The sequence below is a fragment of the Asterias amurensis genome, chromosome 4, assembly GCF_032118995.1.
Source record: "Asterias amurensis chromosome 4, ASM3211899v1".
NCBI classification, from domain to species: Eukaryota; Metazoa; Echinodermata; class Asteroidea; order Forcipulatida; family Asteriidae; genus Asterias; species Asterias amurensis.
In genome coordinates this window covers 8,244,188-8,363,839 of record NC_092651.1, presented here as the reverse complement: position 1 = coordinate 8,363,839, position 119,652 = coordinate 8,244,188, and the positions used below count along the sequence as shown (strand labels likewise).

At 38.3% G+C, this 119,652-nt stretch overlaps 2 protein-coding genes across 2 annotated transcripts; both read right to left on the bottom strand.

The window, feature by feature from the left end:
* Nucleotides 1-7,221: 7,221 nt before the first annotated feature.
* Nucleotides 7,222-88,341, bottom strand: LOC139935894 (neuropeptides capa receptor-like). The gene is made up of 3 exons (XM_071930512.1): nucleotides 88,315-88,341; nucleotides 28,369-28,487; nucleotides 7,222-7,940 (listed from the first exon to the last, which is right to left on the bottom strand). Exons 2-3 carry the CDS (start codon nucleotides 28,424-28,426, stop codon nucleotides 7,222-7,224), a joined length of 777 nt encoding a protein of 258 aa, XP_071786613.1. The 5' UTR covers nucleotides 28,427-28,487; nucleotides 88,315-88,341.
* A 26,017-nt stretch (nucleotides 88,342-114,358) lies between these two features.
* LOC139936560 (neuromedin-U receptor 2-like) lies at nucleotides 114,359-116,881 on the bottom strand. Its single transcript, XM_071931388.1, has one exon. The coding sequence runs from the start codon at nucleotides 115,940-115,942 to the stop codon at nucleotides 114,800-114,802; it is 1,143 nt and encodes a 380-aa protein (XP_071787489.1). The 5' UTR covers nucleotides 115,943-116,881; the 3' UTR covers nucleotides 114,359-114,799.
* Nucleotides 116,882-119,652: the final 2,771 nt, after the last annotated feature.

Sequence of the window (119,652 nt, the reverse complement as noted above, 5' to 3'; positions counted from 1 at the left end):
GCTAAGCACATTTTTTTGCTTACAGGATTTATGAAATTGGGCCCAGGGCCCAAAATTATAAAGCTGTTTGACAGACAATATTGTTGCTGAGCAAAAAACGAGTGGGCACCAGCCACAACAATGTAAACTTTATGGAATGCAAACGAGTAACCTGTTTTTTTTTTTGCATCTATAGATTTGCCTGTGTTTAGCAGGATTTATTTGTGTTTAGGCTTGATGTTGGCCCTGTCGCACACGCCCAATGTCCACAGCCATAGTCATGGGTGGGCCCTGGGTATGCGTATGCTTTATTTGCTACAAAACACTGACACGAACACCAGACACAATTTGAGAAACTCTTTGCAGACACAAACAATTTCAGCTATTGTTAATCGGTATATTAATGACATTGAGACAACCGACTCATTTTCATAAAATGGACACGAACAAAAAATGTGTAGACGTAACCCACGAATGTGGCTGTGAATGGTTATGGCACTAATATTAAGCAAAACAAGTGCAAGATTTAATCATAATTTCAGAGGAACTTAAATTAAGAAAGCCTCAAAGCCTTCGCTGGACTTTCCGTCAAATGTTTTTTTTGTATAGGGTTCTCCATGGCAATATTATGCAATAAATATGACAAGGAATTCACGAGTGCATAATCATGACTGACAGCTTGGAATGAGTGTTTTATTACTCCATTGAATTATCACTCATAACTAGACTATATACGGTTGCCATAATTATATTTTCAATAGAAATGCAATTCATTAACCTGATGAAAAAGATTTTACATTTTCTGTTGTTGCAGTAATTGGCATTCGAGCTGAATGCAAGTCTAATTCTCATTAAGAAAACATATTAAAGTCTGGCTCTCGGCGCGGCAGACATTACTCTTGATTAAAGGAACTGGACACTATTGGTAATTACTCAAAATAATTGTTGACATAAAAACATACTTGGTTACAAGAAATGGATAGCTGTTGATAGCTACATTATTAGAAACGGCTCCTTCTGAAGTAACATAGTTTTTGAGAAAGAAGTAATTTCTCACTAAAATACTCGAATTCAAGGCATCTAAAAGCACACAACTTGTGCGACGAGGGTGTTTTTTCTTCCATTATTCTCTCGCAACTTCGACGACCAATTAAGTTCAAACTTTCAAATAATTGTTAATATTTTGTAAATGTGTTATGGTACACCAAGTGAGAATACTGGTCTTTGACAATTACCAATAGTGTCCACTACCTTTAAAGATAAATGAATTCCTAGATACGCTTGTCAATTGAAAACAAAGCTCATGGATTTATCACGTCAAACAATACAAGCACAACACACATTGACATACAGACCAAGCAAACAATGAAACATCGTTTCTAAGTAGTTTGGGTTTGAAACAGTAGACAAATAATTGAAAAACATGATTAATGTTTATGAACGTACATGTCTCGTTAATACGACGCTTGGGACCTATTATAGCTGATGGACCTTTTGAATGCGGCATCGTGAAATATGCATAAAAATTGTCATATATCTACATTTAGATTTCTTTACTATGTATATTATAGTAAATACATTTTTTATGTTTTAAACGAGCAAGGTCTGGGAGGGCACTTTTTTTTATGAGAGTTTCTTATTACTTTTTGCCTTTCCCTGGACGGACTCTGCTTGTTATAAAAAAAAATATCATCTAAAGAGCCCATGGAGTATTTTTGTAACTCGGCTTTTATCTCATCCCCTCACGGATGCCCACCTTATTGCAAAATTGAAATATTATGGTTTTCATGATGCTAGACTCAACAGGATTGTATGATACACGGACCATGGTCTTTTTAAAGGCACTGGATACATTTGGTAAATTGTCAAAGACCAGTATTCTCACTTGGTGTATCCCAACATATGCATAAAATAACAAGTCTGTGAAAATGTTGACTCAATTTATTGGTCATCGAAGTTGCAAAAATTAAAAATAAATAAAACAAATGGTTCTTTCGTAAGTATTTTAATATTTGAGTGAGAAATTTTCTCTTTCTAAAAATACGTTACTTCAGAGGAAGCCGTCCATCAAAGTGTTGTATACTATCAACAACTCCGCATCTCTCGTTACCAAGTAAATTTGTATGTTAACAATTATGTTGAGTAAACACCAACAGCGTCCATTGCCTTTTGACCGAAAGTAAGCTGTGCCCAGTAGACCTTTATCACGGTGTGGCCATCTTGATTTTGCTCCATTCCAACTCATTATAACCAAACTGACGCTGGACGAAATAATAGTCTGGTGCCATGTTTGCGCAAAGAATGCTACAGCATGATGGCGACAGCATGATGGCGACAGCATGTTAAAGGTCTATAGACCCATTGCTGATAATAGCAGTTGCTTATATGTCCTTGCACGATGTCAGTAAATCGGAGTTTCTTGTTATTTTATGTTATTAATTAGCCAATGAAAGCCATTAACAAGAGGGGGAATACACAACAATTGTAATAATCATTCTCTCCAATGTATAGTGACATTCAAAATCACGGAGGAACCATATATATATGTATTTCTAAATAATTTGTATGAGAACAAGATTTCCATGTATATTTGGTTTTACAGTAACATCATGTGTGTATCTATTTGCCAGGTAGAGTTTGTTCTGAGAGAACTGTCTTGCTTTATTCTACTACCGCGGAGTAGATAATCGGAGGTTCGGGAGACTTCTCAGTTCCGAAAAGATCTATCCTTCTCAACTATTTATTACCAGGGCGGATGGTATAGAAAATAGACTGGACTACTAATTTAGCTTATAGGATCATAATTAACTGTACTGCCGCGGAGTCAGTTGTGAATTGGTCTCAACGTTTCGACTAGCTTGCTCTAGTCATCATCAGGAGACGAATCAATACAAAGCAAATAATTATACATTGATACCTTACCATGCAATGCCTCAAATTCTATAACAAGATTTCCTGTATTGACTTCCAAATTAGCATTATGTATCCATATTGTTCCGCCCTCGTCTTTTAATCTTTAAGGAGTCACATCTGCTTTTAGTTAATGATATTTAGTAATACGACATGAACCGTGAAAAGATTTAATATTTAATTATCCAATTAAAATTATTAAATTGTTTAATAAAAAATCGTTCAGCATTTACAACTTTAAAGGCAAAAGTGCAGGCTTCCCGTGACTCCAAAGGTTAGGCCCATAATATATCACGGCCAGAAAAGAGAAAACTGTTGAATTATGAATTATTTAGCCAGCTATTTCAAATAAATCTGTCAAAGAAAGAGTGATTTTTAAATGTTGGCAAATAAAAGATAAGTTGACAGTATTTTTGTATAACAATAAACGGTTATAGGCCTACCTTGAAGTCTATATGCAATGATAATGTCATGAAAATATTCTACAATGTTTGATTTTAATAATTGTCATTGTTGTACAGTTTTCAATCTGTAGAATTCAAAATTCGAATGAATAGCTGCCTACATCTACAAGTTTATGTCACGGGAGTTATCACAAGAATTCCGAAACCGTACATTGCGAATAACATCAATTGACAATGATGACGTGCTTGCCAATACTGGTAAAATTCCTAAAATTGTTCCTGCCAACCATGTCATTCCTTCCATGCACCATTATCAGAACAAATCCACCTATGTCATAAATTTTGTGCTATAATTTTGTTTAGAAAATCATAGAAAATGTTTGTTGATAAATAACATTAAACTATTAACCTATATCAGTTGGTTTATATCTCAGAACACAATTTTGCTCAATATTATTGTTCATCGATGTTGCAAGAGAATAATGAAAGAAACAAACAACCTTGTCGCACACACTTGTTTGCTTTCACATATCTAATAAAAGGCTTCAGGCCTGAAGTATTTTAATATTTGAGTGATAAATTACCGGTTAAAAAAAATTAAAAAACTACGTTACTTCCACGGGAGCCGTTGCTCACAATGTGTTTTTACTATCAACAGATCCCCGTGGCTCGTTAACAAGTTAGCTTTTATGCTAACAACTATTTTGAGTAATTACCAATAGTGTCCAGTGCATGCACGATTGGATTGAATTAATGATTTTTAATATACGGCATGAACGGTTTGGCATATTGACGTCTAATCACCCAATTAATATCAAATCGCTTAATCACGATAAAAACCTTTAAGGATTGACGGTCATAAATAACAGAGGAGTTTTCTGGGCTTAAGAGGTTGTGCCCATCTAAAATGCTATTCAATTATAACGGCAAGTATGAAAAATGTTGAGTTTCTGCCAACTATTTTGAATTACGGTAAAATGATGTTTAATTTAATTTTTGGGGCATAATAAGTGGTGTAATATTTTGAATAGCTTTATAAACAAACACAATTAAATTCAGCGTTGTAGGTCAAACACACAGAAGCTAATATGGGGCATCTAAATGTGATACGTGACTTTGTTATTAAAGCTATTCAGTTTAGTCATTACGTCAATGGACATTGAAAGCCGGTTTACAATACGAGTATAAACTCTTTATCTTGGATAAGAAAAATGTACAATTTTGTTCTTCAAAATTTAAAGGGTTTGGGTACTTGTGGTACGACACAAAACATACAATTTTACATTTTAACGTTAAACTAACACGGTTAAAAGACTACACTGTAATTGTCAAAAACCAGTCTTCATAGTTGGTATAGCACAACATATGCATAAAATAACAAACCTGTGAAAATTTGAGCTCAATCGGTCGTCGAAGTTGCGAGTTATTATTGAAAGAAAAACACCCCTGTCGCACCATGGTCACACGAAGTTGTGTGCCTTCAGATGCTTGATTTTAAATACTAAATCTGAGGTCTCGAAATCAAATTCGTGGAAAATTCTTTCTTTCTCGAAAACTATGTTACTTCAGAGATAGCCGTTTTTCACTGCTTTTTTTTATTTTTTTATTTTTTCCCCATCAACATTGCTCGTTACCAACTAAGAATTTATGCTAATAATTATTTTGAGTAATTACCAATAGTGTCCACTGCCTTTAAAGATGACATCAGAAAGATCCCCTTAACCCTGCCTTTAAAGATGACATCAGAAAGATCCCCTTAACATATTACTTGCTGAGGTGATGTAGTTTTTGAGAAATGGGTAAAACAACTTTCGAAAATTGTTTTAGTATGTGGTCTACAGCGGATTCACGCGAGTCTCCTGAATACATTGCTCTGTGATTTTCACCTTTTCCCCAAAGAAACTTGACGGCTATACCATGAAAAAAAAAAAAAAAAAAAAAAGTAATAATAATAATAATCTCAACGTGTTCTTCCTTGTACAGTACACATTGTTTCTGATCATCATTACAGACACTGGACACTATTGGTAATTGTCAAAGACCAGTCTTCTCACTTGGTGTATCTCAACATATGCCTGAAATAACAAACCTGTACAAAGTTGGGCTCAATTGGTCATCAAATTTGCAAGAGATGGAAGAAAAACACCCTCGTTGCACTATTTTGTGTGCTTTCAGATGTATAATCAAAAGGCTTCCTATTTGAGTGAGAAATTACCGCTTTCTCAAAAACTAGAGAAAGAGGGAGTCGTTTCTCACAATGTGTTTTACTTCCAAAAGACTCTCCTTTGAATCCTAAGTTTGAATGCTAACAATTATTTTAAGTAATTACCAATAGTGTTCAGTGTCTTTAAGGAAGAGGTGTTTTGCTTGCATCCGATCTTCCCCCACCCTGACGGTCTATAAGTGACGTAATATGATTTACCTGAAAGGGTATGTGGGTGTACATTATCGATCAGTACAGGCTAACTCAACATACACTCAAGGTTTCCTCGAATACGAATTATGTTATGTCATTTACGGCAAGCTAAACTGACATTTTAAAATATCAAACTGCATTTTGTTGTCATTGATTTTGCTAATTATACTGTTTGAGTAATACTTATATCAAACTGCATTGTTTCCTTCATTGACTTGGGAGATTTAACAAACTATACTGTTTGAATGGGAGTGGTTTTTTTTTAATACGAGATGAATGTTAGTGTAACATCATGACAGAGTCAACAACAATATTAAATGCAAAACAATTGGAGCAAACGATATTCAATGAATTAATTATATATAAATATTTGTAATAAGTTTGATTGTATTTTCGTATTCATTAAAACATATTGTTTGAGGTAAGGGTTTTTAACACATTACATAATACTGCAAAAGATGCACAAGTTGCAACAACTGTGGAGCAAGAGAAATGACCTATATTTGATGGCAATGCAGAGAATGTTCACTGAGTTAGCAACAAGAGGTCCTGCATCTGCATATTGGCTTAAAGGCACTGAACATTATTGGTAAATACTCAAAATAATTGTAAGCATAAAAACTTCATTGCTATAGCAAAGGAGAGCTGTTGATAGTATAAAACATTGTGAGAAACGGCTCCCTCTGAAGTAACGCAGTATTTTAGAAAGAGATAATTTTGCACTCAAATAATAGAGGACGTGAGCTGAAGCCTTTTACCATGCATATCCTGAAAGCACTGAAAGTAATGCAGTTAAGGTGTTTTTTCTTTCGATATTCTCTTGAAATTCGATTACCGATTGAGTCCAAATATGGGATACACCAAGTGATGGGAAGAGATGGATTGTACTAAGCGTCACCAACCGCCATATTTGATGAAATGTGCACGCGTTCAAGACTATCAATTGGTGTGTAGCGCGTACAATATGCACTTTTGCATAATGTATAGATCAAAAATGGCGGACGATGACGCTAAGTGCAATCCATCTAGGCCATAAACTGGTCTTTTACAATTACCGAACGTGTCCAGTGCATTTAAAGGCACAGCTGTCACAGTTGGCGTATCTCATACGCATAAAATAACAAACCTGTGAAAATTTGAGCTCAGTCGGTCATCGAACTTGCGTGATAACTATGAAAGAAAAAACACTCTTGTCACACGAAGATGGTTGATTTCGAGACCTCAAGTTCTAAATCTAAGGTCTCGAAATCAATTTCGTGGAAAATTACGTCTTTCTCTATAAAAACTGTGGCACTTCAGAGGGAGCTGTTTCTCACAATGTTTTATACCATAAACTTCTCCCCATTACTCGTCACCAAGTAAGGTTGTATGCCAATAATTATTTTGAGTAGTTACCAATAGTGTCCACTGCCTTTAAGGCACAACGTAGCCTCATCGGCTAAGTCGATCATCACGGTGTCAAATAGAATGTGGCTGATGAATGAGATTGACATAAGAATCTGGGAGGTTGTATCATAAGTTCAAAGTTTCTCTGAAGTTTTTGTCTCTACTCGTAACGCTTTGATGGCATCTACCAGGTATGCAGGCAGTCGTAACACTCTTACATGAAAACAACAAACGGAAAGCTTTCCTGTAGCGAGGGTTTGCAACATTATAGATCAATGGATTGATAGCAGAATTAAGGTACATCATCATCCGGAAAACTTGCATCGCTGATGCAAAGTTACCATTAGTTGGGGTCAAGATCATAAGAAGAGCCGAGAAAAGCTCAAAAGGAGCAAGACAGAGGAAGAAAATCACCCCGGTTGCAACCACCATTCGTGTTATCTTAACTTCAATAACTGACGCCCCACTGGGGATTGAACGCGCGTTTGGGCGGGCTGTACTGCAGTTCACAGCGCGGGCGATTTTCCCATAGAATAAAAAGTTAATTCCCATAGCGAGAACAAAGATGACAATCTGGACGCATTTTGTTGCGTATGAAATCCATTCTTTAGGTGGCCGACATTCCCCAATAATCTCTGGATATTCTTCATAAGAGTCCGGCCATATAAGACAATAAATTTGGAATTGATACGAGGCGGATATACGTAGACTTGATACAGCCAGCGAGGTAACCCATGCTGCTATGGTCAACTTAGCAGTCCGATATCGAAGTTTGGTTCCACTGTCTCGTCTTTGCTTCAAGGGGCGACACGCCGCGTTGAACCGTTCCATAGAGATGCATGTTACTAGAAAGATCGAAGAGAAAAAGCAGAAATCTTTAATGAAGGGAATCAGAATACACCCTGTAGCACCTTTCGGATAGTCGTCATATATAAAAGGTGTCGATGAGTATTGGTGCAGTTTCTCTCCAATAGCCACAACTAAGAAAGTTATATCCGCCATCGCCAAGTTCACCAAATAGAAATTAGTGATTGTTCGCATCCATCGGATTTTAGCCACAGCGACTAGAATGGTCAAGTTCCCAAAGAGCCCAGCGGTTAAAATAAAGGGCATCAACACAATGTGTATGACTGCATCACTCCGGGTGTAAGCGTGCAACTCAATAAACGTGTCCGCGTCACTTCCAACAGTTAAATCAAAAGTTTCTGTCGGTAAACATTCAACTTGAGAATGTTCTCTCATGAAGTCTGTAGTATTATTAAAGGCATCCATAGTTACTATTCCATCTGCGTTGATGTACTGGTTTCAGACTGCACTACTGCTAGATTAGACCTTGTATGTAGCCTGTGACAATACAACATAATGCAAGCAGGCTCCAGAGACTCGAGGTTTGCACTAACACTGATACGACCACGTTTTCCACTAAAGCGACCGCGGTATTTGGAAGATGTATCTAGCTTCTGGGGAGGATGAACACTGGCTCGTTTTTTAATTCCGACTGTTGACAGAGTACGGCCAATGCACACGTCAGATAATTTACTTCTGCTCCTTGTGAAAGGTTTTTAAATGTGCGATGCTTAGAGGGTACTTGAGGCCCATGATACAGCACTTAAGTTGATCCAACGGTGACTGACGAGTAGAGATGAACAAAATGACAAGCTCATTAAGTATCAACAACAGCAGCGTTTAAACACGTTATTTCATTACGTTGCATGGACGTTAAATATTGCAACTGTTTGTATCCTTGGTTTTAGCTGGATTTCGTGGCCAGGCCCACATCTAATATTGGCTCTCGATGCCGAAAGGGGTTTTGATATGAAGTCGATAGACAGGCACTTTTCGCTCACAGCGGGGTTGGAATTAAGCGAATTCAAACTACTTATTACGTTTGTCAATTTCAGAAATAGGACTTTGCGTTGGAATGGCCAGTCTGAATTTCATTTGGATTATTGATACAACTGTTACTCTAGTACGTCCTCGCTGTGACAGAAATCCGTGCTATAGGCCTATATACCTTCCTATTGCAACGTCACAACCTGAGTTTTGCCAACCGAGGTTGGAAAACTATGGAACGCCATGAACGCAAATCAAAAACAGCCATAGTGTGTATTATAGAAATGCTACAAAAATACTCAAAAATATGTTGGACTTGTTGGAAACTAATCTACAAAATCATAAGAGATATTTCAGCTAATGAATCTTTACAGAACATTTTGAATTCGGTCACATTTGTTTTTAACACAATTGATTGCTTTGCTCACCATCGGCCGGTAATGCCAACCGGCGCATACACTTGACATGTTTTTGTGGAACAGAAATTAATTTACATCATTATGTTTACCCACAAGAGGAGACGAGTCTTAATGACATTGACAAAATACTTTCCACCGTAACTTATACTGGTCTCATTGCATTTTGCAAGTCCAACAAAACAGAAGCAAGAGGCTATACTGTCTTGGCGATAGGCCGGCAAAATGTTTCCAAGAACCAAACTAAAATTCAAGACGTTCCCATAACATTCTACCATTATGTGAAGGCTCTTTAATATGCCCCATATGCACTTTTGATAATCACACTTGAACATAAACTCAAAGTGACATGGCCAGTATGCAGCACACTGTGCCCGGAAGTATAGAAACATTCCCTGTTCACTTTAAAGGGTATATGTACTTTTTCCTAACAAAAAACACAATGTCCACAGATATACATAAACTTACACTGTTTGAAGATTGTTATAGTAGAAAGCTACCCTTGAAATTTTACTTACTGAGGTGCTGTAGTTTTTGAGAAATGAGTAAAAGTAATAATTTTCGTCTCAGTTTTAGCATGTAAAAACGTATTAACCAGTTATGCTATGGTTTTGGTTCAATATCATAACTGGTTAAGGGGATTTTACATGCTAAATATGCTATGGTTTTGGTATAATATCATAACTAGTCAAGGGGATTTTACATGCTAAAATGAGACCAAAACTATTTTGTGACTTGTTTTACTCATTTCTCAAAAACTACACAACCTTAGATAGTAATATTTGAAGGCAAGCTTTCCACTATCATTATCTTCAAACCCTGTAAGTTTAATGTAAATCTGTGGACATTTTGAAAAAGGACCCGAATCCTTTAAAGGCATTGGACACTATTGGTTGTTATTCAAATTAAGTGTTGACATAAAAAACTTACTTTGTAAAGAGAAATTAAGAAGTAGCGTAGTTTTTCTAGAGAAAGTGGTAGTTTCGTACTCAAATCTTAAAAGACTTCAGGCCTGAAGCTTTTTTGATATTATTCTTTTGCAACTTCAATAACCCATTGTGTCAATGTTTACAGATTTTGTTATTATGCATAAGTTGGGTGAGATACATCAATTGAGAATATTGGTCTTTGACAAAGTTCTACCAAACATGTCCAGTGCCTTTAACCCATGTCACCACGACGGTTTGCAGTCACATGGCTCTGTTTTGAAATCACCAGAAACTACACGATGCAATAAAAGGGTCCCCGAATGCCGGATTGAGGGATACCAATCGGCATAAATAAGGGAATCAATGTGTGGTGAAGAGGTTTTCAACTAGTGGTTTAATCACAACGAGGCCTGGTTCTTGATAATTTTACCGAGACGAAGTCGAGGTAAATTATCAAGAACCAGGCCTCGGCGGGTTTAAACCACTAGTTGAAAACCGATTCAACACACTTTGATTCCCATTCATAAATACCTTTTCGGTCAAAAAAAACCAACACTTTTTGGTCAAAAAGTAAAATAAGTGCAAATATTATAACTTTTCAATGATTTCTTTCAACACAACACCCCTCCAGCTATAAAATGGTAAGGCCCAGTCAAGTCCCTCTGGTAAACAACTCCTTATAAGGGAATGCTGTGCGCGTCGCGCTTATCGCGTGATGTGGCACAACTGTTTCAGCCGTTGCTCTCGACCAATAGGAATGAAGAAACTGTCTTAAAAGCACAGGTGCAAGTTCGCGTGTCCCGCCGTTGTTTCAACACTTTTTACTGGTCATAAACAAAGGTTTATACACACCAACGTGACGCGCTCTCCACCAATAGGAATAGGGAAACTGTCTGAGGTATTTATGAATGAGATTTTCAACTCAGTTTGTGAAGTATCCATCATTGGTAATTTGCAATCAAACGGCTTAGCTGTCAAATCGTGGTTCACTCATGTGCATGCATTTTTAATATTTGTTTCCTAGTCTCACTTTGGATTCAAATTCCAAATAATAAACATATCAGTCGGATTCGAATAAATGTCTAAAGAGGATAGCGGAGTTTGTTATGCCTGCTAAATCTGTTCTACACAAGGACAATTTCAATCTAACCTCATATTAAAACGGTTTAAAGATACTGGCCACTATTGGTAATTGTCAAAGATCAGTCTTCTCACTTGGTGTTTCTCAATATATGCATAAAATAACAAATCTGTGAAAATTTTGACCAAATTGTTCATTGAAATTGAAAGGGAACAATTGAAAGCAAAAACACCCTTGTTGCAGAAATGCTTTGAGATGCCTAAAAAACAGCTTCAGCTGATGTCTTTCAACATTTGAGTGAGAAATTAACATTTGACGTTTCTCACAATGTTGTATTATTTCAACAGCTCTCCATTTTCATTTACAAGTAAGTTTTTACGCTAACAATTATTTGAGTTTTTACCAATAGTATCCACTGCCTTTAAACGAAACACACCTTTGGCAATTCGAGTCTGATTGTTTTGCTATATAGACATATTCAAATTATAGTGCCGAAGCCATTGATTGCAAATAGTTCTGATTGATTGGAAATAGTTTCATTTTAGCTCAAGTCATAAATCACGGTGACCAAGCTTCGTGATTTGGTAACTGCTGATACATAGACACTGGGAATATGACACCGTTATAAAGGACTGGTGAACGGTCAGTGAACTGGTGCATATGCTCATGTTTTGTTGACTTAATTAGCTGTTCCGACCCACTGTCGGAACAGGAATTGTCTTCATCGAGATTTTGATTATTTTTATTGTTATTATTATTATTTTTATTATTTGTTTCTCCCTAAATCCCCACAGCATTTGCACACGTTTGTTTAAATCTTAAAAACTAAATTAATGAAATGAAAGATTAACAGATTCCTGTTAATGTGATGCCGGCATAAAATTCTGGACGACGTCAATATGACGTAATGTATTGCACGTTTTGTGTCTGTGCACAAACACAACGGCTCTTCAAACGCAAGTTTTTAACTGGTCAAAAACACAATAACTTTAAAATAATAAAATTTTTAGTTTCCTAAATGTCATATTATGTGTAGCCTTGCTCAAGGCAGTCGCATTATTCGCTCCGAAACGACGCCGTTGTAAACCCACCCGTATACCCTGTTCGTGGTGCGTGCGATCACACCGCATGACCCACCCGTATACACACTGTCAGATCGTACGAATACTGTTCACACAAGTCATCGCACTCGTACCACTAACCGCATGCGGAGGCCGTCAGGCCGACAGCCTTGTCGGGTCTGTATCTTCCGGGTTTAATGTGTTGTATTGAAAAAATTCCACTAGTGGAAAAAATTGGGGGGGCTCTCGGATATGCTAGTATGCAGCTTATGAATATGTATATCGTTCGTCAGACCTATCAGACAACACAGAATGTGAGGCAAATGAATTATTCATTTTGACGTCCAATCACGCACGCCTATCATGCTCGCTGAGCGTCCGTGGTGGTGGTGTTTGATGATGTAGACATGTCTCATCTTTCGCGGGCATTATGGTAATGAGCTGACCGTGGGAACTCTTCGCTTATTATAGTAATGAGGTCAGTGGCTTCAACACAGACCCTACAAGGCTGTCGGCCTGACGGCCTCCGCATGCGGATAGTGTACGGGGGCACCGTGTCGTGCGATGTTACGCACAGTGAATACGGGTGGGTTTTATACAACGGCGGTCTTTTTTCGGAGTGAATAATTCGACTGCCTTGAGCAAGGCTATATTATGTGTTGAAAAATATACTGATTCTAATAAGATTTGTTTCACTCCATTAAAAGCAATCAAGGTACGTCTAAAATTAATGAATAAATTAAAATGTTGGCGTCATGGATACAACGTACAACGAGTACTTCATAAATTGGGTGCAGTCACTTTCAAAGTATTGTAACCTTCTCTATGGTTATTGGTGTTGATCTTAACGGGTTGATGACTTACATGACGGGAGTCTAAGACATTGTCGTGAAGTTGTCATTTTTTTTCTTTTCTTTTTTTCAAAATAAATGTTCAAATTCGTAATTTTCAACCATGTGACTCTCATTTGCATATTTAATTAGCACCTTATCTCAAGAAGTACACGGCCGGTTTTTAAACTGTTTGTAGTTATAGTCTCCTTGGGGATTGGAGATTAATTTTGAATAAACCATGACCTCAATTGACCTCTACTTCCGGGTCAACCGGAAGTGGGACCATGTCTCAAGAACTACACAACCGATTTTCAAACCTTGTTCAGTTATATAGACTTCTTAAGCATTAAAGACTAACTTTAAAAAACCGTGACCCAATAGTGATCTTTTCTTCCGGGTCAACCAGAAGTGGAACCATTCTCAAGAACTACACAACCGATTTTCAAACTTTTTTAAAGTTATGAACTCCTTTGACATTGAACATTAGCCTTGGGTAGGCGTGACCCCATATTGACCTTTACTTTTAGGTCAACCGGAAGTTAGACCATGGTTCAAGAAATACACAACGGATTTTCAACCTCTTTCTGTTATAGACTCCTTGGGTATTCAAATCAACCCTCGGTTACCTTGACCCCGTTTTGACCTTTACTTCCGTGTCAACTGGAAGAGGGACCATATCTCAAGAACTACACAACCGATTTTAAAACTCTTTTCAGTTATAGACTCCTTGGGCAGAATCGAGCCTGGTTTAAAATTATTCAAAATAATGGCCATGACCTCATGTTGACCTTTTATTCTTTTTTTAAAGCCCCTTTCAATTGAGTATCAGAATCAAGACCATGTAAACCACATGTAAACCGCACGGCCAGGACCCTGCAAGGTTTTAAACGGCCGTTTAAGAACAAGTCACTACTCTTTCATTCCCGTTCATAAATGCCCTTATGTTCTAAAGCGAAATAATCTCACAATTATAGACAATTGCCACTGTTTCTTTTGCGAAGTTTGGGAATTTTCAAAAGATGTCGGTCGGTGTGTATACGCGCGTGTACACGCATATTATGCGCTGTAACTAAAAGCTATGAGTTGCGTAATTTAAATTGGCGTACATTAGGTTGTGTGCCCAAAACGTGAAGCCAGCCCAGTCTTAAACAGCTTCAGCTGTGTCTTTATCAACCGTTTAACCACACCAACTTTGTGAAGAATCTGTTCGATGTGCGTGGGTTGTGTGTACGCGCGCGTGCTTAGATTACGCGCTGTTACTAAAGCTATGAATTGCATTCCGCGTGATAGTCTTGCGCGCCCGACACCAGCCGGTTATAAACACTAGTCATTATCAAAGGTGTACACACCCCCACGTGACGCACTCTCCACCAATAGGAATAGCAAAACTGTCTGAGGTATTTATGAATGGTCGATAACATCATCTATGAGGGCTTTCTGGGTAATGACCTCAGTGTGAATCTTCAAAGCAACGAGACTTCAGACTCCAAAGAACGAGAGAACATTGGTGAACTGTAGTCAGATCAAAAGATAGTCCACTTGACGTCAGCAAAGCCCTTTTAGTGATCATTCGTTTTACACGTTCAAAGCACCGTAGCACGTCCAGATCTTGCCAATGCCCAATCACAAGCTCGATACTGAAGGCTCCACCCTACTCGGACCGTTGTCTTTGTTAAACGCTATACGTATTCATGTATACGTTATTCAATAGAGGCAGGAGAGCTGGAGGCATGTCACCGCTGTTCAGAGCTCTACATCGAGTGCCAAATAGTTTTGCGCATGCGCGAGATTTTCAGAAAGTCCAACATGAGATGAATTATTCATAGCAGTGACCCCATCGCTGTTTTGTGCATGTTTCTATGACTTTAAAACCGTCACCAAATGACGTCAACGATGAGTTTTGTTAGTGTTGTGAGTAAAATTGAATTTCCCTGATATTAAAACAATGTTTGTTGTAGAGGAAGATTATTATTTTACTATCAAATTATTCCGTTTATATAGCAGCAAACCCTCTGGAATTATCAAAATCAGTGGGATTCCACCGACGTTTTTCTGACGCGGCCTACATGTTTCACATACAAACTAAACAAACGCATACAATGAATGCACAATGTTTATTACAATGTGCACACGTCACAAAAAGCGCAATTGCCCAATGCTTGTGTACATTACTCTCGATAAAAATGCTTCACCAGAACGTCGTCATGTGTTACAAAAATAAACAGGGAATTGTTTTCAAAGGGTTTGCTTTCTCAATTTTGAGTGGAAAACATTAGTTGTTATATATTTCTTACGTGTGAGGTCTATTTCTCAACAAGAAAATTCACATTACGTAGATTTTGAAGGATCAATTCGACTCAAAATCCGACCATCGCAACTAACTCCATCTTGGCTTTTAATTGGTCAAAAATCGCGATGACCCCCAGATCGTTTTCAACGGTTGAAAGGCTATGTTTTGTTTACGATTTTGACTCAAGAGGGCGCTCGTCAACAATTTCCCACATGCGCAAACCTAACTGTCAGCGAGTAAGCAGCGGTGATGTATAGGCCACAGGAACAATTCTCTTATTGTCTGCTCCTTGTAAAGCATGCAGGTAGCGGACAACACATGAATATGTATAGCGTTTAACAAAGACAACGGTCCGAGTAGGGTGGAGCCTTCAGTATCGAGCTTGTGGTTGGGCATTGGCAAGATCTGGACGTGCTACGGTGCTTTGAACGTGTAAAACGAATGATCACTGATCACACGAGAGCAGAAGACCAACGTCCATTGGAGGTCTTGATCCCGGTTGTTTATTACGCGGGTCCGTGTTTATTTCATCGCACGGATTCATTTCACACGACACAAATTTGTGATTATAATACAACGGCAGAGTGATTTCACTCCCAACGACCATGGTTAAGAAAGCTCGTGTGAAACGGGCTATAGTGTATAGACGGGTGTGCGGCACCATTATGAAACCCCAGCCCTAAATGTAGCCCGGACCTTAATGTAGCCCCAAACATGCCCTAAATGTAGCCCGGACTTTAATGTAGCCCCAATAACTGATTTGTTGAACGAACGGCGTGCAGGAGTTTTGGGAAGTTTTGTGCACTGGTAGATGAACTACTTGACTGCGTGGAGCAGAAGAACACTCGATATACAACTCAAAGACAAACCAAAGTTACCAATAAAGGTGTTGACACAATTTGAGAAGTATTACACCTCATACTTAGTTTTATTTTGTGTGTGGTTAATAGCGCATTATATGATATATATTTTAATACAATGTTTGAAATTTAATTATGAAAAAACCCCAGCAAAGGTTACACAAACAAAACAACTTATTTTTAATAGATGTCAAATTTACATCTGATATAAAGAGTATTAATTTTTGTCTCACCCAATACACTGATGTGTGCTAGCACAAATAAAATTAATCAAAAGACTTTTCCCCGATTCAACAGAGCTTCCCGGTCATTTCTTTGCAATAAATTCCAGCTCAAAGGCATTCAGAACAACCTCACTGCTCAAAAGAGCTTCAGCCTAGAAAATTTAAAGATCAACTTTGTTAGCCCATCAATGAAAAAAAAAAAAAACAAACTATATAATTATATTTAATTGTTGGCATGGGTCTGGTTTTACACATCTCAAGATGGCAGTTTTTATACGTTTGTCTAACCTTGACAGCCTCTGTCCAACTAGTAACCATTGTGTAAATGTCTAAAGATTTTAAACAAATAAATAAAATAAAATAAGAATAACAACCATGTTTTGGGTTTTGTTTATGGTCGTCCAAAAACTTGTCTAGGTACCGGCCGTAAACGTTATATCCTTTTTAAAAGATATTAAATATCAAATGTATTTTTCTTTAAGCACAGAAGCAACTAAATACCAAGAGAGCAATTTTTTCAAAATAATAATAATATTTGCATGTAACATTAGCCATTTGGAGAAACTGACCTCGACACAAGCTTCTTTGCATTGGGATTGGCTTGGATCAGACGAGTTTGTCTATAAAAAGCAATTGTAACCGTTTTTGTAAAATGCATTGGTTGAAAAGATGTCTTAAAAGTAGAATACAATGATCCACACAAATTTGTCTCGAAATTGCGTGGTTTTCCTTTTACTGTGCGAACTAACATGGTCGGCCATTTATGTGAGTCAAAAATATGACTGCATAAAATAATGGCCGACCGTGTTTTAGTCGTCGAGGTAAAAGGAAAACCGTGCATTTTCGAGGCATGTTTGTGTGGATTATTGTATTCTACTTTTACAACATCTTTCTAACTATATGCATTTTATAACAAAACGGTTACAAACGCTTTTCAAAGACCAACTCGACCGATCCAAGGCAACGTGTTCTTTTAAGCCCGTTTCATTCTTCCTGCGAATGCGAAACAAACGTTGACGTCACTAATTCGGAACAAATAATTCGCATCAGCCTCGCGAAAAATTCACCGCACCGGAAAGCACGACGTCAAATTCGTATCGAGTTCACGGTCGCAGAAAGTATAAACTGGGCTTGTATTCAACACATCATGTTTGCTGTGAACAAATCCCCCCCAAAAATGTATTGGGAAAACGTGTTCAAGTCTTTTAAGGTTTTATAGTTTCGCAATTTAAATCAGAATCAGTGGTTTCAGTGGCTAAAAGTGGTAAACGCTTGCCTTTGACAATACGTAGCAAGTTGGGCTGGTTCAGTTGACTGGTATAATCTATGATTATAAGAGAAGTAAAATTTGCATCGGGGATAAAGAATATTAATTTAGGTTTTTACCCATACACCGATGTGTGCACTGTATACTAAACCCAAATTATCAATATATGATGTTGATGACATATCAGATTATAGAATAACATCATAGCATTAATTTTGTATTAAAAGTAACCGCATGAAATAAAGATAATCTTGGCGTAATCCAAGTATAGCACAACCAGGATCAAACAGGGATCAACTTATTATGGAGGCAATCTTATTTTCATCTCCGAGGTTTTGAGAGAGTATGTTTGCCCCAACCATGTTGCCCAAACAACTCCTCGGCCACCCTGAGTCGTGGTCCCGCTAAGATAGTCCCCGTTAAGATTGGCCGCGTGGCAGCTCCTGTACCACCAGGGACCATGATACATAACGGCACAGCTCCCCCTGGAGCGACTATCGTTGTCTACGTCGTGTATGTAAATTGTGGGTGGAGCTACACAGGGAGAGCTGTTCATTGGCTCTGACCATGGAGGAAGAAGAGAAGGAGCTCGAACTTCAAAAGTCGAACCCGTGGTACCGCGGTCATTTAACGACACCTCGTAATCACCCACATACCTTATACAGACAATGGGCGACCTGGCGTATGTTAGTTTGCGCGTGTGCACTTGGTTCTTCACTCAACTATGGTGTCGTATGTGGTATGGATATAATACAGAAAAAAAAAAACTTTTTTGAGACCTGATAAAAATTGTGTACACTTGTGCCCACCAAATCGAAAAACACAATTGAATACCAACCACCCTCGTGTGCTAATACCCAAATTTTGAACCACCGCTAGTTACCGGAAAGTCACAAAAAATGAAGAAAAAAAAATAATATGCCGTGATGTTTCCCTGAAACACCACAAACAGTAAATGAAAATGTGTATATTCACAATTCTTGTCTCCAATGATTCAACTTTACAAGCAGGCAACAGCGCAGACTGGCGGTACCACACGTTCTGTACAAAGAGATTTAATCCCGCTCGTTAATCGGCCGTCCAGCTGGAGGTCCCCTATCTATTTCCACTGGCCAGACAGGGGCATTGTCAGAGTATTCTTTTGTTACTCTGCGGTTTTGCGGGTCGTTCGAGCTCCGTCTCGTCCTTCCTCCATGCTCTGACGTGGTGGACCGGCCGACGTGCCTCCCAAACCTATGAACACTACTTACAGTACGGGCATGCCCTCTGACCTATGACATCAAGATTACAGTGTCGTTTAACTCACTTAAAAACACTGATTTTTGCAAGAAATTTAAACTATTACTAAACTCAGTAAGTTAAATCGTGGAGGAAATTAAACGAACAGAAACAGCAAGGATTAAAGATGCTATGTCAGATTTTTGGCCGATTTGACCCAAAAATTTTGATCTAAAATTCAATAGGTATTTTGATGGGGGTTGAGAAAGTGACAAGCTTTCATTGCCCGAAAAAGTCCGCCAATTATTAGTAGCAGTGAAATAAAGTGCTCAAAATTAGTTTTTGTCGGGATCCCGAAAATATATTACGTGACCAATTATTATGTGTTTTATAAGAAACGTTTTAAGTTTTTGTCATGGTTCCTGACCATTAAAAGTAAAAGTTAAACTTGTTTTCGTTAGAGCGGGTGATACTCTTTGAAATACCATTCACATGTGTTGTTTTTGTTTTCGATTGGATATAGGAAGCGTTACCGCGGTAATTATTTAAATATTGTGTACCCAATTTATTTTATCACATTTATGAGGTGTTCATATTAGGTGTTCAGGCCAACAGCTCGGAACGCCTCTTATTTTATTCGTTTTTATTCAACAGCCCGACAACTCTTTGTTATTGTTTGTTTGTTTAGGTGTTCGGGCAACCGAACAACTCTTTGTTATTGTTCGGGTTTTTTAGGTGTTCGGGCAACAGCCCGAACAACTCTTTGTTATTGTTCGGGTTTTTTCCCCAGGTGTTCGGGTTTTTTCCCCAGGTGTCAACAGCCCGAACAACTCTTTGTTATTGTTCGTTTTTTAGGTGTTCGGGCAACAGCCCGAACGACTCTTTGTTATTGTTCAGGTTTTTTTGCAAAGGGCTTCAAACGCTCCACAGACATGACCCCACTTTGACCTTGTCTTTCGGTTCAAATCGGACGTTGAAAATTCAAAAACTCATATCTAAAGAGCTTTGCAAAGATTGAACATGTACAACACGTGTAGTATAGTGTCACGCTCCAGTGTAGAGCGCCCTAGCTTCGTGTATAGTCTGCGTTTGAGGCGTTTTCAAAATACATTTCCCCTTTCAATTAGTTAGTCTCTTCTGCAGTCGTCAGTGTTTAATAAGTTCATTATTTCATCAACCACATAAGCTATTTTGACAACCTTGACATCATATGAAAGAGCTCTACGTACTTCATAAAAATGGATATGTTGGTGACCTTCTCTTTACCTTATTATGAAATGAAACATTTGCTAGGTGCGCCCAATAAGCACGAACTCGACCATTATGTGGGCCCTGCTCTATCAGCGGTAAGAGATCTGCTCCAGCAGTCCAAACCTTGTATGTTCGAATGACACCCATTTTATAAAACACCTTGGGTTAGGATTAAAGGGGTTATTAAAGTTTTGATTAAAAATGAGATGTGCACAACGAACAATTTGTGTTTGTAAATACACAACCACTACATGTAAGTTTTTCTTATAAATCTTTTTCGAAAGAACCATATACCTGAAGATACTCGTGAAGTGGTTAAGAAATGTCAGTTTTAGATGTGGTAGGCAACCATTATAGAGGGAAACCCCAAACAATCACGTAGGGTCTCAACAATCGATCCACACGATTCAAGCCTTCGTCCCTAGATTTAAACTGGGGTGCACTAAAAGTTCACATGCTAAAATAATCACCTTAATTTGTATTGGTGAATTATTCACGTTTGGAACATTATTAAGGGTTCCAACAGCCGGTGTGGTATTTTGTTGTTGTCATTTATGAGCTAGCAACTATTAGTGCAATTTTTGACATTACAAACAATTAATATTAAATTAATATTAAATGTTTACATCTGTTTTCATAAATATAAAAGTCATAAAAACCTTATTATCTTCGCAAGCATATCAATCTGAAAAGCACAAATCAATACTTGCAGTAAGTGGAATAATTATGTTAAACAGCAGTGCAAGATGAAATTTGAATTAACTCCAGGGGTAGAACGGAGCCTAATTATAATTGTTCGTTTATTTTGTCATCATGACATCATTAGTTGTCAGGTCACGCGACCTCAATGCTTATCTTTGGTTACCAAAGATCTCTTGAACCACGTGTCATCAAGTCGTAACGTTTGCTCTTTCTTGTAGCTCTTTGGTCGGACACTTCCCCTGGTTGGCAAAAGTTGTTGTTTTTGTAAAACTAAATTGCTACGATATGGGCCAAGAGCTAAGCTATTTCTTTTACGTTTTCTGACATCGTGTTCAAAGATCATTTCGACAAGCGTAATTACACCGACCGATTCCAAAACTTAAAGTCAGCTGGAAGTAGTATTTTTTCAAAATTTAGCTTTTGTCACTAATATATGTGTTTTTTTATGAGTGGAATGTGAATAAACAGTTAACTAAGGTTTTTAAAAATCAGTTATTATGATATTTACAAATTTAAGAGTAGACCCCGACCCGAGAGGGCGCTGTTCATGACGTCAATCGAGGCAGACTTTGCCTGTAATGCGTAGAGTAAACACAATTGCAAAGTACATGTAAGGACCAAGTCGTGAGTTTGTAAGTTCCCCCCCCCCCCAAAAAAAGTACCAACTCACGACTTGGACGTACATGTACTTTGCACGTGTGTTTACTATACGCATTGCAGGCAAAGTCTGCATCGATTGACGTCACAAAAGGGGTAGGCGGAGTCAGCCCCCAAGCAACTTTATATATTTTTTAAACATATAAATCGTGACAAACAATTACTAAAAAAATTGTGTTATTGTTCGTAAGCATATACTCTGATGTTTGAAAGGGAAAAAAAAATCTATTTCCAGGTGACTTTAAGAAGTCTCGAAACGGCCTGAATTGTGCACCACGGAAACTTCCTCACTTAAAACGCATGCAAACGGCTTTGATCTGTACCCATCATTTCCCGTACTTTACAGCTTTTTGGAAACGTTTTGGGTAAGCACGCACCGCTTCTCACGCAACGTGTTCTTGTTCTTTATTCGTCTTTGTCGAAAGAACCATAAACCAAAAAATACTTTTGTAGAAAAGGAGTAAATTAAAGACATGTCAGTTTAAGATGTGGTAGGCAACCCTGATAGTCGGAAACCCCAAACAATCACGTAGGGTCTTAACAATCAATCCACACGATGCAAGGTTTCGTTCCTAGATTTTAACTGGAGTCCACTTCAGTAAAGGTCACATGGTAAAATTTGCACTTTAGTTTGTACTGGTGAATTATTCATGTTAGGAGCATTATTAAGGATTCCAACAGCCGGTGTGGACTATTGACATTACAAACAATGTTAGCTCTCCATTTAATTGTAAGGTGTTTAAAATATCTCCTGGCACTTTAAAAAGACTCCCAGCAAAGAGTAGATAAAATAGTGTGTGTGGAAGTTCTCCGGGGAGCAAAAGGATAGCTTCACCAGCACTGTTTTGGATTGTATCAAGTTTGGAAAGAAACACTTTGGCAGCATAACAATAATTAAAGTGAGGGAGAATCAGAGTTTTGTACAACAGGGTTAAAGTATGTTGGAGAAGAACACTTCTTATCCTCCGGAGAACCCCCACACGTTTATTAACAGTCTTAGTAATTTTCTCAATGTGCACACTCCAAGATAAAGATTGATCTAGCCAGACACCTAAGTACTTAAAATGATCAACATTGTCAAATGGTATTGGAACCGATCTTCACATGTAATTTTCTTCAATACGGCGAAGTTTAGCTTGAGTTCCAAATAACATACTCTTAGTTTTGCTTGTATTAAGAGTTTAAAAAATAGTCTGCAGCCGTTTGGAAACCTTGATCATATCTGCGTTTAGGGCTCTGTTAATAAGACCAATAGATTTAGCACGAGTAAAAATAGCTGTGTCATCTGCACAAAAATACGTTTTAGAGTCTATCGGAAGAATATTGACAAAATCATTTATGTACAATGTAAAAAGAAGTGGCCCAAGCACAGAACCCCGAGGCACACCGGAAGTCACTATACAGTAGACGCGGAATCGTGTTCACCAATTTGTGTCAGCAGCTATTTGCGACCATTTAGATAAGATGAAAACCAGTCGAGCTCCAGACCATGCACTCCAATATTTGTTAGCTATTTGACAAGATGTTCATGGTGAACAGTGTCAAACGCTTTCTTTAGATCCAGAAAGACTGCTCCCGTGAGGTACCCTGAGTTCATATTTTCCAGGAGGTAATCAGAAACATTAAGAAGACAAGTTTGTGTGGAGTGCATAGGTCTAAAGCCAGACTGGTTCTCTGTTAAAGTTTTGTTTTGCTCCATGAAACCTAAACAACTGTTTATGAATAAGTTTCTCAAACAATTTCATGCGGGTTGGAATAACAGAAATAGGCTGATAGTTATTATACACATATTGACTGGCAATGAGGTAACTAGTGTACGTCTATTCCCCCAAGGGACTTTGAATGACCAGAAGAGCGACCTATTTCCCGAGGCCGAAGGCCGAGGGAGATAGGCCCCTCTTCTGGTCACTCACAGGCCCGAGGGGGAATAGACGTACACTAGTTACCGAATTATGCCAGTCAATATGTGTTTTATAACGCAGCTCGGTCTTAAATTAATATAGTTACAGTTCACGGTTCAAGTCCAGAGTGGGCGCTGTAACCGGGCACCATATTAAAAGACTAGTCCCGCTCCGAGCGCTCGAATTTCACGCTGGACCGCAGGCCCGAGGCCAGTGATTTTAGCTTCGGTCCAGTAAACTTTATGCCGAACAAGTCCGGCGGTCTTGTGTTTTTTTTACATACTAATATAGTTACTATTACAAATAATTATATGAAATATATTATCTTTCATTAAAAAATGTATTTCAATCTCATTTAAAATAAAAGTTTTTGTTTTACTTGTCGTCAAATCAGTGTTCTGAGCACGCCTGCGGAACGTCAATCCGTCCTTTTTTCACGTGCATCAGGCTGCATACAAGTTTTCCATTAAGTTTACTCATGCCCACACCTTGTACATCTAGTCTCAAACCATTTATGTTTATGCATCCGAGGAGTGAGCGAGCGGGGACGAGGGAGTGATGTGTTGGTACCCGGCGCGGCGGCACACCTTAGTACAGCGATGTATGTTTACATACTACTGACCATGTGTAAAGTCTGATACCTTACAAAGGAGTGTTGAATTTGCATTAAGAAGGTCTGGTTGCAATACCACACATCCCTGTGTTGCATGGATTAAAAGTAAGGTCTTGTTGCCAAACGTCTTGCTAAGTATGGCTACCAACAGTGATGAGCTTCTGACTACTGCTGTCAATTTTTTTGTCAATCTTTTTATGACAATCTTTTTATGAATGCTGCACGTTGCAGTGTTTTGTTGGTGATTTGCCTGTCAAATCGGAATTTTTTTTGAGGCGGCGAGAATGACGTGAAGTAGGTATATGGAACTTTATTGATTGGGTTTCACAGCAAAAAAAAAAAAACTCATAAGGGATGAAAAAGGCCTGCTGTCCTATCGTGTTAACTTTTCTTTTTCCTAATAAAATTTTGGTCTTGTAAAAAGTCTTCCGGTCCAGTAAAAATTCTGAGCAACAAGCCCTGCGGTCTTGTGGATTTTTCCCCCAAATTCGAGCCCTGTCCTCGGGTACTAGTTCCCGCAAAACACCCGCGCGCGATCACTAGACTATATTAGTTCATCCCACGTGACCGTGTTTCAGCCAACCAGAATACAGAACAAGCAAGAGGTGTGTTATAATGGTGTTTAGTTTATCGCCTTCGACATTGTGCAGAAGTCGTGCAATGGGAGACTTTTGGGACGCTTGGTGGCAGCAGACTTACCAGGTAATATCCATTGTTCTCGGTCATGTGCGCACGCTCAGAACTACGTAAACAATGGAAATTTACCCGGTAAGTATGCTGCCACCTAGCGTCCCAAAGTCTCTCATTGAAATGACTCATAAGAGCGCCCCCTATCGGCAGGAGTAGGAAAGGAATTTACTACAAAACTACAGTATGTGTTTTTAAACACGTATTATTTCACGTATTATTTCAACGAGAGTTATGAGAAATCAGACCCAATGGCTAGCTGGCAAATTGTGCCATGATTGCGCAATCACGGCTACGTGTAATTCTACCTCCATGGTGAACTGTAAGACTGCCCTGGAATGGGAGTCCTAAACGGAGAGGATAACGTACGTTCTAATACTAATAGGGTTTTCAAGGCATTGGATTGGAGCATCACATTATTAGTTTGAAAAACACATTTTTGTTACTCTGAAATCATCGGGTGTCAAATTACGGTAGTTAAAAGCACTAATGAATTTTCTCTTAATTCCTAATGTAAAAATTGTTAAAATTCTTGATTAGTCAACCACGTTAAATAATGAGTGTATCTTTGCATCACCATGATATCTCAAGAAGTATACGGCCGATTTCAAACCCGTTTTCAGTAATATGCATAGGAGATTAGCCTTGGGTAACCGTGACCCCGAATTGACCTCTACTTCCGGGTAAACCGGAAGTGGGATCGTATCTCAAGAGTTACACAACCGATTTCAATTTTTTCTTAAGTTAAAGACTCCTAGGCATTTAATATAAACTTTGAAAACCGTGATCCCATGTTGACCTTTTATTCCGGGTCAACCGGAAGTGGGACCTTATCTCAAGAACTACACAACCGATTTTCAAACTTTGTTCTTTTATGGACTCCTTTGGCATTGGACATTGTATTGGGTAGGGGTGACCCCATGTTGACCTTTACTTCCGGGTCAACCGGAAGTGGGACCATATCCAAAGAACCACACAACCGATTTTTGTTTTCAGTTATAAACCCCTTGGGCAGTGGAGATCAGTCTTGGGTTACTTCCAATTCAACCGGAAGTGGAACCGTAATTTCAAGAAATACACAACATATTTTCTTTGTTGTCAGTTCTTTAAATACTGTTGCGATCCTGCAACAAGCATATTAGTTAGAGCTAGAGTACTATATATAATACTTAGTGTATAACCCCAGCCATGGTCAGAGCATTCCCACAGTAGCCCATGTAGCCCCATCACCACTGTACAGTTGTTATACTGTGATAATTCGCATACACTATACACAAAGTACATGTACATGTGTAGATTGCTACAGAAACTAAGTCAGCCCATTGACAATACACACAGCCCATTGACAATACACACACTGGCCTCTTCCCAAAGACCAAGTATAAGTGCCACTCAACTGTTGACCCCGCCTCCAATTCCACACTCTGATCAAAGCTATTTGGGTACCGCTGAACCCCTCCACACAGACCCATGAAAATGACCAGAGCAGCCCCGCTCACAGAACCCCTCAACAGACCCATGAGAATGACCAGAACAGTCCCGCTCACAGAGTACCGAAGCCCCGTAACAGAGCCAGGCAAAGCTCCACCACTAACTTTTTAAGGTCACATTCTCTGGCATTAGGCCTCTACAAAGTTTGAGTGTTAGTCACACAAGTAAAGCACACAGATACATATTCATGAGTTAAGAAATCCAGCCATCCCATTGGTTGTCACTTAGGCCCAGAAGTGTATAAATTGAGGAATCTGAGCCACTTTAGGCCAGACACTCTCTGAACTCACCAGAAAAAGACCAGCTATGCTCCATGAATGCCCTTAGACTTGTGCATTAAGACTATTGACAGACAAGCAGTAACCAGGGGCAGACTTTACAAAGCAATAAAACTCATCGCAAGACAATTTTTCAGTATCATCATAGTAATTTGTACTGTGACATCACCATTTTCATAGCAACTTCGATTGATTTGCAGTTACGATCAATCTTAGATATCTCTATACGCTACCACTCACTACTTTTGTACCACTAGTTGTATCCACAGACAGGTATTATGTCTGTGGGTGTATCACTACCCTATTATTATGGGACAGCGCCCTCTATTGTTCTATTGATGATATGAATAAACTATGCCTCATTGTTTGCAAACCAAGCCTCGTCTTTGCCCTCTTCTACTATTTGTCTTACATAAAAGAAGGGATGGTGACAATACTTTGAGCAATAAAGACTGAACTTGGGTTAATTTTTTTCAAAATGATGGCCATGTCCTCATGTTGACCGTTTATTTTTGTTTTAAAGCTCCTTTCCAACCAATCTCAGAATCAAGACCATGTAACCTCATGTCATAAAGTTGTAATGTGTGTGTTTTATTGTACATTAGAAAACAAGTTTTACAGGAACAGCTGTGTGATTGTTTACAGTCACTATCTCTACAGTTTATCTTTAGAGATTGTTTGAAATCATCTAGGCCTGATTTGTTTAAAAGCGCAAGTGCAGTGTATATAATGTCAGGTTTAATATTATTCCGAAAATACTCCAACGATCACAAGAAAAACAATATGAAACCATTAGCGCCTATAAAAAGAAATGGTTTAAAAAATGCAAGTAATGGCATACTCTGTTAACACACTAAACTATGAGGGGCTTTCTGTTAAAGGACGTTTATTTAATAAAAACACGAAGAAAAATTAAAAAATTCTGACTCCATTTTGAAAGAAATCCAACGATTTATGTCAACACTTCCTGGCAAACCCAAGGTTAACTAACTGTAAAGTTCAGAAGGTTTTATGACAAAAATTGTTTTTGGGGTTGAACGCTTCTGGTGAAAATCAAAAGATTTGGCCAAAGAGGTTATCTGCTGTACTTCTTTCATCTGTCATTTAAGTATAAACAAATAATAGTGAGCAGACAGATGACTGTGTGCGTTTCTGTTGCCAATTTTTGTTTACTTCCATCAAATATTTTACTGTATAGCGCCCTCTCGCGAATAACCGTGACTTAACTTCCAGTAATGCATGTACGTGTACCGGCGAAAAAGCTTATCATACTATAGTGCAGGGTCCGTGTTCTATGATCATACGAACTGATAGTATATCAACCTTTGTACATTGTTTGCGATATTCGTAATAATAAACAACTTAAAGCTATGTATGAAATATATATTCAAGCAATCACCACGCTAGAACGTGCTCAGTCTGAGTGAAATCAATGTCCTATTACCACTTGCAAAATGTGGGTCGCGAGTGCCATGTCAACGGTCACCGTTATTAAAAGGGGGATTTACTAAACAATTCCATTGGAACGTTTGCTGTAAGTCCTGACGCAAACATTTTGCTCAAATAAACATACAGAGAATATAAATGTAATTGCAGCAGGCTGACCCAATTGCAGCGTGAACGGCTGGCTATAGCTACATAACTGTCACATTAAATTCCTACTACAATAATTCTGACTTACCCTTTAGAATGTTTGGCGCCCTCTCCTGTTCCTTTATTGCAATGCGGGATTGCTCCATTATGATGTAGTGGTTTGGAAAACTTCTTGCTGTCAAGGTCAAGGATGTCAGTGAAGTCGCGCTGTAAACCAATCAAAGCACATAACGAGTGATGTCAGACAGGCAAATTGTTTTGAGTTATTTTCTTGATTTCTTATGTTAATTCTTTACAATACAAAGATTATTGTAAGCAGAAGCCATAAAAAAATATGTCTTTTAAAAAGAGGCGCCCTTCCAGTCCTTGGTCATTTAAAAGAGTAAAAAGGATTCGTTTTATAAAATATGACGGACCCAGAAAATAAACAACTTGAACAGTTCTCACACAGACCGTGTTCTATGGTTCCTCTACCTCATAGTAACACGAGTGTCACAAAGGTAAGGCATCATTGCCTCTGGCCTTGGTGCCCTTCGAAAGATTCCAATTGAAATACACAGTTGTTCAATGGCGAAGTGCCCTTTGCAAAATTAAAATGGTCTTGCCCTTTAAAAGATGAATTCAAGGCCTGCATTTATACATCTGATATTTTCACGAATACATTCAACACAATCAATCAAAAGAGCCAACAATATGGAAAGGTTTGCGGTAACACCATGTAATGACTATCTCTAATGAGTTGGGGAGGTTCTGAAAAGAACCGTTGGTTTAACTCGACGTTTCGATCAGTACGCTCTGATCGTCTTCTGGAGAAAGCAGACAAAGAGACAACGCTTATTATATGAATGGCCTGACGTTTCAACCAAACTTAGAGTCTTTCTCGAAGACAACACAACAGACATCAACAGGTACATTAGTAACATCTTAGTTCCCTGCAGCCGATTTCACGAAACATCTCAAATTAGGACGGGTAACTCGTCCTAACTTAGGATTCGGTGCGTCCTACCGTCTTCGGATACGGAACTGAACTCGTACTAAGATTGGAAAGAGTTTGATGATCCCGACGGCTGTGCATGTGTTGTTATTTAGCCTTCGAGAAAGACTCTGCCATAGTGATATAGGGTCGAAACTTCAGGATGTTAACTATTTTTTTGCAACGCTTATTTGCGGCGAACTTCCTTCCTAATCCGTGCATTTTCCCTCCACACAGACACAAACTTAGCAGGAACAAAACACCCGTCGGACACAGCTGCTAGCTAAACAGCAACAACTCACACTCCTTAAACTTGTTAATTTTAGTCCACACTCCAAGACACTCTTGCAGACCTGTTTGTTTCCTTTAAGCGAGCATTGTGATCGATTTATTACATGAGAGAGTTCTGAGGATGTTGATGTTACATCATGTGCTGCCTTCCCAGAGATTCAGGTTACGACTAGAATATAGGATTCTGTTTTAGTTTTGTTGGGAATGAATGTTTTATTCTTGCATAGTGTCTCCAAATAACCTTGTGTACAACATGTGCAGCTGTATACCTGTTAAACAATCATTTTAACCTGTTATGGCCATCACCAGGCCTGATACTTCACGGAGGCAACGGATGCGATTGCCTCCGTTGCCCCCACGGTGAAATGCTCCAGTAGAAATTTACAATTTCCTCACAGGGTGCCCTTTACCAAGGAGAAAATGCATGGGTGCACTTGCCCTTTCAAAAACGAAGCATACGGGCCTGCATCACTCTTATTAAAAATGTTTAATTCATTGTTTTTTGTACACAACTCGAAGCAGCGGCTACATGGGCCTGCGATTATTAACACCATGATAGCCCTTGTCAAAGGAGTATAGCCACACATGTTAAGAGTCCGTTGCAAATGTCTCCACATTACACGTAGATGTGCAACTATATGTGCATATTTTGAAATCAATATAATTATGTAACCGTTTAATGACTATCACCCTTATAAACATGTTTTATTCATTGGGTTTTTTTTTGCACACAGCTCCAAGTAGCGGTTTCATGGGCCTGCAACACCAATGGCGAAGGGGTATGGCCGCATATTAAAGAGCCCATTGCAAATGACTATGGCAGCTATGTACTTGTTATAAAATGATCGTAACCTTTTATTGACTATCACTCTTACAGGGAAATGTTTGATTCATTGTTCTTTGCACACACTCGAAGCAGCAGCTACATGAGCCTGCAAACATCAACACATTAATACATAGCCTTTGGCGAAGGAATATAGCCACACATTTTTCAGAGCCCAAAGTTCACTCGTGTGTAATTTAATTTAAGTGGCAACTGCTCACGTTTGAACTGCAGATTTAAACATGAAGAAAAAAACCAGGGTAGGTTGAGACAAGATCAAATATGAAATTGGCCTAGCCTACTTATCCTTCCGCTACATGCAACACATTGAATCTTGAAGTGTACTGCACTTCAAGAAAGATTCAATCACTATAGAGGACTGTCTTCAGGATGAGAGCGTGCACCGCCCAAGGGCATACTGATAGAATCTCAGTCTAGGGAAAAATATCAAGAAAGTTCCATCTAAAAAAGGACAGAGGTATGTCACGAAGGAAAACTTCATTGAGTAGCTCTTAGAAATGGGAAAACAAGAATTGCAAATGAATGGTTGCAATAAATGGTTAGAAAAACACTTGAATACCAAGGAAAGATACGGAGCCCTGGTAAGGGACAGTGGAGGAAACAAAATACTTTGAACGAAATAATAGTAATCAGTTCGCATAGTTTAGTTGTAAGTTCTAACGAACTATACATGCGTTTGCAAGGCTTAGTAATCCGTTCGAACGAATAGCAATCCGTTCGAACGGTTTAGTTATCCGTGCGAACAAAATAGCAATCCGTTCGCACGGTTTAGTAATCAATTTGAACGCATTAGTAAATCGCTCGCACGGTTTAGTAAATCGTAGTAACGATTTAATAATCCACTCGCATGGCTTAAATTAGTCAAGACATGAAATAGTGCTGCACGCACGCTGATTATTAATTCGGTTAAACGGATTACCTAACTGTGCAAACGGATTTTTTCCTGCATACGGAAATAACCAAACCAAGCGAACGGATTAACTATTCGTTCGAACGGATTACTTAACCATGCAAACGGATAAGCCCCTGCCTAATTGTTGTTTACCACTGTCCTTTCCCGGGCTTCGTAGAAAGATACCGTCGTGGATGACATATCATGTAATAACGTTGACATGGCTATAACAACTGGAAGCACCTAAAAAAACTTCGTCAATATAGTTCAACTAAATACTCACTCACGGCATACATGGCCCATCATCGCGTCTGTTTTTAATTTCTCTCTGGGTAAAAAAGGCCTATGGGGAAAAGAGCATCTGTCTCTTAAAAACACTAATATAATACAATATTGGTCCTGAGTTTACTTATATCGTGTCAAGTTATAAACTGTGAATCCATATGCTTCTGTTCACACATTCATGGTGAAAAATAGGACGCATGACAGCAGAGAGAAGGTTGTTACAGGTTTGAATAAGAGCCCACTTCAACAGCGTGGGCAGAACACACTTCTCACGACAGTTAATGATATGTTTTTAAAGAAACAGGTTAAATTTACGCATCGACGCTACAAACTAACGATCGTAAATCATCAAGCGTGTTGAAATTGACGCTCTGTGTAATTTCTGAATCAATTTAGAAATATAATTATCGCTCTCTCTCTCTCTCTTGGAAACGGTTTTAATTAAGACCTGTATACGACTATAGAACGGGACACGAAAGAGGTCTTTTTTTACCTGCAGCAGTGTAAGACACGCCGATGGCGTGGTTCTCACTAAGGCTATAATACTATAAGAGATGTTAAGTTTGCATCGGGGATAGAGAATATTAATTTTTGGTTTTTACCCAGTGACACTGATGTGTGTTAGCACTGTATACTCAGTACTTTCAAGAGTCCTGTGAACAAAGAACAAAATGTCGGAGGCATAATACTCGGGTGGGATTCTAACCCACGATCCTTGCAATTCTAGAGCAGTGTCTTACCAACTAGACTACCGAGGTTGCCCGGTAGGTAGAGGCAGTTCAAATCCTATTGTTTTGGCAGCGGGTACCGCAACGATATAAGAGGAGGACGAGGAACGATATAAGAGGACTATACTAGTTACACATAAGACTTTGTGGAGAGAAGCCGGGTATGTTAGGACCGCACCATAACCTATCTGCGTTTTGTATCATGTCTCCTGACGGTGGCTAGAGAAGTTGAAATGTTGAGACCAATACAGAATTCACTCCGTGGTAGTCAAACTGCTAATAACATTCCTATAAGCTAAAGTAGTAGTCCCAGCCGATTTCTACCTTCCACCCAGGTAGTAGTTAACAAGCAGGACAGTTCTTTTCAGAACTGAGAAGTCTCCCGAAAAATCCGGAAATCTACTCCGCGGTAGTAGAATATAATAGCAAGACAGTTCTCCAATGTACATAATCCACCAGGCAAGTTGACACACACACACATGGTGCATGTTGCCGCAAACCAAAATATTATCTTTGGTTAACAAATATTGTATCATATGCGACAAACGCATGTTGGGGACCCCGAATGCCATTTTACACACGAAGAAGCATTGCGTTGGTTAAGACGGCACACAGCGTAATTCGGCCTCCGGCACACAGCGTAAACTTCGGCCTCAATCGAAGACAATTGTATTGCGCAAAGTCAGCAATTCAATTCCAGCCATGCGGCCCGGACAAAACAATCAAGGGTAGAGATGCAAATGTTATCAAACATATCGGATTAGGATCAGACTTCAAGTTGCCGATGACAAGTAAGTGACATTTCTAAAGCATAAACAAATATTGTCAATTATTTGTCTTGTTTTTAATGACCACACAAGTTTCACCGAATTTATTTCTGGCGACTAGCGCAGGCATAATGTTATATAGCGCCACCTCTGTTTTAGCGTTTGGTTCTGTAAACATAATTATGTTAACAATATTATTCAGCGTTCAACTATTCATTAGTTGTCTTCATATAATTTTAAAGTAAAAGCTTTGAAATGCACTCTTTTCCTTAGTTTTGAGCACAAAGGTGAGGATAATCTCTCTCGTATTTTATAATAACAAGAAGGGTTTCATATAGCGAGCATATCTGTCAGTTGGTGACGTCCAATGCGCTTTAAAGAGTGTACTTTTTGTAAAAACACAATGACCACAGATTTACACTAAACGTACACAGTTTGACGATAATGATAGTAGAAAGCTTCACTGAAAATATTACGTGCTGAGGTGCTGTTGTTTTGGGGTATTAAAACAATGTCATGAAAATAATTTTGGTCTCACGAGACGAAAATTATTTTAAGCATTTACATATTACATTGTTTTACTCATTTCTAAAAAACTCCAGCACCTCAGTTAGTAATATTTGAAGGGAAGCTTTCCACTATCATTACCTTCAACCCCCGTAAGTTTAATGTAAATCTATGGACATTTTGAAAAAGTACCCAAACCCTGTAACATATAGTATTTTCCCGCAAGGTATATAGTATGTTGGGACTTCGTTTGAATTATGAGACCCACTCCTTTTATAAAGCACCGTCTAAAGGTTTACAATGTGCTGTGGCGCGATCAAACCAAGAACACAGGAGCGAACACCTTCTCTTTACGATAAGTGCACTGCATTACATAACACACGGAACCAGTCGCTTAACGTCCCTTACGAAAGACGAAGCATCATAAAAAGTCTTGCTCAAGGACACATGTGTCAAGACTGGGACTCGAACCCACACTGCTAATCAGAAACACAATGGCACAATTTCATGGCGCAGCTTTACGGTAAGCCAGTTTTCATGCTTAATGTATAGCAGAATCGTGCAATCGTATTTCATAGGTTTAGCGGAAAAATTAGGTGGCCATATTATATTGCGCGTTTACTATGGATTTGCATTGACGTCATTTATGTTCGTGCAGTATTAGCACCGACAGGTTAGCACGCCTTTTCGTGCGCCTTTTCGTAGCAGCGCTATGAAACTTGAAATCAGACAGCAAAAACAAAAAACAGCCGTTAAATGTCTCTCTTAAGTTAGGCCCAGAGCTTGAGTCCGGTGCTCTTAACCGCTAGGCCATAACATGCAACTCTATAAAGAGACCGATGAATCGATGAATTTGTTAAATTGCGGGACACTTGAAACTGAAAGTCATAACTGACTGTCGATATGGAGGTTTGTTTTTCAGCATTCTTCAAGTTTCACTGGTGTTTTATAGCTCCTAAATTAATTACTTTCAAAACGTCATGCAAATTAACATCTCTGATGCACCAATGCCAGCAATCAACGGAAAATGTGGTTGTAATTCCCTATTGTTGATTGAGAAACATATTAAATTTGTGGGTTTTTTCTTGGAAATTCATTCAGGATTTAGGCAGTAACTTTGATACAAAACCGCATTGAAATGCAATGGCGTAAGATTTCAATTAACAAACCATGGGTCGTTGCAACATAGAAACGGGTCGCTTTTTCCACCGTAAACAAGAAGGGAAAGTATTTTGTGTGTCTTCATTTTAACCAGGGGGTTGCGGTGGACGTTTGGTATTCCGTTCCTGTGATGGAAACTATTATTTTCTATTTTGTTGTACATTTTGTTGTACATAATTATATGAACTTATCAAGGGCTCAAAGAAAAGAACACTTCAACTCAAATCAATTCAAGAATACATTTGTTTCCATACTCTCATAAAAGAATAACAACAGTTACATTTATTACGGAGTAAAGCAAAACATTTCTTTGAGTAAGAGTAAACATGAACAAATAGAGTACGGGGCCGTTTTGGTAAGCATAAGCTTGTAAAAAACAGCCAGACAGAAAATAAAACGAGACAGACAGACAGACAGACAGACGGACGGACGGACGGACGGACGGACGGACGGACGGACGGACGGACGGACGGACGGACGGACGGACGGACGGACGGACGGACGGACGGACGAAAGGACGGACGGACGGACGGACGGACGGACGGACGGACAGACAGACAGACAGACAGAATACATGACACAACAAACTCGTAATAGAAGGGACAAGATGGCAGAACAGTTAAAGCTGAAAATAAATAAGAACACAATGTTCGAAGCCAAACAGTTTTGTTAAAAGTACAACAAACACAAACTAATTGTAGCTCAATTTACAACCTTTTCTTACTGTAACACTGTTATTCAGCAAAGATGACTGACAGGACCCGAATAAATGACAACATTTCATTTTAATTAGTCTTAATCCGGATCTATATCAGACAGCATTGAGTCTCTTGTGTCTGATTAAAACATTGACGTGATAGCAGTGACAATCATAGTAACAAAAACAGGAAATACCGCGAGATTTGCGGCTTAAGACATTGGCAGTGGTATACTATTGGTAATTACTCTAAATAATTGATAGCATAACAAACTTATTGGTAACGAAACATTGGGTTCATTGTGAGAAAAGGATCCCTCAAAACTTAGTTTTTGAGAAAAACGTTATTGCTCACTCAAATATTACTTCAGACTCGAAGCCCTTTTAGGCATCTAAAAGTACACAAATTTGTGCAACAAATGTGTTTTTCTTGTGTTGCTCTCTTGCAATTTCGTTGACCAATGAGTAAAACTATCACAGTTGTTATTTGTTTGCAAATGTTTGGATATACCAAGAGAGAATACTGGTCTTTGACAATTACCAAATGTACCCGGTGCCTTTAAAGTTTAAAAAACGAAGGTAAATAAACAATGTGGTTAAGACTGAAACTGGTGCGACACAGTGTATCCATTGGAAACATAGTTGCTACACCTTACGGAATGAGTAAAAGACAGTGGCTCGAGAGACAATGAAAGTGCCATTTCAAACGTGACATAAGTACCGCACGACTGTGTCGTAATACGTGACCACCCATCGACTCGAATTCATTAATGGTTTACTCTTCAAAAACAAATTTCCCAGGACGACCAAAGTTCGAATTACCGAAAAACATACGAACATTTGGAATTATGATGAAAATACAGAATTACAGAATCGAGACATCAAAATTCTCCTGAAGACGAGCAAAATATACTGTTCGAAACGTCGAGACCAAAGCGGCTCTTTTCAGAGCCAACACTCGCACTAAAGAGATTTACACATGGTTGTACCCGCAAGTTTACTACATATTCTTTATTTAGTCCACACCATGCAAAGCTTCAAACAATATTTACACCAAAATTGGTTTATGATGGGGAAAAAAAGGAAAACAGTTGGAAACAATTGTAGGTGCATCCCATTTTAATGTCAAAGAATTATCACTTGGTGTATCCCATCACGCATAAAGGCCTGAAGTAATAATTTGAGTGAGGAATTATCTCTTTCTCAAAAACAACGTTACTTCAGAGGGAGCCGTTTCTCACAGTGATTAATTTTATCAACAGCTCTCTCCATTGCTCGTTACCAAGTACGTTTTTTGTGCTAACAATCGTTGTGCCTTTAAAGACACTGGACACACTATTGGTAATTGTCAAAGACCATCCTTTACAGTTGGTCTCAACATATGCATAAAAATATATTAACAAACCTGTGAAAATTTGAGCTCAATCGGTCGTCGAAGTTGCGAGATAATATTAAAGGAACACGTTGCCTTGAATCGGTCGAGTTGGTCTTTGAAAAGCGTTTGTAACCGTTTTTTATAAAATGCATATGGGTAGAAAGATGTTGTAAAAGTAGAATACAATGATCCACACAAACATGCCTCGAAATTGCGAGGTTTTCCTTTTACCTTGTCGACTAACACGTCGGCCATTTATGGGGGTCAAAATTTTGACTCCCATAAATGGCCGACCATGTTAGTTCGCACAGTAGAAGGAAAACCACGCAATTTCGAGGCAAACTTGTGTGGATCATTGTATTCTACTTTTAAAACATCTTTCCAACCATATGCATTTTATAAAAAAACGGTTACAAACGCTTTTGTTTTGACCAACTCGTCCGATCCAAGGCAACGTGTTCCTATAATAGGAAAAAACACCCTTGTCACACGAAGTTGTGTGCTTTCAGAAGCTTGATTTCGAGACCTCAAATTCTAAATCTGAGGTCTCGAAATCAAATTCGTGGAAAATTACTTGTTTCTCGAAAACTACATTACTTTAGAGGGAACCGTTCCTCACAATGTTTTATACTATCAACCTCTCCCCATTACTCATTACAAAGAAAGGTGTTGCGATAATAATTATTTCGAGTAATTGCCATTAGTGTCCACTGCCTTTAAAGACGCAGCCACTTTTGAACTGACACGTAGTTTAGACATGATTGCTATTAATATCAATTTGTAGTCCCCGTTTAAAGTCCCGTTTGAACAAGGAGCACCTGGGCAGATGCAACAACAATTCTCTATCTTTCACAGCAGGTGCAATTGTCAAATTAACATTATGGCTTTGAGAGGGGTTGACAGCATGAGCAGTTCAGGGGCCAATTGCATAGAGCTGCTTGAGCAGGAAATATTGCCTTACCATTTTCTGCTAAACATAACGGATCAGGATACCAGTCATAAATTGTAACAGTGACATTGTATTTTGGCTGGTAACCTTTTCCTGGTAAGCATACTTATTTTGTGGTGAGCTCTTTTTGTGCTTAAAGTCACCTGGAAGTGGTATTTTGTCAAAATAAAGCTTTTATCACTAATATATGTGTTTTGATGAGTGGAATGTGAATAAACAGTTATCTTAGGTTCTAAAAAATTAGTTCTTACATTATTTCAAATTTAAGAGTAAGCCCCGACCCGAGAGGGCGCTGTTCGTGACGTCAATCGAGGCGCGATATTTGAAAAGAAAATGCTGCACAGCGCTGAAAAATACGTCGGACCGGACCACTAGGCACGTTTTCTCTCGTTAGTCTGGCCAGCCATGCGGACTGACCCCATCTTTAGTTATTTTGCTGGATCCAGCAGCAATACACTTGGTCGGCATTGCCCGAAAATGCAAGAGAAAAAAAAATTTTTTTTCGAAACGTACAAGCTCACGACTTGGACTTGCATGTACTTTGCACGGGTGTTTACTCTACGCATCAAGGCAAAGTCTGCCTCGATTAACGTGACAAAAGGGGTAGGCGGAGTCAATCCCCACACAACTTTATATATAGTTTAGTTACAAACAGTTTCTTAAAACATGTTTTATTGTCACTTAAAGGATTCGGGTACTTTTTTTAAATGTCCACAGATTTGCATTAAACTTACAGGGTTTGAAGATAATGATAGTGGAAAGCTTCCCATCAAATATTACTAACTAAAGTTGTGTAGTTTTTAAACAAAATTAGTAAAACAAGTCACAAAATAATTTTGGTCTCATGAGACCAAAATTATTTTAGCATGTAAAATCCCCTTAACCAGTTATGATATTACACCAAAACCATAGCATAACTGGTTAATACGTTTTTACATGCTAAAACTGAGACGAAAATTATTACTTTTACTCATTTCTCGAAAACTACTGCACCTCAGTAAGTAAAATTTCAAGGGAAGCTTTCTACTATCATAATCTTCTGACTGTGTAAGTTTAATGTAAATCTGTGGACATTGTGTTTTTTGTTAGGAAAAAGTATATAGACTCTTTAACATACACTCTTATGTTTGAAAAAATAAAATTTCTATTTCCAGGTGACTTTAAACATGAAATTGGGCCCTTGAAACAGACCTAAGAGGAACGGATGGAATTGTTATCCAAGCTCTAATTAGGGGTGCACCATCTGTAGAGAGGGCACTTCTGGCCGATTAAAACTGTACAGTTTCCGTTCCTCTTGATGCCATTGACTGTGGACAATGCGCCTCCAGACCATTAAACCCTATGGTATGAACATCCAAGAAGGAAATGACTAATAACCATTTGTCTTTGCCTTCTCATTTCCCCACGGTTATCTCCCTTTTTAGCCTGTCTCATTCACTAATTAATTATTTTGTCTCCCTCTTCCAACTCTTGATATTGGCCTTCGGGTTTCCATTCTTCTTTCCCCGTCTCCCCATGTATTCGTTATAACTTTCCTGTGTGCCTCCAGACCCCCCCCCCCCTCTCACTCTCTCTCTCTCTCTCTCTCTTCGTTCATGTATTTCCACTTCACTGCTTATGTTACACTTTTATAGTTCCCTGTTCAATTTTGTTGTGTTGTCATTCGAGAAAGACCCTGCTATGGTAGAATCACCAGGCCATTAAAGGCAGTGGACACTATTGGTAATTACTCAAAATAATTATTGGCATAAAACCTTACTTGGTAAAGAGTAATGAGGAGAGGTTATAGTATAAAACATTGTGAGAAACGGCTCCCTCTGAAGTGATGTAGTTTTGGAGAAAGAAGTAATTTTCCACGAACTTGATTTCGAGACCTCAAGTTTAGAACTTGAGGTCTCGAAATCAAGCATCTGAAAGCACACAACTTCGTGTGACAAGGGTGTTTTTTTCTTTCATAGTTATCTCGCAACTCCGACGACCGATCGCGCTCAAATTTTCACAGGTTTGTTATTTTATTCATATGTTGAGATACACCAAGTGAGAAGACTGGTCTTTGACAATTACCAATAGTGTCCACTGGCTTTAACTATTTTTTGCAACTATATTTTGTAAAGATAGTTTGACGTAAGTGTAAAAGCAAATGTCTGCGTGTAAAATGTAAACATAGTTTTAAAACATTGAAATTATCACTATTTAGGTCAACAACTTATTATTGTAAAACTTAACTATGGAAGTTTTTAATCTCAAAAGTCCAAAATGTCAAACTGGGAGGGGGGTGGGGGTACATTGACAGCAGTTGGGGATTGATGTGGGAACGTGCCACCCGCGCACCCCAGCTTCGCTACTTGCTCTAAACTGAATCATCCTGAGATTAACACACTGCCATGAGACGACGTGACACATCTAAGAAGCAATTCTTACATCGACCCACGGATCAGTAAAGATTACCCCGTACAAGAAAGCTAACCATTAGCGTATGGGTACGCTTCAGTTTTTAAAGCCCGGTTATTTCCTGCGAATGCGATACGACGTTGACGTCACAGCCCTGTTTTTGCTGCGAATGTTTCACAGGAGTTGAGCACATTTTCGTTTCAACTTTGTGACGTCAAAGATACCACCTGAAGGTAGTATGAACCGGGTTTAAGGGGGGGGGGGGGGGCAGAGGGCTCGATTTGACCAAAAGTAGGTAAAACAAATACCTATCTTCATATAATTGTTTTGCGTTAACACAATGTGTGTAACTTGTTAGGTAGATTTTGTTCTTCATAGAGAACTGTTCCAATTCTACTACCGCGAAGTTGATTTTGGGAAATTCGAGACTTCTCAGTTCTTTCAATATCTTAAAAGTGTTTCTTTGTGTTTACTTTCTCTGTCTATTTCCCCCTTCTCGTTGTATTTGCCCTTTTTGGGAGGACAGTTGCTACAAAAGTTGACCTGATTAAAAGCTACGACAGATTCAAATGCAGATGACATACGAGTTTGATTTGTTACTCGATTGGACCATGATAGGATGTGCCATGTGTTAAGGTGTCAAGCTACATGTAGCAACATAAACATTCATGTTGTGTTCTAGTGCAACACAAGAAAATTAACAAGCTCCTGTATTGAGTTATCTGAATGCATTCAGCTACGACGATCGTCCCAATACTTGCACTCCAATTTCCTCAAACATTATGTTTACAAGGTGCCACGGCGCATATAGCAGCCACAGCCAGGAAAACCTGGGTGAACCCCTTCTCAATTCGATATATAAAGTGTACTGGGTTCTTTTACATGCGTTACACAAAACATGGGACCAGCGGCTTTACGTCCCATCCGAAGGACGAAGCAATGGTTAAGTGTCTTGCTTAAGGACACAAGTGTCACGGCTGGGGATTCAAGCCCACACTCTGCTGAAACACCAGAGTTTGAATTCGGTGCTCTTAACCGCTCGGCGTAAGAATGCATGTCTTTGACAATAACCAAAGGTGTCCACCTTTAACCTGATTAAAGTACACGCAGTAGAGACAGGTTTAGTTCAACAGAACTCTACATTCGTAAATTACTCGAGAAAGACTACTGGCTATATAGCGACACACAGTTGCTAATATTGTGGACACAGACATGATTACAATACGTAAGAGAAGCAAAATGCGGAAAATGGTACACCAGAACTTTAACACAATATGCGTCATTTCGCAGAAGTATTTGTTCTCATCTCGAGTGTTTGCTGCATCAATTTAGGGAGAGAGCGATGAGGAAGTATGCCCTACATGGCGAGGACCTATAATATGCTGAAATCCATTAACTCTTAGGTTTAGTCATTCAATTATCCACTAGTAGTAAACCCACAAGCACGTTTGAGCAGCGGGTGGTCTCGCACAAATAGTAAATGCAATCCAACGACAAAGTCAATAACTTTTTATTGATAGTGATATTTGATTCAATTTGTTTTTTCCAATGCATTTCATGGACTGCGCCTTATACCGGTCTTAGTCCAATCTGTAACCAGTTTTATCTTGAAGTGGCACCTATTGTGAAACCAAGAGCGATGAACGATTGAATTTCATTTTGATACAGTCACAGATTCGGAAGCTCAACAATTGGTCTTTATGCATATTATTTGAATCAGTGTATTGAGATGTATGCCAACGGATATGAAATTGACGACTGAAAGTCGGGTCTTGCCAATTTCTATTCATTATAGGCTTCAAAACATCTAACTCCCACACAATAAGATTAATTATAAACGCTGTCTTATGTTGCTCAATATTCTAAAAAATCTCATATTTGTGAGAAAACACGCACAAAATGATCTTTTTAAACTCGGAGAAGTGGGTTGAATGTAGATATATTATCAGCGAAGTTAACAACCAGCCAAATTTCAACCAATAGTAATTCGAGATGAGCGAAAGCGATCCATGGGTTTGATATAATCCCTTTCACAAAGTTGAAAAGGAAATCTAAGCCTGCAGGTGCCACCAATTGGAGTGGAATTTGATATAATTGGTGTATATGATGCGTATCGTGTTATGCCAGGACGAACCCCTGACGTTAAAGAGATACTTTGATTATTGGACATAAAATACACGCTTTGAAACAAGTGTTCCGGTAGTGAATAAACATATGACCCACACTGTAAAAACTCTGTTTAGAGTTTAATCACAATTGTTGACCCACTTTTAAAACATGTTTGAAGGATAAACATGTTTATCATTAATTTTGACACCCACTCAAATAGTTTGTAGAATTCAAACACATACAAGCATCTAAGCATGTTTAAGGTTAAACGTGTGAAAAATGGGGTCCAAAACTTATGCTTAGACGTGTTTTAAAATTCAAAACATTAAAGTAAAGTAAAAAAAAAACAAGAAAAAAAAACAAAAAAACGGCCATATCGAAACGTAATTATAAAGAAACAGAGTCAGTATCCAATCTTACTATAATCGAATAATTTAACAAAACTCTGTTATGAAGCGAGTTCTTGCAAACTGTATCATGAGACACCATAATAATTCCCCTACCTTTCTGTTCGGTGCAGTGTTTTCACAGAAGTCTGCTTTTTAGCATTTGAAGTTCGAAAAGCTTGTTTGTGTTATCCGTGTGTGTTTGCGCAGCCGTACAACACACATGACCATGCATAAAGCCGCGATCATATGCGACCTTATTAGTCTACGTGCATTGTTTCAGCGCTAATCCAATATGTATTTGTCTACCCCTCAAAATAAAAAATAATTTTTTTAAAACAATTCTCAAAATGGATTTTTTTCGTACATGACCGATATATACTGGTGCTGAACAAAAATATAATTTATATGTCTAGTCTGTATTAGCCCATATGCAACAGACAAACAGAGTGAAATAAATAAAGAATTATACATAAATAAAATCTTGATCTTTAAGGAAGAGATTAGTTTGTAAGGACTCGCTAAGTTAGCAATGATCATATCAGTGGAACTTTAGAGGAATTACTCCGTGGCAGATGCCATCACAAGAATAAGCAGCTTTATATTTCCCCCCAGAAGAAGACAGAATGTGTGTTAAACCATCCTCTCTAGAGAATCCTTAACACAATATTATCCTCTCATACATGCAATGAAGTAAAACCACTTCTCTAAAAATAAAGATTCAAAGGAACAAGTAAACGGCTGATTATACAAATACGCACAATTTGGACTAAATTTGGTGGGTTAAAGATTGCAATTTCCATTTTGTTATGCACCGGTATTTTCCAGATCACATAGCCCCTCTTCACACCAGAGTAATTAAGCAAGGGTCCCCTGCTAAATTAAAGCGTAGTTGTAATATTTTACAAAATGTACCTTGCGTGAAATGACAACATTTTTTGTCTGGTTCACGGTCCCCTCTTGTCAAATATTGCTACATTTTACAACCATGCTAAATTTAAGCAAATGACCCCTGTTAGATTGCTGTCATGTGAATAGGGCGTAAGATATCCATCTCGTTGGTTCTGCAACAAGTCAGTTGGCCACAGTGGCACTAAAGTGAGCTTGCCGTACACACACATACTATTATACATTATTCCCAAATGGTATAGGTACCTGTCTTCGTTTTTATGGATTCGCCTTCGATTGGCAAGCCTTTGTCGGATCACGTACGGGGTCCTTGTCCGGCCATCTAAGTGCAGAGTCACACTTTCATGACCGTTGAAGAATATCATAGATGCAGCCACAGACTCTACACTTAGGACGGAAGGAAGCAAGAAGCCAGGACTAGCTATTTACAACAAAGGCTAAAAGGGCTAATTCGCACGCCAGCAAAATGCATAAGACCGTAGGCTGATGAGATTGCACGAGCGGTCCGTACCACATTCTGCGTGGACATGTAATATATGAGGACAGACAAGTAGTTGCATCCTCTGGAACCACTTAAACAAACTTGAGCTTGGTTAGAGCACATAGCAGTATGGTGAGAGTGGGCTTACCTAAACTTCCCAATAAGCCTGTCGTGTTTCTACATACACAGACCGCAAGAAACTTCACCCAATGAGCGTACATCCAATGTACCCCACAAGCAACTTTACCTTTACCTTGCTCGGTGAACTTATTTTGCTTTAAAGGGAATCAAGATAACACGATTAGCAATCTGAAGATCACTCAAATCACTCAAATCGTACCATCAACGACACCGACCATACCATGGACATTACAGGAAAGTGTTGCCCTATCGTCGTATGTGACAACCACTAAAGACAGCAATATTGGCAAACGGTCGTAAAGCGTTCATTATCTTTTAATTAATGCAATTGTTGGCGGCGTCGAAGTGATTGCACTCTTCACTCCACCGATAATCTAAATTGCTTCGAGAAGTTAAATGAGTTACACAGGTTTTTTTTTAACAAGACCAAAGTCCTTGGTCACACTACTGGGAATTACTCAAAATAATTGTTAGCATAAAACTTACTTGATAACGAGCAATGGAGAGCTGTTGATAGCAAACAACACTGTGAGAAACGGCTCCCTCTGAAGTCACGCAGTTTTTGAGAAAGAGGTAATTTCTTACTTAAATATTACAAGCCTTCAGGCCTGAAGCATGTTAATATAAATATTATGCTTCTGAAAGTACACAAATCTGTACAACAGGGGTGTTTTTTCTTCTTTCATTATTCTCATGTAAATTCGTTGTTAGTTGAGTCCCAATTTTCACTGGTTTGTTATTTGATGTATATGTCGGGAGAGTGAGAAAACTGGTCTTTGACAAATACCAACGGTGTCTAGCAGCCGATTTTACGAAACGCTATATCGAGTTAGGACGAGTAACTCGTCCTTACTTGTATGGGTTGAATGTGTTCTAAAGTCTATGGTTACGGAACTTAACTCATCCTAAGATTTATTTCTAAGTTAGGGATAGTTTGGTGAAATCAACGGCAGTGCCTTAAAAGGAACACGTTGCCTTGGATCGGTCGAGTTGGTCTTTCAAAAGTGTTATGTAACCATTTGTTATAAAATGCACATGGGTAGAAAGATGTTGTAAAAGTAGAACACAATGATCTACACAAATATGCCTCAAAATTGCGTGGCTTTCTTTTTACATCGTCGACTAACACGGTCGGCCATTTACGGGAGTCAAAAATTTATGGGCCATTTATGGGAGTCAAATTTTTGCCTCCAACAAATGGCCGACCGTGTTAGTTCGCGACGTAGATGGAAAACCGTGCAATTTTGAGTGATACTTGTGTGGAACATAATATTATACTTTTAAAATATGTTTCTAACAATATGCATTTCAGAACAAACGGTTTCGAACGCTTTTTATAGACCAACTCATCCAAATAAGGCAACGTATTCTTTTAAGAAATCGCGCTATATAATAAGCCTATGTGGCACGTATTTAAGGAGCGCGTGCGAAATGCGATTAAGTTTCGACATGCCCCTAAGGGCTTCCAGCTTTCAGGCAGCGGCTCAACTTGTACGTTTATTTGTTTTCATAGAATATGGCTTTCTTTGGGGAAATTAAATAATCTTAGAGTAGAAAATATGGGCCTCAGTGTTAAAAAACACAAAGAAAATACCCTACAAAAACAGGTCAATTTGTGAAGCCGTGAAGTATACTGTTTGGAGAGACCTTGTATTTTACATTTGACTAAGAAACTCCTGCTTCAAGGCAAAACTTATTTGCTACAGAAGTTTCACTATTTAGCAAACCAAACCAACGGGGAAATCAACCCAAATCTAACAATGTAATCGTTTTTATTTTGAGAGCAGAAACAAGCTAAAGTTTTGAATGTTTGATTGACTAACTTCTGGTGTGTAAAATGGCGCCTTCATTCAAACGTGAAAAAGAACACGTGTTCATGCAACAATCGCCTCACAGTCTCAAGCATCTTTGCAGCTGCTTTTTTAATAATAAGAACCAGCCGTTTCGAGGTGTACCAACAGAAAATGACACAGAAAATGTAGAAGAAAAAGTACATCGGGGTGGATTTCAAAAAGAGTTAATGAAGACTCATCTTATCGAGAGTTAGAACGAGTACTCGTCCTAACTTAGGACTAGGCTCAAGTTGTTCACATCTCCTAGGACTGTAGTCCTAACTTAGGACTTATCCAAACTCTTTGTGAAATCGACCCCAGTATAGATAAGCAAAGTAGAAGTCATTTCAAGCATTATTGACAAAAAAGAAGCATGAACACCATAGGCCTATTACTGAATAAAAATGAATCTCAAAAACCCACCGAATGTCTGTTTTTTCCCTCCTACCCACGCCTTCCTTTTCAATGACTCTAGTTACTTGTCATGTATGGCAATATATATTTTGAATGTTCTATAGTGTGGTCCAAGCACCATCCCACGAGTACATTCGTACGCGCTCACTTCATCTGACTTGAATCACAAGTACTCATTAAATCTATACCATCGGCAATGTCTATAGCTTATTGAAATACGGTTTATCATCTGAAAGAAAGGCCCATCATGTCAAGCAGGAAAACAAATAAAGCACTTCACGTTGACCCCATAATTTAAAAGCATGGTTTTAAAGGAAGGAGGATTTGAAATGCACCTCTCATCCACGAGCCCCCACTTCGTTGCCCGACCACTTCGTTGCCCGACCAGCCTGGTCGCATTTGCAATCGCGTCTTCTTTAAAGGCAGTGGACACTATTGGTAATTACTCAAAATGAATGTCAGCATAAAACATTACTTGGTAACGAGCAATGGAGAGCTGTTGGTAGTATAACATATTGTGAGAAACGGCTCCCTCTAAAGTAACGTAGTTTTTGAGAAAGAGGTCATTTCTCACTCAAATAATAAAAATACTTAAGCCGAAGCCTTTTTTGTGCATCTGAAAGGACACATTTTGAGCAACAAGGGTGTTTTTTCTTACATTGTTCTCTGTCAACTTCTAGGAACAACTGAGCCCAAATATTTACAGGTTTGTTAGTTGATGCATATATCTGGATACACCAAGTGAGAATACTGGTCTTCAACAATTACCAAAGTTGTCCAGTGCCTTTAACTCTAGGCCCGTTGGGATGATACCTGACAAACTTCCCCGGATTGAGCCACGATTCCCTACGGGTTACCGTCAATTTGTAGGGATGCAAATCTCTCTCCCTTTGCATTCGGATCTTATAGTTGTCGGCTGGTTCAGTTTATTGCACTTGTTCTGAATATATCTGAATATTGATTTCAAACGTGTGGGCTACTGCACTTAAACAAACACTATTACCTATATTTAATTGATTTTATTTAATTGTTTTTGTTTGAGGGGGTAGACGGGATTGTATAAACAACTTGTATACTGTATGTGGTAAAGTGGACTTAATAACTAATAACTAATATTATTTCACATTACTCTATGGCTTTTTAAAAAACATTGGCTAGAATATTGAATTAAGTTGACATTTACAACCTCAGATCTGTCAGGACTTTGTATTGATCCCCCCTTATATTCATAGATTTCAGGATCATTTTATTAAAATTATGTCCGTTAAAGACACTGGACACATTTCTTTTAGTAATTGTCAAATACCAGTATTCTCCCTTGGTTTATCCCAACATTTGCATACACTATGAAATCTGTGAACATTTTGACTCACTTGGTCATCGAAGTTGCAAGAGAATATTTTTGAAAGAAAAAACACCCTTCTGCACACATTTGTGTGCCTTCAGACGCCCAAATAAAATGCTTCAATCTTGAAGTCTCTTAATATTTCAGTGAGAAATTACCCTTCTCTCAAAAACTACGCTGCTTCAAAGGGAGCCGTTTCTCACAATGTTTTATAGTACTATCATTGCTCGTTACCAAGTAAGTTTTTATGGTAACAGTGATTTTGCGTAATTACCAACGTTCGATAATGAATGACACGAATTACAACCTTTAAGAACCCATCACGTTCACAAACTTGAGTACTTGACGATTCTTCCGTTTCTTGTGTATTTTAGCACATTGAGCACCAGGTATCCCTAGGGATCAGTTGACTGCTGAAAATCACGCCGAAATACAACACCATGGTTTAATGTCCACACTGTGTGAGAAGCCTTCGAGTTGCCAGCGGCACTCATTGTACCCGGAAGGAAACGGAACCCTGGAGAACCCTGGAGAACAATTAGGGTCATCCTTACCACCTTGAAAAGAGACAAGACTACCTTGATGTTTGGACACTCAGCTCTTCAACATCTCAGATTCTGTAATCGGCAGATCAAAGGTCTCCAAGGATATAACAAAAACATAGACATCACAAAGGAACCCGCCAAACCGACTGATTAAACGAGTACTGGTAATAACCCCGAGAGAGACTACATAAACTCATTGAATGAACAGCCTAATGGCCTTTTATGATCTTCAAACTGCTCTAAACACTAGCTTGTAGTTTCATACATCATGAAGTGTTGGAATTCTGCTTACGGTGTCACTTACTACAATGACGTCAGTGTTGTAATAGTCAGAAAATAAGCCTATTCGGAGTTCGAGCTGCGCACGTCTGTTACTGCTGACAACGCAATTTGTTGCTCTCCCGTGACCTTTTGACACACGGGAGAGCAACAAATTGCGTTGCCAGCAGTAACAGACATGCGCAGCTGGAACTCCGAATATGCTTATATAACTAACTACAAACTATGGCGTTTCTGATCAGCAGAGTGTGGGTTCGAATCCCAGTCTGGACACTTGTCACAAGTGTCTTGCTTTAAGGACACAAGTGACCTTTAAAGTATAGACACTAAACCATTGCTTCATCCTTCCGATGGGGCTTAAAGCAGTTGGTCCCATGTGTTGTGTATCGCATGCAAAAGAACCCAGTGCACACATCGAAGCGAGAAGCGGTTCGCCCTTATGTTCCTGGCTGCGGCCGCTAAAATGCGCCGTAGCCCCTTGTAAACCTTTGTAAGGTGTTACATAAATGGGTCTCAGAATTCATCACTGCAATAACCTATCTTTCTGTAGAAATGTATGTATTAAAGGCACCTGGAAATATGATTTTTTTTCTTTCAAACATAAGAGTATATGTTTATCCACAATAAAACAATTTTTTTAGTAATTGTTTGTCACGATTTATATGTTAAAAAAATTAATTAAGTGACGGGGGGGGGTTGACTCCGCCTACCCCTTTTGTGACGTAGGAAAAGTAAGACTTTGCCTCGATCAAATATAGACCCCCCTCGATGCGTAGATAAACACACGTGCAAAAGTACATGTAATTCTAAGACGTGAGTTTGTACGCTGCGAAAAAGGTTTTTTTCTGGCATTTTTCCGGCAATGCCGACCAGGTGTATTGCTGCTGGATGCAGCAAAACAACTAAAGATGGGGTCAGTCTTCATCTGTTTCCTGCAGATCCCAAGTATAGGCGGTTGTGGGCTACGAAAGTCAGATTAACTAGAGCAAAGTGGTCCGGTCCGACGTCTTTTTCAGCGCTGCAGCGAACACTTAGAGCCGTCGTGCTTCGAATCCTGGATACACAACTCATTTGACATGACGAGAAGAGCCATTCTTAAACACGACGCCGTCCCAACAATTTTTTTAGCTAGTGGGAAGTCGAAGAAGGTATCTGAAAGTGGTGACGAACTCAGAGGAGCATTTGCTAAACGTGAAAAAATTCGGGTAAGTTTGAACTTTGAGGGTATGTTTTTAGCTTTTGCCAAGTGACACGATTTTGTGTTGGTACCGCATGCGATTCACCGTGCGTGCAGGTCCTTTTATGTGACCGTCCGCCCATTATACAGCAGCCATAGTGCGTGCGTGCAGTCTGCTCCGTAGCCGTATTTCTATAATAATACGTAGGCAGAAAAATAGCAGCAATAGCTTTTGTAAAAACCACTAGGCGTTCAACATGTTCAAGTTTCAATGTACGTATGTGTGTAAAATCGTGTCTAAATTTGTTTTGATGTGCCATGTTCCAAGACGTAATGTACGGGGGCCCGACTACAAATTTTCTCTCCAAATATCGCGCCTTGAAATACGTCACGAACAGCGCCCTCTCGGGTCGGGGCCTACTCGTAAATTTGTAAATACAATCAAAACTAAGATTTTTAAACCTTAGTTAATTTTTTATTCACATTCCTCTCATAAAAACACATATTTTAGTGACAAAAGCTTTATTTAAAAAAAATACCACTTCCAGGTGACTTTAAGCGCCTTGAGTTATACCTTTTAGGTAACGTGCGCTATGTAAAACCTCGATATTATTTTCGTACATGATTTGTACTAATTAAAGGTCGCATTTTTTCAAGACCTGCTAAAACTTTTAATTATCGCCTTTACGTAACCAACTCGCACAAGAATGCCAAGCGTTGTCCCTTTACATTGGTTCACTAACCCGATACCAGTTAAATCCCTCGAGGACCAGTTAAAATTCAAGTTGTCCAAATGGCTATACTTAAGTGTTGAAAAGCATCCCAGTGGGTCTCTTGAATTATAGACAAGTGAAAATGTGACGGACTAGTGAAAATGACAAGCTAACTGGCCCTGCTGGTGAGTCACTGAAACAGTTAAAGGCAAACCCTGATTCAATGCCATTCAGTAACAATTGCAAGGAGGTGACGTTAAAGGGTCTCTATAACAACGACGAGTGGCCCAAGAAGGTTATTGTCTTTCCTGGCTTGATGCTATCTTAAAGACACTATAGACACGTTTGATAATTGTCAAAGACTATCACTTGGTGTATCCCAACATATTTTTGTATGCATAAAATAAAAGATCGGTGAAAATTTGGGCTCAATATTGGTCATCGAATTTGCAAGAGAATGATGAACGAAAATATACCCTTGTTAATAATAATAACAATTACATTATGTGCTTTCAGGCATAATAAAAGGCTTTCATCTGAAGTATTTTATTATTTGAGTGAAAAATTACCTCCCCCATCAAAAAGTATACGTTCCTTCAGAGAAAGCCGCTGATCACAATGTACAACAGCTCTCAATTACTCGTTACAAAGACCTTGCCTTTAAAGGGACACACCGGCCGAATTGGGCTATTTGGGCTACAAAATAGACTAAGATATGACTTCAACGGTCTTCCAGGAATGAAGAAGAACAGTCCTTAAAAAAAATCATCAAATTTAGCCGTTTTTTAGCATTTTAAGACAAAAACGCAGGTCGCGTGATTGTTCTAACCTAAAATGGGTACAAACAATCACGTGACCTTCCGGGCTAGTTTTACTTTCAGCCGTCTAAAAGTAACTTACTTAATCAAATTTAAATCTTTTTTTTACAAAATTATTTACGAATAATTGACGAAAAAGATCATGTATTCAAATTATCGCTACAAAATGTAAATAATGGTGAAAAATCTAAGATTCACATTCAAAGAGTCCGTGTCACGGAAGCTTGTTATATGTCCGCTTTGGTTTTTTAAAATCATTTTTCGCTAAATACGTGACATTTTGATGATTTTTTTTTACAGAAACCATCTAAACAAAACATTATTTATGATTCTACACCCCTAAATTGCGTAAACGGTGAGCCGGTGTGTCCCTTTAAATTCACTTGGAAGTGGTATTTGGTCAAAATAAAGCTTTTTTCACCAAAATATGTGTTTGGATGAGTGGAATATGAATAAACAATGAACTAAGGTTTAAAAAATTACTATCCATGTTATTAACAAATTTGAAAATAAGGCCGACCCGAGAGGGCGCTGTTCGTGACGTCAATCGAGGCGCGATGAATCGCATGCAGTGCCAACACAAGAAAGTGACGCTTGCCGCAAGCTGAAAACATGCCCTCAAAGTTGAAACAATACCTAGTTTTTTTCACGATGCAGATGCTCCTTTAGGTTCGTTACGTCTTTCAGGTACCTTCTTCGTCTTCCCCACTAGCTGGAAAAATCTGTTGGGATGGCGTAATGTTTTAGAAAAGAACTTTTCTCTTCATGTAAAAAGTGTGTAGTGTATTCCTGAAGTGTTTGCTGCACAGCGTTGGAAAAGACATCGGACCGGACCACTTTGCAAACTGACCCCATCTTTAGATGTTTTGCTGCATCCAGCAGCAATACACCTGGTCGATGTTGCCGGGAAAATGCAAGAAAAATCCTTTTTCGAAATGTACACACTCACGACTAGGACTTGAATGTACACGCACGTACGTGTGTTCGATGTTCGATCGAGGCAAAGTCTGCCTCGATGACGTCACAAAAGGGGTAGGCGGAGTCACCCCCACACAACTTTATTTATTTTTTAAACATATGAATCGTCAAAAACAATCACTAACAAAATTATTTTACTGTTCAGGAACATATACTCTAAAGTTTGAAGGAAAAATTATATTTCCAGGTTACTTTAAGTCTTTAAATTTACTGAGCTCGCAAAAACGGAGCTGGCTCCACGAGTTGATCTCGTAATGGTGCTTCTAAAAACAAAGTAACCGTGGACGAGAACTGGCGTTCAAATAACTCGGAGCCAAATTGACGTCCGCGCTGGAATGGGGTTAGCTGAATCAACCTTATTATTACTAACCGGCAAAGAGCCAGGTTATTACAGGGTTTTGCACAGTCAACAATGTCTGTATGTATTACACAACCTATACTCAGTAAATTAATTATGTCCCTAATAGGGTTGAAGCTAGACCAATATCAGTGGTGAGCAATAAATCTTTTTTTTTCGGAGTCCACCAAGGTCGAGCGGATTAAAAATTACTCATATTCAATTATGGGCCACTATTGCTGAAGTGCAAGTTTCAGGCACGATGCCAGGTTTTCATACTGTTCTTGTTATAGGGCTTTTGACCGTGTACTTTCACTGTAACATTTGATAGGTAAACTCTTTATCATTAGCTGTGTCTCAGATCAATGCACATTGGTAAACAAAATATTGACTATTCTAGGGGTAATCTTTGCTGGGCGACACACTGTACTTTGAGCATACTGCACAATATGTGAGTCCTCGCCGATTTGATGAAACGCTTGGATTGAAGGCAGGTAACACTGTTGGTAATTACTCAAAATAATTATCAGCATAAAACCTCACTTGGTAACAAGTAATGGGGAAAGGTTGATAAATAGTATAAAACATTGTGAGAAACGGCTCCCTCTGAAGTGACGTAGTTTTCGAGAAAGAAGTAGTGTTCCACGAATTTGATTTTGAGACCTCAGATTAAGAATTTGAGGTCTCGAAATCAAGCATCTGAAAGCACACAACTTCGTGTGACAAGGTTTTTTTATAAATATTCTTTCATAGTTATCTCGCAACTCGGACGATTTATCAAGCTCAAATTTTCACAGATTTGTTATTTTATGCTTATGTTGAGATAGTGTTCACTGTCTTTAATCCTCGAGTTTTTTTAGGACGAGTGACCCGTCCTAACTAAGATGTATGGTGGCCCCGAAGGGACATCGCATAACGCAAACGTGTGCGCACACGTATGCAATGTCGTGAAACATATCGCAAATATATGCGCACACGTATACAATATCGTGAAACAATTCGCGAATATGTGCGCACACGTATGCAATGTCGTGAAACAATTCGCGAATATGTGCGCACACGTATGCAATGTCGTGAAACAATTCGCGAATATGTGCGCACACGTATGCAATGTCGTGAAACAAATCGCGAATATGTGCGCACACATATGCAATCTCGTGAACCAAATCGTGAATATGTGCGCACACGTATGCAATTTCGTGAACCAAATCGTGAATATGTGCGCACACGAGTGCGATTTGTTTTGCAATGTCGTGCATTTTATTGCATACCATGTTGCATACCATTAGGATGATGTCATAGTTGTGGATAATTTGTTACCGATCTACGGAGTACTGTGGCGCTACAGCAGGCTCCCTCTGTAAAGCATGTGTATACCCAGGAACTTGGCACCAGGCCAAGGACGACCACACGCCTCGCTTGCCTCACAACAAAGACTACTGCTGCAATGACTACCGCTTATCTCACTGTTGGAAAGAAACCCCCCAGATCATTAGACATTTTATTCAAAGGTATGCAACATGGTATGCAATAAAATTCACGACATCGCAAATAATATTCGCAGACGTGTGCGCACATATTCGCGAATTGTTTCACGACATTGCATACGTGTGCGCACATATTCGCGAATTGTTTCACGACATTGCATACGTGTGCGCACATATTTGCGAATTGTTTCACGACATTGCATACGTGTGCGCACATATTCGCGAATTGTTTCACGACATTGCATTCGTGTGCGCACATATTTGCGAATTGTTTCACGACATTGCATACGTATGCGCACACGTTTGCGATATGCGATGTCCCTTCAGGGCCACCATAAAGATGGGTTCAATGCGTCCTAACATCTATGGATACGGTACTGAACTCGTCGTATAAGCCCAAAGATTAATCCTGAGTTGGGAGGAGTTTGGAAAAATCGAAGGTTGGGCAGGGCCGCCCATCAGCACCGCCCACCGTGGCTACAACCCTGGTTCCTACCATTACAACACATTTAACAAGCAGATTTACAGAGCCAAGCCTTAGCCCTTCATTAAGCAGAGCACATCAAACTGAACCCAAATGTCAAGTTGCGGTGACTGTCAAGTCTTTCGCTTATCTTTTCTTTTCATTAAATGGCTGTAAAGTTCAAGATGGAAGTTCAATGCCCTGATGCTCAACAGTGCACGCAATCTAACCCTTGTACTAAAACAAAATCAATATCTCCCCATATGAGACTACAGCGCATGGTTGTCGCAACCGCTCAGTCAGCCTTGCAGATAATTTTCCTTAAGGTAATTGCTTACATTCCAAAGCCCTTCAGTGATTTCACATTATAAAATCGAGATGAAGCCATCAGCTCAGCGTTTAATTAGTATTATTGGGGGCAATTGTGAAGTGAAGAGAAACACCTTCCTGATGACTTCATAATAATTAATGAACCCCTGAATGAAGCAAGGACCATCCATGCATCTGTATGGCTCAACATACATGACCAAGCATGCTTCATTTGTAAAAGGGCATAAAAGGGCACCAAAGCCATTTTCTACATGGTAATGGGCACCTAGTCTAAATAGGAAATAGTACATTTCTACTGGAGCATTTCAATGGCACCAAGGCCCTTTCTCCTCAGTAATGAGCATCACATGAGGACATTGTACGTTTCTAGAACATTTCAAGGGCATTGTATGACCAAATTGTAAACTTCTACTACAACATTTCCAGGCCACAAAGGCATTTTCTCCGTGGTAAAGGGCACCCACCCTATGACGAAATTGTAGATTTCTACTGGAGCATTTCAAGGGCACCCATGCATTTTATCTTTGGTAAAGGGCACCCCATGAGGAAAGTGTAAGTTTCTACTGGAGCATTTTAAGGGCACCGAGGCAATGACCAGGGGGCATGGAGGCAATCGCCTTCGTTGCCTCCGTGAAGTCTCGGGCCCGAAAAGGTGATTTTCTCCTTGGCAAAGAGCACCCTCGTATGGGGAAAATTGTAAAATTCCATTTGATGAGCTTTTCAAGGGCACCGAGGCAATGACCAGAGGGCATGGAGGCAATCGCCTTCGTTGCCTCCGTGAAGTATGGGGCCTGAAAAGGTGATTTTCTCCTTGGCAAAGAGCACCCTCGTATGGGGAAAATTGTAAAATTCCATTTGCGGAGCTTTTCAAGGGCACCGAGGCAATGACCAGAGGGCATGGAGGCAATCGCATTCGTTGTCTCCGCAAGGTATCAAGCCTGAACAAGTGGCAGTGAAAGTAATTCTGCCACCGGATAATGTGTAATTAAGGTTGGGTACGAGACGACACGATACATTAAGACACAGGTGAACGAACGCAGGAACCGATTCTGACGTCTATCGGCTTGAACGTGTGAAGGATCTAATTATTCATGATCGAAGTAATGGGAAGAATTGTACGACAAGTTGACAACGTGGAAACGCTTACCCCTGATCTTTAAACCTAGCTCAGACTACCTCCCCGAGCTGGAGTAGTGGGAGTTTTATTAATTGACAGCACATCCAGAGGTAGGTCCACTGGGTATACAAGTCTAGAGAAGCATAAAGAAATCAAAACAAGAGATTTCAAAAATACTTGCTTTTGAAGATAACCGATCGAACATTTTAATATTGATTCGTATGCTCTATGATTTCCCACTTGTTCCGTCTTTGTTTATTGGGCCGCAGTTCTTTTTAAATAACAACATTTTCGGTCAGGTGAAATGCAAAAATGATTGGTTTCTGCTCCTAATCATAACGGCATGAACTGTGGCTTAAAAGCATTAATACTATTGTATTAACTCAAAACAATTGTTAGACTACACACTTACTTGGTAACGAGCAAACGGAGATAAGTTGATTAGTATATAAAACATTGTGAGAAACAACTCCCTCTGAGTAACTGAGTTTTTCAGAAAGAAATAGTCTATCACTAAAATATCTGAAATTGAAAATAGAGACCTCAGCTGAGGTTTTTGTGTAACTGAAATAATACAAGACTTCAGGCCGGAAGCCCTTTTTCGGCTGAAAGCACACGAATTTGTGCACCAGGAGTATTGTTTTCTTTTCTTATTTTCTTCATAACCAATTTAGTAAAAATGCTCACAGGTTTGTTATTTGATCCTATGTTGGGATACACCAAGTGGGAATACTGGTCTTTGACATTTACCAAACATGTCCAATGCCTTTAAGGTCTCACAGAACTTTGCGTCAGACACAAACAAAGATTGCTCGTAAACCAATCACGTTTATGATATCAAATTATTCTCTATGGGATATGTATACATGTGTATTAAAAGTACAATCCCAGTCCCCGCATTGAGTAATTGGGGACAAAATCATTAGGCTATTACTGACTTATTATTCTGAAACATAAAAAAAACCTGTCAAAATGTATATTTTCTAAACAAAATCACAGATTTATGATACAATGTCTACACAAGTGATAAGTTCAGCTGAAGATAAACGCTTTTGACAACATTAATCTTTTCCACTTAGTCTAAGATTTACCTTTTTCATAAAGCACATAGTCACAGTAACACCTTTAATCAGGTAAAGTTTCGTTCATTCTACATCTTTAGAAATTTCTACTGGGTGTAAATTACACTGCAGGTTGAAACACGTGAGTAACACTCTGCAAGCTAATCCTTCTAATTGCCAGCGCAGTGGTCCATCGATGCAATGGTTATCGATTCACTAGATCAGTTTTCCTATTCCGTAATGAAAGCGCCAATGATATACGGAAATGTTTGGATTGTTCAGTGAGGTGCGTGTAAAACGACTGGGGCGTTCCTTGGTTGAGAATACGTCTTAATTGAAATACTGTACAAGGCTCTCTTGTTGGAGACAATGTGATCGTCGTGTCCTTCTCATGTCTTTGACAACTGAACAGAATTGTGTAGGAGGTCTTGTTCGCAGTCATAACAAAAACAAAACAGTATAATAATAAAAATTAGTCTGATTTTGTTTTCCAATTTGGCTTCCACAGACTGGTGCAAAAACATATACTGCAGTGTAACAGCATATCTTCAGCGTATAGCATTTCAATATGCAGATATACACATACACCAATTGATAATGGTGGCTTGCTTTTTTGTTTGAAGACACCTACATTTGTTAGTCTGTCCTTTTTGTCCCTTGTCTTTGTCTGTCCTAGGTTCATATTACCGTACATTGGTTGTACCATATGTTTGTCTGTCCATTGGTTAGTGTATACAAAAGCATTCGCTCCACCTAATACTTAAATGTTGTCTTATATTAAGGGAATCAATGTGTGGTGAAGAGGTTTTCAACTCGTGGTTTCATCCCAACGAGGCCTGGCTCTTGATAATTTTACTGAGACGAAGTCGAGGTTTAATAAATTATCAAGAACCAGGCCTCGGCGGGTTTCAAACACTAGTTGAAAACCGATTCAACACACTTGGATTCCCATGATTTCTTTCCAAAACATCACCCCTCCAGCTACGAAATGGTAAAACCCTCTGCCGCCCTCGGGTAAACAACTCCTTATAAGGAAATGCTGTGCGCGTCATGCGTATCGCGTGATGTGACACTTACTGTTTCAGCCGTTGCTCTCGACCAATATGAATGAAGAAACTGTCTTATAAGCACAGGTGCAAGCTCGCATGTCACGCCCATGTTTCAACACTTTTTACTGGTCATAAACAAAGGTTTATACACACCCACGTGACGCGCTCTCCACCAATAGGAATAGCGAAACTGTCTGAGGTATTTATGAATGAACCATTGTGTACCCCATACTATATTGATTTTATTATGACGCTATTTCATTGCAAGTATTTAAAGGTATTGGGCTCTATTACTCAACAAATAAGATAGCATAAAAACTTACTTGGTATTAGGTAATGGAGAACTGTTGATAGCAACATCCGGAACTATACCAGACAGCATTGAGTCTCTTGTGTCTAATTAAAACATTGACGTGAAAGCGTTGACTATAATAGTAACAAAAACAGGAAATAAGGCGATATTTGCGGCTTAAGGCATTGGTATGCATTGGTAATTACTTAAAATAATTGATAGAATAAAAACTTACTTGGACACGAAACATTGGTATAAAACATTGTGCGAAACGGCTCACTCTGAAGTAACGTAGTTTTCACTCAAATATTAAAAGACTTCAGGCCTGAAGCCCTTTTAGGCATCTGAAAACACACACATTGTGCAACAAGGGTGTGTTTGTTTTTTCGTTTATCCTGTAACTTCGATGGCAAATCGAGCTTAAATGTTCACAGATTTGTTCTTACATTACTTAAGTTGGGATACATCAAGTGAGAAAACTGATGTCCAGTGCCTTTAAGAAGCGTCACTTGTGTTTTACTATGCACGCGGTACTGAATTTAAAAAGACGGTTAATGTTATTGGTAAAGCAAACATAATTAGGTATTCTAGTCGTGTTACTATTTCAATTTGATATGTTCATCATTACCAAAGTTTTACTATTAAGAGGGTCTGGCGAAATGAATATTAAAATCAATAAATTCCAGCTCATTTTGAAGAAGAAAAAAAAATAACTCACGAGAAAGGAATACGCTCACTGGTGCCTAGTTATACATGCAACCAATACTGACGTCAACTAGACAAGTGTTTAATGTATTGAATGTAAGCAGTTCAATACGCAATTTTAACAGGAGTGTGTTTTTAATGCTTTTGTATGAGAGTTGCTACATAAATGGGTGTTTTTCGGCACAGATGGTGGGCTCATGGTCTCCAAGGCGAAACATTATTGTTATTAATCTTCATATGGCACGTGTGATCCCCATCTAATTCAATTCGATTCAACTTATTATTCATACCACCTTAACCCTTTAGTCCCTGCACCGCCCGAGTTTGCTGCAAAACCAATTTCTCAAGATTCTTGCAGTAAATTACTGGAATCGTAGTTCGCATTTTAAAAGATAGCCATGGCTTAATATGTATGCAAAATTTTTTACCCTTTCGGTAATATTTGTATAAAAGTACAAGTTTTCATGGGAACAATAAATGCCTCTCGTTAAACGGCTACGGTAGTTTTTATGGCGAATATTTTTGTGCATGGATGAAATGGACACAATAGCTTTTCAAGGCTTTTATCTGGCTCAATGCTCATACTGATTAAATGCGAAGGCGTTAACTTTCGACAATATCATCATAAATGATGAACAATTTCCTGTTTACTAATGAGCGTTTTTCTTCGTAAGAGCTAAATTATTTCATCATCATTAGCTTCGACAAGTTAACTGTGAAGGGAGAATTAATAACGATCTATAACAACTAGATATATTAACAAATGCGTAGACCTACTAATGACTATCGAGTTTGCTTTTGATGTTCCTTTTTTTTCTACAAACACAAGCTAGCGAGGTTTCCTCGTACCGCATAGAGGCGGCTGGGCGGTACAGGGGCTAAATGGTTAACAAACATGAACACTGCCTTCCAGTGTATATCATAAAAAACACAGTACCTAATCAACATAAACATAACTACATGTTCAAAAGTATAAACGGGACAAAAACACCGAGACAAATATATTTACAATCATCCAAAAAAACTTACAGGGGAGATGACAAAAAACATCAAAAAACATAAAAAATCACAAAAGAGGAGCAATAATAAAACATTGACAGTGATGCAAGCAAACCATCTTGAAACCAGCTTTATTGTTCTACATGACGGTACGTCTTTATACCGAACACCAGGCCTTCTAGCCATAGGCATTATACTAAAATCTGTGTATCACTCGTCGTAAATCGATTCCTATGATGGTGAAGTCAAATTTCATAGATTTCCTCATATCGCTTGCTTTGAATGTGAAATGGCATACTCTTATGCCAGCGCCTTGAAAATTCCGTGGAATTTGGAGAGAAGGTTGACCACTGTGGTACTATAGAGTTAAGTTACATTTCCTATTGATTGGAACTGGCTCGATTGACGAATGAAGAAAGAAAATCATTTTTTTTCACAGAACTTGTTTATTAAGGCGAGAGGGCGCTACTTTGAACCAATTGCAAATCAGTGTCTGGAGATTGCAACTGATTCTGTCGACACTGGGTCTGACAACTGATACCTGAAGATGGCTTAGGTGCTGGTGTATCCCGTCTCACAAAACCTCCCCAAGCAATTATTTTATGGCTGATACATATCTCTTGGTTAGCTCACAGAGGAGCAATTGAGTTTATTGAAAACCCCACCAATGATGTGGAAGGCGTGAGATATATATTATACAGGTAGATTGCCGCCCGTAGCTTAGGGAAATAATGGTCGAAGGCTGGTGCAACTCTACACCCGTATGTGTCTAATTGGAATCCTAGGCTAAATTGTACCAGAGTGGCTGTAGCCACTTTTCTCTTCCCCGTGTCTCTCTGATTTTTGTCAACAACTACCTCCCTAGTCCTTGATTAAGTCTTAACTCTCAGCATGCTACATATCACTTAACTCGTCCAAGAAGATTTTCTTAAAACGATTTTCACCACCTTGCAGACTATTCAGAAAGATATAAAAACCCGAGGAGACCACAGACCTATGAACTAGGTCAGAAACATGAGTTAAAGGCAGTGGACACTACTGGTACTCAAAATAATTGTTAACATAAAAAAGCTTACTCGGTAACGAGCAAAGGAGAGCTGTTGATAACATTGTGAGAAACGGCTCCCTCTGACGTAACGAATAGTTTTTGAGAAATAGGTAATTGCTCACTCAAATAATAAAAGACTTAAGGTATGAAGCCCTATTTAGGCATCTTAAAGCACAAACATCGGGCAACAAGCGTGTTTTTCGTTCATTATTCTCTTGCAACTTCGAGAACCAAATTTTTACAGATTGTATGCATAATTATGTTGGGATACGTCAGGTTAAAGGCAGTGATTAGATTAGATTAGAATGATTTATTCAGCCAACGTTAAAAAGTTAAAAACCTAAAACATCGAAAATTGTAGTGCACCTCGAGCTCTCTAGATTAACAATCACAAAATACATTTAAAAACATTGCGAAGAAAATACTAAAATAAAAATATATACAAATATATAAGCTACAAAAAGCAGAAAACAAACTAGTTATCATTAAAAGCACGAACAGCATCAGGATAAAAACTATGAACCGCTTACTACCTTTAAAATACTTAAGACGACGGTTAGAAGGGAGAAATTTTGAAATAATCAGCTGCTGCTGGGTGAAAATCGTCCTGCATTATGGACCTAGTACGTTTACACGTTCTGTCATAATAGATTGATTCAAGTGATGGCAGGCTAGCACCGATAATCCTCTCTGCTGATCGTACAACAGAATTCAGCTTGCGAAGATCACTGACAGAAACACGACCAAACCAAACAACGATGGATGAACAAAGGATGCTTTCAATTATAGCCCGGTAAAAATTTACCAAAATACACTTACGAACACCAAATGAGTTCAGTTTACGTAAAAAGAATAAACGTTGACGAGCCTTTTTCAGAATTTCATGGCAATTAATGTTCCAAGTAAGGTGGACACTATTGGTAATTACTCAAAATAATTGTTAGCATCAAACCTTTCTTGGTGACGAGTAATGGGGAGAGGTTGGTGGTATAAAACATTGTCAGAAACGGCTCCCTCTCAAGTGCCATACTTTTCGAGAAAGAAGTAATTTTCCACGAATTTGATTTTGAGACCTCAGGTTTAGAACTTGAGGTCTCGAAATCAACCATCTAAATGCACACAACTTCGTGTGACAAGGGTGTTTTCTTCTTTCATTATTATCTTGCAACTTTGATGACCGATTGAGCTCAAATTTTTACAGGTTAGTTATTTAATGCATATGTTGAGATACACCACCTGTGAAGGCTAGTCTTTGACAATTACCAATAGTGTCCACTGCCTTTAAAGGGGGTCCAGTGCCTTCAAGTCCCTAAATTCACTTCAATCCAACACCCAAAACCCGCAGTTAATTTCCCAACTGTAAATTGACAAAAGTTTTGAGACAGTGATGAGAAGTAAACAACTCTCCCATGGTAACACTCTCGAGTAAATATCAGCCACCCATCGGCCAAGCTGAGACTGTCAGTTCCATGCTAACCGAAGACGCTATCAAATATTAGCACAGCGGCATGCTGTGTGCTCTATACAAGGCGTGTCAGTCAAAACCAAAGACTTTTAATTGCTTTGGTGTGATTAATTACGTCACAGATGCAATAAATGGCAAATATATCATGCGGGGAAGATTTATTGACTAATTAATAGCGCGCATCGCTATATTGTATATATCAACAGCAAAAGCCTCTCCGTATTAAAGAAGGAAAGACAGGGCGGGTGTACCCCAATGTCAGTCATTTCACTGTGATTGTCTGTGCACTCGAATGCCCATTTCCTCGGCTTTGACAGTACTTTAAATGGACAAATTTATCTGGTTATTACTGTACGGTTTGAATAGTATAGACTGAGTTGTTCCAACGGCCTTTTTAAATCATGATTTTACTGAAACTGCAGATTGTGTTGTACAATCGGTTAGGTAGTGATTACTAATGAAAAATTAATGAAAAATTTAAACAAAATGTTTGTGTAAATAAAAAACTACTCAAAAAGTTAGTAAAACTAATAGTTTACATAACTTAGCAACTTTAAACACACATTATGTAAATTTTACTGAACTGGTTGTAAAAGTTTACATGGTGTTTAGTAAACCACAATGTTTTACTCAAGTGTTGTGCAAAATACGCAGCGTGTGACTTGTCTGCTGGGGTCGCGCTCTGCAGTACCACAGTGTAACCACACACACGTTCAAATGGATTTCATGAAGGAAAAACTTCTTGAGTGGAACTTCCCTCATTTAGTTGAGACGTTTGAAGGTAAGTACTATAACAGATTTCTGTATTGATGTTATTATCTGTAGTGATAGACTATACACGACTCGTTAGCACAGATAAAGGGACAGTTGAACGTCATATTTTGACTGACAAAACTTTTGAACAGTGACTTGAATATCACAAATACATACGTAGGTCTGATCAATGGTCCCCGTATTGTGCACACATGCATCGTTGGAGACCATTGTACACATGTACATCGCCACTGTGTTAAAGCACCACCACTGCATACAGCCACGGTGCATCAGGCCAATGATTGGGCTAACTTTTTGTTCAGAAGTACAATCAAATAACTTTTCACCATTTGTCTTTACAAGATACTGACAAATGATACAATTGACCTAAAATGCAAATTCTGGGAGAGGGGAATCGCACAAACACATCTACCCTTTGTTTATTTTAACCTTTTAAAGGATTTATTCAAGAAATCTCACCCCCCCCCCCCCCCCACACACACACAAAAAAACGGAAGAAAGAAAAAGAACAAAAAGAAAAATCAGGTTTCAGGTAGTCTACTGTTATGTGGGATTGAATATATAGCACCAAAATTATCTCTCCTCCTTGGATCCTATCACCTTATTCCAGAACTGCAAGTATCCATCCTTGAACACTTTGTTAATTTGTTTAATTTTTAGGCCCCTATGTGTTTGTTTATTTATTTTATTTTATTTCAATTTTTATTTGTACTTTTTTAAATTTATGTGCATGTACATCATGTACAACTTGTATTGCACATACATTGCAGTACTGGAACATTGTCTCTATTGATCTCAAAGTGTTGTAATATGATAATTAAACCACTATTGATATCAAATAATGATTTAATGTGACATTGTGTGTACCCCATCCTTAAGACAATCAGATTAAATCATTATTTTACAGCAAAATTGGTTTAATTGTACAACACTTTGAGTTCATTACACACAATATACACGTGTAATACAATTTGTACTGCACCCCCATTGAAATTTAACGTATTGTGTTTAATATTATTCCCCTTTATGCAGGAAAACACAAGTTTGGATCAGTATTTGAAAGACATCAACAGGGACACCAGATCGCAACCATATGCTGATACTAGGTGGGTCTGCACTGGCTCCACAGCAAGTGTTCGTAATTTTTGAGCACAGTATGCATTTGAACAGTCATCCCTTGTGAAAGCACTGGATGTGTGTTTCAAAACACACTTTGTCTTCGACTTGAGCTACCAGGAGAAGTGTTCTGGCGTTTGGGAGTTCATTGAATCGGTTGTGTTTGAACTCAAAGGCAGTGTGAAAGCAGCACTATTCGAGAGTTCAGGGCTTACTATTCATCTTATGATTCATCTGATTAATGTTGACCATTCCATAAGCATTGTAGTTAAAGAAGTTCTTGCACAAAATGTTTGCAAATACGTATCAAAATCATAAGAGATGTGATAGTTGTGATAGTTTGGATTTATGGACCAACCTTACAGTTTAAAGAGGAACTCAAAGGTCCAATTTAAATTTGTATTCAATACCCTTCCAGTTTTGTCAAATTTGTGAAAATGTCAAATTCAACGCCGTTTTGATTGCTTAGCGACAATTAGGCTAAACCAACAATTCCCCATACAAATTGTTCAAACCCAAAATTGAATTTGACCTTGGAGTTCTTCTTTAAGCTGTGTTAGCCTGGAAGTATTTATTCTGACCTTGCCAATTAATGTTGACCATTCCAGAAGCATTGTAGTTAAAGAAGTTCTTGCACGTATTGTTTGCAAATAAGTATCAAAATCATAAGAGATGTGATAGTTGTAACAGTGTTGATTTATGGAACAACCTTACAGTTTAAGCTGTTTTAGCCTGGAAGTATTTATTCCGAACTTGCCAATTAGGTAGATTTTTTGTAATTTTTTAAATTCACTGAAATTGTTGATTGATTATGAAACATACAGAACACCCCATTTTGCACATGTGATGTTTTGGATTGTTAATGTTGTTACCATTAAATTTTTATTAAACAGTTGTTATCTTGAAATTCATGTTGTGGTCGCCAAGTCTCAGTATTTATGATGTGTCCATTTATTACAGCCCTAAACTCCATGAAAGAACACTTTGCTAGTATTCAACCCAAGCATTGTGTATATTATTACCAGTTTTAAAGGCAAACAGTTTACATTAAAAATCGGTAAATACTTTACTTCAAAATTAAGTAATTATTTTACATGAGTGGGTTTATACCCAGCAATTCAGTAAAAAAAACTACCCAATATTGATGTAAAGTTTTACACAACTATTTACATTGTAAAGCGGTAAAGTCTTTACTTCAAAATTAAGTAATATTTTACATGAGTGGGTTTACCCAACAATTCAGTAAAGAAAACTACCCAATATTTATGTAAACTTTTACACAGCTATTAAGCAAGATATTACCCAACGCCTGTTGGGTAAAGTTTTACCTAATAGTTATGGTGTTCGCCCACTACATCTAAAACAGGTAATATTTTACACAAGTTGTGTAATCTTTTCTCTGTGTGCAGGCAGGGGAAGATTGCTTCTCTTTTGCTTGGGAATATACAATCAGTTGATACAACAATGAGCCAAGACGATCAGACGAAAGGGCTGTGTAGATTTCGGTCAATTAAGAAATGTGAACTTTTCTTAAAAATCAAATAAATACAAATTTGCAAAGTTCCATGATAATTCAAGTGAGTCTAAATAAACTTTCTCTGCACAACTGCACGATCGACGACTAACATCAAGACCAAAATGACCGTAGCAACACTTTGATCTCAACAGCATTTCTAGATTTGTTAAATGTTGAAGGGACTGGACACCTTTGGTAATTGTCAAAGACCAGTATTCTCACTTGGTGTATCCCAACATATACATAAATAACAAATCTGTGAACGATTTAGCTCAGTTGGTCATCGAAGTTGCGAGGGAATAATTGAAGAACAACAACCTTGGTACAAGTTTGTGCGATTTCGGGTGCCTAAAACTTTGTCAAAAACTACGTTACTTCAGAAGGAGCCGTTTCTCACACTGTTTTATACTATATACCAACAGCTCTCCATTGCTAGTTTCAATTAAGTTTTTTGTTATCATGCAAACAACTTTTTCGAGTAATTACCTTTAATATTACCAATAGTGCCCAGTGCATTAGATTAAGAAAGGGAGTGGATCAGAAGGCAATTGATCGTATAACCAGGATTGGTTGGATGTGTTGTTCAGGGCCAAATTGTTTGGCTCTGCTTACCACGAAAACTGTGCTTATGGCATCCTGTAAATCACAAGGGCCATAAGCGCAGAATTTATCAGTATAGGTGGCCCTGATGCCAACGACTTCTCCCACAGTTCAATTATTCAAACCATAGCTTGTTTATTACTTGACAACAGCAACGAAGGTAACCGATGCAGCTTCAAATCATATATAATTCAGATCTACTCTATACATTGTTTATCAGCTAAAAGTGTGTATTCTGTACATCTTATTGCCATTGGCTGATTCTCGTCACGTCCCTCTTGTGTTGTTTGACGTACGTGGTTACATACTGTTGCTTGTGGGAGACGTACACTGTAAAAAAATTGGGTAAAAAAATGCCCAACTTTTTACCCATTTAAGGGCGAATAGTGAACTCCTCCAACTTTTGGGCAAAGTATTACCCATCAAAGTTGGGCGCTCTGATTGCCAAATAATTGGGTAATATTTCATCATCAATAGTTGGGTATATTTTGGTAACCAACAGTTGGGTAATTTTTTGTTTACCCATTTTCTGGGTATTTAATAATTATCAATACCCACTTATTGGGCGATGATTTTATTCATGATCTAGTTAATATGTTTAACCATTTTCGGTGTTATCCAACAAATGGTGAATGTATTTAACCCTTTGATTTACAGTTTCTCCTGTGATACGTCATACAACCAGGCATATAAAATATGTTTTCCACGATGGCAAACGGTGGTGAGTTGTGACCTTGGCATCTCTCTCAAAATCGTGAGGGTGCTCAGTGGTTTGTAGATGCTTTGGAAGGTTAGTTTTTAACTAAATAAAGTTCGTTTCCTGTTCAGTTGTTGTACACAGTCGTGACAGTTGCAGCGCAAGCAATGCAGTGATAGTTCCATGCATGTATTTCATACATAAAGCAACACAACAACCACGCACACATGCCACAACCGGCGTTGCACATAATGGCATGATAAAACTGAAACTATCACAGTAGTGTCAATGTGTTGCTCGCTCTGCAATTGTCACGACTATATGTACGACTGAATAGAAAACACAACTTCATATTTAGTTAAAAACTCACCTTCAAATTGGATCTATATCCACTGGACAACCCCGCTCGTCACAGCCACTCCTCCACTCGCCATGTTGGAAAATATCTTTGTTCTACTGTTTAATGCCCAACTTTGTGGCAACTCTTTAATCGTAGTGCGCATGATCGGACGATTTTGACCAACTAATGTGCATAATTTTAACCAACAATCGAGATTACCAAAAAGTTGCCCAATAAATAAGCAAAAGTGTAACCAACAGTTATGATGAATTCAGATTACGAAATATTTTCCCAACACTTGCCCAACTTTTGTTCCGCTTTTTAAACAAAGAATGGGCAAACAAAATGTTTGCCCAACAAGACCAATTATTTGTTTTGTTGGGCAATTATCGACCAATAATTGTTGAAGTTACTTTGCCCAACAAATGATTTAACCAACGTTTTTGCAGTGTAGTAAAAACAAGGCCGCGAGACAAAGTGTAAATTATTAATTATTTGTCTCCTTGGTCACAATACTTGCTGGATTCTATGCAACCAGGATTTATGAATAGGGATTTCACCATCTGGTGTTGACGTCTATGTCATTACACAATAACTTCATATGGACCTATTAAATGCAGTTGTGTCCTCGTTTTAACGAAGAGTTTATACGAGTGTTCCCATAAAACATTAGGCCTATGTATACATGTCTTTATGGGAATGTGGTTAGTACTCTTAAAATCAACGCCAATAAAACCCTTTGGATAGAAGCCTATACGACAGCTGTTGTCTGTCGATAGTTTAGAGCATTTGGGGAAACATTTTACGTCGAAGTAATGAGGTTATGTAAGAAGTTGTAAGTTTTAATGCCCAACAAATTGAATCGAAGAATCGCAGTAACGCGGACTTCGCTCAGATATTCAGCGATATCGAAAAAAAAAAAAAAACAAACAAAAAAACGCGATCTTTACCTTTATTGTATATATCTACATTTACATCGAATTAACACAATCAAACGTTCTGCTATACACTTTGCCTTTAAAGCCAGTGGACACTATTAGTAACTGTCAAAGACCAGTCTTCTCACTTGTTCTCACTTGGTGTATCTCAACATATGCATAAAATAACAAACATGTGACAATTTGAAAGAAAAAAAGACTCTTGTCGCATCATGGTCGCACGAAGTTGTGTGCCTTCAGATGGTTCGATCACCTCAAATTCTAAATCTGAGGTCTCGAAATCAATTCGTGGAAAATTACTTCTTTCCCGAAAACTACGTCACTTCAGAGGGAGCCGTTTGTCACAATGTTTTATACTATCAACCTCTCCCCGTTACTCGTTACCAAGAAAGGTTTTGTGATTATAATATTTCGAGTAATTACAAATAGTGTCCTTTGCCTTTAAGTAGTAAAATGAAACTTCAGATGTTAAAACAAGTACAAGGTGTCCAACCCAGCGAAACGGTTTTAGTGTTATTGGCAATCCGTGAAGTATAATGACTTTACAGCTACCTCAAAAAGCAAGTTTTAACGTTTGAAGGGAATTCCAGCTGAAGCACGGCCAAATTATCCAAAAGAATTTGATCAGCTAAGATACTGATACAGAGCATACCTGCTTTATGCCACAAGCTGACCTAATTTATTTGCTCAAAAACATGACTCGTAAGAAAATCCATCCGATCGCGGAGTGAATGGCACTTGAAAATATCACACTACAGCCTCGTGAAGGCATACTTGTAGCGTACTGGTGAAGGGCCAGTTCTGTACAATACTACATTGTATAATATAATATACAGGACTCATTTGAGTAATATAACATAATATGCGAAAAAGGGGTAAAAACAAAAATACTGCAAACACGTGTGTTCTTGTACTTGTGAAGGCACGATTGTGTACAATACATATTTTATAAGATACAGGCCTAATTTTTAGTAAAATAATATGCGACAAAGTGTAAAAAAAAATAATAATAATGCAAACACTTGTGAAATTCAAGAACTGGTGTGACACTTCAAGGGGGCAAAATAGACTTACTCTTACTTCAGAGCACGAGGTTCCAATAGTGTACTTAAAACCTTTCTTTACGATATTGTATATAAGATACAGAACTAACTTTTAGTAAACAGTGATGTGTATGCAAGACCCAATTCTTCACAATTAAAGTGCGCACTGTGTACAGGACTAACTTATAGTAAAAAGTGAGCGACAAAGTAAAAAACAAAAAATAATAATTACTGCAAACACTTGAGTGTTTAAGATCCAGTTCTTTACAATACTATGTGTACATTGTATATAAGACCCAGGACTAATTTTAGTAATAATTTTCCACAAAGTAAAAACAAAAATACTGAAGAAGAAAAAAAGAGGCGTGTGTGCAGTGAGAGTATTGACCTCTGGGTTTAGACTGGAGTGTTTTGACTCGAGGCGTAGTCCACGTCATTCAGAATGCAAGAGTTTTGTCCGAGTGGTCAGGCCAATTTGCAAAATGGCCAGCTGATATATAACCTTCACTTGACAATAGTCAAGTCCATATGGAAAATCAAACTCGAGGAGAAGATGCATGGGTGAATTGGGTTTATCTTTTCATCTAAAAACCATCTAAAAAGAAGTACCGTTTTGTGAGGACATTTGGAGATGAAGTATAGTTCCTTCTGTAGATAAGGGAACTTGAGTTCAAAAGAGATTCAATTTGAAAACGCTCGTGGATTAGAAAAGGCCACTTGTTTATTTTACCGGAGTTTAAACACAATTCTGAGAATGGGACTAAATACTTTGCATAATGTTTTGGACACGATATCTTTCACTGTATCAAGAGTATCTTGATACAGACAATTGAGTAGAAAAGGCCATTTCCCTGAGAAAAGAAGAAAACCATCACAACAACAACAACTGTTTTTTATAACTAGGTCATCCCGTGATCCCAGCCTGATACAAAACTGACCATGATGGAAGTTATATTGTGACAATACGATCATAGTTCAAGCAAACTCGCGTTCAACGCTATTCCAAGCGTTATGCGTTACGATTCAAACAGTCTAAATAATATAAAAATTATTACTGCCGCAGGCCTGTATGCTTAGTTTTTGAAAGGGCAATGGCACCAAGTAATTTTCTCCTTGGTAAAGGTATGAGGAAATTGTACATTTCTACTGGAGCATTCCAAGGGCACCGAGGCAATGTCCAGGAGGAATCGCCTTCATTGCCTCCGTGAAATATCACGCCTGCTGCCATGTGTTACTTTTCCTATAAATAACAGAAATGAAATGTAAAGGTATTATCTTTCCAAAACTCAATGTTCTATAAACAGACCTGACAAAAGACTGTATCGTTCTTGCAGTTAAGGAGCCAACCCTAGTATTTGAATGGTTATAACATTCTTGCAGTTAAGGAGCCAACCCTAGTATTTGAATGGTTATAACATTCTTGCAGTTAAGGAGCCAACCCTAGTATTTGAATGGTTATAACATTCTTGCAGTTAAGGAGCCAACCCTAGTATTTGAATGGTTATAACATTCTTGCAGTTAAGGAGCCAACCCTAGTATTTGAATGGTTATAACATTTCGTAACTAAATATTGGTCTTCCGCTTGTCGAAGCTTACAGTTCGGTTGCCAGACTACCTGAGTACCATAACGTCCTTCACAAGTAACCCGAGTCGTGCCTATAATCACTTCGTCAAAAATTCGTCCGCGTTGTTGGTGTGGGCGATATGCATGTATAGCAACATATAAATATGTGACTTCAATAATACGGCAGCCCTAGCTCAGTATTTCCATGTTAACGCAAACACACAGGCATGTGACTGAGTAACTTACCAGAAAAGATGAAATTACATAACTCCAATGGTTTTGTTTAAGTAAGCATTGCAGTGTTTTGTTTCCGTTTGAATTGCACAAGTGGGAACAAAAAAGAGAGATATCAATCCGAGGTAAAGTTGCATACATGCAATACAGTTACACTTCAAACGCCCACTTAAAGTAAAAAAAACAAGATTTGAAGAATTATTATTTGATGAATAAATGTATGTTTTACACAAACGAAGCCAACTTCGAAACTTATTAGAAATGGGAGTCATTCTTGCTTGGCAAGGCTGATTTGCTTTCGCAACTTATAAATGGATTTTGTTTGCTTGTTATTTTTGTAATGTTTGTAATTGTTTAACAAGATAAGAGGCGGTGGACAATAAATGAGAATCACTCGAGAAAAAAAAACTTGTGAAATTTCAGCTTCTCAATATCGAAAAGAAGCATCAAGAGTGTTAAATTCATTATGAAGTACTATATTAGTATTGAAATACTATATTAGACAGAATAGCACAACAAATGAATATCTAGGCCTAAGCATGGGGGTTAGGAAAAGAATTTTGTATAATTACATCATCACGCTGGACCCTTGAACTGTAAATTGTGTTAGTGGTTTGTTCTTATATGGAGATAAAAAAAAGCAGGTCAGATAAGTCGTAGGGTACTTCAGGACCTCGAGCGTGTTTGCCATTGAAATCTCAGTGAGAAAATACTTACCACAGACATCGTGAATAGCATGTGTTCTCTCATTGTTGATAGATCAGAACAAATGAAATTACAGCCACTCAATGTGTGGCATATCTAGCTTAATTGTCGACCCATGGGTTCATGAGCGTTCTCCTGACGTTAAATTCATCAAAGTATCTTTTTTCACTCTGCCAGACTCCCGTCCTCCTTGTTGCAGAGTTTGAGAGGGATTTGCTCGAGCAATTAAGACGTAGGGGCCAGTCTGTCAATCTTGTGAGGTAAAGGGTTAAGGGTCCAGCTGGGTATCATGTCCGATTGGACAGCTTCTGCAGGTGCTTTCGTGTCCAGGGAATGCACTGATCTGTCAAGCCAACAAACTACTGAAATGCAAACCAGAATTGCTTTAAATTGTCTCCCCGCCATGGGACACTGCTAAGTGCCCACTCTTGTCAGTAAACAAGTACTATGGGAAAATTAGGCACAAACTGTATTCATGTATTGACGGTAGCGGTACTTCCTATATCTACATATAGGCCTACATCACGCCAAAGAGTAAAGACAGAGGAAAACACTATAAAACAAATCAACACAGTCAAATGATGAGATACGACAATTATTGAATCATGAGTCACTGATGTCCTTATCGACATTCGGGCATCGATGCATAGAAAGATTTCATGACTGCCCTTTTTACCAACTAATAATAAAGTCGTTTTGCCTGGCGTCGCTCTTGTCATAAACGCTCCGTGGCAAGCACATGGTGCAATATAAAAAATCCATCGCTGTTATTAGAAACATAGCATTATTATTAATGATAACACATTATTTATAGCACATCTGGCTGTGTATTGCTCACGGTTATTTCCCCTAGAAAATCGGGAGATTCTTATTTCAGAATACGCTTCGTGAACTTGTTTACCATTAATTACCGTCGCGGTATAAATCCCCAATCATGCCATCTCTAGATCCTGGCTCATCGCTTTTGTCAGTCCTTGGATCTATACTTTAAAGACACTGGACACCTTTGGCAATTGTCAAAGACCAGTTTTCTCACTTGGTGTATCTCAACATATGCATACTAGTTTTAAAGGCAGTGGACACTATTGGTAATTACTCAAAATAATTATCATCATTAAACCTTTCTTGATTACTAGTAATGGGGAGAGGTTGATAGTATAAAACATAAGGAGAAACAGCTCCCTCTGAAGTAACGTAGTTTTGGGGAAAAAAGTAACTTTTCACGAATTTGATTTCGAGACCTCAAGTTTAGAATCTAAGGTCTCGAAATCAAGCATCTGAAAGCACACAACTTCGTGTGACAAGGGTGTTTTTTTTAAATTATTACCTCGCAACTTCGACGACCGATTGAGCTGAAACTTTCACAGGTTCGTTATTTTATGCATATGTTGAGATACACCAACTGTGAAGACTAGTCTTTGACAAGTACCAATAGTGTCCATGTCTTTATGAGAACAATGAAAGAAAAAACACACTTGTTGCAAAAATGTGTGGACTGTGCTTTCAGATGCTTAGCAAGGGCTTTAGGCCTGAAGTTTGTTAATGTTTGAGTGAAAAATTACCTCTTTTTTAAAAACCATGTCTTTCACAATAGCTTGTATTACAACAGCTCTCCATTGCTCGTTACAAAGTAGGTTTTTTGCTATCAATTATTTTGAGTTCTTACTAATAGTGTCCAGTGCCTTTAAACAGTGGACTATCCTCCAAGTACAGCGACCTGACACAATTGCTTATGAAATTTATTTCAGACTATATTCACTCAACACATTCTTGGCAAGATTTCAACCTCAATTAGTAAACGACTTTATCCAACTCCATCCAAGCTCCTCCGAAAAACAAGGTCAGTCAAGCACCTAGTTCATCAAGGCCTACAAATGTCCCACCATGAGGCGAGGTAAACATGAGGGATGGGGAGAATGTCAACATGTTGAAAGATTGATTATTGATGCAATAAACTTAGAAAGGCACAATCTATATATGTGACTGACATAGGCCTACGATTCGGATTTAGAGAGTAATTAACACATTATGGATAGTTTTGTTTAACCTTTAGATTTATTTTATTAGTGTAGGTGTGTACAATAAAACAAACATGTGGAAATGTCAGTTCAGGTTGTTGCGTTTTTGAGATATCGCGTTTTTGAGATATCGCTGAGAATCCTGAGCGAACATGTCCAAGCAGAAACAAAAGGAATACACAATCTGTAAAAACGTCACTGCATTATAACGCTTATCAGATTCAAATTTTGGGTCTTGAAAACTGGTAAATATATACATGACCACATTACATGGAAGTGAAATGTTTCCCCAAAATGCTTTGGACGATCGAAAGCTGTTGTAGGCTTCTAACCAATACTTTTATTGCCATTCATTTTGAGAAAGATTTTGACACGTCCTTCGCTTTAACCAGAAAATCAATATTTACAATGAAGACATGATCGGTAATGCTAAAACAATACTATCGAAGAAAACACCTCGGTTCTAAACAAACACGATTGTTTTGATATCATTAAATTAACAATTCCATCACTCAAACAGGTCGCCGTCTCTACGTAAATATCCACAGGTTTTAATCCATCATGATTACTTTTCATTTTATACTTGGTGTATCCCAACATACATAAAATAACAAATCTGTGAACATTTTGGCTCGATTGGTCATCGAAGCTGCAAGAAAACAATGAAAGGAAACACACCCTTGTTGCACAAATTGTGTGCTTTCAGATGCCTCGAAACAGGCTTCAGACCTGAAGTTTTTTAATATTTGAGTGAGAAATAACCTCTTTCTAAAAAAACTACATTACTTCAGAGGGAGCCATTACCCGCAATGTTTTACACTATCAACAGCTCGCCATTCCTTGTAACCCAGTAAGTTTTTATGCTAACAATTACTTTGACAATTACCAAGTTTCCCACAGTGGCTTTAATTGATAACTCGGCAACACACTTCACAGAGTTACATGCATATAAATCCATTTATCACTATACTTCCACAGACAAACTCAAAGTTCATACAAAAGCTTTAATGGTGCACTTCTGCCAATAACCTTGACTGCTGTTCCATTTCTATTTTAATTGCAAGAATCTAAGTCAAATAAACCAGTATTGTTTGTTTAATTATGGTAATGTATTTGTTTTTTTGATGACAAAGGGAATTGTCTGATGAATTTGTAGTTATGCTCTAAAAAATCTCATCCGAACAAAAAAAAAAATTGCCTAATGACAATTGCTATCAACATCTGTTCCGGTTTTATAATGTTGTGAATTGACTAGAGAGATGGTGCGAGGTGTTTACGGGTATTACCCGACGCGTGGAATGAGGTGTGAACAGTATGCCAACCTATCACTGAAAACGAGTCGGGCTTTCGGGTCAGTACCTTATTCACGCACAATGTAGATTGAATGTCAAACCGGGACACAAACAGACACATTGCAAAACTTTTCTTGAAAATGAACATTTGTTTCATGTGGTTGATCGAATTATTTCAAATGATAAAATATATGGACAGTGAAACGTTAGTTATTACATTTCTAACATTTCTATACGCGAATAAAATAAAATTACAAGTTAATCAGCAAATCGGTTTACTGACAGGAACATTTAAAGCCAGGTATCATTGTCAAAACATCTCGGTTTAAAAAGATGCTAAGTGAAATTTATATCAGATTTATGTTGATTGTATTATTTAATATGATGAAAGTTGCGATTAAAAAAAATCCCTGTTCGCGCTTTAAGAGGCGATTGTGACTGTAGGGTTTTTGTATTTATGTATTGGGAACTATATTTGAGAAGGTATACCTCAAAATGTCAAGTTTGTATATTTTGAACAGAGGTCAATAATAACGAGTATCTAAATGTTACATTTTACCCGACTGATTGGGGTAAATGGAACGCCTAATTTGAGGTAATTGAAACACATATCTTTATTTTAATGCACACAAGTAGACACTTAAATCATTAGATAATTTAATTAATATTATCATCTCCACTTTTCAAATTAATTTTAACGAAAGATAAGAATCTCACAGTTCAAGTCTTATGCAGATACAACAACAAATTGCATTGTTACTCCTGACCAGTAAAATAATGTATTTAGTGAAAAACATCACACAAGCCCGTCTTCGCGCCTCTATGCATTCATTTGTTTTACATTCGAATGGCCCCACATCACAAAATGGCTTTTTAAATGTCCCTGTCCAGCATACAATGGTCAATCTCACAGTTCAAGTCTTATGCAGACCTTATGCTCCAGTTATCAACACTGACAACACTGCTAAACCCCACCAGCTCAATTCTTGTCCATGTTATTTCTTTCTCAATAGATTCTCCCCGGCTGCCAACTTTTTCAATAATGTCCTCATTTTGTTAATATCGATCCTTAAAAGGTGTTTGAGAGATTAATATCCAGAGCGGACGCACTTGGTGCTGAGAGAACCGAAATGGCCTTATCATTGCTATAGTGCGGGTTAGTAAAGGGTGGCATCAACCAAGCAGATTTACTGCGTTATCGTTTCATAATATAGAGATGTCATGGTTTGACAAGAGTCACTCTAAATGTTGATTTGCCAAGTAATACTATATCAAAATACTAAGATCAATATTACTAAGAAAACACCATATATATCTTCTAAAGGAGATCTCCTTTTTCAGTGTGTCATTTATCATTATTTTGCGACTCTTTTTGACATCTATACTCAGGATTCTGAAATGTTTGAAGAGGTTGGTTTTTGGTTATGATTTACTCCCCATAATCAAAAGCACCAAAAACAGCAGCTGTGGATCTGAACATAATTGGGTCGCAAATGCTGAGTAGTGACATATTGTCTTTGCTGCTTTAATTAAATACTGACCCATTTTTCAGCAAAGTAAATTAATCAATAGTGATATATGGCTTCATGCTTTCTAGGGCTTAGGCCCATATGGGACGGAGTCATTAATTTCAAAAAAAGTAAAATAAATCGAGCAGATTTGGAGCTGTCAACTTCAATTTTTACAGCACGTCACAGTAGTTTGTCCTCAAACGCAGGTTCAGCCTGAAACTGAATGTAGATAAGTTGCAATAGACGCCATCTTTACGGGCAAATTGCATTTAAGCTTGCAGGCGCGTCAAGCGCTCAGTTTATTAACGCAACCACGCTGTTTACTAACCAATCAGGCAACGAGTTTTGTGAATTCTGCGCGTGCTGCACGCCGTTCTCGCGCAAAACACATGGCTATGTGTTCCAAATTGCCCGTAAAGATGGCCGATTTACGTCATGTGGGAACTATCTGTTGAAAAGCGGTTTTGTTTTTGTAACAGTGGTAGGATTTTAGATGTTAGTAACCTTCTGCTGATGGTGCCAAGGCAAGAGTGTCTGGCGATGAAATGTGCATTTTGATCACTAATATTATAATGGTTCCATAATTTTGCAAGATGGAAATGGACATGCTTGTGTTATCTGACATTGTTTTTTAAGTACGCTGGTGAAAGTTGCGTTTTCGATAACAGTATTTCGGCAAAACCCACTTATCTTGAACACGCGTCTCCTTAAAAAACATCTCCTTGCCCACGTTTGTGTCTTGGGTCGGCCAGCCAAACCCAATAACGTGCCCGTGTCACGTCTATTGGCAGAGAATGTCTTACGCGCCAAATGAAAGCGTGTTGGCGGAGTAAATAATCGCACATCTTGACTCAGGTCATTGGAGATAGATCCAGTAGCTATAGAATGAGTAGTATGCAAGCAATACACTGCATCTACCGGGGTATCTATCACCTTCCCTTATGGGCGTCAAGAACACGATTTCACTCCTTTTTTATTAAGAAATCTCAAAATTACTTCTTTTTGCTTGTCAGCACGATTTAATTATTTCACAATACTAGTGTGGAGCTTCTTAAACATGTAGCTCCCAAATTTAGATTTATTTGGTGAAAGCACGAAACATTTTACGGGGTAAACGGAGGTGATGTTTTTTTGAACAAACGAAGTGAAGTATATTCACAGTTTAAGGACAGAATATGTGTGTTTTTCAGCTTCGGGGCATTGACGGCAATTACTACCGGACAAGTAATTCCCCGCGACAGGGTTTCAGTTTCGAGAAATCGAAAACATGCGAATCATAAATTGAATGATCAATTTTTTTGTTCACTGGAATGAATATTAAATACAAGTTTTAAATTCATGCCAGTGTCCTGTTTGAAAGTAGTACAGTCTATGAACCCAGCTTAGGCGTCGAAAACGGTTTTTATGGGTATGATGATCGTGTAATTCAATGATTATGTTATGGATTGTAGATACCGTACATTTAATTAACATCTAAATGAGGGAAATAATTAGGTTAATACCTTCACGACACATCCCACTGCATCGCTGCCTACAGGACATGCTCAATGATTAATGGACAAAATAAACGAGGAAGAGTTGTCTTGTTCATTTCAGAACAAAATCCCTCACGTATTTGACCCACCACTGCTTCTATCCCTGTTTGCTATTAAAACGTTGTGACATGAAGCTAACTCACCGGTAACAACCTAGCTTTAAATTCCAAAAACGTGTGAAGATTTTATTGCTGCACAAAGTCAACACGTGGAAAGTAGAGCATCGATGTGTACATATGCCGTTTGTGTCCAGACTACGACCGGCCAGAAATGCTGCTAGGTTTCTACGACTTTTTTTCTCTCTAGTAAGCCAACCCTCTCTTCAACAACTGTAAAACGTTAGTCATGTTGGTCAAACTACTTCAGGAGTAGGTTTTCTGTCTCCAAACCAAGGAGTTCACCAAAAGAACCATCCTAACAAAACATTACATCGAATGTGCAATATAAATCATGTATAAACATTCATTCATAAATACCTCAGACAGTTTCGCTATTCCTATTGGTTGAGAGATCGTCACGTGGGTGTGTATAAACCTTTGTTTATGACAAGTAAAAAGTGTTGAAACATGGGCGTGACACGCGAGCTTGCACCTGTGCTTATAAGACAGTTTCTTCATTCCTATTGGTCGACAGCAACGGCCGCGACAGTTGTGCCACATCACGCGATACGCGCGACGCGCACAGCATTCCCTTATAAGGAGTTGTTATAGGGCCTTACCATTTCATAGCTGGAGGGGGTGTTGTGTTGAAAAGAAATCATTTAACAATAAAAAAAATTCATTTATTTTAATTTTACTTTTTGATTGTTGATTTATTTTTTAGACCAAAAGGGCATTTATGAATGGGAATCAAAGTGTGTCGAGGCGGTTTTCAAATAGTGGTTTAAACCCGCCGAGGCCTGGTTCTTTATAACTTACCTCGACTTCGTCTCGGTAAAATTATCAAGAACCACGCCTCGTTGGGTCTAAACCACTAGTTGGAATCTCTTCACCACACAATGATTCCCTTATTTTGAATAACTACCAGTGCCATATGTCTGACTTACAGCTAACATAAACATAGATATACAAAAGAAACAAAAAACAGGAAAACACATCAAAACCCTAATCCTAAATCATGATATGATGAAAGACTGTTTTCTTTTTTTATAACAAAGAGTACATTGCATTCATATTGAGTTTTAGACAAGCACATCATAAAATATTTAATCAAATCATGAAGTAGGGAGAACAACATAGTAAAAAGGTATAACTATCGTAAATGTGAACTAGATGGTCTAAGCTCAATTTGATCAAAACGAAATAATCTGAGGTTTGCGGGACAACTTTCTCGCGCATCGTATCATTTCGACGGTTTGGTTTATTTGTAAGTTGGTGCGGGGAGGGGAATTGGACGTAAAGGTAACCCGTTCAGATGAAGAATACTGTCTTTTTATATCGCTCAAATCCACAACCCAGTGATGCTGAATGCGCTTTAACATTTAGTATTTTCCTGCATTGGTATGGGGATCCCCGGTGACTACATTTGAATTATGAGACCTACTCCTTTTTACATAAATATCACCATGTCATGGTTTACAAATTACAAGGTGCTGTGGCGCAATATTACGATGCCAATCAAACCAGGAACACCAGGGCGAACCCCTTCTCTTAAGTACACCGGGTTATTTTACGTGGTTAAACAATACACGACACCAATGGCTTTACGTACCGTTCGAAGGACGAAGCAAAGGGCACATGTGTCACGACCAAGACTCGAACCCACACTCTGCTGATCAGAACCACCAGAGTTTGAATCCGATGCTCTTACGACATGACACGCCATAATGCACCATACACTAAACATTTGTTGCTGAAAGAAAACTTTTCGAATAGTAAGTTTGGTGCGCTGTGCCGACTTCAAAGTTGAACTCGTCTAACATGCGTCCAACGGACATGCGGGCATTCAACTTGAGAACCTTATCAAATTAAGTTTCACCTGATCTGAAGAAATTACCGAAGTAATTACCAGCCCTATTACACATGACCCCATGCGATGGGAAAAGCTTTTCCACTGAACTGCGCCACTCACCGAATCTGACAGACCACTAGTTCAAAAACAGACCCATTAGTTGTTTTTCCTACAAAGTCTACATGAACATAACTATTGTTTTACAGATTGGAAAAGTTAAAGTAAAGTAATCGGTGATGACAGCTCTTGATATATTCATGGTTTTTAATTAAAGACACTGGACCCTATTGGTAATTTTCAACATGTGCATAAAATAACAAACCTGTGAAAATTTGATATCAATTGGTCGTCAAAGCTGCGAGCTTATAATGAAAGAAAAAACACCCTTGTCACACGAAGTAATGTGTGCGTTTCGATGGTTGATTTTGAGACCTCAAATTCTAAATCTAAGGTCTCGAAACCAAATTCGTGGAAAATTGCTTCTTTCTCGAAAACTACGTCACTTCAGAGGGAGCTGTTTCTCACAATGTTTTATACCATCAACCTCTCCCCATTAGTCGTTACCAAGAAAGGTTTTAATTATTTTTAAAAATTATTTTGAGTAATTATCAATAGTGTCCAATGCCTTTAATAGAAATACGATACAAACTTAGGAGATTTGTTCTTCTGACGCTATGAACCGTCTGTAAAATGTATGCCAACACTCACGACTTTTGCAATCATTTCAATTTCAATCAAAAAGATGTCAATTCCTCGTTAAAGGGCAAGTTGCCCACAAATTACTCTACAAAATGGCTGACCGTGTTAGTTTACGACGTATAAGAAAAACCGGGCAATTTCGAGGCATATTTGTGGGGATCATTATATTCTACGGTTAAAATATCCCCCTAACCATATTATATGCAGTTCATAATAACCAGTTTTAAATGCTTTTGACCAACTCGACCGATCCAAAGCAACGTACCATTGTCCCTTTAAGCCATTAGCTGATGGATCACGTGAGAGTAGGGATTTTCTGAAAAGGACATGAAAGCTAACTGTGGCCCGTCTTCCAATCATAGTCCTTATCATTCGTAAACGCCACTGCGTGAAATGCAGACAGATACCATCACTCATTGCAACATGTCAATCTAGGAAATGGACGATTGCAGTTCAGCAGAAAAACAGGAAAAGGACAATGGAGGACAAAAACTGTAGATCATCTCCTTGAGAAACCTGAACGAACCTTAAAGGAACATTACAAATTTTGGTTTTGCTAACAAAACAGTTGCTTGCAGTGTAGACCCTTTATGTATTCCACCTCTATAAATAAACCATAAAGAATGGACCACTTCTCAAAACTGACAAACCTGAAGAAGTTTGAGACCAATCAGTCATCTGGATCAAGAGAAAACAGTTTAAAAAAGATAAAACATGTTGCAAGACATCGATTTAAAAAAAGCTCACTGAGCGATATACTCAAAACTGGAAATAAGTTTTACTTGTTTCTAATCAAAAATGACATTTCAGACACAAATATTTCAAGTGATGTTTTCTACTATCTTCACCATTAGACCGTGTAAGTTTCAAGTAAATCTGTAATTTTAGAAAAGTTTTTTTTCTTACCAATGCTGTAATGATCCTTTAAAGTTTATTTAGACTGTCTGCGAGATTAAGGTATAACGTGCAATCTCCTGAACCACTCTAGCGAAGCAGGATGGAATAAGATTCATTACTACATCAGGCAGGCTGTGTTGGCTCAGTACACATTTAATGTATATCTAAAACAGCTCAATTTCTTTGCACACCCGAAATCAAACACTGAAGTTTCGCGCAACATCGTCTGGCTTACTGAGTCAATTTGCACGGAGTTGGCAGTGTGTACGAACACTTCAAATAATGACACTGCGAGCCTGTTATAACGATTTAAGATACATTTTAAAATATATATTGTACATTTTAAAATTAAAGGTAGTTCAAGAGGCTGCACGTGATGGATATTGACTTAATGAGTGTGTGACATAACACATTAGAATCGCAAAATCTTGCTGTTCCCGAACAGCAAGATTTTGCAAGAGAACTTGGACAGTATACAAAAATGATTGTCCTTTCACGAGGTAGGCTACATTTTGTGAAATTTTACAACATGGTACAATTTAGCAAGGTGCTAAATTGCTCTGGTGTGGAAAGGGGCTTATGTCGATAATGGCGCTGACCGAAAAAGATGCGACTGGAATCGGCCTTGGGGCGGGTATTCAAACCATGCGTTCGTCTCTTAGAGATTTGTATTGCGATACAAACGTAGCAATTGGATTAACCTGAAAGCTTGAGACGGGGAGGAAAGTCACGATGGAGCCAAGATGATCCTGGGGTAACAACGTTCCCTTACCATGCAAGGAGATCAAACGATTTATCATGGCGAGGTATCGCAGGAGCTTCCCGCATTGTTAGATTTCTATAAACAAAACAACTGTTCCCGCCTGTGGAGTCTGACTGGATCACACACACTCTACAATAATCTATCTACAAGGATTGATCCTGACATGGTGAAGACTGCCCATAATGATGTCAAGCACTGAGTGAGAAGCAGTCCTTATTATTCTGGCCTGTAGCTTTATATGATCCCATCTTGAAAGACTGGAGCCAAGATTGCACGTGGCTGATGAATAATTATTCCATATAGACAAACCACGAGCTATAGAGTGAACAACTGATGATGATAAGGTTTTGTTTTACTGCTGGCAGTCTTGTTGTCATCTTAAAGACGTAAATACAGATCAACGCATCATGAAAACATTACATTAAGACCCTCCAGACTTTTCAATATCATTTAAAGGGACTCAGAAAGGGTTGGTACAGCTATCTGATTCACACAGCCATATCTCATACATACGATTTGTTTTGTCACGCCTTCCTCCTCTGGGACCCCGGTTCGGACCCCACCGGGGGCACTATGTGGATGGGGTTTTCAATCCATACTTGACTGCGTGGGTTTTCCCTGGAATAATATTCTCTTGGATTTTCCTCCCACATCAAAACTGAAATTTCTTCATTGTATTCTCTCTTCTTGTTTGGTTCTAATAAGAGCATTGAGAATCCAGATCCAGTTCGAGGATGGGGGATTCTAAATCCTGGTTAATAGTCAAAAACAATACAACAGTTTATGCTGAATTACATAAACTATTTTATCCACTATAAATAAACCAAATAAGAGTTCAAATTAATGGTTTACCGTTTCTTCAAAACCTACGACCAATTTAGCAGTGATGATGCGTTTCACATCGTTGACAGCGGTTTGACATACGGATTCAAAGGCTGAAACACCTCGCCAACACGAATTGATGGAGGCTGCCACAGTAATAAGAAAGTTATTGCGACTAGAGAAGTAGAGTGATTCACAGTGATGAAGGAGTTTACCTACAGTCAAAAGAGCAAGCAACCCTGTTTATGTACTTTGCTGATTACAAGTTGTCAAGTAACTACCGCAACGTATAAATTAATCGGATGAAAAATCACCCCTTGCGTTTAAACATAAACTTAATTAAAGTTTAAACTTTGTGACCAGTCGGATTATTTGTGTAGAACGGTTTAGCAACTGCCGGAAACCTAGAAAATGAATAGGCCACAAAATGAGATTGTTCCGAAATGAGATTACAGAATTTATCACAGTTAATGTTATCTTGATATATATTCTTAACAGCAGAAATAGTATAAAGTGCCTAAATGATCTAGTTAGCATACTATGTGCGCTACATATTGTAAAATAACAGCAAGTTATTAGATCTGAAGTCTATATTTGCAATGAGGTTGAATTTAAAGTTATACGTATTTGAGCGCGTCATTTAAAGACACTGGACACTATTGGTAATTGTCAAATTGGTGTATCTCAACATATGCATAAAATAAGCCTGTGGAAATTTGAGCTCAATTGGCCGTCGAAGTTGCGAGATAATAATGAAAGAAAAACACCCTTGTCATGCGAAGTTGTGTGCTTTTAGATGCTTGATTTCGAGAGCTCACATTCTAAATCTGAGATCTCGAAATCAAATTCGTGGAAAATTACTTATAATAGATAATAAATTTGCATCGGGGATAAAGAATATTAATTTTGGTTTTTACCCATACACCGATGTGTGTTAGCATTGTATACTCAGTACTTTCCCGAGTCCTGTGAAAAAATACCACAGGCATGTTACTCGGGTGGGATTCGAACCCACGACCCTTGCAATTCTAGAGCACTGCTTACCAACTAGACTACCGAGGTTGCCCGGCAGCTAGAGGCAGTTCGAATCCTATGTTTTGGCAGCGGGTACCGCAACGATATAATAGATGTTAAATTTGCATCGGGGATCAAGAATATTAATTTTGGTTTTTTACCCATACACCGATGTGTGTTAGCACTGTATACTCAGTACTTTCCCGAGTCCTGTGAAAAAATATCACAGGCATGTTACTCGGGTGGGATTCGAACCCACGACCCTTGCAATTCTAGAGCAGTGTCTTACCAACTAGACTACCGAGGTTGCCCGGCAGCTAGAGGCAGTTCGAATCCTATGGAAAATTACTTCTTCTCGTGGAAAATCACTACGTTATTTCAGAGAGAGAGCCGTTTCTCACAATGTCTCAACCTCTCCCCATTACTCGTTACCAAGAGAGGTTTCATGCTAATAAATATTTTGAGTAACTAACAATAGTGCCCACTGCCTTTAAGTTTCACTTGGACTTTCTTAGGAGTTTTCGCCTTACGTTGGTTTGATCCTGCTATTTATGGAGTGATGCATCTCTCAATGTAATCACCTTATTTTAAAACGAGAAAGCAGTATTAGCTGTTGCAAACAGCTTCAACCAAAATGACCTATGGTTTAAATGCAAATAAAAGGTTAATGGCATGACATGTCGATCCATACCAACTTTCTTGAAGGCTAAATGAGAACACAATAAACATGAGCAGGTAACTAGGTACAACATGAGCAATGAAGAGGAAATACACGAATAGAGAGAATCGTAACTCAAAGGACATTAAACTCAAACTGTCTCCCTTGCCAATGAGGACAAAAGATGAGACGTTTTTTCCATCTCAACCTAGGTCAGTCTTATTCATCTTTGTCGCCCATGCACGGCAACAATTCTCATCGTAAATTGCCTCCGTTTTTTTCAGGAAATAAATACAAAAACAACACCCACAAAAAGAAATCAGGTAAATCTAAACCGGAGAACGTGCAGCCATTTCCGTAATAACCATATAACTACGATACATCAATTTCCCCAGCGGGGTAAGACGTTGATGAAAACATCGGACTTCTTGTCACCCTCAGGCTTCGGAAAGCTTACTTTTAAAGCAGCGCCTTAAGAAAATAGCCTCGCCGTTGTTTTCAGCACCGTTTCTATTCGGTCACGACCTTCTTTATCAGTCTACCCGCTTTGCCTTAATGCCCGGCAGGACATTTATTAAACGATTTTTCCATGAAACAAAAAACTCAATTTGACGCGAGGTTTTTCAATCTGTTACAAGTCGGTGCTTTTGTACCCCCAGAATACCTGTGGCAAGGTCAAATATTTAAGTCGCATTGTCGTACAAAGTGCACAGGTGTGCTTGTAAAATGGCGGGGGTGGGGGCAGATATGGCAAATATGATTTATGTTTTTTGTATAATGTTAAATATATCAAGTCGACAGCAGTCACCGTCCCTGAAGTTACTGGTACTCGATCGAATAATAATAACATGTCTGTAGTTTCAAGCAATTTAGGTATCCTGTCAGACAAGTCATATGGGATTATAAATTTCTCTTCTAATGTCATGGCAGCACACTGGACTTCTGCGGAAAACTGATGCTACTACAACATTTCCACTGATCGGACCCCTTCCCCACCATTTCTAACTACTATTTATAAATGGATTCCACATAACGTCATTGGGCGCAAAATTGTGTGATAAACAATGGAAAAGTGCAAGCGTGTATACGCTGTGCAAAACTCTCAGCCAATCACAGCCTTTCAAACGTCAAGCGTTCACGTTTCATCAAAGCTGGCGGCCTATGCAAGGCGTCTACTACAAAAACCGCGTTTCGTCACAATTCCTCACAGTTTAATTTCCAAACATTCTTCAACAAATGTTGTGATTAACCAACCCATATTCAAGTCTTACAATTCAAGCCTCCTTTTGGAGTCCGTATTGAATCATACATGGAGAGACCGATCGTTCTCATCACATGCTACTCCACGCCTTTCGAACAAAGTGCCCGCACTATAGTAAAACCATCCATTTCTTGGCCAAATTTAAAAACAAACCTTAAGACACATATTTTCAATCAAGTATTTAAATACATGGTTTGATGTTTGCCATCCGATGTTTTCTGAGATATTGCATTTTTGTTGTCTTTCTCTACCACATGCTCTTGATTTCTTCCTAGCTTAGGCCAGAGATGCCAACATTGAACTTTAAAAAAGAGAAGCATCTCCCAAAAGTTAAGGGCGAGCGTGGCTTGGGCTCCCTAAACCGATTTTTCTATTACTCTCTACAATGCGTATTAGCTCATTTTCAGGCATTGTCCTGAAATAACAATTACCTCTGTATGCACCACCAGAACAGCTACAAATGTTTATAATGGCCAGTGAAAAAAAAATCTGGGGAAAAAAGAAAAATCCCTCATCTTCTGACTTTGTTTTAAAAAAAAAACATAACAAAGGGTGGCCTTACTTAAATGTTTTTGATTTAATGGTCAGAAATGCAACAACAAGCTATTGGGAGAGAGAAAAAAAAAAAAAAAAAAACCTGTCCGGATTTTGGGCAAAAAATACGTGTCCGTATTTTGGGCATTGTCTGGACATCGGTGCTACAATTACTAGTAAGAAAACATGGAAACTGTCTAGCTTAGATCTCACAGGCCACTCAGTTGAAGGTATTTTTGTTCAGAAGGTCTCCTTTTTTGTCGCCATTATTTCTTACTTTTTGTGCCAAGCTTCGATGAAGTACATGTACAGACAGCGTGGGCACAATAATAGTGGATACATGAGGAATGAGGTTACTGTGACACGTTAGCTCACACACAACCTCATTCCCCACGCACGTGTGCACTATTCCCCATGGTGTAATAGAGATCAATGGGTACGATCTTGCACAATGCACTTGTGTAAAAATACTCATCCGGCCAGCCAGCGGGGGATCAGAGGGCACGCAACAATCATTACGTCGAGACACGTATATTGTTCAAGTGAATTCGCCGCTATTATTCAACACTGCGTTCTAAAATTAAAAAGTGTTTTTTTCTTTTCTGTTACAGTTATTTGGATATTTTTCTTAATATTTATTTCCACTTAATAGTTCATTCGTTGTTTGCATGTATCGTACGATTTAATAAAATTATATTGGGTGGCTTGTTTAGCGTGTTTTATTGAGTATTATCGTAGCGTCGTAGTCACGGCTCGAAATCGTATTTGCTACGCCCAAATCGTGTATGTTGGTATCTCTGGCTTAGGCTTACGTTTAAATGTTGGTTATTGTACGCATGTGTATGTTACTGTTTGTAATTAGAGCCATAAGTAAGCAATTTGATTGGTTTGTGCGCTTTATAAGTTTTCGTTATTATTATTATATTAAGAATAGAGTAGCCTAATGATTATTGCATCCCACACGAACATATGATAATAGCCAATAATCAATTATTCATAGATTCATTGAAGCGAGGAACACTGCCACCAAAATGGCGGGATTTCCAGACAACACGGATATCACATTATAACCGCCCCATTACGTTCAGCTCAATCGCAAATAGAAGACCCTTCTGACGTCAATGACAAAGAATGTTCGTCAATAAAACAAACTTAATAAATTAATGCATTGCAATGCAAACAAATAATGTATAAAACGTGTATTTTAACTCACCACTCATTGTGCTGCAGTGCAAATCTTGTATCTGTGTAAGAAAAAACGGAAAATAATCAAGGTTATTATAATCGAAGGTTTTATAATAAGGGTTAATCGAGCAAGGATGAAAAGATTGATTTCTTAAAGCAGATACGTTGGTTTGAGTGGGTTTATAGTTCATGGCATTGCACTTTTCTATGATCATCGTATCATCAAGTTTCTTTTTAGAGTCTAACTAGACTTGTGAAGTGTAGAGGCCTAAAGACACTTTTATCATTATCATCATTTAGGCTGTTTTCATCCAGTGTAAGATGTAGCCCTCCTTATGTCAATGCCATCCATTTCTATTTCTTGCAGTTCTGGTCCATGTTGTTCCTGCATATACCCTGATTTCATCTCTCCATCTTCTTCTCCGTCTACCTCTTTTCATTTTCCATGTCCTTGGTTGCCCGATCCACTATTCTTGTTGTCCATCTACTTCTCCGGGAAGTGTGTCGACCCATCTCTATTTAGCTTGTTTTATTGTCCTTATAATGTCCCCTATACTCCAGTTTCTTTCGTTATTTTGTGCACCTTTTATAGCCAAATACAAGATGGAGAAAGTGTACTGCACAATAATGCTTCCTCATCTCCAAGCATCCAACATTGAGCTTTTCCGTCCAATGTTATCTCAAACCCATCAGCTTTGTTATTTCAAAAGTGTTATGAAAACCCTTTGCCCGTGGAGAAATGTTTTGTTGGCCCCATTTGCACAATTTCTCTTAAACTGGAAACCAATATGCAATAGCACGTTAACGCACAATAAAATGAAGCATGTAGACGCTCGACATTTTTGTAAAGTTGAGTTTTAGACAAGAAGGGGAGACGGAATGTTCCATTTAATAAGAAATAGATGGATGTGGACATTTCATCGAGAAAATGACAACGATTGGTGGTTTAAAGCCACTGGACACGTTTGTAAATGTCTAAGACAAATATTCTCACTGGCATATCCCAATGCATAAAATAACAAATCTGTGAAAGTTTTGACCACATTAATTGGTCATCACAACTATACAATATAGATAGTTGCAAGAATAATGAGAGTAAAAACACCCTTTTTGCAAAAATGTGTGTGATTTAAGATGCCTGTGAGGCTTCAGGCCTGAAGTCTTTTAATATTTGGAGGGAGAAATTACCTCTTTCTTAAAAATTATACGTTATTCGGAGGGAACCGTTTCTCACATTGCTTTATACAGTCAATAGCTCACCACTGCTCGTTGCAAAGTAAGTTTTTATGCTAACAATTATTGTAAGCATAGCACAGTGCCTTTAATTTTCATTAGGCCTATTTATACTATTGAGAGCTGGACAGGAATTCTCAACAACAAAAACGGGACAAGTGTACAAAACAGGCTCTCAGATTGATTAGCTTGAAAGCAATGTCGACGTTTCATTATACCCAGCGTCGGGAATGTGATTACATATTGTCGGTCGTTAATGTGCCAACCGTGGAAGCAATGTAGTGACCAATCCCTTCATATAAGTTTAAGGCAGTGAACACAAAGGTAATAACATACTCAAAATAATTATTAGCATCAAACGCTACTTGGTAACGAGTCATAGGGAGAGGGTGATGGTATAAAACATTGTGAGAAACGGCTCCCTCTGAAGTGACGTAGTTTTCAAGAAATAAATCATTTTCCACGAATTTGATTTCGAGACCTCAGATTTAGAATTTGAGGTCTCGAAATCAAGCATCCGAAAGCACACAACTTCGTGTGACAAGGGTGTTTTTTTTCTTTCATTATTATCTCGCAACTTCGACGACCGATTAAGCTCAAATGTTCACAGGCTTGTTATTTTATGTTTATGTTGAGATACACCAAGTGAGAAGAATGGTCTCAGACAATTACCAATAGTGCCCAATGTCTCTAATCATGATAGGCTTTGCGTTTGTATATCAGGGAGAGACAGATACTTTATATTACAATTATTTCATCTCAACTATACGTACATCATTAAGTTGACTAATCTTTTTTTCTTTCGAAATAATCCATCAATAATTAGGCGAATGAGAGTTGACAGTGTTTTTAATTGCTTTGCATAAAAAAAAACACACGGTGAAAAATCCTTTAACCTTTGCTGTTCAAATTAATAAATGAAAGATACGATTTCAAAATACACGAAGGCAAGCGTGTTTTACCAAAGATGATTTTTACGACCATGTAAACCTCACCAATATTGTGTTGTACACTGATCAACTGGTTGGCTTACTACCGCCTAACAACAACAAGTTTTGCTGGCGTCGAGAGCAACTCAAAAATGCAATAACTGGATTTAAAGCTCTATACTTTGGATAAATACATCTCCATCACCAACGATTCCAATGTTAATTTTTCACAAAAAATGGGACTCTTTCAAACTATTGGTGCAAGGTTAACATCGTATTTTGTATTTTGTTTATTTCTTTGCTGTTAATGTTACGTATTTTCAGCGTGTTTGTAATATGAGGAGTGGTCTTAAGTGTGAATCAAAAAAAAATTCCCGTGAAAACAAAAAATTGCAAAACTTAATGCCTATATAGCAATCTCGGTGGTCTAATTGGTAAGACGCTGCTCTAAAATTGCAAAGTACGTGGGTTCGAATCCAACCCGAGTAAGATGCCTGTGATTTTTGTTCACAGAGCTCGGGAAAGTACTGTGTATACAGAACTAACACACATCGGTGTACATGGGTAAAACCAAAATTGATATTCTTTATCCCCAATGCAAATTTCCTCCATTTAAAAAACTCAATGGTTCCACCCTCTGAAGCATAAAGTGACACTTGCGTTTTGGAAACTGGGTTAGCAATGTATTTCTTGTAACAACTTATTGTCTTGAATGCGTATATAGGCTGAATCTCACTTTTTTTTTTTTTTTTTTAAATGCAAGTTCGCCCCAAACAAGGCTAAAGCCTATGGGCTACACGAAAAAATATATATCGTCAGGCTTTATAAGAAGGCATTAAAAGACCTTATTTTCATCATTAAATACAGGTAATTAAACATCGAAATTAACACTGAACACGCCTCAAAAAGTATATTGCCCTACTCATATTGAGTTTAACGTTAATGACGCCCATGAATATCGTTCAGTCGCATCGGCAGTAAAACAAAACCATGTTTGGAATTTCAGCAAACTCCTTAGCGGTTTAAATTGAGATAACCCTCTTCAACTCGTCATTAGTTCATTCTATCAAACAGGCACAGTGACGCTGCTCATATTGTATGTAACCTATAAACGGTAGCAAATAAGACAGTTAAAAATAAAACCCAATTCTGCAGCGAGCTTACTTCTTCAGGGCGTTAAAGTCACATGCAACGCAAGATTGTATTCACTTGGCATGGATTTGGTCCAACATCTGTGTGATCATTTATCTCTGCATCTTAGTGACGCGGGCATCACTGGATTTAGACTATTAAAATAAATCCTCTTTAGACAGAATTTTCATGGGAGGAGTAGAGCAGACACAGAAGGACAAACAATCAGAAATACAGCTGCATCGTTACTTTAAATCATGGAGGGAGGAAAACACCTTCCTCCGTGATTTATGGTGAAACTGCTTCCAGTAGATTTCTTTAAGTTGCTCTTTGCTCCAAGGCTTCAAGGGTTGATATCGCCTGCAGGACCGTGTCAAACTTCTTCATGCACGACTGATGTGACTCCCTGTGCCCTCACACACGGCATATCTCACCCGGGGTTTGACTGAGACTATACTGTTCCAATACAACGCGCTGCGATTACGGTCTTGACAGGTTTGGAAATCCGGCAACTTAAATGAAGCTCATCGGAACTCGAGGCGAAAGGACTCAGTGAAGAACCTATCCCAACAAATTGCAAATAACACCTGAGACAACAACTATACGTACCGTATAGAAGGAGCAGACCAGTCTTACGTGGGTTTAGAACACCAATATGCACTGAGTTTGGCTCGCGGGGAACTGATAATAAGTTAGTGGTTGAGTTAGTCAAGGCGGCCATTAACATGCACGTGCCTGCTCCGGAGGAGTTTATAATCGATTTACTTAAGTATCGAAAACAAAGTTAAAAGGATTATTTGTATATACCTTTGCCGTGCTAGCCCCTTAAACGTGTTTCTCTTGCATTAGCTCTAGAGATATACACCTCGGGGCACTTTAGATCCAAATAAAACCCTATCAAAATACGACAAATAAATAAGAAATATGAAACCATAATTAAGTTATGGATTAGTGCTAAGCCGTCTTGAAAAATTTCAGGGTACAGAATAGAAGACACATCATCAAAACAAACACCTAAGATTTCTTTGTGATAAACAGTTTGCAATACTGGGGGAATACTTTGACACTTAGTGAAGGATGTACTGAAATACCACGCGTAGAAACAGCTAAAAAGAGGCAAGTATTGCATTCCAATGCCTTGCTTTGGGGGAATTCCAAGGAGAATTTGTATTCATTAAGTCTGCAAAGCTACGAAAAACCAAATTGATTTTTACATCGTCTTGGCCCGCCGCTATCTTATAACAATCTCACCTAATGCCAGCCTACTGTTACTACTAGAAAGAAACACGAGTGTGGGCTGGAGTGCTCCACGTCAGATAAAAGGATTCATTGGCAAAGATGTTCCCGACAGATCTATCCCTCTTCAACGCTGAGAGTTGATAGTCTACTGTATATTCAAGTAACCTTTTTTTCTCTTTCCAAACTAATTTTACGCAAGGTGCGAATTTGCATATCTGGCCTTGTTATTTCCAGGGAACCTGTGCTCCTAAGGTGGCGGCAGCAAGACCGACAGATGCCTGATTCCCCCTTACGCTCATGGGGTTGTTATGACAACCGACAAGACGTCCTCACAGAAAACTCCTAGGTGAATATAACTACAAACCAAAATAAAGAAATGTCTTAAATTTTACTCTTACTTTACTTTACTTTGTTTTAGTTTGATATAAAGTAATCATTTGAATAAATCTATGCCTTCTTGATTTGATTAATGTGTTTGTGAGCAGTAATTATCCAACGCCCTCTATACGATGTTCGAAGGTAAAGCTATCTGCCGCACGGCTAAAGGTTGACATCCGATTATTGACTTCAGATCAACTTTTCTTAGTCGGACGTGTCAAGTGGAAAATAGGTTAATTGCACTTTTATGCTGTGGGATCTCCGTAGTGAAGCGGTTATATTACTCAAGAAAGAGTGTGTGTCAATACAAGGTGAAGATCAGAAGGAGCTTGCCTATTGATGCTGCACGACCACCCCCCCCCCCCATTCCCCCCTTCTCGCAATATCTTATCTATGCAGCCGAGTTTCATGTCACAACCGCGTATAATTGAAGCAGTCGATTCAAGCCCCTTCGTGGCTATTGATAGCCCCCTCCCCTCCCACATCATTCCAACCCGTTTTCCAAGTCAAACCTAAGCACCAAGTTTCTTATATAGTCTCGTCAATATTAGGCCTATTGAGAGCCTGGGTTCTGGATACAATGCTATTTGCGTGTATTGGATGAATTGTCAATTGCAAGACATCAGAATAGTGCGAACACAAGGGGATTATATTCCCGGGTGAGCATTTACCACCGGGGCTAGAAGGCATTGAGATACGGGCGAAAACACCGCACCTCCCCCCATGAATATGGACCGAGAGCGGGACGGAGACGCGTTAAAACTCAAACAGATCACTATTGATAATCAATTGCCCACAAATGACGTGAGCAAAAGATTCCTCTATCACTGACTTGTGTCGGCCTATGCAGGGGGTGTATGCAAATCTACAGATTATCTGTACCATACACATACGTACATCTTTTACTTTTTTTCTCTCATCTTTGTTCTCATCTTTCTTAAAGGAGCATTACAGATTTGGTTTTGCTAGCAACACAGTTGCTGGCAGTATAAGTACTTTATGTAATCCACCGTATACATTAACTGACAAACCTGTAGAAGTTCGAGATCGATCGGCCATCTGGGTCAAGAGAGAATAGTGAAAAACCGATTACAAATTTTGCATGACATCGATTAAAAAAAAACAATAATAAAACGCTCACTGATGAGCGATAAACTCCAAACGGGAAATTTCAAACAAGAAATGTCGGACAGAGATATTTCAAGAAATGCTTTCAACTGTCATCATTATTAAACAGTGTAAGTTTGATGTGAATCTGTGATTCAAGACGAATTGTTTTTTCTTCTTTGTTTAATAAGGGAATCGATGTGTGGTGAAGAGGTTTTCAACTAGTGGTTTAATCCCAACGAGGTCTGGTTCTTGATTCGTCTCGGTAAATTATCAAGAACCAGGCCTCGGCTGGTTTAAACCACTAGTTGAAAACCGATTCAACACACTTTGACTCCCATTCAATACCTTTTCGGTCAAAAACATCAACACTTATTGGTCAAAAAGTAAAATAAATGCAAAAATTATAATTGTTCAATGATTTCTTTCAACACAACACACCTCCAGCTATGAAATGGTAAAGCCCTCCGCCGCCCTCGGGAAAACAACTCTTTATAAGGGAATGCTGTGCGCAGCCGTTGCTCTCGACCAACAGGAATGAAGAAACTGTCTTAAAAGAACAGGTGCAAGGTCGCGTGTCACGCCCATGAATTAAGACTTTTTACCGGTCATAAACAAAGGTTTATACACACCCACGTGACGCGCTCTCCACCAATAGGAATATCGAAACTGTCTGAGGTATTTATGAATGTTCCGTTAAACACCTTTTGCAAACACGAGTGGGTGTTTTTAGTTCTCGAATGTTTAACATTTTTTCGAGGTTTAAAAGTGCACCAAAGGCATAATATATAGTAAACGACTGGTGCAATCAAAGCATTTCAAATTTAACTTTACTTAATATCAGATGGATTGCAAATAAACTGACGTCATTGGCCGCCATCTTTTATGAAACGTGCACGCGTGAAAGGCTATCATTGGCTGAGAGTTGTGCAAAGTACTGTCGTTTGCGTGCTTGCACTTTTCAATTGTGGCGGGCGGTGACGCTGTGAAATCCATCTATTGTTTGACTTTGAAAATATATCTTCTACGCTAAAATATGTTAAAGATTTATGTTTCATCTTTTTCCCTGCTCTTTGCAGCAAATAAGGATTATAAAAGTTCATTTGATTTTTAGTTTAGTTTCCTTACTTTGGTACTTCATTTACATTATTTTGTAGGCCAATCTATTGGCGTATAAGTGTTGTCATTTGTTATTTTCGTAGATTTGTTTATTTGATTTTATTTTTCCATTTGAGGTTTACTTTATTAAATTGTTTTGAACTATTGTTATATTTATTCATATTTTTATTCCATATAATTATCAAGGACTACTTTTTTGGGGTATCAGCTGCAATTCAACGTGTCACTTATATGATTCAGCAAAGATTGTAGAGCGCCGAGGGCGCAAGATGCGGAACACGGGCTGAAATGTGAAATACCACTGGACGCCATTTCAGCGCCTTCGGCGCTCTATAATCTTTGCTTTTCAGTAACACCTCGCAGGCCTGTCGCCAAACCTCGTTGTATGGCAATATTTTATTCGTATACAACAACACAACATAGAGTAAACTATATTGCCTCAAATACCGGAAGATCCCTCACAAGCGCCTAATACTGAAATAGTTGCCGCTTGCTTGTTCTTGTCACGTCCAATGCATTACTTCTAGTAAATTCGACAGTATGTCGAAGGTACTTCGGTTTATAATCAAGACCTGGATGAATATGCCAGATATAATGGATATTAATAATGGGCAATGTCCTTCAATAATAACACCACATAAACCATTAGTCGGCATCTCCCTTTGAGCCAATGTATATTAATGTTGACCGTCTGGGAGAACTCATGCACATGGGCCATATAGTCTGCAGATTAGATAAGGATGAAATAAATAGAAGCTAATATAACAGGTACGTGCATCTGACAACTGTTTTACCATTAACAGTCATCTTATTTGCCAAAAGGATAACAAGTGAAACGCAAATATTGAAATAACATCTATACGATCCAATTCAAATACATCTCAAGAAAATAGTGTATGCTCAAGCAATGAAATGCATTTTCATGGCATCGATTACGGCACATTCATGTACAGAACAGGTATCCGCCAGGGGGGGGGGGGGGGGGGTCACGAGTTCGTCTTCAACTTTTTATTTATTTCATTTTCTTTTTTTAGGATGAGGGAAGTATAATTTAGTAAAAATAATTGTTTTACCCGTACAAGTTTTACTTTTTTACTGACTTGATATGTCCCCAACTTACTGGTACTAGAAAATATTCCCTCTATAACTAAGTTGCAGCTTAATAATTTAATTCAGTTTCACTACTCGAGTGTTTTACCCGTACATTTCTGTTTTCAACACTGAAGGTTTTTCATTTCTATTGTCTAGGTATTGATGGCCCCAACTTACTGGTACTATGGAAAATGGTGTATGTCTTCTTGGTAAACAATTCACATTTAAGTATTACAACATAATTGTTTTACCCGTACATTTTTATTTGTTCAGCGTTGAAAGCTTTACTTTTTTTTACTGACTTGATGTCCCGAACTTACTGGTACTAGAAAATGATGTATGCCTTCTTGATAAACAATTCCCTCTGTAAGTAAGTTGCAGCTTCACTCAATTTTTGTTTTATCTTTTAATCTTTTAGTCTTATTTATTTATTTCTTCTTGGTAAACAATTCACATTTAAGTATTACTACATAATTGTTTTACCCGTACATTTTTATTTGTTCAGAATTGAAGGTTTTTCTTTTCTAATGTCTTTACATGGCCCCAAACTTACTGGTACTATGAAGGACGGTGTATGCCTTCTTGGTAAACAATTCACATTTGAATAAGTTGCAGCTCCAGCTTAACAGATTATTTGGGACTTACTGTCCAAACATGCATTTAGAAGCTATAGACATAGTTATGAAATCCCAATGGTTGTAAAAGACCAGTATTCTCACTTGGTGTATCCCACCATATGCATAAAACCACAAATTTGTGAAAATTTTGACTCACCTTTTTAGCCCAAGTTTGTTTTTTGTAAGATAAATAATATAACCTCTTTCTCAAAAACGGCTCTCTATTGCGTGTTACCATGTAGGCCTAAAGTTTTATGTTAACATTAATTTTAAGTAATTACCAACAGTGTCTAGTGCCGTAAATTCACAAACAGCGACTCTAAAAACAGACTCTGAATTGATGATGTTTTATTATTATTATTATTATTATAAATGTTATCATCTTAGTTGGTCAGTTGTTGTCACTGAATGTGTGTTACTTTAAAATATTACGTTGATTTGACAACGGTATGTTTAATCACGACAAATTTATCAGGACTGCTGTTTAAATCTCATAACCCACACTCTGGACATAACGAACAAAATGTCACTCGCAATGCAAATTATATTTCATGATATTATTGTTGTGAAATGTGTACGTATTGGCAGATTACAGAATTATTCGAGCTCCGACCAAAATTGAAATTGACGAGTTTGGAGAAATCAATGTCAATTTGCTACGGGTCATTTGAATCCTAACAATCAATGAGAACAGCTTCATGTTATTAATATTGTTCACATGCGCTGAACATAATATCATAAAAAAGAGCGTCAACACAAGGTTGAAGCTACTACCTATAACTTCAATACTTGTTATTTGTGGATTTTTTGTTTACAGTGGACCAGGGCTTTTAAGCCTAAAAAGTCATCCATTTTAACAGTGGTGTATTTTACACGGTTGTAGAGAAATTCACTGAGTGTTACATTGATTGATGCACAGTCACAACGCGTGACATATCACGATTTATTCAAATTATGACGACTTTATCTCGTATTTCTAATTCAATGCATGGCTGCCCATCTGTAGAGACTTGAGCAGAGCCTTTCCAAATTTGCTTTTTTCTTATTTTTCAGTACCTTATATGAGATGCTATACGTAATGTTATATTCCTGTATGTGCTTGCTGTGTCGCGATCCGTTGTCGACAGTTTTGTACTTCTTCTCTGTGAGATGTGAGAAGCATCAACACCTGGCAACGACATCCTCCTTAGTGTACTCCCACGCTACCCCTCATCGTCTCACCATGTCCCTTTTCTTCTTTACTAATGTGCTGAAAACTAACGTGTCAAGTGTAACCATTCATCAAAACGGTTCAGTTCTCCAGTCACTTTCCAAACCACCAAGTTGAGATGAAAAGCAGCACTTTTTAACACTTGACTAATACTAGTTTCCCTTGATTACACACAACATATTTACCGCAAATATAAGGCGCAATATTATTCACCTAAAACTGTAGCTCTAGCGTTATATGACGCATTATGGTAACTCAAAGACACCAAATATGAAACACAATGTTGCCAAAATACCTCCCCTATATGCTAGAGTTTTTAATAATGTTAGAAAAACAAGTTACACTTAAGAAATGTTTTCATGGTATATTTTTAGACTTGCTTTTTATAAAAACCGGGATTCACGAAGAATTTTGATGTAGCCAAAAATGCAAATTCATTGAACCAAAATATTTTTATGACAATACTGGTTATTTATTCGGGCCTACGAACATGGGATGAATTTATTACAAGGGCGTCGATGTTTACTGAAAAGTAGGGGGACGGGCCAGCATGTCTGAAAAATACATCTTACATTATTTGCACACACTATTTTACATTTAATTTCTAAGTTACACTTGTTCTCTTTTTGTTGTTGACCAGATTTCCAATAATAACATAAAAATATCAATATATGATGGCACATTAACTGCAAAATTTTCGTTTTGAATTTCTCCACATCTTATAAAAACAAGTTACACTTAAATGTTTTCATGGTATACTTTAAGACTTGATTTTGATGAAAAAAATGTGATTCACGAAGAATTTTGATGACAAATATACACTTTCTTTGAACCAAAATATTTTGATCGGAACAGTGGTTATTTATTCTGGCTCTACAAATGAAATGCTAACAATGGGCTGACAAGCCGTGCAGGTCGACAAATACAGATGGCAGGCCTCAAAATAATCCCAGGCACCCACAACAATTGCCGTGGTGCCCTGGGGTGCTTGTGCTGTGGTGCCCTTTGCAAAGTTCCAATACAAACTCACATTTTCCTCATAACAGAGCAAAATTAAAGGCCTAAAAATGATCTGGCGACTCTCATATCAAACATTTTGTTAACAATATGTATTTAAACTATTTATATGCAAGAGGTGCGAATATTTGTTTCTATACCTTATAAATACTTAAAGTTTGGTCATGATAAATGCATTTCTTAATCATTTTCCTTTAAGTGATGCAACGTTAACTGCTAGCTGTCAATAACAGAGTATCAGAATATGACTTTTTTCAAATCTACATGAGTATGATATGGCACACGTACGGTGCTAGCCTCAGCTCGTCCCTTCGAAATGACATTTTTATCCCCCACTAAAGGCCCAAGGGTAAACACGGAATAAAACGAAACACCCGAGCTTCTGTGAAACATCTTCTCTCGCCCACTTTCAAAGAGTCGGACGCCTTTGAGGTGTGCAGCCTCAACGCACGAAATTTCAAACATTCGTTTAATGCAAATGCTTTTAGCTCCCGTCCAACTACCTTGCCTTAAGCTAGGCTTTAATGTCACGCATGCACTGACAAAATACTATCCATACGGCACACAATATTGGCCACGTGAAGGTTGATTGGAAGAAGTTGATTAGCTTCAGCTCAAGTCTCTAGAGGCAAAACCCTTCCCTTTTAGAAACAAAAGATTTCAACAAAAAAACAATATTAACCAAATGTTGACACTATGTATTAAAGTATAAGATAATCATTTGCGAAAAACAAAAATATGGTTGCTAGGTTCGTCTTGCAATGGTACATAATTACATGCGGCAATTGTTAAAAACCGGTATTCTAACTTGGTGTCACAGGATCCCCAAAAAACTAAAAAAACTTCATTATATCTGAGGGAGCCGTTTCTCACAATGTTCGTATACTACCAAAAGCTCCACATTGCTTGTTTAAGTGAGTTTTTTTATGCTAACAATACTTTTGAATAATAACCAAAAGTGTCCAGTTTTAATAATTACAAACTTTAATTCAAGTTTTTTTTTTTTAATCCCAGTGAAATAAAACTACATGAACTGTTGCAAAGTATTTTTTTTTTTATTGACGAACCCAAAAGAAATACTACATAAATGGTTTTCGCTACCAAAACAGTAAGAACTTCATGCAATCCACCATATACATTAACTGACAAACCTGTAGACGTTTGAGATCGATCGGCCATCTGGGTCACGAAAAAATAGTGAAAACCCATTACACATTTTGCATGACATCGATTACACAAAAACGAATAAAAAACGCTCACTGAGCGATAAACTCCAAAAGGGAATTTAGTGTTATTAATTTCTCATCAAATATTTCAAGGTATGTTTTATACCCTCATCATCATTAGACCGTGTAAGTTTTATGTAAATCTTACTTAGACTAGTTTTTCCCATACCAATTCCGTAATGTTCATTCAACATCCGCTCAGTCAAGTATGAAATCAGTCATTTGTTTCAACAACTCGCGAAACGGTTAGTATTGACGTTCGTTTGAATTAACACAAACACGAGGATTCAATCAAAACAGCCATAAATCACATGAATGAGCAGAATGTATACAGACCCACGAACGTCTACTGAGATAATTAATGACTTTCCCAGAAACACCGTTTGCGTAAGACTTGTACGTTTATTTGCGTCACCACGAAAACATAAATAATTTAGGGCCAAAATTGTTTTGAAATCTCAAGTCCATGATACGGGATGTTATTTTGTCATTATTTCATATACTATTCCAACATGTGTACAACTACTGTACAAGTCACTGTAATAACACACGCCCACATGGATAACAAAAAAAACAAGTTTTGTTCAGCACCATGAGCTCATGTTGATCTAATGCAAATCCAGACACGTTTTCAGACCAAACCGAGGGCTGCCATTTTGTCCGGTCACGTACGACCTTTAACACTTTCATGTCAATGCCAATCAACATAGTGCAAACCGATAATGGCGGCATTTTCAAACAGCTCTGTTTCACAACAACTTTTCTTACCTTGCTCACCCCTCTTGCAATTTATTCCAGGCCCTCCAGAGTTGGGTTTTCCTTCCACTTCGTCGGGAACATTTAACTGTTCGAGAAAATATATTCCTGGGACTTTGGGGCTCATTCGAACATCCGCTGGCGTCAATTTAAAAACGAAGAATTTCGAGAACAACTCCAAACAGACACACAAGGTTTGAGCAGACGTTATTTTTTGGTTGTTTGGTAATGTTTCACCTATGCACACCACACACGCGTACAGCACGCGAGTTAAACCGGTCATAACCGGTATTGTTCGGCAACAGGTGGCGCACGCGCCGGGCTAATTTGCATATTTGTACTTCTTTTAAGAAAGGAATTTAAGAAAGTCTACTGCAAAAGTAAATGGAATCTCCCAAAAGAATGTTGTGAGCCTGTATTTCAGGGGATGTATTACCCAAACTTCACTTAAATAGTTGGGAATAGCATAATTATAACTTATTGTGAGAAGCTTCTGAAACTTCATCTTCTCAACTACCTCATTATTATTTATTTGGTAAACCTATTTCTCGGGGAAGGGGCGTTTCAGGTAATGAAGACACGCGACTGTTTTAACCGATAAACGACTGTTTTATGCTTAATCGAAAACTGAACCGTGAGCAAAATCTATATCAGGCCGTGTGGAAAGAAAGTGAAGTGTGCCCCTGGCGGGTATGTAGTTTTGGTTAATTTAATAATTTAGCTGTTTAGCATAAAATACTGCCTAGCAAATTGTTTTGCTAAGCAAAATGAGTGCGGTACCAGGGCCAAATCTCATAGAGCTGCTAAGCACAACAATTTGCTAAGCATGAAATTTCTTCCTTGATAAAAACAGGATTGCCAACCAAGTTTTAATTTGTTGCATATTGCTTTTTACTGGCATTCAGCTGTTGTTTGCTTATCCTGAAAATCACGTGGAAATTTGGTTGGTAATCCTGTTTTTATCAAGGAAGAAATGTCATGCTTATTTTTGTGCTTAGCAGCTCTATGAAATTGGGCCCAGTGACAGTGTTAACTTTATGGAGTTTTGGCCGAGAACCAGTTTTCTGTTAAGCAATATCTTTTCTGTGCTGAGCAATTTTTCATGCTTACAGGTTTTATGAAATTGAGCCCTGGTTCAAATTTCCTTGAGCCGCTTTTAAGCGTCACACTAAGTAAGCACAAAAAGTAACTTAATATGACAAAACTGTGTTTCTCAGAATAAGTTTACTAGCTAAACTACCATGTCACCCGTGACTGGCATCATTCCCATTTCCGTTAAGCAGACAACTGTGAAGCAACATTCTCTGCTTAAGCAGCTCTATGAAATTGGGCCCTGCAGCCGATTTCACAAAGTGCTAGGATTAGTCCTATCTCGATTTAGGACGAGTAACCTGTCCTAACTTAGGATGGGTTCAATGCGTCTTAACGTCTTTGGATACGAAATTTAAAGCCATTGGACACTTTCGGTAAACAGTATTGTCCAAAGGCCTACACTTCGTGTATCACAACTTATATATAAAATAACAAACCTGTGAAAATTTAGGCTCGATAGGTCATCGGAGTCGGGAGAAAATAACGGGAAAACCTACTCTTGTTTTTGCGCACGTTTCGCCGTGTCATGACATGTGTTTACTATAAATCCGTAATTCTCGATGTCGAGAATTGATAATTCGTTCAATGTTTTCTCACAAAGTAAAACATTTCATGGAATAATATTTCAAGAGAAGTCTTTTACCATTACCTTCTGTAAACCCTGTAAAATATTTGTTAATCTGTGAACTTTTATTTTTTTTTCTGTTCCGAAAGTGAATGGCTTTAACTCGTCCCAAGCCCTAAGATTAATCTTGATATAGGAAGAGTTTGGTGAAATCAACGGCTATTCATCTACGAATGACGGGTGCGGGAGCGTGAATGTTCCGTGGAAGCATACGGGGCTCGGCTTTGAGTCTCCTGCATGGCTCAAAGTATCCCTTACTTGTCGTTTCGGACTAACTCGTTCAAAATGAATACCAGAAGTAATAAGGCCCGATTTCATAAAGCTGTTGAGTAGAAATATGTGCTCGAGTAGAAAAATTTTCCGCAAGCAAACATTTGCAGGGAACAAGTCGCAAACACTAAACATTACAATGTGTTGTGGCTGTTCACCTGCTTCCACTAAGCAAATATTTTCAGTGCTAAGCAACATTTTGTTCTGTCCTTTGTGTGGGTTTGCGTTGCGGGGGGTTGCTAATTGGTAAATTGCCTCATAAAACCTGTTTCCGCTAAGTAATATTTTTTCGTGCAAAGCAATATTTTGCTCTGTCATTTTGAGTGCGTTTGCGTTGCGGGAAGCTGCTGTTCGGGTAAGGCATATCAAATTGCTTCGAGAAAAAAAAAAGTGTTTGTGCTAAGCATCATTTTGCTCTGTCCTTTTGTTAGCGTGTGCGTTGCGGGGAGCTGCTGCTTAGGTAAGGCATATCAAACTGCTTTGAAAAATTGTAATCTTTTGCGGAGTTTACCCCAGGTGTTATACCACCTCTAGCTCTGTTAACCAATCAGGCGATCAGGCAGCACGTTTACAGGTTTTACTATCTCTGCCAAATGTAACGCTGTCGTCGTGCTAAATTTCAAACTCAGGAGAGCTGCTAACTGCATTAGTATTTACATCAATTCGGCGTTGTAATTTGAGCTTGAGTAAAGAGAAGCAATAGCATGTATTATCTCGGGTATGCTATATATGGAACAGAAATCGTGTATCATATAACAAACTCTTAGAGAGATTCGCTTGGTATTAATGGTCCTTTACTGCCAGAGCAATAAACCTTTGCTAAACGTGTTGTCATAAACTTGCTGGGACTGCTACTATATGGAGCAATTCAATATACGGAAATGCAATCAATAAAAGGAATATTATTATGGACTCAAATGACATGCAGACATTTTATGTAGAACGTGTGTCCTGAAACTGTTTGACTGTGCTGAGAGCGATTTCTTATATAAACGGGCACGTGTTGCTTGCTGACAGTTCGTAACATAATTAGTTTTCAAACTCGTAGAAGTTTTAAAACATCCACAAATTTGACACTGGACACGTTTGGTAAATGCCAAAGACCAGTATTCTCATTTGGTGTACATATGCATAAAATAACAAATCTATAAAAACTCGTAGAAGTTTTAAAACATCCACAAGATTGACTCTAAAGGCACTGTATACGTTTCGTCAAAGACCAGCATTATCACTTGGTGCATAAAATAACAACCATGTGAAAATCTGGGCTCTTATTGGTAATTGAATTTGCAAGAAAATAATGAAAGAGGGAACACCCTTGTTGCATTACTTTGTGTGCTATCATAAGCATAATAATGGCTTCAGCTGAAGTTTTTTTTTTATTTGAGTGAGAAACTTATTTCTCAAAAACTACGTTTGTTTGTTTCATGAGATGATCTTCCCATCAGGGGAACTCGGCAACCTCCCACAAAGGGATATAAACACCAAGCTGGCAACAACCAATCTCTCTCATACATACATTGGTTTAACGTTAGGCCTACTTCACAGGGAGCCGTTTCTCACAATGTTGTATACTATCAACATATCTCCATTGCTCTTTACCAAGTAATTTTGTATGTTTATAATTATTTTGAGTAATTGCAACTAGTGCACAGTGCCTTTAAATTAAGTCCAGATTGATCGAACGAACTCTTTATTCTTAGAAAACGCTTGCTTAAAAACAATTATTTTGACCAACTCACCCTATAGCGTGACTAATGAAAAGGGATTTTCTTTGGCTTGGACAGGTTATGATTGATTTTCCGGCTCTTCCGTTCTGAGTCACTATTTCTCAAGTTATTTAATCCAATTAATACACCGTGTCGAGATGTGTCAAAACAACAAAAGTATAATGGCCACAAACCGGACGTTTTAGTTTCTGAAAAAAACACACCCAACAAAAAAGTTCGTATAATTGAACGAGGTATAGGCCTACAACTGAGCCTTAAAGGCAGTGGACACTATTGGTAATTACTCAAAATAATTATTAGCATAAAACCTTTCTTGGTGACAAGTAATGGGGAGAGGGTGGTGGTATAAAACATTGTGAGAAACAGCTCTCTCTGAAGTGACGTAGTTTTTGGGAAAGAAGTAACTTTCCACGAATTTGATTTCGAGACCTCAAGTTTAGAGTTTGAGGTTTGAGCATCAGAGAGCACACAACTTCGTGTGACAAGGGTGTTTTTTTTAATTATTATCTCGCAACTTCGACGACCGAATGAGCTGAAACTTTCACAGGTTTGTTATTTTATGCATGTGTTGAGATACACCAACTGTGAAGGCTAGTCTTTGACAATTACCAATAGTGTCCACTGTCTTTAAAGGGAAGGTACACGTTTGGTAATTACTCAAAACAAATATAAGCTAGAAGTGTTTTATTCCTATCTGAGAGCACACAAATTCGTCCAATATGGATGTTTTTCTCTCATCATTTTCTCACAACTTCGATGACCAACTAATAGCTCAAATGTTCACAGGCTTGTTATTTTGTGCTTATGTTGGGATACTACAAAGACTGGTCTTTGACAATTACCAAACGTGTACCTTCCCTTTAAATAATATTAAGCCGGTAATCTTTGAAAAGACACAATTAAGGAGAATGGACGAGAAAGTGTAGATTCGTGGTTAGAATGTAGAAGTCGAAGGCGAGTGCATTGTAGTCACGAATCTACACTTCAGAGTCAATTCTCTGACTTAAACTATAGTTAACGAATTCCCCCATTGATTATGTATAATATTGTATTTATAATAATAACACTTATTAGTCTATGATTTCGTGTACTTTGTCAAACTATTTTGCAAAATATATAGGCATAATTTATACAGTGCTTGCAACATTATCGAATACAATGTCAGTTTACTCAGTTAACAATAAATAAATGTGTTAATAAAGTGAATATTTTAACTGATTTTTTTTTTGTAAATTAAAAAATAACATATTAAGTTCAGCTGTGCTTTGCCGCACATCATGTTATCTTTCAGTTTGGAAAGACAGTCATTTTCAAATTGAACTAATTGCTTTAGAGTTTGTAACGAATCGAAAGTTTGAGTGTAGATTCGGTTGAGTCCAGATTCGTAAAAATAATCTACATTTTCATCGATAGAGTGACGTCACAGAAATAGTTTAATGCAATAACCATTTGCTCCTAGATGTTGTCTGCATTACCAATAACCTATAGGCTTACATGGTAACAAGAATCAGCAAAGCTGCAGTCAACTGTCTTCAACGATCAGCTCTCAAAGCGCAGCTAACCAATTTAATTACCACGCTGGCATAAAACAGGCATCACCATAGCATACAACATAACTGTCGATATACGTTACATTTGACACAGTTAACCTGGAATCTAATAATTTTACGCACCAAAAGCATTGAGAATACGTCAAGATTTTGTTGCCTTTTAAGGCTTTGTCATGTGCTAATTTTAATCGTGACATGAATGTTACACTTGGCATGATATAGAGCTTTATCATGCTGCCTCCGTCTTGGTCATGCTCCTCGTATCAAATAACATTAATGGATGCTAATAAGCATTTTGCAAATAGGAACCAGTCTAATTTGTTGTCCCAACCTCGGTTTGGTAACATTGGTATCAATGGGAGAAATTAAAGATGACTGCACCGTGATAAAGGTATATTGTGTGCGACATTCGAACAGTGGTTGACTACTACATGTATACAGTAACTGATAGTGTTAGTGGTTGCTTCGATAAACATAATTTGTTATTTTCCATATTTATACACCATACTTTCATTTTAGTAAGCGTTGTTTGTAAGTTGTTTTGTTCCTATTCGTATACGTCCTCTGTTTGTCCGTTTATCTTTGTCTCTGTCTGTCCACAGGCTGATTATTAAACAAGCCTCAGCTTATTAAATCGGCCTCCATACTTTTCATTTTCTTTGATTGTAAAAAGAAACCTTAAAGGAACACGTTGCCTTGGATCGGACGAGTTGGTCAAAACAAAAGCGTTTGTAACCGTTTTTTATAAAATGCATATGGTTGAAAAGATGTTATAAAAGTAGAATACAATGATCCACACTAGTTTGCCTCGAAATTGCGTGGTTTTCCTTCTACTGTGCGAACTAAAATGGTCGGCCATTTATGGGAGTCAAAATTTTGACCCCCATAAATGGCCGACGTGTTCGTCGACGAGGTAAAAGGAAAACCATGCAATTTCGAGGCATGTTTGTGTGGATCATTGTATTCTACTTTTACAACATCTTTCTACCCATATGCATTTTATAAAAAACGGTTACAAACGCTTTTCAAAGACCAACTCGACCGATCCAAGGCAACGTGTTCCTTTAATCTACGATGTCCGCTATTACATATATGCATTCTGTAATGTTAAGTTTTAGCAGTATGAAAATAAATGTGAGTTTAATTGAATTGAATTGAATATCTCGATTCAAATGTATGCCATTCATCCTGTCTTACGTTTATGTAATAATCCATTAAGATTCATTACGTTTGTAACATTCACCAATTTAATGCACATTTATTTTGCAATCTTTATCTGCAACCAACCCTACTTAGTAGGTACGTTAACAGAATGGACATTTTAAATTCCCATCTTTTATACCAACATTCCATCGACATACCATTCTTAAAGGAAATTACTGTATCGTCCTCAAAGATAATCACTGTTATGCATTGGGCATTTGTTGCTTTTACATTTGATCCTTGGTTAAGATTGGCTTATTTTGAGTTTTAGTTTGACATAATCCTATTGTTACAATAGACCCCTTGATTTTGTTGAATATGCATGATGTATCCATACGTCAAGGCTTGTGACCCTTGACCTGTTGAGTTTAAGGTAAATAACTTTTCCCAACATGGCGACGTCCAGTCAAGTTCAACGTGTGTCTTTGTCCAGTCATTTGTGTCACCAAACTCAAGTCCATCATTACTATACATCATTGGCCGCCATCTTTGATGACACTTGCACGTGTGAAAAGCTATCATTGGCTGAGAGACGTGCGCAGTGCATACACGAGTGTCATCAAAGATGGCGGTCAATGACGTCATGTACAATTCGTCTATTGGAAGAATGGGCCAATAGCACACAACGTTATAACCACTAAATTACTTCATAAATATACTGTACACTTTCTTTTCTTCTAAAATGTTCAAACATATCAAAGTTCTGTCTGGTCTGGTGTCCAATTTATACAAGGCAAAGATGATGGTGGAATAATATCCTGCTATTTTAAACAGTCCATATTATAGACGATGTGACCTGTGACATCACATGTTTAACAAAAGAGCCACAGAGCCTGGACTTCCTGCAGGCATGATTTGTACACAGCTTAATGGAAGAAAATATAAATTCTTATTTTTTAAGGAGATTGCACTGTCCAATTCTTATCAACTTTTAATATGATTAAAGGAGGCACATCTCAAAACTTGTTCAGCTTTGACTTTCATAACTCTTGGTTTTATGTGGAAATTATGACACATAATGTCAACTTTCCCATGGGACCAGTGTAATAAGTGCCTGCCAGAATACTTCAAGAATGTACAAGGTCACACTTATTGTAAACAAGGTTCACATGGTCTATAAAACGACACTTCTTGGCACACAGTCCAGCATACAACAAGTCACAACCAATCACTTAGTTTCTGATGGGTAACAACACAAACGAAGTATATGCTAGCAACAACCACAAGAAAATTAATTAAATTATATGCCCGTATAATTTTGAAACTATTTTTGTACATGATTTATATACACCATCTAGCAATTCAAGTACAACACTTGCTAGCCTCCATTAATATTTGTTTAACTCTAAATTTAGAAACAGATTTTTTCATTTATCTTCATCATATTATTTAGACCTGTTTGTTTATTAAATTTACACTATAGGTCTCACTATAAATACACTCAATATACCGATGAATGAGAACCAAAAATTTACCCATAGCTAAAATAATCCATTAAGTTGGAGTCTCGGATGGGAGCAAATACCCAGGGAAAACATTTCCTATGTGCGATGTTTTCTAAAAGGAAATCCCTCCACCTAATTCGAATCCACGGTAATTGCTTTTTTCCCCTAGAAGGGCGGACACGACAAACAATTTGGATTAATTCCAGCGGTCTTAACAAAATGGTCTTCCTTTGAGCAAATTTCCACTTATCATTTTATTCATTGTCCGGCGTTCGTGACCCATAAATATCATCATGATTTTGCAAAGTAACCTAAATCCATTGACATTTTCAACCCTGACAAAGTCGAGAGAAGGTGAGCATGCATAAACGCCCACGAACACCACGCATTGTTACTTCAAAATCTCGACTCCGCCACGCCGACAGTACAACGAAGTGATTTGCACATCAGAGCAGATCACGTTTTTCTTGTTCTTTAAAGGCACTGGACACTATTTTCATGGTCCCTCCATCTTGGTCATGTACGTTCTTCCTCCTACCAAATAACAACATTATTGTGTGCTACAAACCATTTTGCAAATAGGAACCAGACTATTTTGTTCTTCCAGCCTCGGTTTGGTTACATTTATATCAATGGAGGAAAAACCAAAGATGGGTGCACGATAAAGGATGTTAAAGGTATTTTGGTATTACTCAAAATAATTGTTATTTAGCATACAAAAAATACTCGGTACCCAAGAGTAATATAGAGAGCTGTTGATAGTATAAACCATTGTGAGAAACAGCTCCCTCTGAAGTAATGTTGTTTTTGAAACAGAGGTAATTTCTCACTCAAATAATAAAATATCTCAGCTGAAACTAGCCTTTCATTATGCATCTCTGAAAGCACAAAAGGTATTGCAACAAGGTTTTTCCCGTTCGTTATTCTCTTCTAAATCGATGACCAATTTTGTTTCAGCCCAAATTTTCACAGACTTGTGGTTTTATGCTTTTGAGATACACAAAGTGAGAAACTGGTCTTTGACAATTACCAATTTTGTCCAGTGCCTTTAAAACGTATGCCATTTTGTACTCATGTATTAACGGCTGTTAACAATGCCTTTGATCATCAGCATGCTGTCACTACAGCTCGTGTCTAATATACAGGTAGTTTTTAATCAAGAGGTACAATGTCATTGCGAACAAACAGGGTAGTGTTAAAAGGAGATACGTGTATGCCATGCATGCCCAGTAATTGCGTTATTTCCTTTACGTCTGAAGCACCTTGAACCAAGGCTATGACCTAAGAATATTGTCATCGTAAAGTTAAAAGCAATTACGACGCTCCGAAACGACCAACTCGAACTTGAATCATTTACCGGATGAAGTACACCGTCATCAATTTTAATTATGTGTACATAAAACGTGCTGGTAATAATGGCGCATACAAAATGGACCAGCTTATGATTTGAATATGTTTTGTTCATAGTCTACATGGATCGTTCACTATAGTTGTTAATACTTAAAGGCACTGGACACTATTGGTAATTACTCAAAATAATTGCTAGCATAAAAACTTACTTGGTAACAAGCAATAGAGAGCTGTTGATAGTATAAAACATTGTGAGAAACGGCTCCCTCTGAAGTAAAGTGGTTTTCGAGAAAGAGGTAATTTTCCACTAAAAATATTTGAATTTGATTTCGAGACCTCGGAATTAGATTTTGAGGTCCCGAAATGAAGCATCTGAAAGCACACAACTTTGTGTGAAAATGGTGTTTTTTCTTCCATTATTCTCTCGTAACTTCGACGACCAACTGAGTTCAAATTTTCACAGGTTTGTTATTTGTGTGCATAATGTTGAGATATACCAAGTGAGAAGACTGGTCGTTGACAATTATCAAAGGTGTCTAGTGCCTTTAAGCACGAATATAGGCCGGTCGTATACTGAATACACAATTTCGAAACAAAACCAGACGTCGGTCCAAGTGCAATTGCTCTTAAAACAAACCTTGTATCACATTCTATTTAAAATAGTACAATCTTAAAATAAATATATATCATTTCAATATTTATCTCACTCACTAAATAATAACACTAACAAAATATCCATTAGTAATGAAAGTCTATTTTAAAAACACAATGACAATCCATCGCGTATCTTTGGCTCAAGAATAAATACCTGAAGAGAAGAACGGAAAGACAGTATTCTCCATTAAAAGCATCTTGCCGACGGCTAGAATTAAGCCATAATTGACCGCCATTACCTCGTCCACTCTAACTAAAGAGATTTATACGATACATCAAAGATTGGTTGAGACCTACACTGTGTTTTCACCAGGGAAATCAGCTAAAATACTAAACGTGTCTGCTTTCAATGGTTTCCGTCGCATTGTTGGATTCAGAATAACATATAAAAATAACCAACTTAGGCTAAATCTACCCAAAACAGAGTCTGATATCCTATAATGTGAACATTGCCAACGGTAAAAATGAATACATTCCAGACTTCGATTAAAATAAGAACTGCACCCATTAATACCGTTTGGCAAATTTACATTCTCAAATCTAACACAAGTCGTCAAATAAGGATGCAGAGTGAAGTCTGATATAGGTCTATTATATAGAGTGGTTAGATTGGGAGTACTTTTGATTTACATCCACTTTGCACAATAGGAGATAGGATAGAATGCGAACGAAAACTGGAGTAAAGGGACATCATAAAGGACAAGAAAGCAAGCTAAATGGAATTGGGCTGGACACGCTGCCCGAAGAAAAGACAATTAGATGGCAACAAGATTCAAGAATAATGGATTGGCAACCAAGGACAGGGAAAAGGGAAAGAGGTAAGACAGAGTAGAAGATGGAGAGATGACATCAGGGTATATGCAGGAACAACATGGACTAGAGCTGCAAGAAATAGAAACGAATGGCGTCGACATGAGGAGAGCTACATGTCAACACTGGACACTGTTATAAAATAATGGCCGGAATCGTTCCAATCACGTGTACTTTGTATGAGGTCCCTGAGGATAATATCATAGATTAAACCTGTCGCTAATTTTAATCGTTTCTAGACAATTTAAACTTTCTAAGATTGGTACCAAGTAGACGGAATACGTCTACCAAATACTATTGTGCATGTATTACTTTATTAACCAAATACACCCCTATTAACAACATATTCGCATTTCACCAATCTAATACAAGCAGCCAACGACACGTTGAGTTATTTTTTAAGATAACAGCTAACGAAATACTATTATACCGACCGCACTATACTATACTATCAGCAATATCCTACTACTACTAATACTAATCTATCTACTACTACTAATAATAATTGTACTATACTAATTTGTCCTTATTATGATACTGCTACTGGTACAACTTACACTATAACTACAACTACTACACCTCCTTCTACATTTTTGCTATTCACACTATAGGCTACTACTATTTTACTACCGCTGCTGCTAATTCTGCCACTATACGGTGGTGACAAACAACTACTTCTATACTACCTTGTACATCAGCTATGCCTAGTATAACTGCTGATGATGCGTCTACTACACTGTTATTACTACAACTACTTTTACCGACCGCTAACTAATATTATAGTAGCAACTACCCATACTACACTATACACTAGTACTAATAATATATAGTATAGAATAATAACCAACAGTAACACAAACTTGTCGTTCGGTTATTACGACAAGAAATCAATGTCTTATTGAACAAGGTTTTTTTCGACAAATAACCGTATAGCTCAATCAATCCTGAAAATGAAATGTACCGAGATTTAATTTTTAATATTTTTTTCTTGTTCCTTATTTGTTTTTTTAAATATATTTTTAACGCGGGGTGAAGTGCATTTGCAATATTGTGCACATTTCATTTCACAACATAAAAAACCAATGAGCAATTTCCCGGTTTGCTATTACCAACAGGGAATAGCATAACAGAACAAAGAGCCAGTCTGTCAGATTGACAATCGTCCACTTTTCTTCTTCCACAGTTTTCTTTTCGTAACTTGTTTTAACCATTGTTTTGGTGCTGATGTGAATAGTCACAAACATAGGAAGCGTATTGACGCCACAGGAATAAAAACAATGCTCTCTTAACTTATCGTTTACGTACACGGCAAGAGAAATATTTGTTTTATGTGGCGGCAATCATCTACCGTACGAACATACATAGTGTTATGTGTTCTTTACGTTACTTCTACCTTTCCGAAACAGAACTTCCAGCTTCCAGTATACACATGTAATATCGAGATCAATATTCAAGTATGTCAATCCACACACAGTATGTTAGAGAAGTTGTATTGTTAGATAAGTTAGATTTCAGCAGAGTGTGGGTTCGAATCCCCAGCCGTGACACTGTGTCCTTGAGCAAGACACTTAACCATTGCTTTGTCCTTCGGATGTGACGTAAAGCCGTTGGTCCCATGTGTTGTGTAACGCATGTAAAAGAACCCAGTGCACTTATCGGAAAGAGAAGGGGTTCGCCCCGGTGTTCCTGGTTGTGGCTGCCTAATGCGCCGTAGCACCTTGTAAACCCTTATAAGGTGCTAAACAATTGGGTCTCAGAATTCATCACTGCAGTAATAACATATCTTTCTTAAAGTTTGTGTATACTCAGCGCCTTGAGTACCTTGTTTGGTAGATACATGCGCTATATAAGAATTCGATATTATTATTATTATAAGTTGTATTTGACAGTTTTCAAAATAAGAGAGGTCACGTAATACAATGTATACGATGTCTGTCCCTTCGTCACTTCGTACCCCAAAATCATACCACAGTCACTTCGTACCCAAGTCACTTGTACCCACATCACTTCGGATCTAAATCACTTCGTACCCAAATTCTTTGTATCCAAGTCACTTCGTACCAAAGTCACATCGTACCCAAGTCACTTCGTACCCAAGTCACATCGTACCCAAGTCACTTCGTACCCAAGTTACTTTGTTCCCAAGTCACTTCTTACCCAAGCCACTTCGTACCCAAGTTACTTCGTACCCAAGTCACTTCGTACCCAAGTTACTTATCCCAAGTTACTTCGTACCCAAGTCACTTCGTACCCAAGTCACTTCGTACCCAAGTTACTTAGTACCCAAGTTACTTAGTACCCAAGTCACTTCGTACCCAAGTCACTTCGTACCCAAGTTACTTCGTACCCAAGTTACTTCGTAAATGGTCAGTTCGTGGATTTACGTTGAATAAATAACTACATACCATCAACTCATAAAACATAAAGTTATAGACTCCTATCCTCATGTATTACCGTGACTATACATTGATTGTTCTAGTACGTTAGTTTGCATTCATGATATCAGATTCGAATCAACTGATGGTATCAATGGTAGCATGTTCTATGTGAACCGTTTCGTAAAGCGTTTTGTGAGATTGCGATATTGTCTACAGGGTAAATAAACAACTTCAGTCATCACATGGGATGTGTTTAAAACCATAATTCAGTCACTTTGACACATTTCTAGAAATTGACACCATATAACCACCTCGCTATAAACGTCCCAAATAGTTTGAACATTAATTACGTTTATGAGTCACGATCCCCACGCACTCTACAATTGGCGACAGTCACCGCCGTATTGTCCTTCATTCGGCTTAATGGTATGCTCAACTCGTACCTCACTAAGTCCCGGGATCTTCTCCAACACGAGCAAGCAACTTGCACTGCTTGCCGATACTTAGAGTTCGTAACCCCATAGATGATGGGATTCACGGCAGAGTTCGTATACAGAAGCGTCCTGAATACATGAAGCCAAACAACGTCGATAGTGCTACCTGTAAACAGGAGCAGAGAAGCAAGTTCAAATGGGAATAGACAAAAGAAGAAAACGCATCCATTGGCCACAAGCATCTTGGTAACCCTGTTCCTTATTCGTTCGTTCACATCCTTGCATCCATACTCGCTGCCTTTCTCCACGATGTGATTGAGTGACATAACAATTCTCACGTACAGGAGGATATTCATTGTCATGGCAACGAAAAAGGGCACAGTTTGGACCAGGTTGGCCACGTATGTCATCCATTCTTTGATAGGTTTACACATGCCGATCACTTCAGGAAAATCACGGTACAATGGCACGTCAGGCCAGTCGATAAGTCCTTGTAGTTCCATAATGCAGTAACTTGGGATGAGTGAACTTGACAGTAAGATTCCAAGCAACCATGCACTAGCGATCCATCGCTTGGTGGTCCCCCTAGTCTGATGGGTACCGGAGTGTGGACGGCAGACGGCATTGAAGCGATGAACGGACACTAAAGTGACTAGGAATAGACCGGTAAAGTAAGCTGAATCAGCACACAGATCCACTAACACACACCCAACGGTCCCACGAAACATCTGATCATGGAGGAACGGTGTACGGCCATATTGCCATAACTTGTCCCCAACTCCAACGACAAGAAATAAGATATCAGCAATGGCTAGGTGGAATAGGTAGGCATTGACATTGGTCCTCATCCACGACACGCGGTAGACAACATACAGAAATGTCAGATTTGTCACCAATCCGAGGATAAGGATACACGGCATGACAAGAGTGACAATGACAATTTCCATCTTGTCATATTGCTGGAGTAATGGCTCTTCAAGGAAACGTTCCAAATTCTCCATGAAAGAAGAGTTCATCGACTCTTGATACGACTCGCTTATGGTAGTATCCGCAGTAGCCATCTTAGATGAAGTTAATGTCTCTGAATTTTCAATTGAGTCAGTCCTATAAAAACGCACACCGTAGCACGTACACACACTGGGGATGCTATGTCACTGCTAGCAGGAAATATTGAAGATAATTGAAGAGAAAAGTCAATTAAGGATGGGTAGTACTTGGTGACTTTCTAAGGCAGTGATCTCTCAATAGACCAATTTAGTGTTAATTCAAACTGTCATTTGACTTCATGAGAATCCGGCAATCATTAACTTCATCACACCACGGGTAAAAATACTCTTGGAACGTGCATTGCTCTTTGATAACGTACAAACAACTCTTGAGTGTACATAACAATGTGTTTGCAAGATCGAGTACAGCACTTACTTTATTATCTGGATCATATCGAAGAGTGAAATCGCTCATCAACACGTACAGTTGATATTATAAGTTTTGTTATTGTTCACTCAGATGTCCATATGAAGTCGTGCATCATCAGACTCTAGTAATAGGCGTACCATGAACTCACTTCCAACTGTGTATGAACTTTAGGCGTAGTTTTTGTTGATCAAGTTGTTGGGGGAAGACGTTGACTGACTCACCAGCAATGCGCTCAACAGTCATCCGTTCCGGGCCGCAGTTGTTTTATTTATACCCAACGTTGCAGTGTGACACACCTCAGGCACTGGTCTAGGTGTGTAATAAGATGCATTTACCTCTTACTGCTGCTCCTGGATTTTCTTGAAAGTCCCCCGATGCGCGAATAACCGATAGGGTATCGGGAAATCAGTTACTTCGGCTTTTGTGGCCAAGTTCAATCGGAAACACAAACTGTAGGAGGAGTTGCTCCAAAAACATCAAAACAAAACAAGGTTGCGAAGGAACTCAACAAATCTTAATGTTGAAAACACGCGCATAAAAGACATACGATGTCCCCATGCTCATAATGAAGACTGAGTTCTTTGTTTTGAGTTAATATCGACCAGGTAATAAAACAAACGACTACGATCAATGACTACACTGTAACCATGACCGGTCTCTCGTATCATGTAATTGCCGTCAAAGCAATTCAAGTCTTCAAAATAGGAGCATCAGTTTCCAGGTGAATGAGTCCAGTTAATAGTTAGGTGTCCTCCCTGCTGCTTGATTGGCGGGAAAACGGACCGGACGCTGTAGTCATTGCTTCTCCAGTCGTCTGCTATAAACGCCAGAACTAGACTCCTCGTTTTATAATAGTTCTTCTGCTAGTCTTCACACATGATGGGTCACTGTCGATGCAACTGAATAACACAGATGTTGGGATTCAGCTGTGCAGAAAAACCTGGGCCGTGCTGTATGTGATCAGTGACTAGACCGTACCACCGACTCCGTTGCTCATTACTGAAATTTACTTCACTCTATTATCAGATCACATAGCAGAAAAGACGATGCGGCTACTATGTGGGAAATACCGCCCTCTCGTGTTCTAACAATTCAGCTCGGCCGCATTTTGTCGGCACTGCGAAATTGCCGCTGTAGTATGTGCTTTTCAACGGGGAAATTTTGTTTTCTAAATCGATTCCAAAAAGGGAATCTTCAAAAAAGAATCTGGGTATAAAAAAGTGTATACAAACTTGCCGCCTGATGTTAGATCACCTCAACAATGTGTTAACATTACACACTAAATGGAGATACAATTAAAGTTTCAATGCAGCAGATGCAATATGTCAATGGAAATAAGCCTCTAATGTAGCGTTGAATACACAACGTTAAATATATATTTCACCATTGACATGCCAACTAGTTCAGAAAATAGAATAGAACTTGCCCTCCTTTAATATATTTAATAGAATTCCTGGGTCATGATTGTCTGGGTTGTCTAGAATGATGATTTTATGAATCTCTAAATCGTTCTAAATCTTCAAGGTCTTCCACAGATTGCCGCCTGAGGTAAATAATTGCTATAAATGTTTGGCGATCACAGAAACAGTAGGAGGGGTAATTACCATGGCAAGCATGCTCTTCATAGATCCTGTATGTTTCATTGTTTCAAGGGACTCTTTCAACAGTCTTCACATTTATGTTGGGGGTTGGGTTGCAAAGTTAAGTGTCATTGAAGGATGAAACCATCAGCTTGGAAGATTGTATACAGCTCTTGACCCCCCCCCCCCCAGTCAGCAAAATCTGAAAACACAACAACCACAAAATGGGTCATCTTTAATGCAAAAATAAAGTAAATTGACCAACGGTAGCATTTAATACATCTTAAAGGGAAGGTACACGTTTGTTAATTACTCAAAACAAAAATTAACCCAAAAACTGACTTGGTAACGAGCATTGGAGAGCTGTTGATAGTATAAAACATTGTGAGAAACAGCTCCCTCGAATACATTTTGAGAAAGAGGTAATTTCTCACTAAAACAATAAAACACTTCAAGCTAGAAGTCTTTTATATATTTGAAAGCACACAAATCCGTCCAACAAGGGTGTTTTTTCATCATTTTCTCTCAACTCTGATGACCAATTGAGCTAAACTTTCACAGATTTGTTATTTTATGCATATGTTGAGAAACACCAAGTGAGAAGACTGATCTTTGACAATTACCAAACGTGTACCTTCCCTTCAAGACAACAATAATAATGTTAATTTCGAACATTTCTAGTGCGCCATGTATGTCAATGATGACACTCCTGGCGAAAATATAATAAGGATTTTGCTAATTCAAATGACACAAGACACCAAAAGTTTGAAAGCAATGGTTTCCGAAATAGATATGTTTTGAGATGTATTTTGAATAGGGAACAAGGATCTGCTTCTCTTTACATAAATATTTATAGTGATATTGTGTTGATATGGAGTAAAATGTGAGTAAACATGAATGTACAAAAAGGAGTCGAACCCAGGACCGCCGAACAAAAAGAGTATCTGCCCCATTACGTGCTATCCGGACAATAATGTCGGTCATGCAACGACATACTCGCTCACCAACCTGCGATTAAATTTTACTTATAATCAAAATACACATTATTTTATAGCAGCAAGACAAAGTGGACCACTGCATGATATTTACATTTCAATTAGACCAGTTAATTCGTTCGTTTCATTCGCCCCCTGCTACTTTACTGTAGTTGAGATTGACAACGTGCACACAGCCTGTTCGATCCTCAGTCTATTCTTTGATACATGCGTCAGAAGGAATTACTCTAGAACAAAAACCAACAAGTCCGTGTATACAATTAGGGTAAGCAAACAGGTCACGTGGGTTGGATCATCCCCTCGTACTCGCAATGCATTGTAATCGGTTTTCTCGTCCATAGGAAATCGAGGTTTACTGCAAATGTACACAGATTCTTTGCATTAGAATTAGACGTGATACTTTTGCGGAAGCTATCATAGTTTCAGCTTTATCAGTATCAACATTAAGAGATAAAAAACAGCATTGTTGACTTCTTTATTTTGTGGCATCACAGTATGGAACATCAAATATTGAACTTGGGTCCAGATTGTAATAGGTTTTCTCGTCCATATAGGAAATCGAGCTTTACTGCAAATGTACATAGATTCTTTACGTTGAATTAGACGTAATACTTTTGCGGGAGCTACAAAAGTTTCAGCTTTATCAGTTTCAACATTGAGAGAATAATAGAACATTGTTTTGGCACCACAACATGGAACATCAATGAACTTGGGTCGAGATTTTACATACAGTTTCACGAATTCTGAAAAGGTTGAATGTGAGTTAGTTACGAGGTTGTA

Excerpts from the sequence above, each read along its gene's own strand:
- LOC139935894 (XM_071930512.1), bottom strand. The coding sequence starts at position 28,426 with ATGGAGCAATCCCGCATTGCAATAAAGGAACAGGAGAGGGCGCCAAAC. Across the intron at positions 7,941-28,368 it reads GGCGCCAAACATTCTAAAGG|TAACATGCATCTCTATGGAA; the intron begins GTAAGTCAGAAT and ends CGATCTTTCTAG.
- LOC139936560 (XM_071931388.1), bottom strand. The coding sequence starts at position 115,942 with ATGGCTACTGCGGATACTACCATAAGCGAGTCGTATCAAGAGTCGATG.